This window comes from Suncus etruscus, chromosome 12 (assembly GCF_024139225.1).
Source record: "Suncus etruscus isolate mSunEtr1 chromosome 12, mSunEtr1.pri.cur, whole genome shotgun sequence".
NCBI lineage: Eukaryota > Metazoa > Chordata > Mammalia > Eulipotyphla > Soricidae > Suncus > Suncus etruscus.
Window position 1 is genome coordinate 4012869 of NC_064859.1, and position 144179 is coordinate 4157047.

Below are 144179 nucleotides of genomic sequence, written 5' to 3' on the forward strand. Positions count from 1 at the left end.
CTTCAGAATTCGGCTTGCTTCCTTATGATTACTTTCTGGAGTCTGAGACCCCTGCTCTGTCTTAGCATATGAGCTGAGGTGGCACAAGAGTGTTTTATCCATAGGCCCCGGATTAGTCTTTTTTATTTGAGCATGAAATGCCAAGGCATTACTTCGAGCATGTTCAGCAGAGGACACCCCATCTTTCTTCTCAGGCTTTGAGGTGGCATTGGGACGTCTTTTCCTATTCTTAGTCGACACATAACTACACTGTTTAAAGGATGTATTCCTATTTTCCAGGTTATGCTTTTTGTTTGTTTGTTTGTTTTGTTTTTGGTCACGCCCAGCAGCGCTCAGGGCTTACTCCTGGCTCTAGGCTCAGAAATCGCTCCTGGCAGGCTCGGGGGGGGGGGGGGGGACCATATGGGATGCCGGGATTTGAACCACTGTCCTTCTACATGCAAGGCAAATGCCCTACTTCCATGCTATTTCTCCCCCCCCCCCCCAGGATATGCTTAATGCAAAACTTCTGCCCCTTCAGACAAGGTTGAGAAAATAGGCCATGAGTAAAGGAACACCACTGGGGATTCTGTGTTCTGGGGTTTGGGTGATTATCTCTGATTGGTCGGCAAGACGTGGGTCTGAATCCTGTTCCTAACAAAACGTCCGCCACAAAGTCGCTTTGCTTGCTCTCTTTCTTTTTCAAAAGTTCTCTCAATCTTTTATTTAAAATAGTCTGGCAACATAGGAACAGTCAAGTGTTGGGGAGAGGGAGAACAATCAATGGATTGATTTTGGTTTGGGGACTTTAAGAAACCTATTTGAACTGAAATTTTCTTGATTTTTTGAAATTTCATATCACAGTGAAAATGTTGGACTTTATAATGCTAAACTGACATTTAATAAACTTACATACTAGAAGCCAAATGTATTTTAGTAGTTAATATAGAATTGTGTCTACATATGTCAAAGAGTAGCAAAAATAAGAAGGGTTTTTAGTATATTGACTTTCAGAAATTAGGTTTAAAGCATTTTCTTTATAAAAAAAATAGATTGTTCCCAGGAATTTTTCTGGTGAGTTGTTGCTAAAGTAGAAATGCTTATGTGTAAAAGTTAATTGTACCATAATTATTATGAGGTGTGAATTGCAAACACATTAGTATTTTTGTTCTTAAATTGCTTTCTATATTATCTTACTACTGTAAAATGGGAAGTGAAGTCAGGCAGTTAGTTGTGTTTCCTGTCTTCTTGCAGCAAGAAAACAATTTAAATATGTGTTAAGTTGGTCGACTGTGCTCCATTATTCTATTACAATCCCCTTTTAGCATTAATAAACTGTTGTAATGTCATTTTCTTATTCTCAACCTGGGTGTATAAATCAGAATTGTTTGTAAATTTTGTTTGTTCTTGGGCCACACTGGTGAGGCTCAGGGGTTACTACTGGCTTTGTGCTCAGAAATCGCTCCAGGCTTGGGGACCATATGGGATGCCCCGGGAGAACAGAGGTCCTTCCTAGGCTAGTGTGGGCAAGGCAGATGCCTTACTGCTTGCGCCACCACTCTGGTTCCAGAATCGTTTGTAAAATTTAAAACAAATTTTATATCTAGACCGCATCCTCATTTTCCTCCTGCAGTTGTCTATTATGATTTCTGAGTAATCCCCTAAAAACACTTCTGTGGCATGTGAGTGGCTTGGCCACTGTTATTTAAAAGGCATCCTAAATTGTCTAAGAAGAAGACAGGGTCTGAACCTGACAGTTTGTATGCAAAGACATGCTATTGTTTCTCTCCAATTCAGGTTCCCAGCTGTGGTCAGCTCAAAGGGTTTTCCATGCCCTCTGACCAGCAGGTAGGGCCTTTGCCTTGCAAGTGACCAATCCGGGATGTATCTCTGCCATCCCATATTGTTCCCTGAGCACCACCAGCAATACCTTCTGAGTTAGAGCCAGGAGTAACCCCTGAGCACTGCTGGGTGTGCCCCCCCAAACAAACAAATAAACAAAACCATGCCCTCTGACCTTTTACTTTCACTCTTCTGTTTCTTTCTAGACATTTCAAGAGTGTCCTCCATGAGTAATTTTTCTGAATCAGCTTCCAGGATCTCCTATAAACTTCCTGACCACCTTTGACTATAGGGTTGGTCCCTCTTCTGAATTCACAGAATTACTGCCATCAGATCGATGAACTAGTCATGCATAAACTGCTTTGTTCCAACTCTTTTAAAAATTCTTTATTTTGGGGTCCGGAGAGAGAGCATGGAGGTAAGGCGTTTTGCCTTGCATGCAGAAGGACGGTGATTCGAATCCCGGCATCCCACATGGTCTCCTGAGCCTGCCAGGAGCGAGTTCTGAGCGTAGAGCAAGGAGTAATCCCTGAGTGCTGCCGGGTGTGACCCAAAAAGCAAGAAAAAAATGTTTTATTCTGTTGGGAGTCATATCTGGTGAGTGCGGGGATTACCCCAGAGTCTATGCCCAGGGGTCACGCCTCTCAGTGTTTGGGGAGCCGGAGAGATGCTGGGATCGAGCCCCTGTCGATCCCATGACAGGTAAGTGCCCTCCCCGCAGTGGGATCATCTTTCCAGGTAGGTTCCGTCTCTTGTGTTGTTGAAGGGTTCTATTTTGCTTAACTTTTCCCTTATTAGCTGGCCAACTGTCCTTCGACTTGTAGCCTTGTAAGGAAGTCGTCACTTCTGGCCTTTCCACTCTTTGTTGTGGTCTGTTTTGCGTCGGGATGCAGCGAGCACCTCGATCCCCGTCCAGACGCACGTCTCTGGCCTCGGCATTCACTTATTTTCGACCGGGCGATGGCGGCGTGAGAGGTCACTGTTATTGAAGCCCTGCTCGAATGGCCGGCCCCGCGTGTCCCGGAGGACCTTCCCGGGTGCCCTTCCAGCCCCGCCAGCAGGCTGTGCGGCGGCCTCCCGGGCTTCGGCCCGTTCCGGCGACGCTGGCCTCCGGCCGCCTGCAGCTCTCCTGTGTGCTGCCTCGCCGCCCTTCTGCTCCCGGGCTCGACGGGGAACTGAAGGGCTCGGATTTTGTCCGTGGTCTCGAGCATGCCGGTGTGTAGGACGTTCTCTCGCCGGGCGTATGTGTGTGTACGCACATGTGTGTGCTTGTGGATGCGCCTGTCTACACACCTTCTGCCTCCCCTGTGCCCGGAGCGGAGCCGGAGCGGGCCTTTGTCCCGGGCTCGGCCGGGACGCCCGCGTTCCGTGCTTCCGGGAGGGCGTGGGCGGCAAGGCGGGGGTCGGGGCTCGGACTCGAGGGACTCGAGGGACGCCGGCGGGGTCCGCTGTGCCAGCCTGCCGCTCGGCTCCCTCCGGTTTCTGGCGCCCGGGGCGCCGGACCCGCCTCCGCTGCTCGCGCGCCCCGCCCCGCCCCGCCCCGCCCGCGAGCCCCGCCCGGCCTGCGAGGGCGCCTCCGATGGGCGGGCAAGGTCGTCGCGCTCCCGCCCCGCGAGCGGGGATTGGCGGAGCCGGGTCCCCGGAAGTGCCCGTCACGGGGCCCTCGGCGGCGCGTCCGTCCGTCCGTCCGTCCGTCCGGCCGGCGGCGCTGCGCGGCGCGGCGCGACCGGACCGCTGCGCTCGGAAGCCGCTCGGGAGCCGGCGCCGGCGCGGGAGGCAGGAGCCGGAGGCCGGCGGCTGGCGCGGCGCGGGAGGCGCGCGGAGTCCGGGCCGCCGCGGTGAGTCCGGCGCGCGTGACCCGTTGCCCCGCCCGGAGCAGCCGAGCGCTCGGAGCGCAGCGCCGCGGACCGGGCTCGACTCGGACCCGGGCGGCTCGGGGCTTCGGGCTTCGGCTCGGCTCGGCTCGGCTCGGCTCGCTTCTCCTCTGGGCGCGCGTGACCCGGGGCCGCCCGCCCGCCGCGCCCGAGCGAGGCCTCCGGCTCCCCCGCTGGCCGCCCGCTCCTCGCTCGCCCGCTCCTCGTCCCCCCCCCCCCGCCTTCCGGGCCCCGCGCCGGCGGACGAGCGACGGCAGCTCCAGCCCGCCGGGAGGCCGCAGCCTCGGACGCCGCCCTGCCTGCTCGCCGCTGCCGGGTGCGTGCGCCCACGGCCCCGCCGCCCAACCGCCCGCCCGCCCGCCCGCCTGCCCTCCCCGGGCTCCGCGGCCCTTCGCGGCTTCGGGGCTCGGCGGGCCTCGGCGCTCAGGGTCCCTCGCGCGTCCGACGGTCGGGACAAGTGGACGCTCGCTCGCTGCTCGACGACGAACGCTCCTCCATCCCGCCCGTCCCCTCCCTTCCTCCCTCCCTCTCTTCCTCCCTCCCTCTCTTCCTCCCTCTCTTCCTTCCTTCTTCCATCCCTTCCTTCCTTCCTCCATCCTTTCCTCCCTTCCTCCCTCCCTTCCTTCCTTCCTTCCTTCCTTCCTTCCTTCCTTCCTTCCTTCCTCCCTCCCTCCCTTCCTTCCTTCCTTCCTTCCTTCCTTCCTTCCTTCCTTCCTTCCTTCCTTCCTTCCTTTCTTCCTCCTTCCCTCCCTTCCTTCCTCCCTTCCTTCCTTCCTCCCTCCCTCCCTCCCTCCCTCCCTCCCTCCCTCCCTTCCTTCCTTCCTTCCTCTTCCTCCCTCCCTCTCTTCTACCCTCCCTCCCTCTGTTCCTCCTTCCCTCCCTTCCTACAGTTAGTACCACAGAGGAGTTCTGAACCCTCACGTCTCAACATTGACCTGGATGTGTGTGTCTGTGGTCCTATTGTTAAATAGAAAAGACCGATAAATAAACTATTTATCTCTAGATAAGCCTAGGATAATAGCAGAATGGGATCTTACTAACGGAATTTTGAAGGACAATATAATTTTTGCCATATACCTAAGGTAAGTGACTTACTTTTTTCGAGGACGATGCAGTAAGTCAGAAAACAAGGAAGCAAGAAAACCCGGGTCAGTTTAGGGAAGTCACTGCCAATGACAAATCCAAAGTCAGTGACACTGCCGGTGATGAGCCAGGGCTTAGGGAAACAGTGTCAGAACACCGAGAGCAGTGAAGGGCCAGAGATGGGTATTGCCTACTTGGTTTGAAGCTAAAGTAAAAGACATTTATGGATTTTTCTTTTACAGTGATTCTAGGGAGTAGGGCAGAATCTGACAGGGCCGGTTCTGGTCAATTTTGGGGAGAAAAGGAACAATAAAGATGTTGAGGATTTGATTTGGTTCACTTGATTGGGAATGAGAAATATAGAATCTGAGGTAAGATGTTATTTCTATCTTGGATTTTAAAATTTTAATTAGAATTTTCTTGTAGGGGGGACTGGAACAATAGGACCTTTTTTCCCTTGTAAACTGTCGACCTGGGTTTGATATTTGTCATCCCTTACGATCCTCTGAGCACCTCCTGGAGTAATTCCTGAAAACAGAGCCAGAACTAATTACCACTGGGTGTTAGTCCCCTCCCCCCAATTATTTTTTGTTTCGCTTGTGGGCTACACCTTGTTTATTGTTGTTGTTTTGGTTTGGTTTTGGATCACATCTGAATTTTCTGAAATGATGACATTCTGGTGAAGATGTAGGTAGATATTGGATCTACAAATGTAGAATTAATAGAGGCAGTCAGCACTGAAGGGCAAACTGAAGCTGTATTCATTTGGTTATTTTTAAATAACCAATTTCTGAAGTCTTTAGCATGATAAAAGTTGTGTCCAGAGAACAGCCTATAATAAAAAGTAGAAAGGATGCAAGGACAGTAAGAGAAAAAGTTAAAAGGAATGAATGTCAGGAGACATATTAAGAGTGGAAAGATGATCAGATAGAGGGAAAATAGGTTAACAACTTTGAATGCTGTAATGAGGTGTCAAGTAAAAGGGCTCCAGAGACCAGTACATTTGTCAGGAGTCCATAGGTGGCATTAGCAAGTACAGTTTTAGCTAAATGTGGTTTGAAAATCTGTCTTTCAAAGATTGAGAAAGAAAGAAAGAGTGATGAGAGGCCAGAGATGGTATGGGTAGATAGTTTGCCTTGCATGCAGTTGACCCGAGTTCAGTCAATGGCATCCCATATGGTCCTTCAGCTCATGATTGATTCCTGAGTGCAGAGCCAAGAATCACCCGAGTGTTTGCTTCTGCAACACTTACACTAAAAATAGAAGTATCCCCTGAGCACTACTGGGTGTGGCCCCAAAATGAAACAAAACAAAACAAGAATGAGTGATGATAAAGTGACATGCTTGAATGAGTCACCTCAAAACTTTTGAAGAAGGAAGTGAATGATAGCTATAAAGCAGTGACTCTGTCTCAAATGTACATTTGCAATCAGTTGAGAAGTTTCTAAGAATTAGGATTTTCAGCGGAAACCCCTGTACCAGTTTTGAGGTGGTAGAATGGAATCTAGAGGTCAGTATTTATCTCAGTTTTATTGAAGTGTAATCAGTATACATATATGTATATATATATGCCAGAGTGGTAGGGCACTTTCCTCGAATGAAGCCAATCTAAGTTCAGTCCCCAGCACCTTATGGTCCCCAGCCACCACCTTCCAGGAGTAACCTCTGAGCATTGCCTCATATGGCCCAAAAAGAAGCAAAATTTACACATTTAAAATACAGGATTTATTAAAATACAGTTTAATGTTTGACATATATTTAAGCTCAGAACTGTCACCACAGTCAAAATTATTATCATATTTATCACTTTGAACATCTTTCTCATGTCCCCTTTTTTTTAATCCCTGGCAAACCACTGATCTACTTCCGGTTTCTGTTCCTTATGTTGCTAAGTATTTAAGTTCTTTGACAATTCTAAGGTATAGGCACAAGTTGAAATCTACTACAGAGAGACATAGGTTAAAGATAGGCCACTTTTCTTATTTTGGGGGTGGGGGTTTGTTTCTAAGGGGCTACATCCAGCAGTGTGTTCAGAGTTTTCCTGTTCTGTGCTTAGCGACCACTCCCGTCTGCTTAAGGCTTTAAGCCTCTGAACGTAGATACGTAGCTGGTAGAAATCGATGAATTGTAAATTATTTCTGTCTTGAAGGTGATAGTTTACATTGAACAGATTTGCTCTAATTTATTATCTTAAATTTTTTTTTTTTTGGGTCACACCCGGCATCGCTCGGGTTACTTCTGGCTCTATGCTCAGAAATCACTCCTGGCAGGCTCAGGGGACCATATGGAATGCCGGGATTTGAACCACTGTCCTTCTGTATGAAAGGCAAAGGCCTTACCTCCATGCTATCCCTCTGGCCCCTATTATCTAATTTAATTTAATTTCTAAAATTAGAATTATTTTATTAAAGCACCATGATTTACTAAGTTATTCATAGTTGAGTTTTAAAGATAAAATGTTTTGGCACTGATCCCACCACCAGTGTCAGCTTCCCTCGACCAGTGTTCCCAGGATCCCTCCCATGAGCAGCCCCTCTCTTCTTCCCTTGTCCCCCATCCTGCCAGGCACCTTTTTAGTTTGGTTGTTCAAGTTTGGGTCTCTTGATTTCAGTATTTGTGTCTGTGGTTTGGACAGTTCGCTCTCTCATTACTTAACACAACCCACGTACATGAATCTCTTTGACCTTACCCCATTACTTCTCATCTGTCTCTTCCCCCCCCCCTTTTTTTTCTTGGTTTTTGGGTCACACCCAGCAGTGCTCAGGGGTTACTCCTGTCTCTGTGCTCAGAAATCGTCCCTGGCAGACACAGGGGACCATATGGGATGCCGGGATTCAAACCACCGTCCTTCTACAGAAAGGCAAACGCCTTACCTCCATGCTATCTCTCCGGCCCCTCTCCCCCTTTTTAAACAAACAAAAAATTATATTACCTTTTTTTTTTTGGCTTTTGTGCCACACCCAGTGATGCTCAGGGGTTACTCCTAGCTATGTGCTCATAAATCGCTCCTGGTTTGGGGGACCATATGGGACGCGGGGTGGGGGGAAATCGAACCGAACTGTGGTCTGTCCTAGGTTAGCGCAAATGCCCTACTGCTTGTGCCACTGCTCCGGCCCCTATATTTCCTTTTTTGGGTACACACTGTTTTGTTATTTATTTTCATTTAATTAAGTGAATGTTTACTTGAGTCAAAAATATTCTTTCATGGTGGAGTATGGTAGTGAGTAGAAATAGGACATTGTACCATCTAATCATGACATTAAAGATTTAAAAGATGGAGGGCTGGAGCAATAGCACAGTGGTAAGGTGTTTGTTTGCCTTGCACGTGACCAACACAGGACAGACCGGTTCGAATCCTAGCATCCCATATGGTTCCATGAGCCTACCTGGAGCAACTTCTGAGCACAGAACCAACCCCCCCCCCCCCAAAAAAAAAAAAAAAGATTTCAAAGATGTGTCTATGAGAGCTCTTTGTATAACGAAGCATTAGATCTATGTCAAATTGCATTACAATTTCTCCAATTTTTCATTTGTATCCTTTTGTTATTCGTTGGGAGTTTTCTTTTTTAGATAGTTAGATCTATCATACTTTCTTTTATAGAAAATGTTTGTTTAGGAAGGTCTTCTATCATTCCCCAAGTTTCATTTCTTCCAGTCATCTATTACTACTCATTATTTTATCACTTTTTTTTTATGATTTTTAGCATATAGTTTTTATCCTCACTTTTAAATTTAAATTTTAATGTTTAAAAACTTGCTATAATGGGGGCTGGAGAGATAGCACAGCTGTAGGGCATTTGCCTTAGAGGCAGAAGGACAGTAGTTTCAATCAGGCATCCCATATGGTTCCCAGACTGCCAGGCGTGATTTCTGAGCATAGACCCAGGAATAACCATGAGCACTTCTGGGTGTGACCCAAAAACAAAAAACAACAAAACAAAACAAAAACTGTTGCTATTGTGAATGGAATTTTTTTGGTTTTTGGGCCATACCTGGTGACGCTTAAGGGTTACTCCTGGCTATATGCTCAGAAATCACTCCTGGCTTAGGGGACCACATGGGATGCCGAGGAATCAAACTGCAGTCTGTCCTAGGCTAGGGCAGGCAAGGCAGACGCCTTACTGCTTGAGCCACTGCTTCCGTCCGGTGAATGGAGTTTTTAATTTATACTTTTAAAAAAGAAATACATCTTTCTGATGGAGTGTTGAATAATTGATGATTTGTGTGTACTGTTTGTTTTCTAATTGGTCATCTTATGAAACTATTCTAGTACTTGATTTTATTATTGGGGCATATACCATATTTGTAAATGATAATTTGATGTTTTTGCAATGTGTCGTCTTTATTTCTTGTTAAAATTACCAGATTTAAACTGACCAGAAAATAGTAGCAATAACAAACTTCCTTGGTCTTCATTTGAATGAGATTGCTTTAAGGATTTCAAGTTGGAATGGATGTGAGAGATAAAACTGGGAGTAAGGGATATGGCTTGTCGAATCTTGCTTTGATCTTTTGCACCATAGACCGTCCTAAACATTACCAGATGTGGCCCAAACCTCTATTGCCACCTTCTTCCCTCAAAGAGATTTTATAGTTATATACTCTTTTTCACAACATTTTGTCTTTCTTTCTTTTTTTTTTTTTTTGGGTCACACCCGGCAGCGATCAGGGGTCGCTCCTGGCAGGCTCGGGGAACCGTATGGGATGCCAGGATTCGAATCACCGTCCTTCTGCATGGAAGGCAAATGCCTTACCTCCATGCTATCTCTCCGGCCCCCTTTTTCATAACACTTTATCATGTTGTCTCCTTTTTTCTTTTTTAATTAAGATTAAATTGAATGCAAGATTTAATTTGATTTACATACCTTCCTAATGTTCATTGATGACTTTTTTCTTCTTTCAGTGACTGGTTTATGATAGATGTCTTCAAAGATTTTACCAAACAATTTGAATTGTATATCTCTTTAATGCAATGTTATATTTTATTGTTATTTACAATTTTAACTATTACTCCTTTTCATTATCTTCACATTTTGATTTCTGAACATGCAAACTTTGTAAAAAGAAAATACAGAAAAACTTTCTATCTCTTTCTTTTTTTTTTTTTTTGATTTATTTGTTTTTTGGGTCACACTGGCAGTGCTAAGGGGTTACTCCTGGCTCTATGCTCAGAAATCGCTCCTGTCAGGCTCGGGCGACCATATGGGATGCTGGGATTTGAACCACCGTCCTCTGCATGCAAAGCAAACGCCCTACCTCCGTGCTCTCTCTTCGGCCCCCAATTTTCCATCTTTTTTTTTTTTTTTTTTTTTTTTTTTTTTTTGGGCCACACCCGTTTGATGCTCAGGGGTTACTCCTGGCTATGTGCTCAGAAATCGCCCCTGGCTTGGGGGGACCATATGGGACGCCGGGGGATCGAACCGCGGTCCTTCCTTGGCTAGCGCTTGCAAGGCAGACACCCTACCTCCAGCGCCACCTACCCGGCCCCCAATTTTCCATCTTTTTAATGTACTCTAATAATCTATTCCTTGAAAGTCTGAAGTAGTTTAGCTATAAAATGCTTAGACCTTTCTGAATCCAAAAATAAAATTTATTGAGATTTAATTATATGCTACTTCCTAAATACTTTATATAATTAATTTCATTCTACACACAACTTTATGAGTTAAGTATTATCCTTTAATCAAGGTCAACAGCTAATTAGTAGAGAAAAGAGGTTAAATTCAATTCCGATCTAATGTCATAACTCTTCTTTTCTTTTTCTTTTTTTGGTGTTTGGGGCTACACCCGTTTGATGCTCAGGGGTTACTTCTGGCTAAGCGCTCAGAAATTGCCCCTGGCTTGGGGGGACCATACAGGACGCCGGGGATTGAACCACGGTCCTTCCTTGGCTAGTGCCACCTCACCGGCCCCTTACTTTATTTTCAAGACAACCAAAACATTGTATATTATGTGCTTCTCTACATACTAATAAAGATAAAATATGATTTCTGATGCAATACATTGATATATTAGGACATAAGTTTTGGAAAATTAATTTATTTCTATATTTCATATTGCAGTTTTCCCCTCTGCCTTTTAATATTGTTCTTTTTTTTTTAATTTAGATTATAGTTGGGTTACAGTTACAAACAGAACACCCCACTTCACCAGTGCAACATTCCCACCCTGAATACCCCCCACTTCCTCCTTCCCATCCCATGCCTGTATTCGAGACAGGCATTCTACTACAGTCATTTTTTTTTAAAGTTCAGTAAGCTGTTTTTTGTTGTTGTTGTTTATTTTTTACGCCACACCCAGCGACACTCAGGAGTTACTCCTGGCTGGCTATCTGCTCAGAAATTGCTCCTGGCAGGCACAGGGACCACATGGGACACCGGGATTCGAACCAACTACCTTAGGTCCTGGGTCAGTTGCTTGCAAGGCAAACGCTGCTGTGCTATCTCTCCAGCCCCATCTGCTGTTTTTTTTTTTTCTTTCTTTCTTAAAGGATAAGTGTTAATAAAAATACAGTAGTAACGGTGTGATAGTGGCAATCACCGCTGTTTGCATAGGCCCAGCAAAATATGGGGAAAACGGAAAAAAAAAATCCTTGGCCTGATTGCAGGAAGGCTTCACTGCAGGAGTTTATTGGCATAAGACCGACTCGGGGCTCCAGGCATACCAGTTAATCCAATCCGAGTCATTCTTCATGGTCCCGGTGAACCAAAAAACAAAAGAAACGAAACGAAAAAAAACACTTTAGCTGTTGTTGGTGTCAGGTGCCTGTATTTAAAGATTCTGGATTCTGTGCATTTCCTTCATCGAAGTCAGGATCAGCATCCTGATGTTTCACCTCACCATTAGATGCTGAGAGAACTGCCCTGCAAGCAGGTTGTTGCTAAGTTGTCTGGGTGTTGAGAGCACTCTTTGGAGTAAGTCAATGCCAGAGCAGTGGTAGGGTCTTCTCTGGTAGAGGTTTGCATCCTGGTAATGTTCTAGACAATTGTGGTTGTTTCCATAGATGGTATCCATGGTTCAGGGGTGTATGGGCAATGCCCATTTTTCTGAGGCCTAAGCCAAATCATTATGCCAATGTTCAGGGTATAAGGCCTAACTGTATTACAAAATTTGTGGGTGCTGGAGAAATAGCATGTAGGTAAGGCGTTTGCCTTCTCTGCAGAAAGACGGAGGTTCAAATACCGGCATCCCATATGGTCCCCTGAGCCTGCCAGGAGCGATTTCTGAGCGTAGAGCCAGGAGTAACCCCTGAGCACAGCCAGGTGTGACCCAAAAACAAAAACAAAAAAACAAAAACAAATTTGTGCTTCCATCTCTATTAGATAAGAACTTGTTTGCATATGTATTATTTTCCCATTTTAATGGGCCTATGCAAAAGAGAAACAATACCACAAGGTATTTTTGGTGCATCTGAAGGCCGAGGGATCAAATCCAACATTCCCCGTAACTTGGTTCTAACATGAATTCTATACCAGAGATTCTTCTACCAGCATTGCTTATTGAACAGATCTCAAAGGGGAAAAATCAAACAAACAAACAAGAAAACCAAGAGATACATGTGTCCTGTTTCCGGGACACCACTTTGGTCTGTGATTTGGCTATCTGGAATCTGTAAACAACTCCCAGCACCCTGTATCAGGAAATGTCTTTGATTGGGGGCGTCTCGGAAACTGATTATGGTAGCAAGCAAAGGTACCCAGTGAAGGGAGTTGGAGGATAGGAGTATGTTGATAGTAGATTGATAGGAACAGAGTTTTGGTGTCTTTTCAGGTGGAAAGTCTATTTTTTTACTTTGGAAGCTGGCTGCCAGTAACTCTTATTATTGAATCTTTATCCTTTATTTCTTCTGTCTCTATTTCTGTCTTTATCCTTTTTTTTCTTCTTCTGTCTCTGTCTCTCTGTCTCTCTCTCTGTCTCTCTCTCTGTCTCTCTCTCTGTCTCTCTCTCTGTCTCTCTCTCTGTCTCTCTCTCTGTCTCTCTCTCTCTCTCTCTCTCTCTCTCTCTCTCTCTCTCTCTCTCTCTCTCTCTCTCGATAGAATCCAGATGCAAGGCAAATACCACTGAGCTATAATAACCCCAGTTCCTAATCTGTAACCTGATTTTTTTTCTTTTTTCTTTTTTTTGGTTTTTGGGCCACACCCAGCGGTGCTCAGGGGTTACTCCTGGCTGTCTGCTCAGAAATAGCTCCTGGCAGGCACGGGGGACCATATGGGACACCGGGATTCGAACCAATCACCTTGGTCCTGGATCAGCTGCTTGCAAGGCAAACGCTGCTGTGCTATCTCTCCGACCCCTGATTTTTTTCTTAATTGGGACTCTTTATTTTGTGACTAAGAAGTTAATATAATAGTTTTATTTGTGTGTTTTAATAAGTTTGCCCAAGTAGTTTTAATTTTTAGTAGCTCTATCATAATTATTTCTGGTTCTGTGTTTATAGCCTTTCTGTTATCATAATAAATACAGCCAAGTTGCATTATGATAGATAATTCTGGAATAGGATGGGGTAGTTGCTTAATGCATTTAATATAATTCACATTTTAATTTATTGGATGTTCAAAAACAAATTGCCATCTTGAACCATATTTGTTTGTGACTTATATAGAATGTTACGTTAAGTGCAGCTCATGAGCAATAAAGGAATTTTGGTAACAGTACTTTTCCACTCCAGTTTGAATATTTGTCATTATTAAGGTTTGCACCAGTAAAAGTTAAGTAGTAAAACTTAAGTGAGATTTGTTTGATGTGCGTTTTCTTGAATGAAGAGTCTTGTAAGCTGATCAATAGTAATTGAATTCTGATAAAATGCTAAAGGAGCAATTGAGTTTTTTATATTTGGCTTATCAAAAATATGTATTTGTTTGCTTTATGGGCCACACCTGGTGGCGCTCAGAGCTTACTCCTGGCTCTATACTCAGAAATCATTCCTGGCGATATTCCTGACCATATAGCATGCTGGAGATCGAACCCAGGTCAGCTACATTCGAGGCAAATGCCCTACCTGCTGTGCTATTGCTCAGTCCTGTATTTGTCCTGAAGTTGTGATGTCAAGTTGAGATTTCAGTTATTGGAAGATTTATGTTTACTCTTATTTGTGCGTTTCTTTTGGGGGGGGGTGGCCACATTCAGTGATGCTCAGGGGTTACTCTTGGCTATGTGCTCAGAAATTGCTTCTGGCGTGGGGGACCATATGGGAAAACTGGGGATCGAATCGAGGTGGATGAGCTGCGTGAAAGACAAACGCCCTACCACTGCACTATCGCTCTGACCCTGTGTGTTTCTTTTTTAACGTTTGGGGAGCATCCCAAGCTGCTCAATGCTGTTCCCTCTGGATGTTCATGCCAGGAAATGAAATTTGGGTCTCCTACTTGTAAAGTATGTACTCCAGCCCATTGACATCCAACCCATCTCTTGGTCCATTTATTTTTGGGGGGAAGGGGTGTCACACCCAGAATGGCACTCACTAGCACTACAGCAGAGTGCAAGGTCTTTGATATATTGAAATATATGTGAGCACATAAATAAATAGATAAATAAATAAAGTGTGACCCCCCCCCCCCATGGGCAGCTACTACTGAGAATGTTTGAGCACTGTGACCAGGAGTGTGAGTGCTGTAAAGCACATATACAAGCACCACAGCTAAAAAAAATGTGAGCCCAGTGAGAACTTTGTGGGGTTGTGTGAGTACTGCAGTCAGATGTGTAATCCCTAGTGAATACCACAACCAAGCCTTTGTGCAATTTCAGTTATTACAGTAGCAATAAAGGGAAGGGAAAGGAAGGGAAGGGAAGGGAAGGGAGGAGTTGGAAATGAATGAGTCTTAAGAAAAAAACAAGAGATTTGTCATTGAGAAGGTGGTGAAACATCTGTGATGAGGACCAAATACATACTGTAAGGAGACTTCAGGAATAAATTGACAGTGAAGCAGTTGGAGACTGGCAGTAGATTAGGTTACTAAATCAGAAAGTCAATCAGTCAAGAATGAATAAGGATGGAGGTTGCTGGAGGGTATTCGAATTTAATAGAGTCTTCCTCCCATCTTCTTTCCCATTCTCCACCTCCACCCACCTTTCATGAATAGTAGTAAGATCATGAAATAGATTCTCAGTTTTCCTATTGATAAATATTTTGTGATAATTAGAGCTAATGTAATTAAACCTCTGTGGGTAAGCCATTGCTTTTAACATTCCTGTTGTGTAGACGTCCATACGCATTTCACAGATGTCCATAAGTATTTCACAGTTGAGAAAATGAAATTTGGGGATTTTTAGTAACTTGCTGGAAAGTGGGCTTGAGGATAACTTTAAAAAATAAAAACAGGGGCCAGAGAGATAGCATGGAGGTAGGGTGTTTGCCTTTCATGCAGAAGGACGGTGGTTCGAATCCCAGCATCTTATATGGTCCCCCGAGCCAGAGCGATTTCTGAGCGCATAGCCAGGAGTAACCCCTGGGATCAAGTTAGCAGAGAGGAAGAAATTTAATAAGGAGAGGAGAGACTTTTGGAACAATTTCTTTAGATAGGCAAGAGAGGATTGTTGTGGTGCATAATTCAAAGGATTGACCACAGTTAGGATGGTTACTGTTACACTAGAAGTGAAGAGGAAGGTAGATATTCGGATGGCTTTAGGTAGGTAGGCATTGTGAAGTTTGTAAAAAAAATTCCCATTTGATTTTTCATTAAAGAAGGAATTCAAGGGTCAGAGCAATAGCACAGCTGTAGGCCGTTTGCCTTTCATGGAGGCTGATCCAGGATGGACCAGGGTTTGATCTCTGGCGTCCCTATGGTTCCCCAAAGCCAGGAGCAATATCTGAGTGGATAACCAGGAGTAACCCTTGAGTGTAACCGCGTGTGCCCAGCGCCCAGAAAAAGGAATTTAAATCAAATGAAAGTCAGAATCAAAAGGCAGTTTCAGAGTTCTAAGGATCAGAATGTTTGGGACAATGAAGTAGGAGAGTGGGAACACAAACCAGTCATAGAAGAATGTGTGATTATGAGACAGACAAAGTGCTTGATTGAACTTTAGGTCATAAGCTTTAAGTGATATCAGTCACTTGTTTTTTCTACTTTCCTCAGCTGCACAGGTACTGACTTGGAATATAGGTGAGGAGTTGGCTTTTCCATAGTGTTCTCTTTATTTATTTCACCACAATTTTCTTTTTTTCTGTTTATCCCTGACCTTTTTGTTTTTGTTTTTGTTTTTGGGCCACACCCGGCGTTGCTCAGGGGTTACTCCTGGCTGTTTGCTCAGAAATAGCTCCGGCAGGCACGGGGGACCATATGGGACACCGGGATTCGAACCAACCACCTTTGGTTCTGGATCGGCTGCTTACAAGGCAAACGCCGCTGTGTTATCTCTCCGGGCCCTATCCCTGACATTCTTAATTTGTCTCTTAAATCAGGTTATTTCTATTATCAATGCTTGCCTTTTATTTGTCCATCACTTTTGGGGGTGCAAGGAGAATTTGGGCCATACTGAGTTGTACTCAGGGCTAACTCCTGGCTCTGTGCTCAGTGACTACTCCTGGCTCTGTATTCAGGAAATACTTCTGGCAGGGGGCGCCTGGATCAAACCCAGGTTAGCTATGTGCAAGACCAAAGTCTAAATACCCTGCTGTATATTGCTCCTGTTCATCAATTTTTATCCTTAATATTGCTCGTATGAGAAGTGGGATCATTTACTTTTTTCTTCTAACTTATTTTGCTTTAAATCCATCAAGCTCCTTCTGTTTTGTTGTTAGTGGCAACATTTCATCTCTTTTAAATAGCTGAAGAACATTCTGTTGTATAAGTGTTCCATATCGTTTTTATTCAGTTGTCAAGTGGCACTTTGGTAGCTTCCACCTTTTAGTTATGTAAGTGGCACTGCAGTACTAGCCACTGGATGGATATGACTATGTGTCCATGTTTTTGTATTCTTCAGATACCCCAAATGGGATTGCTGGGTCCTATAATATTACTATTTTATTTCTTTTAAGAAAGCGTCATAGTGTTTTCCAAATTGGTTGCACCTTTTTTACATTCCCAACACCATATAGAGTTCCTTTTTCTCCACACACTCTCCATTACTTCCGTTATAGCTGCTTTTGCCACAAGCTCTTCTCACAGGCACATGATGGCATCTTATTGTTGTCTTAACTTGTTTTTATCCTGGTGATTGATTAGGTGAGCATGAGCATTATTTTCTCTGAAGAGGTGTTTATTAATATTTTCTGTTCATTAAAAAAGTATATTTGAGTGGTGGCGCAGCGGTAGTGTGTTTGCCTAGCACGTGGCAGACTTAGGATGGACCAAGGTTCTATCCCCGGCATCCCATAAGGTCCAAGACAGGAGCGATTTCTGAGCGCAGAGCCAGTTGTAACCTCTGAGTGTCACCAGGTGTGGCCCCCCCAATAAAAAAACCTCAAATGTCTATTTGATATTATAGCAGCATAATTCACATAGTTATTTGTAGTTGAGTTTCAGATAAATGATGTTCCAACAATCAATCCCACCACCAGTGTTAACATTCCTCCACCAGTGTCCCCAGGTTCCCTCCACCCCTGCCTCCTTAACAGGAACACTTGAAAATTAGATTGTTGTAGTTTGACTCATGCTTGCGGAATTGTTGACTGTAGTTTAGATATATACATATGACACACTTGTACACTACCCATGTGTTTGAGGCCTCTGAACCCTATCTCTGTTACCTTCCTTCCTTCCTTTTTTAAAATTTAAATACCATGGTTGCAAGATTGTTCATTTGTTGGTTTTTTTTACAGATAAAATTGTTCATGATTGAGTTAATGATTGAAGTTACAACCTTTACTAGTGAACATTTCCCGCCACCAATGTCCTGGTTTCTTTCACTCTCCCTGATGCCCTCTCCCTTTCCTGTCTCTGAGACATACATTTTTCTTCTCTCTCTCTCTCTCTCTCTCTCTCTCTCTCTCTCTCTCTCTCTCTCTCTCTCTCTCTCTCTCTCTCTCTCTCTCTCTCTCTCTCTCTCTCCTTCTCTCTCTCTCTCTCTCTCTCTCTCTCTCACACACACACACACACACCCCTTTTCCCCCTTTTTGGATACTGTTGTTTGCATTATTGCTAATAAGGGTAACTTTCTATATATAGTTTATACCCTTTTAGCACCCTTTTAGATCATTTTATACCCTTTTAGCACTCAGTTCTTGTTCAGAGTTGGAAGTTATTATTTTGATGCCATGCCCCTCTGTCCATTTTTTGAATCAAGTATTTTGTCTTTGTATTAAGTTGGATATAAGTAACAAGTTCTATATAACTTGGTTATCAACCCCTATCAGAAGTAGTATGCACAAACATCTTCTGCCATTTAGCAAGGTACATTTTACTCTATATTTTCTTTTTTAAGCAATTGTTTATTAACTGACCAGATTACAAAAATATGGTAAGTAGGTACCTTAGTTCATCCATCTAATCAGCTTTCCCTGTTTCCATCATCTCTACCTTCTACAAAATGGGTGGTCTTTTTCTTCATCCCACCTGAGGAGAAGATAACTTAAAGGGCCAGAGGAAGTTGTTTGCCTCTTTGAAGCGTTTTCCAGCAGTATAGATCTCATGAATCAAGAGTTCTGGAAATCAGTGTATTATCTGTTTGGGCAATTTGCTTCTTGTGATTTGGCCATAACCACGCTTATTGATCAAGTCATTTACTGATTTCAGGTTTGGATACCCCCCATGCAATATAGGGTTCTTGAAGCCTTGTTGAGCTTAACAAAGGTGCCATTGAAGATCTGTCAAAGGGCCAGGAGAGATAGCACAGCGGTGTTTGCCTTGCAAGCAGCCAATCCCGGACTAAAGGTGGTTGGTTCGAATCCCAGTGTCCCATATGGTCCCCCGTGCCTGCCAGACAGCCAGGAGTAACCCCTGAGCACCGCTGGGTGTGACCCAAAAACCAAAAAAAAAAAAAAAAAAAAAAAAAGAAAAGAAAAGAAGATCTGTCAAAGGCGAAGAAGTTGCAGCACTTTCAGACCTTAGGGCTCACACCATTGATACCTCTGATCCTGATGACAAAAGCCAATTTGGGCTCAGCAGGAATGTAAAAGTTGCCAGCTTTTTTCACCATCCTAGCCATCTGAATCTCTGTCCTGTACATCTTATGATAATGTACATCCTTATGATAATGCTTAGCTTTTTACAGATCAGCTTTCTCCTTGCCTATAGAAGCATCTTTTGGGCAAACTTTTTCTCAAGCTTTTCAGCTCTGCGAAATTCTTTCGCTTTTTCTTCAAGGTTCACTTCAGGAAGCTTCTTTTTCTTCTCTAGGGTTTTTGCCGCTGGCTTAGCAGGAGCCTTCTTTTTCTTTTCTTCTGTGCCCTCTATGGTTCCAGTCAGAAAATTACTATATATATTCTTTAGTACAAAAGCGTTTCAATTTAATGTAGTCCTTTACTTTCACTTTCTTTGCTTTTAGAGTATAGTTTCTCCAAATATCTATAGCACTTATGTTCTGGAATGTTTCGCTTGTGTCATCTAGTTACTTCATGGTTTCAGACCTTCCTGGAACTCTTGGAATAATTTTTGGATATTTATTTGTTTGTTTTCAGGACATACTTTTCAGGTGGTACTCAGGGCCCACTCCTGCTCTGCACTCAGGGATCACTCCTGGCAGGCTCTGGGGAATAAACCCTGGTCGGGTATTGGAGCCATAGCACAGCAAATAAAAGCATTTGCCTTGCACATGGTTAACCCAGGTTTGAACATCAAATAAACAAATAAAAACCCAGGTTGGTAGCATGCAAGGCAAATGCCCTACCCACTGCTTTCTCTCCAGAGGCTGAATTTATTTTTGTATGTGGGTTTTGATAATAGAGCATTTTTATTCTTTTAGTTATGGCTATCCAGCTTCCCTAACACCATTTGTTAAAAAGATTTATCTTTCTCCTTTGCACCAGAGTTAAATTTGTCTTTTTTCCCCCTCCCCTCATCCTTCACTTCTTTCCCTTCCTCTACCTTCCTCCCCTCTTGTCGTTGTTGTGATGACTGGGGACTGGGAGTCACACACATACATGGCTGTAGTGCTTGCTGTGGACTGCACATCTATCTGGTTGTGGTGCTACTGGAGATTTGACTCCCTTAGTTGAGTATTTGCACACATACTCGTTATGAGTAGGACTCTGTAGTTAAGGTTCATCAGTTGTGGTTTTAGAGCTTACCAGGGGAAACTGTGGTGCTCACACATGTGTTCCATGAGAATATCACTTTTTTTTTTTTTGGTTTTTGGGCCACACCCATTTGACGCTCAGGGTTTACTCCTGGCTATGCACTCAGAAATCGCTCTGCAGTCCGTCCTCCGAGGTCCGTCCTACGCTAGCACTTGCAAGGCCCCAGAATATCATTTAATTATAGTACTTGCATACCTTTTTGGTTGTGGTGCTTGCTGAGGGTCACACCCTTTATTGTGTTTATACACACCTGCGCACCTGAAGTTGCTGATGGAGCGGAAGATGACAGAAAATAGAGTTGCCAGGCTCAAACTACTGAGCTACCACGATGGCATGTGAAGTGCATGAGTTGATACTGGGGATTTGAATTGGTGACTGTATGTTTTGAGAGGCAGGTATTCCATGCCACGTGCTCTTCCTCCAGACCCTACGGGGAGAGAACTCTGGGCTGCACACATGGAGGCATGTGCTCTGCTCTCTAAGCTCTCTCTCCAACTTGTACTTCAATTTAGATTTTTCATTTAATCCTCAGAAGAACCCTTTGATAGACGATAACTTTTTTACAGATGGAAATAAACTTGCTCTCAAGGTTATACTATAATAAGTAATATCATTTGGATTCAGTTTCCTGGCATTCTGTCTCAATGTCTACTGCATGATAATGCTGGTAAAAATTAAGGAGCTTAATGCAGGATTGGTACCTGAATTAAAAGGCTAGACATTTCAAATATAGCTAAGGTTTTTCCTCAAGAAACAATTGCTAAGTATAGTTTCATATAAACAGTTTTGTTTTTGTTTGTTTGTTTGTTTGTCTGTTTTTTGGTTTTTGGGCCACACCCGGTGGTGCTCAGGGGTTACTCCTGGTTGTCTGCTCAGAAATAGCTCCTGGTAGGCACGGGGGACCCTATGGGACACCGGGATTCGAACCAACCACCTTTGGTCTGAATCGGCTGCTTGCAAGGCAAATGCCGCTGTGCTATCTCTCTGGGCCCATAAACAGTTTTTTTAAAGAAAAATTTGGATGTTAAAATTTTGCTTGATAACAAAATATCTTTATAAATTTTATATATACTTAAGTGAAATCCTTATCTTCTAAATAACTACTACTGAATTTGCTCATTATCTTGGACATTGTACTTTTACTTTTGTTTTTGTTTTTGGGGCCACAACCAGTGGTGTTCAGGGGACACACCTGACTCTATTCAGGAATCACTCCAGGCCAGCTCAAGACCCTGTTGGATGCCAGGGATTGAACCTGGGTCTGCTGTATCCAAAGCAAATGCCCTATCCACTGTGCTGTCACTCCAGCTCTTTTACTTTTGTTTGAAGAATAGTGAGCTATCAAAGAACCAAGTAATTATTCTAAAATATATATAACATATATTTTTGTAATATATATAATTTATATATTATATATTATATATAACTTATATTATAAATATATAGTATAATCAAATTAAGTCACTTTAATGTTTTCTATAAGCCAATTTTGGATGCTTATCTTTTTTACGTTTTCATAGTTTTAAAGTATTTTATTCAGTTTTCTTTTTTTTTTTTTTTTTTTTTTTTTGGTTTTTGGACCACACCCGGCGGTGCTCAGGGGTTACTCCTGGCAGTCTGCTCAGAAATAGCTCCTGGCAGGCATGGGGACCCTATGGGACACCAGGATTCAAATCAACCACCTTTGGTCCTGGATCGGCTGCTTGCAAGACAACCGCCGCTGTGCTATTTTTCTGGGCCCTTATTCAGTTTTCTTAAGATACACAATCTGTTTGGAATTATTTAATTGAAACTAGAGGAAATGTCCAGTATTATTGCATCTAGCCTTTTTGAAAGCTGAATGAATATTACTGAGTTAATTTAATTTCATCATGTTATATTTATACATTTGTCAAAATACTTGGAATTTAGTAGTATGTTCCTATATTTTGGTTTTGCAGTGAATTCAATCATTCATGTTTGAAATAGTTTTTATTTTACAAATAGGATTTACCTAAATTTTATAGAATTTCCTCCCTTTGTAGTAACCTGCTGCAAGGAAAATGCTTGTAGCACTTTAACTTTTTTTCTATTTTTATTTTCAGGTTTGAAGGCTTAGAACTGATGTAGAAAGATGTTCACTTCAGAGAAAGGGGCTGTGGAGGAATGGTTGTCAGAATTTAAGGTAATAAGTTTTCATTATAATAATTAAATTCCAAATAAATTTGACTGGGCTTTAAATTTTAGTGACTTTAAATATCTGATTAAAAATATAACCTTTGGGACTGGAGTGGTAATTTAGCAGATAGATGCAGTCTTGCATTTAGCCAATCCAGGTTCAATCCTGGCAACCCATATGGTCCCCTGAGTAGCATCAGGAGTGATCTATCTCCTTGCATGGAGCCAGAAATAGCCCCTGAGTATCTCCAGGTGTGCTCCCAAGCCCCAAATAATAAACAATGATGCAAAATATTTTAAAAATTCACTGCATGTGGGGCCGGCGAGGTGGCGTAGAGGTAAGGTGTCTGCCTTGCAAGCGCTAGCCATGGAAGGACCACCGTGCGATCCCCTGGCGTCCCACATGGTCCCCCAAGCCAGGGATGATTTCTGAGCGCTTAGCCAGGAGTAACCATTTATAATCAAACGGGTGTGGCCCAAAAAAAAATTCACTGCATGTAAATGCCTTCTACATAATTTAATATGTAGAAGATTTAATAGTTTTATTAAATTTTTGTGTTTGCCCCCTGCCTATGTTACCTTACTCATTAAGTATTCAAAGTGTGTTTAAAGATATTTTTCTGTTTTAAGGATGTTTAATATAGTTGATTATAGCATAATTGGGGCAGCTTGATGGAAATTGTTGGGTTTTTTTTTGTTTTTGTTTTGGGATTTTTCATATTTATTAATGTAGGCCTAATTGCTATATTATTACTTTTTATATTATCACCTTATCCATATTATTTATTCTATATTATCACCTTACCTCTAGTGCTGTTTTTGTTTTTTTTGGTCACACCCGGCAGTACTCAGGGGTTCCTCCTGGCTCTATGCTCAGAAATGGCTCCTGGCAGGGATGCCGGGATTCCAACCACCATTCTTCTGCATTTAAGGCAAATGCCTTACTGCTGTTCTATCTCTCCGGCCCTGGAAATTGTTGTTTTTGAGCTGAGAATCACTTTTCTTCTTATGGTGAAGTCAAATCTATAAAAGGAATTATAGCTAGTTATTTAGTCTTTGTGGACCTTGTAAAAAGAAGGTTTTTGTTTGTTTGGTTTTGGATCACATCCTCTGGTGCTCAGTGCTCCTGGTGCATTGCTGCAGGGATCATTGAGTGGCAATCAGGAGGTCCTGTGGTACCAGGACAGAACCAGGTCTTGTCCTGCATCTGAACGCCAAGCATGTGCACTAGCTCTTAGAACTAGCTCCCTGGGGCCGGAGTGGTGGCCCAAGTGGTAGCCGAGGACGGACCACGGTTCAATCCCTCAGCATCCCATATGGTCCCCCAGGACAGAAGCAATTTCTGAGCGCATAGCCAGGAGTAACCCCTGAGCATCACTGTGTAGCCCAAAAACTAAAAAAAAGAAAAAAGAAAAAAAAAACAACTAGCTCCCTGCTGCCAAAGAGGGCATGTAATGGTACAGCTTAGGGAAGGGGTCAGCTAATCTGCAAATAATAGAAGTTGTGGCTAATTCCCTTCTCTTCTATCTGTTTCTTTATTTCCTTCCCCTTCTGACTTGCAGATAGCTGAGGAGTGAGGGCAGTGAGGGAGGATAGGCATAGAGTGCCCTGATGTCTGAAGTGTGGCTGTTAGAAGAAAGGCCTGCCAAGGTGGCAGGTAGAAGAGTTCACCAAAGTGATTTCATTAAGATATTTATGTTGAATAAATAAGTAAATATATGGAGTTTGTATATAGATTTAGGTTTCTCTTTGAGAAGGAATAGGAATTGGAACATGGAATAGGAAAGAGGGCCTGAATGATAGATAGAACAGCAGTAGGGCATTGCCTTGCAAACCTGGGACTGACCCCGGTTCCATTCCCAGCATCTCATATGGTCCTCTGAGCCTGCCATGAGGAATTTCTGAGCACAGAGCCAGGAGTAACCCTGAGTGCCACCAGGTGTGACCCAAAAACAAAACAAAGATAGGAAAGAATCTTTTTTTTTTTTTTTGGCTTTTGGGCCACACCCTTTGCCTTCACTAATTTAGAGTATTTCTAAAAATTTTCTTAAATATTATTCTGAATTGTGTTAGTATGTGTTGAATTAGGCTATTTGTGATTGGTAAGGAAACAAATTGTCAGGCAAAATTATTAGCGTCACACCAGCATAATATAAGATAGAAAAGGACTGAGAACAAATTTGTTTAAATGTTCTTTTAAATGTGTACCTTGACTTTTGAAATGGTTTATAATGCTAAATTACATTAAAATATTTAGGAAATGAGGGGCCGGAGAGATAGCATGGAGGTAAGGCGTTTGCCTTTCATGCAGAAGGTCGGTGGTTCAAATCCCAGCATCCCATATGGTCCCCGAGCCTGCCAGGGGTGATTTCTGAGCATAGAGCCAGGAGGAACCCCTGAGCACTGCGGGGTGTGACCCCCCCCCAAAAAATTAGGAAAGGTGATGTTTATATATCTGTTTTGTTGATTTTTTTAGAAAACCCTATTTCATTGCTTTGGTTGTTTCCTTTGTTATCCAGTGTGCTTATAAAGCAAGACACCAAAACTGATGAAGTACTGACAAAGTACTTTAGGCTGAAAAGTTAAAAATTCTTTAATTCTAATCATAAAAATCAGTGTTCTGATTTTAGACAAACTGCATGATTCCTTTAGGTCTTAGTAATTTCATCAGAAAACAGAAGTAGATGGTCTTTGATGAGCTTTTTCTTCTTTGCTCTATCTGAACTCCCAATGGTGTTTGTTTTGCAGTGCTGGGAATCAAACTCAGGACCTTACATATTCAAGGCATGGACTTTGTCACTCAGCCACATCCTGAAATGCCAGTTTTATAACTATTCATTATCATGCCAAATACACAGATGCTATTTGTTCTGTTAAAAATTATATTTTTTTCTTTGAAAACCTTAAGTTTATATTCCAATTCTGGTTCCTTATTAATATTCTCCTTATTTACCAACAGACATAATTATCTAAAAGAGACATAATTATTTAAAATTTTGTAGTAGAGTTCCATTTTTATCCTTCCAAAGATTTATTTGGAAAATATTATCTTTCAGATTATCTAGTATTTTTTAACATTATATATAGATATATCTAGCAGATTTTCAGACTCCTACTTTTTCCATTTTCAGTAGACACTGAATCTCTGTGTGACTCAAAATTCATTCTTCTGTGTAATGAAGACAGTTATTTATTTTCTTTCTTTCTTTTCTTTCTTTTTTTTTTTTTTTTTTGGTTTTTGGGCCACACCCGGCAGTGCTCAGGGGTTACTCCTGGCTGTCTGCTCAGAGATAGCTCCTGGCAGGCACGGGGGACCCTATGGGACACCGGGATTCGAACCAACCACCTTTGGTCCTGGATCGGCTGCTTGCAAGGCAAACGCCGCTGTGCTATCTCTCCGGGCCCGACAGTTATTTATTTATTGGTTCTCTACCCATCTGCCCCTCTTCATTAATTTTCTGCTACCTAGTCAATATCACCACCTTACATTTTAAAAAAGCCATCTGTTGAATGAAACTTTAGTATGAAGCATCTGTCTTTTTCCATATTTGATAAGCTTAATTTTCCTATATAATTTCCCATTATTACTTTGTGTGTGTGTGTGTGTGTGTGTGTCTGTCCGTCCGGTCAGTTCTGCCTTCTCAAAAGTGAGAAGGCTTTCAGGGGTCTCAAACTCAATTTACCTGGGGGCCACAGGAGGCCAAGTTGGGGTGATCCTTGAGTGCAAAGTCAGTAGTAAGCCTTGAACATTGGGGGGTGTGACCCAAGCAACTAAAACAAAACAAAACAAAACAAAAGAAGATTCCTCTAGGGCAGGGCCACAAAATGTTGTACGGAGGGCCCGTTTGCGGCCTGCAAGTTTGAGACCCCTGGATGGTATTTAAGAAGGCCAGTAGCTTCAAATTAGTACACTGCAAGAGAGTTTATCTGTTTGCTATTAGGCTTTCTTGGATCTTAAAGTTTTCAAAAATATTCATAAGTACATAAATTACATGTTTTCCCTTTTTGTAGACTTCTATAAAACTAACTTCCCACATTCACAGAATGAAACAATGGCAGAATTATGATACAAATCTGATAGTTTGGACCAAAGAGACAGTACAATGTTTAAGACACTTGCCTAGCATGGTTCAATTCATGGTGCCACATATAGTCTCCCAAGCCCCACAATTTCTGAGCACAGAGCCAGGAATTAGCCTTGAATACTTTAATGGGGCCCACCTCATTTTCCAATTATGTATAATAGTTCACTACTCTCATTTTGTGAGTGTTCTTCCTCTTATCTAGTAGTAAGTAGTAACTTTGATCCAGGGTTTTTTCTAGAGCTTTTTTTCCCCCCAGAATAAAGCTGTCCTTTGACACTGATTGACAGAAAATATTTTACCTTATAAAGATTAATTAGCACATAAACCAAAAATTGTTCTAGTTTTAGCAGAGACAGAATCTGTAATATAATTCTTTTTATTCAGTGATCGTATTTTTAGATTCATGATTTCAATTTCCTTTGTTTAAAATTTTATAGTTTGATACACATAATGTGTTTTACACATTTCAGTTTTATTCAGGGGACTAGAAATCTTTTCTTGACTTGACTGTTATTCTCTCTTATATAATTCTACTTTAGTATTAGGTTACTCTTGATCAAATAATGGAAATGGAATGTTGCCTAGAGATCTTTTGTTACATGCTTTTGAAATATTGAAGAATGCCTTAATCCTTCCTTTATGTAAGCATTTGCAGTGAAACTACATCTCACCTCTTGCCTTAGAGCTTGGTGAGAGGTTCCCAGGTAGTTCACATTTACTTAAGTTCTGGTAAACAAATTTTGAAACAAACTAAACAATGACTCTCTACTCAGATATCCCTAAGGTAAAATGTGACTTTTTTGTTTTTGTTTTTGAGCCACATTTGGCAGCTCTCAGGGGTTACTCCTGGCTCTGTGCTCAGAAATTGCTCCTGGCAGGCTCAGGGGACCTTATGGGATGCCAGGAACCCAACCTGGATCTATCCCAGGTACATCCTGGGTTGGCTGCTTGCAAGGCAAACGCCCTACCACTGTGCTATCTCTCTAATGATATGTGACTTATTTTTAAAAAATCTATTGAATTATAAAGTAACAATGTTTATTTATTTTTTCTCTAATTTCTCCCTCCCTCCCTCCCAATGTTTATTTTTTATTCTGTCTTAAAATAAGTTTCATCAGAAAAATTTGAGTATGAGACCTTGAGATAGAAACAAGATAAGTTTCTTTTTTTTTTTTTTTTTTGGTTTTTGGGCCACACCCTGTGAGGCTCAGGGGTTACTCCTGGCTATGCGCTCAGAAGTTGCTCCTGGCTTCTTGGGGGACCATATGGGACGCCGGGGGATCGAACCGCGGTCCGTCCTAGGCTAGCGCAGGCAAGGCAGGCACCTTACCTCCAGCGCCACCACCCGGCCCCAGAAACAAGATAAGTTTCTTAATTCTCTTAAGTCATACTAAATTTTACATTTGAAGGATTTACCTATTTCATGTAAACTTTCCAGCATGTATTAGCACAGAACTAATATTCTTCAACTTTATATACTTCTAAATTACATGAACATATCAACTCTTTGATGGAAGGGTAATTAATTTTATTTTATAGAAATGAAATTGAAATAGACTGTAAGTACTTTGCTGATGGCCACATAGCTAATTAATAGCAGGACTAAGGAAATAAGCCTAAATTTGATCCCTTTAATCATTTTATTGTACTACAATCATAATAATGTCATTAATTTTTGGTGATATCTCATAACATTTTATTATGAAAATTATCATAATTTTGCATCTGTTTAACATCAGTAGTTTGGAACCATACTTATCACGAAACAGAGCCTATAGATAAAATACGTAAACAAGGTCAGGAGTGATCTCACAGCAGGTACAGTATTGCCTTGCACCTGGCTAATGCAGGTGTGATCTCTGGCATCCATATGGTCCCCCTTGAGCCTCCTAGCACTAATTTCTGAGCTCAGAGTCAGGAGTAACCCCTGAAAGCTGCCAGGTGAGGCCCAAAAACAAACAAACAAACCAAAAAGATAAAGCAGGGCCCGGAGAGATAGCATGTAGATAGGGTGTTTGCCTTGCATGCAGAAGGACGGTAGTTCGAATCCCGGCATCCCATATGGTCCCCTGAGCCTGCCGTAGTGATTTTTGAGTGTAGAGCCAGAAGTCTTCATGTATACTAATGATTCCCTAGGTGTCAGATTTTCTTTGTTTTGTTTTGTTTTGTTTTTGTTTTTGAGTCACACCCGGCAGCCTCAGGGGTTACTCCTGGCTCTAGCTCAGAAATCGCTCCTGGCAAGCTCTGGGGACCATATGGGATGCTGGGATTCGAACTACCGTCCTCCTCTACATCTCCTCCTATCTCTCCAGCCCCAGATGTCCATAGTTTAGTTGGCATTGGGGGAATGAATTTGATGGTAGTGTGACTATCCTTTTTCTGTTCTGAGAAGTCTAAAATTTACCCTCAGTTTTTGTATTAAATGCAGAACAGCCTTACCTAACTTTGAACACATAGTATATAATTCAGGAGTTATGTTCATCAGATTTCTGTGGAGGTTTGAGACAATTGCAGATCCTTATGTATTACTAATATATAATATGATCCTTAATATTATTAATAAGTTTCATAATTTATATAATGCTACAAAATATGTATCTATGGCTTTTGACATTATTTATATTCTCATTTCTAACTCTACACTGATCTGAGATGAAATGATGTTCATTTAGTTCCTCTTGATAATAAGTATATTTCTGGTTTATTTTTGCAAATTGTAGTTGAGATATGAAATTATTACAGGTTGTAAAAATTGCTAATGTGAAAATAGAGTGTTTTTTGTTTTCTTTTGTATGTTTATGTTGTGCCACCAACAACCACAACCAATCCTAAGACCTGTCTGTTCCCTGAGAAAGAATCTTCATATACTGGTCATTCAGTACAAGTTCCCCTTACCCTCTAGCAGCAACTAATCTGCTTTCTGACTGAATTTGCCAATTTGAGTAGTTCATAAAAATGAACTGTATCTTTTGTTTAGACTCTACCAGAAACATGTTTACCAAATTATGCCAAGAACCTGAAAGACAAGAGTTCTTTAGTTGCTTCTCTCTATAAAGTTATCCAGGAGCCACAAAGTGAAGTAAGTACCCTGCTGATTGTGCTAACATTATAGAGTGATTTTTAATTTCTTATTGTAAATTATGACATGCATGTGAATAAAAAGTACATGATTAAGAAACCTTGATAATGAATACAATAAAATGAATCCCACGGTACTGACCTCAGGCTAAGAAATAGAATTATTGTCATGACCCAAAACTCACCCCACCCCACTTTATTTTATTTTATTTGGATTTTTTAAAACAATTTTTATTGTGACCAAAGTGAATTATGAATTTTTCACAATAATATTTAAGATACATAGTGACAGTGAATTAGGGCCATTCCCACCAGCAGTGTTGTCCTCCCTCCACCCCTTAAACCACCTTGGCAATGCTCAGGCCTTCTGGCTCTGCATTCAGGCATCATTTCTGGAGGGCTCAGGACCATATGAAATGTTGGGGATCAAACCTGGTTGGCTCTGTGCAAAGCAATGCTATGCTATCTCATCCGTTTCCCACAAGCCGCTCTTTTTTTTTTTTTTGGTTTTTGGGCCACACCCAGTGGTGCTCAGGGGTTACTCCTGGCTGTCTGCTCAGAAATAGCTCCTGGCAGGCACGGGGGACCGTATGGGACACCGGGATTTGAACCAACCACCTTAGGTCCTGGATTGGCTGCTTGCAAGGCAAACACCGCTGTGCTATCTCTCCGGGCCCCACAAGCCGTTCTTGTATGTTCTTCCTCCTTTTGTTGTCTGATCTACCAATCTAGCACTCATTTTTCTTTCTGGAAGCAACTAGAAAAGTTGGGGTCACTATTTTCATTTGTTCATTATGTAAATACTTCTGTGGCTATTAAGAGCTAAGCAGATAGAAAATCAAGATGAGTAATGACTGGTTCTATTGTGGAGGAGGAAAGGAGTATTAAAATATTGATGCTTTGGGCCCGGAGAGATAGCACACAGTGGCGTTTGCCTTGCAAGCAGCCGATCCAGGACCAAAGGTGGTTGGTTCGAATCCCAGTGTCCCATATGGTCCCCCGTGCCTGCCAGGAGCTATTTCTGAGCAGACAGCCAGGAGTAACCCCTGAGCATTGATGGGTGTGGCCCAAAAACCAAAAAAGAAAAAATATATATTGATGCTTTAAAGGAGGACTTATTGGTTCCAGGGCAATAGCACAGTGGTAATGCCTTGCACGTGGCCAACTAAGATGGACCCCAATTCAAATCCCGCCATTCTATATGGTCCCCTGAGCCTGCCAGAAGCAACTTCTGAGTGCAGAGCCAGGAGTGACCCCTGAGCACTGCTGGGTGTGATCCAATAATAAAACAACAACAAAAAAATACTTATCTAAGTCTAGAAGAATTTGCATATGTTTTGCATGTATGTAAGATAACAAACATTCCAAGCCCTGGGTGTAGAATAGGAATACCTGAGTGAAGTGCATGGCATTTAAGGAATGTAATTTGGCCTTGCTGGTTGTTTTCCCCTATCAGTCCTTCTTTATTCATGGCCTCCCACCCTCTACCCTATATGCTTTTCTTTTTCTGATAACAAATTTAGTCTAAAGGTGATCAAATAATCTATATTGAAGATTTTTGTGCATATAAATCTCATTGTTGGATTGGAGAGACAGCATAGCAGGTAGGGTGCTTAATCTAGGTTAAGCCTTACTAGGTTCAATCCCTGGTATCCTCTATGGACCCTTACGCACTGCAAGGAGTGATTCCTGAGTGCAGAGCTAGGAGTAACATAGCATTGCTGGATCTGTCCACAAATGTAAATAAATAAATAAATAAATATAATAATAATATAATATATATAATGTAATAAATATAATAGAAAAATCAAAGGATGGGGCCGGGCGGTAGCACTAGAGGTAAGGTGCCTGCCTTGCCTGCGCTAGCCTTGGTTCTATCTCCCGGCGTCCCATATGGTCCCCCAAGCCAAGAGCGACTTCTGAACGGATAGCCAGGAGTAACCCCTGAGCATCACCAGGTGTGGCCCAAAAACCAAAAAAAAAAAAAAAAAAAAGAAAAGAAAAGAAAAAGAAGAGGATTAGAAATTGCCTGGGAATTTAAAAAAAAAGGGCAAATCAAGGGTGCATGACTTAACAAGTAAAGGGTAAATCTGAAACTGGAGGGTTGGAGAGATAGATTCTATAGAGGGTATGACATTTGCCTTGTGTATGGCTTATGAAACTTTTTTGAATATGGACTCCCAAGCACCACCAGGCATGTCTCCTGAGTAGAACCTTGAGTGGCCTCTGAGCACCTCCCAGTGTACAGTACCAAAAACAAAGACTGAAGCTAGAAAGTCATAACTAAGGAAGGTCTAGAATTCATATATTCTGAAAAATGGCTTGATCAGATGATTGTTCTTGGAAGGATAGATTATGAAGGCCAGATATATGAAGGATAGATTGGAAAAAAGAAAATAAAAAGCGGAGCCTGTGAGGTGGCGCTAGAGGTAAAGTGTCTGCCTTGCAAGTGCTAGCCAAGGAAGGAACGCGGTTTGATCCCCCAGCATCCCATATGGTCCCCCCAAACTAGGGGCAATTTCTGAGCTCTTAGCCAGGAGTAACCCATGAGCATCAAATGGGTGTGGCCCAAAAAACCAAAAAAAAAAAAAAAAAAGGCAAGATTTGTAAGATATAATTGTAGGTTAGAAAGGCGGTGTTTGAAGATATGAACTAGTGTGTTCCCCCTAGGAATCAAAGGAGGTGGGTCCCATGGGGTAGGAATAGGAGATAAGTAATTCTTGGTAGCTGAGCTTTGTTGAAGGCATGATAAGAATAGTGTCTGGAATTTGGTCCTATAAGGTTCTTTGGGGTGAACCAAAAATCAAAAATGAGAACCTTCTGTTATTTGAGTAGGTAGCCTTTTATGGAATAATCCAGCATAGATTTCTGGGGTTGTTTACAATAAAGTTTCAAGTTTACAATGTTCCAACCTCAGTCCTACCAAACCAAAAATCCCATCCCTCCTCTTCCCATCCCCCAACCTGATTCTTTGGCAGTTACTAATAATTACTAATCAAATAAAACATCTTTTTTATGTGTCAGTGTTACTTAAATGCAAGCTAAAGTTTTTTTTAACTAATCTGTGTATTTCTTCCAGTTGCTAGAACCTGTTTGCCACCAGCTTTTTGAGTTCTATCGTAGTGGAGAGGAGCAGTTGCTTCGATTTACACTGCAGTTTCTTCCAGAACTGATTTGGTGCTACCTTGCAGTCTCAGCCAGCAGAAATGTTCATAGCAGTGGATGTATTGAAGCTCTTCTTCTAGGAGTTTACAATTTGGTCTGTATTTAATGCAGTTAGCAAAAACAAATAAACGCAAACAACTTTTTATGCATTTTTGAAAAACTTATGTATGCTTGTCATACCTCAGATGACTTATAGCTCATTCTTCCCAAAATAACTTTATGAAGGTTGAGCCTATCTAGGCAAATATGTAAGTAGGTAAATACACTATTTTTTAATTGATTGAAGACTGAAAATCAGACCATTTCAATTATTTCACAGATATAGCAGAAAATGTCAATGTTGAATTTTAAAGTTTGAAAAATTTAAAAGTCTATTATCTATAAACCATCTGTTTGTGGCCTTAACAAAAAATCTGGGACAAAATAAAAAATCTAAAATTTATCAATAATAATTATATTACAATTGGAATATCGCCAGGGGCTACCCCATTGTTTTTATATATAGTTCGTATTATTATTCTTGTTTGCATGAAGCTATATAGTGTTTGAGATACTTATGGTTTGTACTTTCTAAAATAGAAAAAAATTAATGACCATTTTATGACATTATTTTGTAGCTTTGTTAACTGACTTTGAAATATAACTTATGAGAAAAAAGTCAATGGTATTATACCTTAATTTCAGTTAGCCCTAAACCCATATCACTTATATTATTTATGTATTTTGGCTTTTGGGCTCTGTACTCAGTAATTATTCCTGAGTAAGTTCTCGGAGGACCATAGAAGATGCCGGGGATTGAACTCGGGTCAGCTGCTTGTAAGGCAAGCACTCTACCCACTCACTGTATTATCATTCTGGCCCAATAATTTATATTTTAAAAGTAGAAAATTAACTCCTTGTATACATAAATGATAACGGGATTTTAATTGATTTTCACCTTTTCTTTTTTTTGAAATAACAATTTAACTTCATCCTTTTGATTTTTGTGTGAAAATTAAATATTTTAAGATTTTCTGTTTTACTTTTATAGGAAATAGTTGACAAAGAGGGGCATAGCAAAGTTTTGAGTTTTACTATTCCATCTTTATCCAAGCCATCTTTATACCATGAAGTAAGTTATTACAGTAAGTTTATTAGTACTAAGTTCTGAAGTTGCTTTCAATTAGGTTTGGTTATTAAGGCCAAATAAGTGATCAATTTATTAATACCTTAAAAAGGATGCCACAAAGTGTTCATAATTCCAAACACCAGAGAAATGAAGATCATTAAACTTTAAAATCTGAGAGTAAGAAATCTATTAAAAGTATCTATTTTGGGGGCCGGAGAGATAGCATGGAGGTAAGGCGTTTGCCTTTCATGCAGGAGGTCATTGGTTCGAATCCCGGCGCCCCATATGGTCCCCTGTGCCTGCCAGGAGCAATTTCTGAGCCTGGAGCCAGGAATAACCCCTGAGCACTGCCAGGTGTGACCCAAAAAAAAAAAAAAAAGTATCTATTTTGTAGTCCAGAGCAGTGGCACTCTAGGTAAGGTGTCTGCCTTACTAGTGCTAGCCTAGGACAGAAGACCATGCATGGTTCGATCCCCGGCATCCCATTGGTCCCCCCAAGCCAGGAGCAATTTCTGAGCGCATAGCCAGGAGTAACCCCTGAGCTTCAATGGGTGTGCCCCCCCCCAAAGTATTCAGTTTTGAAATATTTCTCACCTTTTGAAATATTAAAACTACTCTAAAAGTTATGTGATCTGGCAGTTATATAATTCTATGGCATAATTGGGAAGTCAGTATTTTTAAATTTTTATTTGTGGATATGTTTTTAGTTACTAGTTATATCTTTGAACAAAAAAATCAGCAAGAAATCTGGATATTTTAAAGATACATAGTATTTCGTTCCTGGAAAAATAACTTAAGAGCCCAAAAACACAATGTGGAAAAGACATCCTGTGTTCATTGCAACACTATACACAATAGCCAAAGTCTGGAAGCAACTCCAGTATCTGAAGCCAGAGGAGTGGATAAAGAAACTATGGTACATCTACACAATGGAGGGCCCGGAGAGACAGCACAGCGGCGTTTGCCTTGCAAGCAGCCAATCCAGGACCAAAGGTGGTTGGTTCGAATCCCGGTGTCCCATATGGTCCCCCGTGCCTGCCAGGAGCTATTTCTGAGCAGACAGCCAGGAGTAACCCCTGAGCACCGCCGGGTGTGACCCCCCCAAAAAAAACCTAAAAAAAAAAAAACAAAACACAATGGAATACTATGCAGCTATCAGGAGAAATTAAGTCATGAAATTTGCTTATATATGGATATTATTATGCTAAGTGAAATGAGTTGAGGATGGGACAGAGTATGACCACATATTTGTGGGATATTAAAAAAGAAAACTACAACATAGCATGAGAATATTACTTAAAGACAATAGAAAGGAAGGCCATGGTAGGAAGCTTGCCACAAAAGGGAAGGCTGACTGTAGTTAGGACAGAGAAGGGACCACGATGATAATGATTATTGGAAATGATTACAGGACAAGAACAGGGTGCTGAAAGGAGGAAAAGTGATATGCATGATACTCCTTCAGTAACAGTATTGCAAACTATGGTGCCTAAAAGGAAAAAGGAGAGAAGAGAAAAAAGAAAAGTATTTGCAATTGATGTAGGTGGGGGAAGATAGGAGGGAAAGTAGATACATGGTGGTGGCAAATATATACTAGTAAAGGGATAGATTTTAGAATATTGTGTGACTGAATACCATCAAACCTTTTTAACTACAGTGATTCAATTAAAATAAAGACATGGCATTCATGGTAACCATTTTTAATGGGGTATATATTCTTAATAGAGCACTTTCAATAGAATAGCTCTCTGTTCTTTACTCAAATGTCTTTTCTTTAGCCTTCTAGCATCGGGTCCATGGCTCTGACTGAGAGTGCACTATCCCAGCATGGTTTGTCTAAAGTTGTATACAGTGGACCTCACCCCCAAAGAGAGATGCTGACCGCACAGAATAGGTATAATGTGGAAACATAACCTGCTGATTAAAAAATGGCCTATAATGTTTGATGAGTTGTAGGTAACATTTTTACTACTAATTTCATATACAATAAAAATATATCATTCTAAATTGTTATTTTCTATTTCAGATATTTCGGAGATTATATTTTAAGATAATTTTCATCTGTTACTTGAGAAATCTTTTTTTTTTTTTTCAGTTTTGTATTGTTGATGTGATTATACTAGAGGTTTATTGTATAATGTGTCTCCCAATGTCAGACTTCTAGAATTGAAGATTTGTAAGTACTCTTTTTTTGTTTATCTCTAGGTTTGAAGTGTTGACATTCCTGTTGTTGTGTTACAATGCTGCCTTAACCTATATGCCCAGCGTTTCTCTTCAATCACTATGCCAAATTTGCTCAAGGTAAATTAAAATTTAGACACTTTTAATACTGAAATATATGAACCTGAGACTGCTAGTTTATTACAAATGTTATTTTTATTGTATTTAATTTTTTATTTAAAACATTGCTTGGGCCAGAGTGATAGCACAGCTATCACAGCTGTAGGGTGTTTGCCTTGCATTGGGCTCAGTGGCATCCCATATTGTCCCCTGTGCCTGCCAGGAGTAATCCCTGAGAACCGTGGGGTTCTCAAACAAACAAACAAAAAAAACAGGAAAGAAAATAAACATTGCTTATATCAGGCTAGATAATACATAGAAAGCTATCTCTAAGAGATTAAACTACTGAGAAAAAGCATTATTAAAATGTATCAATGTGTATCAATGGAATATTTAATCACAAAATGATTAAACAATATATTTAAAAGAACAGTCTTTTTTTTTTTGGTTTTTGGTTTTTGGCCACACCTGGTGACGCTCAGGGGTTACTCCTGGCTATGCGCTCAGAAGTCGCTCCTGGCTTGGGGGATCATATGGGACGCCTGGGGATCGAACCACGGTCCGTCCTAGGCTAGTCCTAGGCTAGCGCAGGCAAGGCAGGCACCTTACCTCTAGCGCCACCGTGCCGGCCCCAAAAGAACACAGTCTTTTAAAAAAAAACAAATTTTATATTTATCTTTAAATTTAGTGACTATTATTAGATAACTGGACCAGGCCATATAACAAAGATTATTTTACAAAGATTTTCTTAGAGATCTTGGGCTTTAACTCTATATTAACAAAATTAATTTTGGGCCCGGAGAGATAGCATGGAGGTAAGGCGTTTGCCTTTCATGCAGAAGGTCATCAGTTGGAATCCGGCTTCCCATATGGTTCCCTGTGCCTGCCAGGAGCAATTTCTGAGCATGGAGCCAGGAGTTTCCCCTGAACACTGCCGGGTATGACCCAAAAACCACAAAAAAAAAAAAAAAAAGGGCAAAACAAAATTAATTTTAACCATTTAAGTTAAATGGTTAGAAGGTGAAAGACAAATAATAAAGAGGTGCCCAGTATTTCTCTTATTCACCAACTTATATAATCACATTTGAGGAATTTTCTATTTGTTACCAAGAAATCTATATATTTTGGGCATTTGCCATGCATGCAGATGACTAGGGATGGATCCGGGTTCTATCCCCGGCATCCCATATGGTCCCTTGAGCCTGCCAAGAGCGATTTCTGAACTCAGAGCCTGGAGTTAACCCCTGAGCGCCGCCAGGTGTGGCCCATAAGCAAAAAAAAAAAAAGTATATATTTCTTATGCTTTCATCATGTTTTCATATCCTTAGAGATATGCTACTCACAAACATTCATTTTCTTGTTCTAAAGGTTTTGGGTAAGCTTCCATTTACTTGGACTCTTAAGTTTTCAATAAAAATACTATTTGGGTGATTTACAACTGAGTTGAAAACATTTTTTTCTTGGTTTGATTCCTTGGTTTCCTTTTCTTTTTTTAATAATAAGTTTTGGGGCCAGAAATAACGAAGTGGTAAGGCATTTGCATTCTGCAGACCCAGGATGAACCCAGGCTCGATTCCTGGCATCCAGTATGTCCCTCAAGCCTGCCAGTAGCTATTTCTGAGCACAGAGCCAAAAGTAACTCCTTAATGCCGCCGATGTGGCCCCAAAACCAAAAATTAAAAAATAAAAATTTATTTAAATACCGTGGTTACAAAAATGTTCGTAGTTTGGTTTCAGTCATTGAATATACACCACCCTTCACCAATGTAACTAAATTTCCCACCACCTTTGTTCCCCATTTTTATCTTCCTCACCCCCAGCCTGTCTTCAAGACAGGCCTTCTATTTCTCTTGCTCACAACCATTATTGCAGTAGTTGTTGGTTGATACATACACAGTAGATATATAATTGATTTCACTCTCTCTTTTTTGTTGTTGCTCATTTAAATGCTTTCATTCAGTACCAAGAAAAAAGTAAAACATAGTGGTTTTTGAATTTTAAAAAATGGAACCATAGTAGGGTTGGTTAAATAAAGTCTTTGGATATATTATGCAAAAAATTTAAAAGGGGTGTTTTTTTTTTTTATAGTGGGAGCAAGGTTGAGTTGGGGTGCTCGCAAGAAATGCTAAAGAATCCAGGGAACCTACAGGACTATACACAATGGTGTTCTGAGGGTCAAACTCTGCTAAGATTCAAACTTTTACCTTACACGTACCCCTGACTTGCTTATCTACCATCTTAGCCCCTAAAAGAGCATATGATTCTAGCATTGGCTAAATAGGACCCAAATATTAGCAAAAGTTAACTCTAATTAATGAAATTATTATTTTAATTTTCTTCTATGTGGTTTTTCCCCCTATCCTTCTCTGAATTTTTTATGAATATGTTACCTTAAAAAATAAGAAAGGGGATAAACAAAAACAAAAAAGTTAAAAAGTGAAAAGTAGCTGACATTATAAAAAAGAAGAAAGGGGGCCGGAGAGATAGCATGGAGGTAGGGTGTTTGCCTTGCATGCAGAAGAACGGTGGTTTGAATCCCAGCATTCCATATGGCCCCCTGAGCCTGCCAAGAGCTATTTCTGAGCAAAGAGCCAGGAGTAACCCCTGAGCAAAGCTGGGTGTGATCCAAAAACAAAAACAAACAAAAAAAAAGAAAGAAAGAAAAGAAAAGGAGGGGCCGGAGAGATAGCATGGAGGTAAGGCGTTTGCCTTTCATGCAGGAGGTCATCAGTTCGAATCCCGGCATCCCATATGGTCCCCTGTGCCTGCCAGGAGCAATTTCTGAGCCTGGAGCCAGGAATAACCCCTGAGCACTGCCGGGTGTGACCCAAAAACCACAAAAAAAAAAAAAAAAAGAAGAAGAAGAAGAAGAAGAAGAAGAAAAGGCTGGGGATATAGCTCATGTTTTAATAGGAACCTAAGTGTTGGTTACTAACACTGTGTAGTTCCCCAAATACTATTAGGAGCAAACCTGAAAGCTGAGCCAGGAATGATCCCAGTGTTCTGCCAGGTATGTGGATCCTGAAAACAAAAGAAAAGGGGAGGAGGGAGAAAATACCTTTTGTGTTCAGTAGGGAAAATATAAAATAAAAGAATGTGTAGAATTTGTTAGGAAATTTCCTTAGAAAATTCGAGTTTGTGATGCTAGACTAGAAACAGTAAAATGAATAAGGTTCTTGCCTTGCATGTGGCCAACGTAGGTTTGATCCCTAACTCCATCAGAAGTGATCTCTGAGCACAGAACTAGGAGTAAGCCCTGGGTGTGGCCCAACACACACACACACACACACACACAGTTAAAAATTAGAAGCAGAGTCCATAGAAAAGTACTTGGAAATCAAATGAAGGGCTAAAAGAAGATCGTATAGCAAGCAGGTAAAGTGCTTGCCTAGCTTTGATCCCCAGCTCTCCATGTGGTCCCCAAACCCTACCAGGAGTGAATCCTGAATCAGAGTCAGGAGTAAGCCCTGAGCATCAATGGGTGTGCCCCCCTCCCCACAAAAAAATTAAATAAATACAAAAATTGATGAAAAATTGTATAGAAATTATGTAGGACTACAGGAAGGAACAGCGCAGCAAGTTAGAGAAAATATAAAAGTGGAGGGTCAGGGCCAGCGAGGTGGTGCTAGAGGTAAGGTGTCTGCCTTGCAAGCACTAGCCAAGGAAGGACCGATGTTCGATCCCTGGTGTCCCATATGGTCCCCCCAAGCCAGGGGCAATTTCTGAGCGCTTAGCCAGGAGTAACCCTTGAGCATCAAACGGGTGTGGCCCGAAAAACCAAAAATTAAAAAGAAAAGTGGAGGGTCAGAGTACAGAGTTTAAATTGTTTGCCTTACATTCTGAGGCCTTAACGGTCTTGACCTCTGGCATCACATAAGGTTCCCTCAGCCTTATCAGAAGTGTGGTACCTGAGTACTAAACCAGGAGTAAGCCCTGAGCACTACTTAGTATGGACCCCACATCAAAAATATAATTAAAAAAAAAAAAAAGATGCAGACATGGAGAGCCTTTCAGCTATTTGTTGAATGAGCATAATTGCCTATCCTAAATCTTGTTTACATTCTTTAAAGGCAGGGGTGTACAGAGGGGTTTTGTTTGTTATGGTTTTTGGTTGTTTTTTTTTTTTTTTTTTTTTTTTTTTTTTTGGTTTTTGAGTCACACCCGGCAGCGCTCAGGGGTTATTCCTGGCCCTGTGCTCAGAAATATCTCCTGGCAGGTTCGGGGGATCATATGGGATGCCAGGATTCGAACCACCGACCTTCTGTATGCAAGGCAAACACCTTACCGCCATGCTATCTCTCCGGCCCCTGTTACGGTTTTTTACTATGTGTTGTGGTAGTGGGATTCATGGGTTATAACAGTGTTTTTCAACCTCTTTTGTGCAAAGGCACACTTTTCATCAAAAAACAACAACAACAAAAAAAAAACCGTGAGAGGGGGCCGGAGAGATAGCACAGTGGGAGAGATGATTTTTACACAAAATATGTGGAGATGGATGGAAGAAAGGATAACAATTTATACATAAAAATAAAATAAAATAAAATGTGGGGCCAGAGAGATAGCATGGCGGTAAGGCGTTTGTCTTGCATGCAGAAGACAGTGGTTCGAAACCAGCATTCCATAGGGTCCCCCGAGCCTGCCAGAGATAGCGTTTGCCTTGTAAACAGCTGATCCAGGACCTAAGGTGGTTGGTTTAAATCCTGGCGTCCCATATGGTCCCCCGTGCCTGCCAGGAGCTATTTCTGAGCAGATAGCCGCCCAAAAACAAAAACAAAACAAACAAAAAAAATCATGAGACACACCACCATTAGAAAATATTAAAAAAATTTAAGCCTGTGCCTATTGACTATATATAAAATAATTCTCTTGAATAGGAATCAAATAAACACAAATTATTTTATAATTACTTTATTAGTTTTATAATGATTGGTCTATTTGTGAGCCCAAGCTGCATGTTATGGATCAGATTGGAATTTTCCCCATGGTACACCAGACTATCTCATGGCACACTAGTGTGCCTGAGCACAGTGGTTGAAAACGCTGGGTTAGAAGGTGCGTGGAGGGCCTGGAGAGATAGCATAGAAGTAGGGCATTTGCCTTTCATGCAGAAGGACAGTAGTTCGAATCCTGGCATCCCATATGGTCCCTGGAGCCTGCCAGGAGTAACCCCTGAGCGCCAACAGTTGTGACCCCCCCAAAAAAAATAAAATAAAGTTGCGTGGGGTCCCCAAGTGGAGCATGGAGCATTCTGTGGGCGGAGACAGCCTACCTTTGTGATGGACCATGGAAAGATCATGTTTGCTGGGGGTCTTCTTTGGCTGCCACATGCAGGTGAACAGGAAACCAGATAGGGAGCAAAGAAGCAGCTTTTTTTTTTAAAGTTTTTATTTTATTTTTTAATGTTTATTGCTATTAGGAAGAGCTTCTTAAAGAGTCCCCTTTGTGCCCAAACACAGGTAGAAATCCCTTTTTTGTTGTTATGGGGAGGAGGATTTGGGCCTGCAAACGGCTGTGCTAAGAGGTTAACTCCTGGGACCAGAGAGATAGCACAACTGTACGGTGTTCGCCTTGCATGCAGAAGGTCGCTGGTTCAAATCCCGGCATCCCATATGGTCCCCTGAGCCTGCCAGGGGTGATTTCTGAACGTAGAGCCAGGAATAACCCCTGAGCATTGCCAGGTGTGACCCAAAAATCAAAAAAAAAAAAAAAAAGAGGTTAACTCCTGACTCTATACTCAAGAATTACTCCTGGTGGGCTTGGGGGACCATACAGGATGCCAGGGCTTGAATTCAGGTGAGCCATGTGGAAGGCAAACACCTCACCTGGTGTTCTGTCACTCTAGCCCCTGTACAGAGTTAAATTTCACATATCTATAATTGTCATCTAGAGTATGAGATATCTACATCATTTTTGTGAGCTTTTTATTTTGCCAAGCCCTTATAAATATCTCCCAGCGTCATCCTTTCACAAAAGGGAGATGATTTTTACACAAAATATGTGGAGATGGATGGAAGGAAGGATAACAATTTATACGTAAAAATAAAATAAAATAAAATGTGGGGCCAGAGAGATAGCATGGCGGTAAGGCGTTCGTCTTCCATGCAGAAGGACAGTGGTTCGAAACCGGCATCCCATAGGGTCCCCCGAGCCTGCCAGGAGCTATTTCTGAGCATAAAACCAGGAGTACCCCCTGAGCATTGCTGGGTGTGACCCAAAAACCAAAATAAATAAATAAAATAAAATAAAAATAAAATGTTTTGTTTTTATTTCTCATTTTGCTGTGGTCCTATGAAATGTTGTTATGAAAATATGTGTAAAGACCATTGTATCAGAAATTTGATTTAAGGAGTAATTCAATACAACACTTCACCAGTAGAACTTAAAACACTAGGTCTGACTCTAAAGTGGTGTCTTAGTGGTGAGCAAACCCCAGGGAAGATTTTAATAGAAAATTATTAGGTAAATTCTATGCCATATAAAAAAAATGAATATTCACCAAGTCAGAAAAAAAGAAGGGAGGGGAGGAGAAAAAAAAGAAGTCGGGAAATAGATATAAGCAATTTTAAGTAAAACCCAACTTTTAAACCACAGAAAATGATATGAGGAATCTGTCACATGTCTTTTTTGGGGGGAGTTAGGTCACATCCGGCAGCTCTCGGGTTAGTCCTGGCTCTACACTCAGAAATCACTCCTGGCAGGCGTGGGGTCTCATGGGATGCCGGGATTTGAACTACCGTCCTTCTGCATGCAAGGCAAAAGCCCTACCTCCATGCTATCTCTCCGGCCCCCACATGTCTTATATTTTTATGTTTTCAGTTTTCCCAACTCCTATTCTCTGTTTCTACTTAATCATTAATTGTTTAGCAGTTTTTTCTAATTAAGAAGTCTTGTTAAAATTGTTAAAATGAGCATTGTTGGGCCCAGAGAGATAGCACAGCGGCGTTTGCCTTGCAAGCAGCCAATCCAGGACCAAAGGTGGTTGGTTCGAATCCCGGTGTCCCATATGGTCCCCCGTGCTTGCCAGGAGCTATTTCTGAGCAGACAGCCAGGAGTAACCCCTGAGCACCACCGGGTGTGACCCAAAAAACAAAAACAAACAAAAAAAAAGTGCATTGTTAAAATGACTAGAAAAAATAGGTCTTCCTAAAGAATAAAATGAAAACCCATGTTTTAACTATCCAGTCCTTTTGGCTGTGTGATAACTGTTTTAGATTATTGCCCAATTTGGTTGTTGGTGATTATTTCAGAATTATTTTCTGAGTTATCCTGGAGAAAAATACATAAATATAGATAAAGTGGGGGCCGGAGCAGTGGCACAGGCGGTAGGGTGTTTTTGCCTTACACGCACTAATCTGGGACAGACTGCCGTTCTATCCCACAGAGTCCCATATCATCCCCCAAGCCAGGGGCGATTTCTGAGCACGTAGCCAGGAGTAATCCCTGAACATCACCGGATGTGACCCAAAAAAATCAATAAAAGGGGGTGTGTGTTCTTTTAATAGTCATTAACCCAATTACAATTGTGTTTGTAATCATGGTGCTTAAATAGTTTATATTAAAATAAATACAGATAACATTGTCACATTCGGTGAGAAGTGTGTCCCATTCTTTTACATTCTGATTGTAATAAATTGTGAAAGAAATTCAGACACTTGGACATTTCCCACCCTCCAGATATGCAGATCCAGTCTACTGAGCACAACTGTTGTTACTATTAGCTTTGCTTTCCTGATTCAGGCGGATGGCCAGCTTGATAGCTGTGTGTTCCTGTGGAAGGTGGCATAAATTTGACAAATTAGGTTTTAGTCAACAAATTTCATTTTTCTGTCATATTAAACATTGTAAATGGCCCTCTTAAAGGAATTTATTCACTAATATTACAAATTACAAATAACTTTTATTAGTATGAGTCCTTTAAACTTGGGAAAAATTGTGTTCACTGATGGACATCATTTTTAACATGACTATTTTCTGTGGGTTCTCTTTTTTTTAATGCCACACCTGGCAGTGCTCAGAGCTTACTCCTGGCTCAGCACTCAGAGGTCACACCTGGTAGTGGTCAGGGATCACTATGGGGCGCCTAGGAAAGAACCCCAATTAGCTGCATTTAGGGCCAGCATCTTGCCTACTGCACTGTTTCTCCAGCCCCATAGTTGATTATCTTGCCTTGATGTGGAATAATAATATTCAAAGATGAGCCTATATTGGTCTGCAGTAGAATTCTGTACAGTGGGGAGGATGTTTGCCTTGCACTCAGCCGACCTGGGTTCAATCCCAGACATCTCATATGGTCCCCAGTGCTGCCAGGAGTAATTCCTGAATGCAGAACCAGGAGTAAACCTTGAGCACCACCAGGTTTGACCCAAAACCAAAACAAATCAAAACAAAAAGATGAAGTTATAGGATGCTAGTAGTAAGTTAAATTATCCTCAAGTGAGCCAGCTGCCTGCTAGGGATGACTAATGAAGGCTTAATTTTGAACTCTTTGTCTATAATAAAACCATATTACCTTCATCTCACCTTCCATCAGCCTTCCAAACCATCTGAACAGATTTGTTCTTGCTTTTTGCCCATTAAGTACACTTTTATAAAAGCAAGTGAACATTCTATGGATTTTTTCCTCCGAATCAAATTGAGATATAGATGTGTGTATTTACATATGTTGATTGATTGCCATTTTGTGATTTGGCAATTAATTAATTGGCAGCTCCTTTTATAAAAATGCTTAGGGCCAAAGCAATAGCACAGCTGGTAGGGCGTTTGCCTTGTACATGGCCAGCCTAGAACAGACCCAGGCTTGATCCCCAGCATCCCATACGGTTCCCAAGCCTTCCAGGAGTAGTTTCTGAGCACAGAGCCAGGAGCATAGAGCCCCACCAGTGTGGCCTAAACCCTCCCCCCCTTTTTTGGGGGGGTCACTCCCGGTGGCACTCGGGTTACTCGTGGCTCTACGCTCAGAAATAGCTCCTGGCAGGCTTGGTGGACCATATGGGATGCCGGGATTTGAACCACCCTCCTGCATGCAAGGCAAACACCTTACCTCCATGCTATCTCTCCAGCCCCCCAAAAAGTTTTTAAAGCACCGTGATTAAAAAGTAGTATTGTTAATAATGAGGTTTTATGCATACAAAATGGCAAATTTTTTCTTACCTATAATACATTTCTAGGGTATATCTTATATGAGGTCATTTCTCTTTTTTGGGGCGGTGACCACACCTAGCAGTGCTTAGGGGTTACTCGTGGCTCTGCACTCAGGTATCACTCTCAGGGAACATATGAGATGCCTGGATAGAACTCAGGTCATTCATGTGCAAGACAAAGTGTCCTACCAGTTGTTCTATAGCTCCGGCCCCATTAGGTTATTTAGGTTAGTATTGAAAGATTCTACTATTGATTTTTTATGGTTTATTATTTTGTTTGTAAACTGCTTTTTACTTATCTAAATCTTGTCCATTCTTTACAGCTTAGATAAAATATATTTTTCAGGGTCCAAGAGATAGCATAGAGGTTAAGATACTTGTTTTGCATGTTGACCGCTTCGTGTAGTTCCCTTGAACCCTGCCAGGAGTGATCTTTGAACAAAAAGCTAGAAGTAAGCCCTGAGCACAGCTGACTGGCCCTAAAACAAATCATCTTTTCTACAGCTGCTTAAGCACGGTTTGTGTCTGATACTTTTTTGAATTGATAAAAAAAAAAAGGAACGCAAACTAAGATCAATAAAGTATTCATTACTAGATAGGCAATCTTGACATTTTTGTCCTCTATTTTATTTTTCCTTTCTGATGACCATCTGTCTTTTCCTCACTATTTATTTTTTTATTTTATTTATTTTGGTGGGGGGGGGGCAACCCGGCAGCACACAGGGGTTACTCCTGACTTTGTACTCAGAAATGGCTCCTCTCATGCTCCAGGGACCAAATGGGATGTCAGGGATTGAACCAAGTCTGTCCTGGGTCAGCAGTGTGCAAGGCAAATGCTCTACCACTGTGTTACCACTCCGGCTCCCTTCCTTACTATTTAAAATGCAGAGGGACTTTAGAATTATTTTATTTTATATTTACATTTATTCAGTTGGATAGGAAATAGAACTATGCCAAAGTCTAACTATTTCTGAAATTAAAAATTATAAAACAGTAATTTTCCCTTTCCAACTAGTTTCCACTCATTTTTCACTTTTTTTCAAAGAAAGTATCAGACACAAAAATAGTGCTTAAGGGGCCGGAGATATAGCATGGAGGTAAGGCGTTTGCTTTTCATGCAGGAGGCCATCGGTTCGAATCCCGACATCCCATATGGTCCCCCGTGCCTGCCAGGACCAATTTCTGAGCCTGGAGCTAGGAATAATCCCTGAGCACTGCCGGTGTGACCCAAAAACCGCACACACGCACACACACACACACACACACACACACACACACAAAATAGTGCTTAAATATTTACTGAATGGATAGATTGAAAATTCAATCATAACTTTTATTCATTGATCTTGATTATTTAAAAATAACTTATTTAATAACTTATTAAAAAAGGTATAGAGGGACCGGAGAGATAGCATGGAGATAAAGCATCCCATATGGTCTCCGGTGCCTGCCAAGGGCTATTTCTGAGCATAGAGCCAGGAGTAACCCCTGAGCTCTGCCAGGTGTGACCCAAAAAAAACAAAACAAAACAGAAAAAAGTATAGAGTATAAGAATTTTTTTCCTGAGCCTGAGCAATAGCACAGCAAGCAGGGTGTTTGCCTGTACACGGCCCAAGTTTCATCCCCAGCATCCCATATGTTCCCCAAGCCTGCCAGGAGTAATTTCTGAGTGCAGCACCAGGAGTAACCCCTGAACATAGATCCAGATGTGACTCCCCCACAAAAAGACAGATTTTTTTCCCCCTAGGAATTATAAAGATATAGAGAGCAGGTAGGACACTTGCCTTGCATGTGACCAACCTGGATTATTCAATCTCTGGTATCTTCCATGCCACCCCCAAAAACTGTTAGGAATATTCCTTAGTTCAGAGCCAGGAGTTTAAGTCCTGAGCACAGCTGGTATGGTCCCTTCTCCCCTCCCCTGCAAAAAAAAAATAAAATAAAATAAATATTTTTTTCTATGTTGCTTCCTTATATAAAGAGAGTAGTAAACTCAAGTTTAGAAATAAGTTTATAAAATTAATATTTACTGCACAACTAATTTTTCTTTATTTTAGTCTTAGTCATATCAAGCTGCTATAACATAACTACCATAACACAAATTGAGTGGCAGAAACAGTGGCCAATAATTTATCACAATTGTGGAAATTGAGAAATCTAAGCATATTTGGTTCCTGGTTAAAACTCTGTTCCAGGCTTGTAGGCAACTGCCTTCTGGTTATGTCTTCACATAGCAACAAGCAGTTGGTGAACCAATTCTGAGACTCTGGTTCACTTACTCCAGAACAGCATTATCTCTGTGTGAATATATTTTTCTCAGTCCAACTTTCTCAGCAATATATTACCAGTAAGTGTTTGGAAAAATTCTTTTTTTATTTTTTTTTTATTTTTGGGCCACACCGGCGATGCTCAGGGGTTACTCCTGGCTCTCTGCTCAGAAATCACTCCTGGCAGGCATGGGGGACCATATGGGATGTTGGGATTCGAACCACCATTGGTCCTGGGTCAGCACTTGCAAGGCAAATGCGCTACCGCTGTGCTATCTCTCTGGCCCCTGGAAAAAATTCTTTATTTCATAACTTTTAGATTTGTTGGTAGAACATAACAGACCTCTTTTCAGCTATCGAAAAAAGTTAAATCTTGCAAAAGCTTGAATGAAACTTGAACTGATTCTGAGTTACCTTAATTGAAATAACTCAGAAACTGAAAGACAATTACTGGATGATTTATTTCTTCTGTGAATTATAAATAATCAAAAGCAAGCAAACTAACAACCAAAACAATTAGGACACTGAAAATACAGTAGAAGAGGAGAAGGAGAAAAGGGTGGAATGGGTAGTGGTGTATCAATTTGATAGTACGAATAGCGTTAAAACTTTTTTTGTGAGTACTGTGACGTAGTTATACACATATGCAAACGGAAATGTACTCTTGAAATTTACCCTGTACTATAAACCAATGGCATACTTAATGATATTAAGTATAACTAATTTATGTTAGTTATATTTTATAGAAAATCATATTTATTATATTGTTGCCTTATGTGTTAAAAATAAAATACCTACTTTGATACCTAAAAGTAAATACCAATTTTACAAATATTTATTTTAATCTTTCTAGAATCTGTGTTTCTGGATATCCTCGACAGCATGTAAGAAAATACAAAGGTATCAATAGCAGGATACCAGTTTCTTCAGGATTCATGGTGCAGATGTTAACAGGGATTTATTTTGCCTTGTAAGTTTACTTATACAAAAGAAAAGTAAATGAAAACTTGATCTCTTTGGAAAATTATACTGTTACTTTATTGCTCCTATATAAAAGCTGATTTTTTGTTTGTTTGTTTGTTTGTGTCAGGGGTTACTCCTGGCTCTATGCTCAGAAATCGCTCCTGGCAGGCTCGGGGGACCATATGGGATGCCTGGATTTGAACCAATGCCCTACCTCCATGCTATCTCTCCAGCCCCTTTAAGCTATTTTTTGTGGAAGAACATTAATCTTGATAATTGCATATTTAAAACATGTCTGTTCATATATATATACAATTATATAACATAATATTACATATTACACACACACACACACACACATATGTTGTTTTTGGTTTTTAGGCACACCCAGCATTGCTCAGGGGTTACTCCTGGCTCTATGCTCAGAAATCTCTCCTGGCAGGCACGGGGCGCCATATGGGATGCCGGGATTCGAACCACTGTTGACCCTGGGTTTGCTTGCAAGGCAAACGCCCTACCACTGTGTTATCTCTCCAGTCCATTATCTGTTAATATTTTGAAGAATGTGTTACAAACTATGACACTATATATTTCTAATTCAAAGATACAATAAACTTAGTAGGACTGGAAACGTAGTTGATAAGGCACTTGCCTTACACCTGGCCTGCCAGGGTTTGGTTTCCAGTGCCACACATTGTTTTTCTGAGCACAGCTATATATGACACCCCCCAAAAAAGAAAATTACCTAATTATACTCATAATCTCTTCACTTTTTTGCCTTCTTTCTGTAATTCCCAAATAGCTCTTTTTCCCATAGTGATTTTTTCTAATATTTTAATTAAAAAAACCTTAGAGCCTCTTTGTTTAGAAATGAGTTGTGGGGGTGGAGAGATAGTACAGTGGATAGGGCTTTTGCCTTGCATGTAAGTTTATTGAGCCACCTGTATTAGATTACTAATCTTTCATAGCTCTGGGATGCTTTAATGCATTTTGCTTTGTTTCAGAGTGATAATTTTTATTTATTTTCACTCACACTGATTATATTTTCATTCTCTTTGCCTTTCCTTTTTGTTGTTATTATTTGTGATAATCACATTTAGTTTTCACATTGGGCTGTGGTGCTTGCCAAGCAGGGATCACATTGTTTAATTGTGCTTGCTGAGAGTCAAATACTTTTTTTTTGTTGCAGTGCTAAGAGATCCCTGGCTTTGTTGTAGTTCCAGGATGGATTCCATCTTGAAACAATAGCCCCTGGGCTATTGTTTGCCACCTGTTGGAAGGTGCACAGCCTTACACTTACAAGGGAGACACTGCCTGTGCCTCCCAATTTACTGATTCTTTTCTTGAATCTATCCTAGACTATGTTAAGTCTTCTGATGAGCCCATGAATAAATTCTTCATATCTTTTTACGGTCTTTTTTTTTTCTCACCTTTTCTTTTGATTTATCCAGTCTGCTGAAATCTCAACTTGTTTTCCATCTTGTTCATTTACCATATTAATAATCATTATTTAAAGTTTTTAGGTAACTGCAACAGCTGAATCTTCCCTGAATTTGATTCTGTTGGGTTTTGTTTCTTGACGGTGGTATTTTCTTCTTGAATGTTATGTGCCTTGAAATATTGCCTTGGGGCCAGAATGATAGCTCAGCTATAGGGCATTTGCCTTGTATGCAGCGGACCTGGGCTTGATTTCCAGTATCCCATATGGGCCCCCAGCCTGCCAGGAAAGATTTCTGAGAGCAGAGCCAGGAGTAATCCTTGATCACCCCCGGTGACAGACAGACAGACAGACAGACAGACACACACACACACACACACACACACACACACACACACACACACACACACACACACCAGGAAAGATTTACACACACACACCAGGAAAGATTTACACACACACACACACACACACACAGCCATTCTGTTTCTGGGTCAGACACTAGACTGGGGTCACTATCCATATATACTTGGAAATGGACATACTGCGTTATATCCAATTCATCCTCTCCTAATACTTGTGCTTTAGAGTGGGAGGTAGATTTCTAGTTTTTCTCATTATTCTTGCCTCATCCTCAACTTCCCTGTGAATGTTCACTTAGCCCTCAGAGAAGGTCTCTCTGGTCTCTCTGTGATTTTGACTTATCTCCAGGGTAGAGTTCTGAGCTTGTTTCAAAACTTACACTCAGCCTGGGGGTTGAGGGGAAGGGGAGAGAAGTAGGGTTCTGGGCTATGCTTGTTCAACCTTAATTAATTCTAAGCAGGCCCTGTATCCTTGCAGCAAAGGGAGTAAAAGGTTCTGCCCCTTTCTCTGGTAGATTCAGCGCTGGATGATTCTTCCCACAAAGAGAGTTTGCTTTCCTTTGTCTTTCCCTCTTCACTACTTCGTTCAGGATGAAAACATTTGTTGCTCTTTCCCCGAACATTTGTTGCTCTTTCCCTGAAGGCTTTAAAATGTCTGTTTATGAAAGGACTCTGGCAGAATTTTCTTGCCTTTTCTGCATGCTTCTTCTTAGGGACAGTGTCACCAAGGGCACTTTCTGTGTTTCTCTTTACTTTGCTCCCACTTTTGTTTGTTTTTGTGTTCCCTGAAGCAGGTTAGTGGAAAAGAGTTTAGGAGTTGATCTGTGTTCCCCTTAATCTGCTCCCTGAAATTCTGTACTCTTATGCTAGCCTACATATAGCTTTTAGCAATTGTTAAAAACTTTAATGTTACCCTTCTTAAACTTAGCATTATGGCCAGTTTCTTCAAAGGCATCTATCTACCTTAGGTTACTAGCTACGTGCGTATTCTATGACCTAAGTTGTTTGCGGGATTCATGAAACTATAGTTGGTTTTGTAGATTACCTGGCTTTTATCTTGCTTTCAGGTGGGATCAGTGGTCTTTGCATTTGTATTTCAGACCTCATTTGGACTCATAATGTAATTCATATTTCTTAATTTTGTTGGCAGATGACTAAACTATTATTTCTGTAACGTTTTCTTGTTTTTGTTTTGTTTCGTTTTGGAGTCACAACCAGCGGCACTAGGGTTACTCCTGGCTCTGTGCTCTGAAATTGCTCCTGGCAGCCTCAGTGGGCCATATAGGATGTTGGAGATCGAACCCAGATCTGTCCTGGGTCAGCTGCATAATAAGCAAACACCCTACCTCTGTGCTATCACTCTGGCCCCTGGTTTTCTTTGTTTAGATAATTTTTAAGATACTTGACCTTGTCTTTGGAAATTAATATGTATACATGTACCTCCCCCCCATTGTCCTCTATTTCTAACATATTTCATATATATTTTGAAATGACTGTTAGAAAGCAAAGAAGTAGCTACTTTGGATACTGAAAGCCACAGTAATTTTATGTTCTTAATAAAAAAAAATGTGGGAGTTACATAGTAATTTGACCAAAATGTATTCTGAACAGAGTTCTAAGGTATATCATTTATTGTGCTCTTAACTTGCCTTTTTTGTTTGTTCATTTTTGGGCCACATCTGGTGACGCTCAGGGATTACTCCTGGCTATGCACTCAGAAATCACCCCTGGTTTGGGGGGACCATATGGGATGCGGGGGGATCAAACCACGGTCTGCTCTGTGCCACCACTCTGGCCCATTAACTTGCTTTTAACACGTAAAATGCTTTGAGATCCATCTTAGCTTTTTTGAATTTTGTTCTTTAAATAGACTTGTTCTATAGAGAAGAAATGTACTTGTAGAAACTTTTCCTTGCTATTTATAGGAATTTAAATATAATTGAAAAGAATTAAAATATTTAAAAGCTATTTTAAAGGAAGGAGGAATGCTAAGTAATGTGTTAATCTCACCTGTTATTTTCCTTAGTAAAATGATTTCTAATTTTATTTAGTCAAATAATATAGAGCTAATTTTAAAGTAATTCTATTTTCTTTACGTAATTTATTTAATTTTATAGTTATAATGGAGAATGGGATCTTGCTCAGAAAGCATTGGATGATATAGTATACAGAGCCCAGCTGGAATTATATCCAGAACCACTACTGGTAGGTACCTCATACATTTTCCAAAATTTTGTGACTTAAAAGTCTCTTGATTTTAGAACTATAAATTGAGAAGTATCTTTTTTGGTTTGGGTTTGTTTTGTTTTTTTGGGTACACCCGGAGATGCTCAGGGCTTACTCCTGGCTATGCACTGAGGAGTCACTCTTGGTGGTATTTGGAGGATCGTATGGGGTGGTAGAAAACGAACTCATGTCAGGCTCATACAAGGCAAGCGCCAGACTGCTATCCTATTACTCTAGCACTGAGAAGTGTCCTTTTTTGGGGAATTAACAATGTCATTAATAATTGATATTCCTGTCATGAAAAAAATTTATATTTAAAAGGTGAAAATTGAGCCAGAGAAATAGGACAGAAATAGGACTTTGCCTTGCATATAGCTGACTTCCGTTTGATTTCTGGAACCACGCAGTCCTTCAAGCAACCCCATTTTATTTTCTTTTTTGGTTCTTGGGCCACACTTGGCAGTGTTCAGGGGTTACTCCTGGCTCTGTGCTCAGAAATTATCGCTGGTAGGCTTAGGGGACCATATGAGATGCTGGGGATTGAACCCAAGTCAGGCGCATGCAAGGCAAACTCCCTACCCTTCTACTATCACTCTGCCCCAAATACCTCCATTTTCTACTTCCCAAACGAAAGGTAAAAATAATGTCACGGAAATAGGTCAAGGTCTGTAGCATATTCATTATATGCTGGGTTCTTGGGCGTGATTCCTGGCATTGTATACTCCCTGAGCACAGCCATTAGCAATCCTGAGGTGTAAGCTGGGAGTGGATCCCAGCTTTGCTATATGTAGCCCAGTCTTACCTCGCCCCCCAAAAATTTAAGAAACAACAAAGTTTGGAAATGTTATTGATTTAATTTTCAGATAGCCAATACATTCTCCTTAACACAACACACTAAGGCTGAAATATAATTTACTCCCTTGGAATTTTAACTTTATCTTGTACTTTCTTTTTTGTTTTATTTTGTTTTTTGGGGGTTTTTTTTTTTGGGGGGGTCACACTTGGCAGCCCTTAGGGGTTACTCCTTCTCTATGTCCAGAAATCGCTCCTGGCAGGCTCAGGGGACCATATGGATATTGAGATTCAAACCACCATCCTTCTGCATGCAAGGCAAATGCCCTGCTTCCATGCTCTCTCTGGCCCCATCTTGTATTTTCTTAACATAGCTTTATTCTGAGCTCTTAACTAGAGCTGAAATTTTTTTCTAGGTGAAATACTTTGGAGACAGTATTTTGGGGGGAAAAAAACTGTTAAAAATGACATTTTGTTTTAGCTAAGAGTAATATATCTGTTAATATCAGTTTTAAATTATATGTTTCCTTCTTAGGTTGCTAATGCAATAAAAGCATCATTGCCTCATGGCGCCATGAAATCTAGTAAGGAAGGTACAAAGTGTATTCAAGTTGAAATTACACCAACTTCCTCTAGAATATCAAGAAATGCAGTAACCAGTATGTCAATAAGAGGTCATAGGTGGAAAAGACATGGTAAGAAATAGACAATCTTCAAATTAGAGGATTGCTGATTGCATCATGTTTTTTTGAGTTTTAACATTGCTGTAACTTCCAACAGTAGTCAATAATTTCCTGTGGCATGGAAGAGCTATTGCATCATCTTTAAGTCCTATTTATTATCCATAACCAGCAATAAAGAAAATGGACTATTTAAATATGAATGAGAATTTATTCTAAAATTGTATTAGCTTTTAAATTGTATTTTAGTGGGATAGGGGCCGGAGTGGTGGCGCAAGCGGTAGGGCATTTGCCTTGCGCGCTAACCTAGGATGGACCGTGGTTCGATCCCCCGGCTTCTCATATGGTTTCCCAAGCCAGGAGCAATTTCTATGTGCATAGCCAGGAATAACCCCTGAGTATCACCTGGTGTGGTCCAAAAAGAAAAATAAAAAAGAAATTGTATTTTAATGGGATAGTAGAACTTGCTTTTTTAAACCATTCAGATATTTTGGGTTCTATTCATAACTATTTGCAAACATTTCATAATGTTCCTGGTTTCATCAAACTCTCTAGCAGGTATACGTGTATCCTGAGTAGAACAACTGATAAGAAAATTAAATTTTAACTTACTCTTCTTATATCCTGGTTAAGTAAACCATATTATTAATGCCGTGCAAAACATTTTTATTTCCTAGAAGATTTTTTCCCAAGATTATTTTATTTATTCTTGAATGCTTCTTTTTTTTTTTTTTTTTTTTTTTTTGGTTTTTGGGCCACACCCGGCCAGTGCTCAGGGGTTACTCTTGGCTGTCTGCTCAGAAATACCTTCTGGCAGGCACAGGGGACCATATGGGACACCAGGATTCGAACTAACCGCCTTTGGTCCTGGATCGGCTGCTTGCAAGGCAAACGCCGCTGTGCTATCTCTCCGGGCCCTGAATGCTTCTTATTTAAAAGTTTTATCATTCTCTTGGAAGTTCATTTCAATGACCTGTTTTATTTATTTTTTTATTTTTATTTTTTATTTTTTGGTTTTTGGGCCACACCCGGCGGTGCTCAGGGGTTACTCCTGGCTGTCTGCTCAGAAATAGCTCCTGGCAGGCACAGGGGACCTTATGGGACACTGGGATTCGAACCAACCACCTTAGGTCCTGGATCAGCTGCTTGCAAAGCAAACGCCGCTGTGCTATCTCTCTGGGCCCTCAATCACCTGTTTTAACATTCCTTTCTTATTTCCCTTTCTTCTTTTATAATTACTTTATTATCTTAACATTTAATTGTTTATTTCTTTTTATAACCTCTCTCCTACCAAAAATTATTGTGGTGGCAAAGATTGGTTTAAGAAGGGGATTATATTGGGGCCGGGAAGGTGGCACTAGAGGTAAGGTGTCTGCCTCGCAAGCGCTAGCATAGGACAGACCGTGGTTCGATCCCCCGGCATCCCATATGGTCCCCCAAGCTAGGAGCGATTTCTGAGCTCATAGCCAGGAGTAAATCATGAGCATCAAAGCCCAAAAACAAACAAGGAGGGGATTATTATTACTTTGCCAAAAAGGTAATCACTAGAAATTGGAGCAAAACCACTTATTTTGTCACAGCAAATATGAAAATTAGGTTACAACAAAATCTGTTCTCTCTTTACTTATCCCTAAGAGATCAGTGGTTCTCAAATAGTGGGGCGCGCCCCCCAGTGGGGGCTCGAGGCTTGTAAAGGGGGTGCATTTGACCTTGACAAACACTGGCATAACAAGCTAAGTCCCGTGTTTATGTCTCTGTATGTCTCTGGAGCTGAGAGTTGCTGTGTCCTGCTTCAAACCCCGCTTCAAAAAGCTCTGCATTTGCAAAACATGCTCATTGTAGCTATTCATCCAGACATCACCTCTGATGAAAAAATCAGCTCAAATTATTTTATATATTTTTGTTTTGCAGGTTAAAGTATTTTTTTAATAAAGATACTCTTTACAGTCGAGGGGTGTGTGTGGAAAATGTTTTCTTCTCCCTAAGTGCGGGCATGACAGAAAATAATTGAGAAGCACTATTATAGACTGAGGTGGAGATGGCAACTCAGTCTATTGGTCTATTTCTCTCTATATTCTCTACAAAGAGCTTGCAAGAATTAGAATGCAGTTTTTCATAGTGAAATAGAAAGGAAATGATAGAAGCAGGTACCATTGCTTAGGAAATGTAGGAGATAGATTTCTAAAAAATCTTTTGCCGAAAAAGAATGATGAAGAGCATTTTCTGCTTAATCAAAGACTTTTATTTTTTATTTTTTATGGGTCACACCCAGCAATACCTAGGGGTTACTCCTGCTGCTGCTCTCAGAAATTCCTCCTGACAGCCTCAGAGACTACATGGGATGCTGGCAAACAAACTGGGGTTGGCCTTGTGCAAAGCAAATGCTGTATCCACTGTGCTGTCGTTCTGACCCTTCAAGGACTGTTTTCAACCTTTTTTTTTTTTTCCCTGTTATTTTTTTTTGGTCTCATTTGCCAGTGCTCAGGGGTTACTCCTGGTTCTACACTCAGAAATCACTCCTGGTAGGCTCGGAGAACCATATGGGATGCCTGGATTTGAACCACTGTCTTTTTGCATGCAGGGCAAACGCCTTACCTCCATGCTATCTCTCTGGCCCATTCTTTTTCTTTTTTAAATAGTACGACAGAAACCAGTAGTAGAATGTATATTTCACATCTATGAGGCCCTAGATTTGATCTCCAGCACCATTAAAAGTAAAGAAGTAAAGAAATAAAGCAGTGTGGGGGCCAAAGAGATACTACAGTAGGTAAGGAGCTTGCCTTGCATATGGCCAATCCAGGTTTGATTCTCAGCATCCCAATGGTCTGCCAAACCACCAGGAGTGATTCCTGAGTGCAGAATCAGGAGTAACTCCTGAGCGCTGCCGGTATAGCCCCCAAACAAATGAAAACCAAAGAAATTAAGTAGTGTGACAGTTATGGAAAGTCCCGAAGGAAGGTAGGAAAGAAATAGTAATACTTGTCTTTTAAAGCTAATTATGCTATTTATATTGAAAACATAATCATAATTTAAAATACTGGGCCAGAGCAATACTATAGCAAATAGGGCATTTGCTTTGCACGTGGCTAAACCCGCGTTTGATGGCTAGCAGAGTCAGGAATAACCCCTAAGCACTGCCAAGTATAGCCCAAAATTCAAAACAATAAAATTAAATTAAAATTAAATACTTCCGATTTATTTAATGAAATTGTATTACTGAAAAGGGCTCAATTACAGGTGGTAATTAAATATAATGGTACATCCTAATGACTGTTTTTTATTTGGGAATTGATGTGTGAAAATAGGCAGAGGCAATGAGCCTTACCATATTGCTTGTTGTAACCATCATTGCTCCTAACATGCACTACAGAAAGCAGAATAGTAAACTTGAATTTCTTTTCCCTTTTCCTTCTTGATATTAATTTAAATGGAAATATAGAGAATTGGGTTAGAAAGATAAAGCTACAATTAAAATTTGGAAATTCTAAAGTTTAATTGTATTTGCACATTGTGGGGAAATGTGTGTATATGTATCCACTCAAGAAATATTTTCCAGAAATGTTTTATAGGAATTAATCACCAAAATAAGAGTAAAATGATTTAACTATATGGTTTCTATTAGAGTCTTAAAAATCTTACAGATTTTCTTTTGGCTGTCATTTGAAAGGATAAGCACTGTTTCTTAGAGCCATAAAAGCAGACTTGTAAAAAGTAGCCTAGGCCAGAGCAATAGTACAGCATGTAGGGCACTTCCTTTACTCATGGATGATCATGTTGATCATCAACACCCATATGGCCCCCTCATTCTTACTAGGGATGTTCCCTGAGAGTAAATCCTGAAGACCACTGGATGTGGCCTCTAAAAAACCCCCACAAAGTAGCCTGTGTTATCTCTCACCTGGCCTCCTATGCTTTTACATTCTAATACCTGGGCAGCTTCTGGTATTATCAAAGGAAAGATAACAAAATATATCAAAAGGAAGATTTAGAAAAGAAGTGACTGTAAAATGAAAGTTAGGAACATGGAACATATTAAGAATATGGGTTTGTCTTCTTCCCCATTCTTTTTCATTGTGATTTCCTTTGTTCAATGAAGTTAAATATTTTTCATCTGGGCCCCAATGAAGCGTGGTGCACAGCACAGCTATGAGTGGCCCCAACAATAAGTAAATGAATAGACTATTCCTGGTCTAAGGTACTTACTAATAATGTCTACAGCTATGTTGCATTTCCCTCTTTAGAGTAATCATGACTTTACTTATTAATGAGCAGCATTTTCCATTCTACTGCTCTGCTGAGTTGAATACTTTTTTTTTTTTTTTTTTGTGGTTTTTGGGTCACACCCGGCAGTGCTCAGGAGTTGGGTTATTCCTGGCTCCAGGCTCAGAAATTGCTCCTGGCAGGCACGGGGGACCATATGGGGCGCCGGGATTCGAACCGATGACCTCCTGCATGAAAGGCAAACGCCTTACCTCCATGCTATCTCTCCGGCCCCCTAGTTGAATACTTTTATTTTCCATCTGTGGTCTGATTCCTTGAACCCTTACCATTGTTCTGGGTGGTCTAGCCAACACTGGCTTTTTGTGGAAAAATGTATTTATTCTTGTTTGTGTGTTTGTTTTATAGGGGGCCCCACATGTGGCTTACTCAGGTTTACTCCTGACTTTGTTCAGAATTTTTACTCCTGGCAAAGCTCAGGGGACAATCATGGGGGGTCAAACTGGGGTCAGACATGTGCAGACAAGTGCCCTACCTGCTATACTACGTCTCCAGCTTCAAGAAAGTTATTTCTTAAATACATAAACAATTTTAAAATTGTAATTTTACGTAAACATATATACGTAGTGTTATATAAATAACTATAAATATATAGTCATTTTATATAAAAATCATAACAAAATTTAGTTGACCTAAAACATTCATTTTGACAGAAATAATGTTAAAGGCCTTGAAGATTCCAGGACACACAAATAAATCTTTTTCTGCACAGTTCTTCTATAGCTTAGTAGTACTGTAGAATGGGTCTTCTTAAACTTTTTCCACTTGCAGTTCCTTTTATAATCCCAAGTATATCAGTATATATAGAATAGACATACAAGTCAGTTACTGATAAATGTGTGTGTTTTTTTGGGGGGGGGGTTTCGGGCCACACCCGTTTGATGCTCAGGGGTTACTCCTGGCTAAGCGCTCAGAAATTGCCCCTGGCATGGGGGGACCATATGGGACTCCGAGGTCACGGTCCTTCCTTGGCTAGCGCTTGCAAGGCAGACATCTTACCTCTAGTGCCACCTCGCTGGCCCCTGATAAATGTGTTTTAAAACACATTTTAAAATTTATTTTTCAGAGGATTGAAATAATATCTCTTAAAATATAATTAAATTAGAGATTGGTATAAAATGGTAATAGACAAACTTTCAAACAAGTTAAGCAATATGTTTTTACAGTTGCTTTATTAGCTGTGAGCATACATAAGTATATCACATATTTTTATACATACAGATAAGCATGAATTTATACAAGTTGTGAGAATATTAGAGCATGAACACAAGATCATCTGTGATCATATCTAAGCATTGACACCTATAAGTTATCTGCTCTATAAATCGAACCACATCCCTAGCCACTGCCACCTCCTTCCCTTCCTCCACCTCTCCCCTCCTTTCCCCTCCAACCTTCTATGCTATCACTCTAGCCCTTTTTTGAGCAGTTTTGACCTATACATTTATTTTCTGCTGAGCTCTTCTAGAGTGTTTCAGAATTCTCTGAAGCTTCACGATAACTACTGTAACAAATATTCATTCTTTTCTCAGTTCTGTTTTAATGGGAAATATTCATTTGGAAGGTAAAGCATTACTTTAGCATTAACATTTCCATATCTTTAAGATCACATCTTGTCTTACTTTTTTTTTTTTTTTGGTTTTTGGTTTTTGGGCCACACCCGGCGGTGCTCAGGGGTTACTCCTGGCTGTCTGCTCAGAAATAACTCCTGGCAGGCACGGGGGACCATATGGGACACCGGGATTCGAACCAACCACCTTTGGTCCTGGATCGGCTGCTTGCAAGGCAAACGCCGCTGTGCTATCTCTCCGGGCCCACATCTTGTCTTACTGTTGAATAACAGTCCCATGTTTCTAGAATTTTATATATATATATTTTTTGTTTGTTTGTTTGTTTTGTTTTGTTTTGTTTTGTTTTTTGGGGGCTACACCCGGCAGTGCTCAGGGGTCACTCCAGGCTGTCTGCTCAGAAATAGCTCCTGGCAGGCACGGGGGACCATATGGGACACCGGGATTCGAACCTACCACCTTTGGTCCTGGATCGGCAAACACCGCTGTGCTATCTCTCCGGGCCCATATTTTGGTTTTTGGTCACACCCGGCAGAGCTCAGGGACCATCCTGGCTCTACGCTCAGAAATCGCTCCTGGCAGGCTCTGGGGACCGTATGGGCTGTCGGGTTTCGAACCACATCCTTCTGCTTGCAAGACAAACACCCTACCTCCACACTATCTTTCTGGCCCTTAGAATTGTATTTTGACTTTTTAAGAAATTAGACTTTTGGGCCTGGAGAGATAGCACAGCGGCGTTTGCCTTGCAAGCAGCCGATCCAGGACCAAAGGTGGTTGGTTTGAATCCCGATGTCCCATATGGTCCCCCGTGCCTGCCAGGAGCTATTTCTGAGCAGACAGCCAGGAGTAACCCCTGAGCACCACCGGGTGTGGCCCAAAAACCAAAAACCAAAAAAAAAAAGAAATTAGACTTTTTAGAACAGTTTAGTCAGTTTAGTTTAGTGGAAAGTGTATAGTGTCCATGATGCCTCTAACCACTTACTTCCCATATTCTCTCTAATATTCAGTCCTGTACCTTGTAATCTCAATTTTGACCAGAGAGACTTCGTATCAACCAAATAGGATGATTTTTTCGAAAACAAAGGTTGCTTTCAACTGAGGTATTGTTTTTGAGAGACATGTACAACCTAATGTTTGTTTTGCTTTGTTTTTTTGTTTTTTTTTGTTTTTTGTGGGTTTTTTGTTTTGTTTTGCTTTGGTTTTTGGTTTTAGGTTCACACCTGGCGGTGCTCAGGGGTTACTTCTAGCTCTGTGCTCAGAAATTACTCCTGACAGGCTCGGGACCATATGGGATGCCGAGGATTGAACATCTGGTCTGTTCCAGATGTCAGTAGCATACAAGGCAAATGCTGTGTGCTATCTCTCCAGCCCCATACAACCTAATGTTTGCCTGTTCTTTCCCACATTCCATTGCTTTTATTTTATTTCATTTTTGGTTTGGAGGCCACATCTGGCAGCGCTCAGAGGTTACTCCTGGCTCTGCACTCAGAAATCACTCCTGGCAGGCTTGGGACTATATGGGGTACCAGGGATCAAACCAGGTTGTCCCGGGTGGGCTGCATGTAAGGCAAACACTCTACCCATTGTACTATTTCTCCTGCCCTTATATTTTATTTTTATGTATTAACTTGGTATTGCATTTTCAGACTTTTCAAATGTGTATGAACCTGCAAGTTTTTAAAGTGATTTTATCATTACATATATTTGGAAAATAAAATAACAATGTAGAATTACCTTTTGAATTTTAGGGAGTCATGTTTTTAGAATTAATAGCTCTTTTTAATACACTTTAATTCTTTTACTGTATTTTCTGGTGTATAAGACAACCCTTCAACCCATGAAAAACTTAAAGTTGGGAGTCATTTTATATGCCGGTATACAGCATGCTGAAACTTGTTCCAGCTTCAGGGACGAGTGATCCACCCCCTCTTACTTTTAAAAAGTAACTTTTAAGACTTTTAAGAAGTTGTTCATGGGTTGAAGGGTCATCTTATATGCTGGAAAATACTTAGGTATATTGTCTTCCATTTAGTGTGCAATTTTAAACCTAGTTTTTCAAGTATAGAGATTGAGAACCGAAAAAAATTTAGTAAAAGTGAAAAAGGGTGGGGTCAAAGCAATAGCACAGCAGTAAGGCATTTGCCTTGCATGCAGCCGACCCAGGATGGACCTCAGTTCGATTCCCGGCATCCATCATGGTTCCCTCAAGCCAGAAGCGATTTCTGAGTGCATAGCCAGGAGAAACCCCAGAGCACCGAGTGTGGCTCACTCAAAAACAAACAAAAGTGAAAAAGAGTAAAATGCAATTAAAGAATATAGTTGTAGGATAATTATTAAAAAACATTAAATAAGAAAGTATGTTATAAAAAGAAAGTCAAAAGGAAAATTCCAATGAGAAAAGTAAGATAAAATGTAGTGGAAAAATATTTTAACTTTTTTTGGGTTTTTTTGTTTGTTTTTGGCTCACACCCAGCAACAGTCAGAGTTTATTCCTGGTAGGCTCGGGGGACCATATAGGACAGGGGTCTCAAACTCTCGGCCCTCGGGCAATTTGCGGCCCTCGGTACAACATTTTGTGGCCCTGTCGTAGAGGAATCTTTTTTTGTTTTGTTTTGTTTTAGTTGTTTGGGTCACCCCCCCCCCCAGTGTTCAAGGCTTACTCTACTGACTTTGCTCTCAAGGATCACCCCGACTTGGCCTCCTGAGACCCCCAGGTAAATTGAGTTTGAGAGCTCTGATATAGGATGTCAGGGATTAAACCCTGATTGGCCTTGTGCAAGGCAAATGCCCTAGCCAATGTGCTATTGCCCCAGCCCCAGTCCACCTTTCTTTAGTGTACTTGTGAAATAATGAAATAAGTGGACTTCATTTGATAACACAGTCAACAGCATGAAGGCTAATTATTAATTTAGAACTACCTATTTCTTTTTTATTTTTTATTTTTAACTATGAGAACAAAGATGCAAAGAGGACAAGGTGAAGTTACAGTGAGAACTACCTAGTTCTAAAGTACCTAGTTCACGAGGGGCTTAGTGCGCATGCTGGACGCAACAGGTTTCATCCTGACACTGCATGGTCTCCTGAGCACCCTCAGAGACAGATCCTTGCTCAATGAATCTGACCACTACTGGGGGTGACCTTCAAACCATTTCTTTTAAAAAAGAAGAATGTACTTTATTAGTTATATAGTGATCATGTTTTTTAATTAGGTGGCTTACTATTCAAATGCTCCTGTTTTATTAGGTTAGCTTTTTGAAACTTAGACTTTTGTCAGTTTGAGATGACATGTTAGTTTGAGGCCCATGTTAATATCAAGGCCCACTCAGGTGTGATCCCCAGCACCTAATGGCCTCCCGACCATACTGGTTTAGTCCTCCACATTTCTGAGTCCCACTGGGGTGGTCCCAGTATCCTCAGCACCACAGGGCCGGACTGAACTACCTGATCAGACTCTTGCATTGAACCTCCATACCCACCATCCCTGGGAGTATCCGCCAGTAATACTGAGCACCACTTTTTTTTTTTTTTTTTTTTTTTTTTTTTTTTGGTTTTTGGGTCACACCCGGCGGTGCTCAGGGGTTACTCCTGGCTGTCTGCTCAGAAATAGTTCCTGGCAGGCACGGGGGACCATATGGGACACCGGGATTCGAACCTACCACCTTTGGTCCTGGATCGGCTGCTTGCAAGGCAAACGCTGCTGTGCTATCTCTCCGGGCCCTGAGCACCACTTTTGATGCCCCTCAAAAATAATAAAAGTAGGGGCCGGAGAGGTAACATGGAGGTAAGGCATTTGCCTTGCACACAGAAGGATGGCGGTTTGAATCCCGGCATTCCCCAAGCCTGCCAGGAGCGATTTCTGAGCGCTGAGCCAGGAGGAACCCCTGAGTGCTACCAGGTGTGACCCAAAAATCAAATAATAATAATAAAAAGTGTAAGTATTTTATATAATATTATATTTATAATAGTAACACTTTGATTTTTTTGCCCTTACATTCAGTACAGATTCTTTCCAGTACAGTTAGGTATTTTGAACCAATATCTGCTACATGCAAGACTAGAATCTTCTTTTCTAGTCTTTTTTCTGTCTCTAAGAGAAGGAATTTTTGTTTAAACTATACTATAGAATCAGTATTTAAAACTCTGTAGTAATAATAATAAGCTGGATAAGGGAGGTACTGTTCAACAGTTACAGAATTACCATTTTCTTTTTTTTTTTTTTTTTTTTGGGTTTTTGGGCCACACCCTGTGACGCTCAGGGGTTACTCCTGGCTATGCACTCAGAAGTTGCTCCTGGCTTCTTGGGGGACCATATGGGATGCCGGGGGATCGAACCGCGGTCCGTCCTAGGCTAGCGCAGGCAAGGCAGGCACCTTACCTCCAGCGCCACCGCCCGGCCCCAGAATTACCATTTTCAAGATTTTCTCATATGTATGTATTTTCCATAATTCACCTTATTTACAATTTTTAGGTGTTTATCTACATTTTATTAACTTTAGAAACCATTTCCCAATAAATCTAGTTATTTAAATAGTGTTTCAATGAATGGTTTAATCAATTTTCATTTTCTTTCATTGAATAAATTACAAAAAATTAATAAAGTGTATGAAGCTATTCAAGTTTTTGACATTTAATATATTTATATTTTGTGAGTTTTAAAAGAATGTACATGATATTTTATGTAATGTCAGAAGTTATACATATATTTAGGGGGCCTGAGAGATAGCATAGAGGTAGGGCGTTTGCCTTGCATGCAGAAGGATCCGGCATCCCATATGGTCCCCCGAGTCTGCCAAGAGTGATTTCTGAGCATAGAGCCAGGAGTAACCTTTGAGCGCTGCCAGGTGTGACCCAAAAACAAACAAAAGTTATACAGATATTTAGGTATAGTAAAATTATATTTCAAGCTTCATCTTATTTTATTTCACAGATAAAGTTCTAAATGTTTAATGTCATGACCAAGTATCTTTAGACTCATGAAGTAGTGTGATAAAGAATTATGAAAGAATAAATATAATTAATAGATTATTTATTAAAACACCACTTTTTTGTTTTTTTGTTTTGGGCCACACCCATTGACGCTCAGGGGTTACTCCTGGCTATGCATGCACTCAGAAATCGCTCCTGGCTTCGGGGGACTATATGGGAGGCCGGGGAATCGAACCATGGTCTGTTCGAGGCTAGCATTTGCAAGGCAAGACCCTTACCTCTAGAGCCAATACTCCAGTCCCAAAACACCACTTTTAATAAATAGATCAGCTGTAAGAAAATAAAAACTAATCCTCAAATAAAGTTTTTGCTTGTTTGTTTGTTTTGTTTTGTTTTGCTCTTTGGGCCACACCCTGTGATGCTCAGGGGTTACTCCTGGCTGTGCACTCAGAAATTGCTCCTGGCTTGGGGGACCATATGGGATGAGGTCTGTCCTAGGTTAGCACATGCAAATCAAACACCCTATTGCTTGCACCACTGCTCTGGCTCCTCAAAGTATTTTAAGAACTGGGTCTATGGTTCATTGATAGAGCACATGCCTCCTGTGTATGTATGTGCGAGGTCTTAAGTTTGATCCCAAAACTGCAAAAAATAAAATAAAATTATGAGTGATATAATAGATATTTTTTAAACTTTATTGATTGATTCATTGATTGATTGGTTTCTGGGCCACATCCAGTGGAGCTCAGGGGTCCTCCTAGCTCTGCACTTAGAAATCACCACTGGCAGGCTTAGAAATCACCACTGGCAGGCTGGGGGACCATATGGGTTGCCAGAAATCGAACTAGGTCCCTCTCGGGTTAGCCGCATGCAAGGCAAACACCTTACCACTGTGCTATCTCTCCGTCCCCATTATAATAGGTATTTGTGACTATAAAATTATACTTGAGAGAAATATCAATTCCCTGAGCACTGCCATGAGTAATTCCTGAGTGCATAATCCCTGAGAACCACTGGATTTGGCCCAAAAACAAACAAACGGAAAAAGGTTCCTGTAACCTGTTTCACCCACCGCCTCCCTCCAAGGAGTAATTGTGTGCATTTCAGAACTAATTTGAAATTAACTTTTCTTAATTTGAAATCCTGTGTCAGCAGCATCTTTTGTGGATACAAAAGTTATTCTGCCTTTTGTATAGATTCAGGTTTTAGAAAGCACGCTGCCGGGTGAGACCCACACAAACAAAAAAACACCGGAGTGGTAGCACAATGGTAGGGCATTTGCCTTGCACGCGGCTAACCCAGGATGGACTCAGGTTCGATCCCCAGCATCCTATATGGTCCCCCAAGCCAGGGACAATTTCTGAGCATAGAGCCAGGAGTAACCCCTGAGCACCACCGGGTATGGCCAAAGAGAAAAAAAAGGGCAAACAGAAGTAACTTCCTCCTTAACTATGATTATTGCCATATGGATAACATAATAAAAGAACTATTGTTTATAAACAAAAATTTTTTGACATTACTAAATCATTTTCTAATCTGCATTTAAAAGGCTGCTCCTTGCCTTTCCCAAATCAAATAAGGTTTATTACTTTACTTTTCTCTGCTAACAGGTCATTTTAAAAATCAAGTCATAAAATAATGCATATTTTCACTTCTATTTATTCTAATAATTTCACCTCATACCAGGTAATTTATTTAACTTAACAAATATTTATTATTGGCAGTAAATACTTGCATTAGCTACTTTCCAAGGTATTATGTATATAATAACCTTGACCTTGAGATATACAGATATCTACAAGATAAATGTAGATTGAAGAGATAATGTAGGTATGAGGATATGTGAATTATAGAGAATATTAAAACTCTGAGATGACCAATGAAGATTTCACAGAAGGAATTGTTTTAGAAAAGAGCTGTAAGAAGGAAATTGGACCTGGGAGATGGAGGGAGATGCTAAGCATATGCTTTGTATGTGAGAGCCCAGTATCAGTGCCTGCATCAGTGAGAAAAATTCTTAAGCCAATGAATCATAACAACCCCCTCCCCAGCACAGCCAGATATAATCCTCAAACCAAAAACATTAAAAATAAAAGATGAGTGGGCCCGGAGAGATAGCACAGCGATGTTTGCCTTGCCAATCCAGGACCAAAGGTGGTTGGTTCGAATCCCGGTGTCCCATATGGTCCCCCGTGCCTGCCAGGAGCTATTTCTGAGCAGACAGCCAGGAGTAACCCCTGAGCATCGCCGAGTGTGGCCCAAACCCTCCCCCCCCCCCAAATAAAAAATAAATAAAAGATGAGCAACATAGCTGTTTGGGGAAGAGAATTTCAGGTCCCAAGAACGTGTCAAAGAGCCATTTAGGGGAAGAAGTTGGGAAGATAATATTGACTGCAAGATCATGTAACAAATAGTTATTTGGGTTACTACTCATTTCCTCATTCCTCTGTTAAGTTTCCAGATGATTATGTTATTCCTAGCTCTGCACAGAATTATATGCTTTGGTGAATTGGATCATCTTTAAGTTCTGCTTTTTTGTTCATTTTTGATTGCTAACATACAATAATTAGTAAAAATATTGTACTCTAGAAAGCATGAACTTATTTTTCTACTTTCCGTTTAATGTCATAATTTTTAAAATGTCAGTCTATCGATCTTTACCATCTAATAAGTATGATGATGTGCAATCTTCATGTAATAGTTTTCTTGTAATATTAGAGGTACATTTCCCCCCTGACATTTCAAATCTTTATTACCAAGTAATAATTCTAAGATATCAGAGGACATTTAATTCTGACTTTAATGACTGAGTAATTAGAATATATAGTTTTAGAATGGACATTCAAGGGGCCTGAGCAGTAGCAGAGTAGGTAGGGCAGTTGCCTTGCACGTGGCCAACCTGTTTCGATCCCTGCCATCCCATATGGTCGCCCAAACACCACCAGGAGTAATTCCTGAGTGCACAGCCAGGCATAACCCCTGAACAACACCAGGTGTGCCCCAAAAACCAAAATAAAGGGAAAAAAAACATAAAAAACAAAGACCATTTAAAATCAAAAGATTTTGCCATTCCCTACTGAATTGCTGTGTAACTAATTCTGAGCTTCAGTTTTCTTTTATGTAAATGGAAATCAATTTGCCTATTTCAGAGACTCACCAAACCAATTCATTTTTTTGAGTAGATAATAGAGTAATGGATATGAAAGCACTCCCCAAAAAATCTATTTTGTGTCTTTCAATCTAAGTGGTATATATATATATATAGATATAGATATGTATATGCTACCTAAGCTTATCTTTTCAGTTTTAATATTTGTTGACTATTTTTTGTTTTTTTTTTTTCGGGCCACACCTGATGGTGCTCAGAGGTTACTTCTGCCTATGTGCTCAAAAATCACTCCTGGCAGTCTCAGAGAACCATATGGACAGATGGACAGCTCTGTGCAAGGCAGATGCCCTACTGCTGTGCTATGGCTCTGGCCCCTTGTTTGTTTGTTTGTCTTTTAATGTCTGAATTATTTTCACAATTTTCTGCTACCCATTCTGCTTCCAGAGTGTTTTTTTTTTTAACTTGATTGATTGATTGGTTTTTGGGCCACACCCAGCAGTGGGGTCACTACTGGCTTTCCACTCCAGAAATCACCACTAGCAGACTGGGGGACCATATAGGATGCTGGGAATAGAACCAGGTCCTTCCCGGGTTGGTCGAATGCAAGGCAAACTCCCTACCTACCTCTCCAGCCCAATGCTTCCAGAATGTTAAATGGTTACATCTTGCTTCTCACCCAAGTACCATGGTGATTTTACTCTCAGTTGCAGTGGCCTATTGGCATCTGCTTCAGATTTTACTTGTCTTCTCTTGAAAGACAGCTCTTAGCAATGTATAGTATTTAGGTTGGACATTTTAATCTCATTAAACCTTTATATTATTAAGCATGGAACTTTATAACATGCTTTGCTCTCTCTAGGAAAGAAATTGATCATTTAGGGAACCTTTAGTCAAAATCTTCAAAGCAATAAATACCAACACACTGGCTCCCCAACTCGGCTAACTTGAAGCTTTGAGATCTCCAGAAGTGAATTTTGCTGCTGTATTTGGAGTACCTGAGGCAGCTTTAACTTTTTGTTTTGTTTTGGGGCATCTTCACTCACAAATCGCTCCTGGCAGGCTTGGGGGAATCATATGTGATGCCACAGATTTAGGCCAGATCCTTCACAAAGGCAAATATTCTACTGCTCAGGTCCCAGCTTTAATTTTTAAATTTTCAGAATTGCAAAGAATTAGTGGTTCCCAAACTTGCAAATTGGTTGCCTGAAAACTTAAAAAAAAAAAAACTCAATTTCTGGGTCATACTATATATATATATATATATATATATATATATATATATATATATATATATATATATATATATATATATATATATATATACTAATGAAGTGATATGTTTTGGGTGAGCCAGACAACAAGAATGTCCAACTCATACAATGCTCTGCAGTCTGAAACTTCCAGGTGTGTGTGGCGCCTCCAATCTTTTAGGATGTTACTGTTTCATTGGTATCCGATCATCTTGGCATGAAAAACTTTGGAAATTACATGCCCTATATTTCAAAGAGCATATATGTTGTTTACATAGTCTTGTGTTGTTTTAAACTTTTAAGTTTTGTTAGTGACTCATATAGTTCTGTTATATTTTCCTGTTTTCCTCATATAGTTCTTTGACAGCTTTAACTAAAACTATGCCTTTGTGATTTAAGACACAAATAAAATGACTACAAGTATTAACTAGTTAGGTAGTTCATTTTTGTTGCTTTTACAGTGGCCTTTTTCAAAAGCAAGACCAACATACAATTTGTTTTACCTAAATCATTTTTACTTTTCTCCAGTACCTACAGGGTAGAATGCTGTTACAAAGTGATATGAATTTCTGAAATTATGAGTTGGAAAAAAATAGGTTGTTTAATTATATCACATTGCATTAATATTTACTAATACAATATATGAAATAAAACTACCTGTATCATTACTAGCCATGATATTATAAGGTTATAGACATTTTCCTAATGTCATGGCTTATAAAGACAGCTCAAATAATATAATTAAAAAATAGAATGTTACGTGCACAAAGGTGGCATGGCTTGTTCTCTCAAGTTGAGAAGAGTTTGGTCTCTGAGTTGCCTAAGGCTTCTCATAAGTTCAGTTGTCACAATAGTATCTTCAAAACAGTGGGAATTCTGTTTTGCTGTATATGAAATACTGCTTCAAGGTTCATGTCAAGTATGTGTTTAGGCTGGGGAAAGTGCAGAACATGAACTGATGCTCTGTGAGTTTTTTTCATTGTCATTTAAAATTTGAGCTCCAGTACTGTCAGTATTTAACATATGAAAATCACAATTCAGGAAATGTTTGGCTTAATTCATGACATTCAGTTGTCCAATGTTCGTTTTGGTTCTTTTCTTTCTGTTTCGCATTTTTGTTTTGTTTTGTTTTCAGCCATCATTTTGTCTTATCATCTTCAATTCTAGAGCAACCTGACAACAATATTGATACTACTGAATTGGGCATCCTTGTCATTCCTGAGATTAGTGTCACAAATGTGGCCGGAGAGAGAACCGGGAATGGGGAAAAAGGCAGAACGCTAGGAGAGATTGATGCTCAGCATATGCAGGGTGTGCAGGAAACAACCACAGATCCTAGAACTGAGAGCAAAGGCTTGCCAGAGATCAGGAGGCAAAAATCTGTAAGAAAAATGATGGAGGATGGAATAAACTCACCGGGCAGAGTGCAATTTTAGCAGTGCACTTTATAGCTGCACCCTAAGGTATCTCATGGCAGAGGGCCACAGCTGCATGTTTTAAGCAACAGTTGTACAGTCACACAAATTTTGCATGTCATCTAATCATCAAAATGCATGAATTATGCACCACAATTCTCAATGACTTCTAATGCTCTTTGAATGATCATACCTATATTGATTATGAATATTGTTAAGAAGATTGAAGCAGAAAATTGCTGTCCATATAATTTTTGCTTGTATTTTGAGACCTGAGAATATTTTCACCCTTTATTTTGATATATATGCATTTAACAAGTTTTACCTTGTAAAAATTGTAACCCAATTTTTATCTTAGTAAAATAATCTAGAATGCAAAATGCAATCTTTTTTTTTTTAAAAAAAAAAAAAGAAATCTTTAATCAGCTTAATGCCTTTTTTTTTTTGTTTTTGGGTCACACCAGGCGATGCCCTGGCTCTGCGCTCAGAAATTGCCCCTGGCAGGCTCAGGAGACCATACGGGATGCCGCGATCGCGATCCCAACTACCATTGGGTCCTGGGTTGGTGGCTTGTAAGGCAAACGCCTTACCGCTGTGCTATCTCTCTGGCCCCCTTAATGCCATTTTTTAAAAGATCCTTAGTAATAACTTATTTGATCCTTCTGTGCTACTAAAGAGAGTTTGCCTTTAATTTTATTATGTGGTCTTTTCCTATTATTTCTGATCTTCTGCATGAGTAGTAAGAGAACTCTTTCTAAAATCACAGTGGGATGTGATGGCATGCTTTGTGTTTAGTGCATTCTTACATTTTATTCCAATTTTATCTGCATTATATAGAATGTTTTGATTTGGAGTTGTTCTATAACTATTGCTTTAATTATGCCAAACGATAATTGACTTAAGTGTAAGTGATTTTGTATTAATCATTGACTAGAATTGCTTAAAAATTTTAATGTTAACTAATCTTTGTCATTTCTTTGTTTAGGAGATACAGAATTAACAGGTCAAGAAGAACTGATGGAGATATCTGAAGTTGACGAGGGATTTTATTCGAGGGCTGCATCTAGTACCAGCCAGTCAGGTTTATCAAACAGTAGTCACAATTCTAGTAACAAGACAAGTGTAGGAAAAACTCAGAGACGGTCAGGAGGAGCCAAACCTGGAGGAAAAGAAAAAGAGTCAACAGGCGAGTTCTGCAAAGATCATTTTGCTCGAAAACAAACCCAGAGAGCCCAAAGTGAGAATCTTGAGCTTCTCTCTTTGAAGAGACTTACACTGACAACCAGCCAGTCCCTGCCTAAACCTAGTAGTCACAGTTTGGCTAAGACTGCTGCGACTGTGTTTAGCAAATCCTTTGAACAAGTCAGTGGTGTGACTGTCCCACATAACCCATCATCTACTGTTGGCTGTTGCGCCGGGACAGATGCTAATAGGTTTTCTGCTTGTAGTCTCCAAGAAGAAAAACTTATGTACGTTTCGGAAAGGACTGAACTTCCAATGAAACATCCATCTGGTCATCAAAGACCTCCTAGTATTAGCATTACTCTGTCCACAGATTAATTTGTAATTATTTTTTCACCTAACCAGAGCCTCTGGGGACTATAACTTTGCTTCTTTATGACAATGCTCAGGGTCTTTCATCCCTGTTCCTAACAGGAGCCCTGATATCTTAAGTGTGAAAGGCTACTTGGACTTTATGAAGGAAATAATGTCTAGGTTGCAGTTGAAATATGGTTTTATCATTTCTTAAGTGTGTTTCTACCATCCCTTCCCCACATTTTGATTCATTCTTATTTTTTTCTTGTTGCTGCATTGCCCTAAAGATTATCAGTGTAATAATACATTTTTGATTGGTTGTCTGATCGGACGATTTAAATTGTAATTTAAATCTTTTTTTTAAGTTAAAAAAAAAGTTTTTAAAGTTTTTTTTAAAAAGAGTTAAAAAAAGTTTCTTAAAATATAAAAATTCAAGGGCCAGAGAGATAGCATGGAGGCAAGGTGTTTGCCTTGCATGCAGAGGGACAGTGGTTCAAATCCCAGCATCCCATATGGTCCCTGGAGCGGTTTCTGAGTGTAGAGCCAGGAGTAACCCCTGAGTGGCACCGGGTGTGACCCAAAAACCAAAAAAAATTAAAATAGTCCAAAACACTCCCTATTTTGGTAGCTGTATATTTGGTCTTCAGAGTAAAAGGGAATCTCCATGTTTGGGTACTACTGTCTAAGGGGTGAAATAGAGGTACAATCTCAAGAATGTTGCAGTTGGCTGTTCCTTAGTTCAGGCTGAAAAACAAAAAGGATGTTTATAGAAAGTGCCTGATAAAAATATTTGTCACCAGGTCATCTTTAAGGCCAAAAGAGTTTCTGTAGGCACTGGAAAGCACCTCCTCACTCAGTTTCTAGAATATGACTTCAGTAACTAGGTAGAGGCCTCTCTGGTTATCTTTAGAACATTTTATGTTGGGGGCCGGAGAGATAGCATGGAGGTAGGGCGTTTGCCTTTCATGCAGAAGGTCGGTGGTTCGATTCCTGGCACCCCATATGGACCCCTGAGTCTGCCAGGAGTGATTTCTGAGCATGGAGTCAGGAGTAACCCCTAAGCGCTGCCGAGTGTGACCCAAAAACCAAAAAAAAGAGAACATTTTATTTCAAAAATCACAGACTATGTGCAGGGATGTTGCTTTGGACTGTTTGATTAGGTTTTAGCAAATAAAAATCCCTTTTCATCCTTAAGATGCAATAGACCCTAAAACGGCCTCATTCTGATGCTGGTCTTTGGAAACCCGAGTTAGTCTGGCTTCTGTAATTCAGAGTACATATCCTTGAAAAGTTCTGAGGATCATTGTAAAACTTCAGCAGCCCTCAGGACCCCAGTGTCAACTATATAACATTGAATTGTTTGTCTGCAGATGAAGAAAGTTGGGTTAAACATTAAACTAGAGAAAAGTTGTGCAGTAAAGAAATGAAATATGGGCAATATCAATGCTGGTTGTTCATGTTCTTAAATTTAAAATAGTAAAATATGAAAAGAAAAAAAGCAAGTGGGTTTCTCTTTTGGTCAGTAGGATTATTTTAAATGTTTGGATTATGATAGAAATAATTAAGTAGTTGCTCCTAACTGAAAATTAATGATATGAAGGGCAATCTGGCTAGCCAAATTTGAATGTAGCTATATAAACTTTGATCTCTGATACGTAACTGACTGCTGTTTGCTAGTGGAGAATATTTCATCTAGTCTGAGAATCAAGTCTTTTTAAGTCCTTCAGAGTATGAATGAGAAAGCACGGCTGAGGACTGGGAAGAAGGCCAGCAGAGCTCTCTACCTGTTAGAACATATGTTGTTGTTGTTTTTAATTCACCATCTCCAACTGTGATCACACTGAAAGTACATCTTGTTCTTTTATATCTGCTTAGGCAGAGCTCAAGCATGTGAAAAATTTGTATGTCTTGAGTAGTGCAAAAGTATTTACATGTGGAATGTGGTTTTGCTCATGACTGCTTTGTTTCCCATTTGTTTTATTGGATGGGGTAGGGGTTTCTAGGGGTTGAACTACCCAGGGCTTTATATAAGCAAATAATGTACTCTACAACTAACCCCAAAACCTACTACCACTCAAAATCTAATTTTTCAAAAAGCACTGTAATTTGTATTATTACCCCTGATTGTAATATGTTTTTAACATAAATTTAATTAGCTGACTTCCAGTAATAGAAAAAGGTTTATTGAATAAATTATAATAATAAAAAGCCACCTAAGGCAGCCAGTAAAAGTTGATGTTCTATTAATTTAATAGAAATTCTGTGCTTAGCTGAAGCCATTTGTAAAATGTCACTGTGAATTTCTTAACTGTCTTTGTAATTCTTTAATAAAGAATTTTTCCAAAAAAAAAATTTTTCCCTGGGCATACTTACTAACAATAGTAAAAGATTTAAGAACTAATTTAAAGGATTAACAAGAAATCATATATATATATATATATATATATTTTTTTTTTTTTTTTTTTTTTTTTTTGGTTTTTTTGGGCCACACCCGGTGGTGCTCAGGGGTTACTCCTGGCTGTCTGCTCAGAAATAGCTCCTGGCAGGCACGGGGGACCATATGGGACACTGGGATTCGAACCAACCACCTTGGGTCCTGGATCAGCTGCTTGCAAGGCAAACGCCGCTGTGCTATCTCTTCGGGCCCAAGAAATCATATTTTAATGGTAAACATTAAAATGTGTTGACAGTTCATCTTGACTTGATTATTGCCACTTTTGTGGTCTGAAGTTGTAACGTTTTCATCAACTTGCGTGCAGTTTCAACCAGATCTACTGAATCAGAATTTGCATTAGAACAAGATTCTCAAGTGATTTTTATGCTTGTTAACATTTGAGAATAGAAAATCAAAATGCAAACCAATCATTGATATTAATATTAAATTTCTCACTACCCAAGATCAAATATTATTACACAGTTATCATCTTGGTCTTTAGAAGCTCATTTAAATAACACTGATGCTTGGCTAAAATTTCTAGGGTTTTTTTTTGTTTGTTTGTTTGATATTTTGCTTTTTGGGTCACACCCAGCAGCGCTCAGGGGTTCCTCTTGGCTCTGCTCAGAAATCGCTTCTGGCGGGCTCGGGGACCATATGGGATGCTAGGATTTGAATCGCCGTCCTACATACAAGGCAAATGCCCTACCACCATGCTATCCGGCCCATTTCTAGTTGTTGTTTTTTTTTTATTAATGATTCTCATTTTATCACAGTGAAAATCTAGCATGTTTTCCTTTTGACTAAATCAGCTATAAATACCTACAATTTTAAGTCTGAAAGGGCTTCGTGCATTGCACAATAAATATGCAGAAGTATTTCCTTTTTAAAATCTCAAGGGTTTTCTTAGTGGTACAATTCTGAAGGTAAATGTAATGTTTGTTTTTTGGGTTTTGAAGTTATGTTCACAGTAAGGTTCTTTCATGCCACCTTTGACACTATTTCAAGGATTAGTCAAGAAAATTTTGATAAGGTATTATAGATTATCTCAGGTTATACAATTTCATTTGTTTCTAATACTCTTACCACCAAGCAACATTATATCCAGAATCATATCTTAGCACTAAAGCACTAAACCCAGCGGTAAAGCTGGGTTCCAAGGTTTACCCTTTGAAATTTAAAAGGGGAGTGAAAGTGGACTTCAGAGGGTATTTTATTATTTTTTTTTTATTTATTTATTTTTTTTTTTTTTGGTTTTTGGGCCACACCCGGCAGTGCTCAGGGGTTACTCCTGGCTGTCTGCTCAGAAATAGCTCCTGGCAGGCACGGGGGACCATATGGGACACCGGGATTCGAACCAACCACCTTTTGGTCCTGGATCGGCTGCTTGCAAGGCAAACGCCGCTGTGCTATCTCTCCGGGCCCTCAGAGGGTATTTTAAAGGACACAAGGGAGTGAATACCCTGGAAGTCTTGGCATATCACCATGAATTATTTTAAGGCTGTGTTTTATATAAATGTGAAGGTAGAAATTCTCAATTCATTGGTGATGCAGAATTTGTTTTGACATTTTTATTGTGCTTTTTTCCTCATGAAGTAAGTGCTCAGCACACTTGCTCATTTAAGAACAAAATAGTGGGGCCGGAGAGATAGCATGGAGGTAAGACGTTTGTCTTTCATGCAGAAGGTCATCGGTTTGAATCCCGGCGTCCCATATGGTCCCCCATGCTTGCCAGGAGCAATTTCTGAGCATGGAGCCAGGAGTAACCCCTGAGCACTGCCGGGTGTGACCCCCCCCCCAAAAAAAAAAACAACCACCAAAAAAGAACAAAATAGTAAATGGATAATATATATATATATATATATATATATATATTTATTTATTTATTTTTGGTTTTCGGGCCACACCCGGTAACGCTCAGGGGTTACTCCTGGCTATGCGCTCAGAAGTCGCTCCTGGCTTGGGGGACCATATGGGACACCGGGGAATTGAACCATGGTCCGTCTAAGGCTAGCACAGGCAAGTCAGGCACCTTACCTCTAGTGCCACTGCCCGGCCCCTAAAATATATTTTTAAGTCAAGATTTAAAATGATCCCTTTTTTTTTTTTTTTGATTTTGAGTCACACCTGGTTTGAGTAATCCACTCAGGGATTACTCCTGGCTCTGTACTCAGAAATCACTCCTGGAAGGCATGGGGGATCATATGGAATGCCGGGATTTGAAACACCATTGGTCCTGAGTCGGCCGCTTGCAAGGCAAACGCCCTACTGCTGTGCTATCTCTGGGGCCCAAAATAATCCCAGTTTTAAGAGATTTTGCCTTTTTTGGAAGGAAGAAATTAAAGAATTTAAAGTGTTAAATTCAAATTATTGAACAAAAATGTACTTTGATACAATTTTAAGTAAATATTATAAATGAAGCTGCTTAGCACTTAAGCCTGTAAGCAGAGTAAATCCTTTACTAAAGGGAAGCACACCAAGGAAATACATATGTTAAATACTGTTACTAAAAATATTTTTTAAAGACCATTTAATGGGGCCAGCGAGGTGGCGCTAGAGGTAAGGTGTTTGCCTTGCAAGCGCTAGCCAAGAAAGGACCGAGACCGCGGTTCGATCCCCCGGCATCCCATGTGGTCCCCCCAAGCCAGGAGTAACCCCTGAGCATCAAATGGGTGTGGCCTGAAAAACCAAAAAGAAAAGACCATTTAAAAAAAGAGATGGGTACTTAAATAAGCAGTATAAATAGAAATTAATGTATAATAGTATCTTCCCAATGTTGGGAAAACTATTTTTAGTCCTTTAGTATGAATTTATAATTTTATATTTGTTTATTAGTAAATTATTAATAACTCAGTACTTGAATTATTCACATTAAAGTTAAATTTGTCATTAGTAAACAAAAATACAGTTGTCTCCTGTACTTATAACTTGTACATATATCTAGACTAGCACTGAACATTTCAGATCTTTGTGTGGTTTTTTATTCTACAGTTCTGTAGTACCTGTGTCCTGATAAAGATTCACTGATAAATATAAGATGCTATTTCACTATTGTTACTTTCTTTTATAAAGTCGAGTTTGTTATGTATCTATTAATCATGTAGTAGTCATCTTTTTATAGTAAATATAGTTATTTCTTATTGTAACCCTAGAGTTTACATTCCTAAAGAATAAACTATGACTTTGGATATTTTTACATGTCCTCTACGTTTCCTTAGGTATGGAAATAAACTAGTTGACGTTTTTTGAAGTTTTGTACATTTGCGTAAGTTCTCCATGTGCAATACAGTGTTACCTTTTGTTTTATTGAAATAAAAACTGAAAAACATTTTTTTCAGATTACTCATTTTAAAAAAATCACAAAACACTTGCAAAAATAATGATTGGAGCAAGAGGAATACTGAGGTGAGTTGAACATCGAGAGCTTTGTCAAACAAGCCATTGGTCAATGACATCTCATTCCTGACTTCCTGTTTTACGCAGGTGTGAGGGCTGTCAGGTCCTTTAGTGCACCTCTAAAAGATCAGTTGCAGGGGCCAGTTACCATATGAGAAAGCTCTGCTACTAGTGTTTTATTCCTTCAACTTGGATGTGAGGCAATCAGTATCTCTTAAGAGCAGAGATGATGTGTCCCTAGTGCTTAGAAGGATTTTGTGCAGTCAAGTATCAACATGCTTGATAAATTGGTTTAGCTTGCTTTGATTTTTAAAAAGGTCAGGATAATACCCGGTGTTATTTTAGTACACATAAAATTTGTATACTTAGGGCTTAGCTGTTCGGTCTCCTGAACCACATGGCCCCTAAGCATTGCTTGGGAGGCTTTCCCAAATTATGTATTCGTTCAAATTTATAATTTCATTTATTCTAGGAAATCTTGAGGAAATCTGAATTGCATTATTGTGTAGCTGAGAAACAAAATCCTTTTAGAAAATCCTTGTGTGAGGGACTTTGCATGTAGGAGTCTCAGTTTCAATTCCTGCTCCAGTGGGTCCCCTAATAGCATCAGTAGTAGCCTCCTCACCCTACCCAAGTAGAGAGCCTCCGAAGTAGCCTTCACTCTCACTCCCAAATCCTGGTGTGTACAATTGCTTGATAATTTACTTTCTACAGAAGGAACTAAGTCACTGAGGAAATATTTTCTAAACTACTAATACTGGAACTCTGGTGCAGAACCAGAGCAGCAGTTTTGTAAGCACTAATTTGATTGTATGAAATAACATACTCTAACGGGAAGTGAAAGCTAGTGAACTGACAAAACACAACAAAAATAACTCTTAAACTCCTGAAAGAAACATGAGTACCAGAGGGAAAGAGGAAGAGTGTTGGGAAGAAAAGGTAGAATGGTCCTTCTGGTAGATAGTGCAGGGACTGACAACACGCTTGTTAAGGTTTGAGAAACGGACCTAGTAAAAACATTTTGTTGTTGTTGTTAGGGTTCAAAACAAATCAGTTCATTGTAAACTAATGAAACTCAAGTTTTTTGTTTTTAGGTTCTTTTGAGGGGGGAGCTCACACCCAGTAGCGCTCAGGGGTTCCTCCTGGCTCTATGCTCAGAAATCGCTCCTGTCAGGCTCGGGAGACCATATGGGATGCCAGGGTTTGAACCACCATCCTTCTGCATCTAAGGCAAATGCCTTACCGCTGTGTTATCTCTCTGGCCCCCAGTGAAGAATCGTTTAAAGGAAAAACTAAAAAGAATGTTACTGGGCCCGGAGAGATAGCACAGCGGTGTTTGCCTTGCAAGCAGCCGATCCAGGACCAAAGGTGGTTGGTTCGAATCCCGGTGTCCCATATGGTCCCCCGTGCCTGCCAGGAGCTATTTCTGAGCAGACAGCCAGGAGTAACCCCTGAGCACCGCCGGGTGTAACCCAATAAACTAAAAAAAAAAAGAATGTTACTTAGTACAATAATCCAAGTAAATGCCAACTCATCTAAATGCCAACTCATCTAATAGAATCTGACTTTGACAACAACACTAGTGTTATTACTAGGAAAAGTTTCAAATAATTCTAGTTTATTTTAAATATATTTTAGCTTTATTTTGTTTTTATTTTATTTTTTTCTTTATTTTTATTTTAAAAAAATATTCACCAGTGCAACATTCCCATCACCAATGTCCCCAGTGTCCCTCATCCCCATCCCACACTGGCCTGTGCTCTAGAAAGGCTTTTTACTTCCCTCAGTCACATTTTCTTATGATGGTTCTCAGTGTAATTATTTCTCTAACTGCACCCTTCACACTCTGGTGGGCTTCAAGTCATGAGCTGGACCTTCCTGTCCTCCTCTCTTTTGTCTCTGAGAATCATTGCACAAATGTCTTTTAGTTTTCTCAAAACCCATAGATGAGTGAGACCATTCTGTGTCTATCTCTCCCTCTGACTTATTTCACTCAGCATAATAGATTCCATGTACATCATGTGTAGGAAAATTTCATGACTTCATCTCTCTGGCAGCTGCATAATATTCCATTGTGTGTGTGTGTGTGTGTGTGTGTGTGTGTGTGTGTGTGTGTATATATATATATATATATATATACCACAGTTTTTTTTAGCCATTTATCTATTGAGGGAATATAGGTGTGAGGAAAGGATTTATGTATTGTATTTTTGTGTTCCTAGGGTATATTCCTAAGAGTGGTATAGCTGGATCATATGGGAGCTCAAATTCCAGCTTTTGGAGGAATCTCCATATAGCTTCCCACAAAGGTTGGACTAGACGGCATTCCCACCAGCAGTGGATAAGAGTTCCTTTCCACATCCCCGCAGCACAGTTTATTCTCATTCTTTGTGATGTGTGCCAATCTCTGGCGTGAGATGGTACCACATAGTTGTTTTGATTTGCACATCTCTGATGATTAATGATGTGGAGCATTTTTTCATGTGCCTTTTGGCCATTTGTATTTCTGCTTTTAAAAGTGTTAATTTCTATTTCTTGATGGGATTAGATGTTTTTTTTTGTTTTTTTTTTTTGTTTGTTTGTTTGTTTAAGTAAAGTCTGTCAGTGCCATGTATATTTTGGATATTAGCCTCTTATCTGATGGGTATTGGATGAATAGTTTCTCCCACTCAGTGGGTGGCTCTTGTATCCTGGGCACTATTTCCTTTGCGGTACAGAAGCTTCTCAGCTTAATATATTCCCATCAGTTTATTTCTGCTTCCACTGGTTTGAAGAGTGCTGTTCCCTCCTTAAAGATGCCTTTAGACTCAATGTCATGGAGTGTTTTACCTACGTGTTGTTCTGTATACTTTATGGTTTCAGGTCTGATATCAAGGTCTTTAGTCCATTTGGATTTTACCTTTGTACATGGTGTTAGCTGAAGGTCTTAAGTTCGCTTTTTTGCAAGTAGCTAACCAGTTGTGCCAACACCACTTACTGAAGAGGCTTTCCTTGCTCTGTTTAGAATTTCTTGTTCCTTTATCAAAAATTAGGTTACTATGTCTGGGGAATATTATCTGGGTACTCAAGCCTATTCCACTGATCTGTGTGTGGGTCTGTCCTTATTTCAATACCCTGCTGTTTTGATAACTATTGCTTTTAAATACAGTTTAAAGTTTGGGAAAGTAATTCCTCCCATATTCATTTTCCCAATGATTGCTTTAGCTATGCTAGGGTGTTTATTGTTCCAAATGAATTTCAAAAGTGCCTGATCCACTTCTGCTTTCATTGATTTTTTTGGATTTTTTTTTTTGAGTTTCCACTTCGTTGATTTCTGCTCTCAGCTTTGTTATTTCTTTCTGACTCCCTATTTTGGGGTCCTTTTGTTGAGCACTTTCTAATTCTATGAGCCTCGTCATTAAGTTATTCAGGTATGCCCCTTCTTTCCTGATGTGTGCTTGCAAAGCTATAAATTTTACTCTCAGTACTGCTTTTGCTGTTAAGTTGTTAAGTTCTGATAGTTTGTGTCTTTATTATCATTTGTTTCCAGGAGAGTTTTGATTTTCTCTTTGATTTCATCTCAGACCCACTGGTTATTCAGTATGAGGCTGTTTAACTTCCAGGTGTTAAAGTTTTTTTTCCGTGTTCCTTTGGAATTCACATATAATTTCAGAGCCTTGTGGTCAACGAAGGTAGCCTGCAAAAATTCTATCTTTTTTATATTATGGAAGTATGTTTTATGTGCCAGCATGTAGTCTATCCTGGAGAATGTCCCATGTACATAGGAGAAAAATGTGTATCCAGGTTTCTGGGGATGGAGTGTCCTATGTATATCTACTAGGCCTCTTTCTTCCATTTCTCTTCTCAGGTCTAGTATATTCTTTTTGGGTTTCAGTCTTGTTGACCTATCCAATGTTATTAAAGCCGTGTTGAGGTCCCCCACAATTATTGTGTTGTTATTGATAATATTTTTCAGATTTGCCAACAACTGTATTAAATATTTTGCTGGCCCCTCATTCGGTGCATATATGTTTAGGAGAGTGATTTCTTCCTGTTGTACATATTCTTTGATTAATACAAAATGTCCATCTTTGTCCCTTACAACTTTCCTGAGTATAAAATTTGCATCATCTGATATTAGTATGGCCACTCCAGCCTTTTTATGGGTATTGTTTGCTTGGATAGTTTTCCTCCAGTGTTTGATTTTGAGTCTGTGTTTGTTCTGACTATTCAGGTGTGTTTCTTTTAGGCAGCAGAAGGTTGGATTGAGTTTTTTGATCCATTTAGCCACTCTGTGTCTCTTAACTGGTGCATTTAGTCCATTGACATTGAGAGAAAGAATTGTCCTGGGATTTAATGCCATCTTTATTTTGAAATTTCGTGTGTCTGTTGGTCAGTCTTGTCTTAAATTAGGTCTTTCAGTTTTTCTCTTAAGACTGGTTTTGAGACTGTAAAGTTTCTGAGCTGTTATTTGTCTGTGAAACCATATATTTTTTTGTCAAACCTGAAAGTGAATTTTGCTGAGTACAGTATTTTAGGTGAAGCATTTATTTCATTGAGTTTTGTCACTATGTCCCACCACTGCTTTCTGTCCTTGAGTGTTTTTGGTGGCAGGTCTGCTGTATATCTCAAGGATATTCCCTTGAGTGTAATTTCCCTTTTTGATCTTGCTACTTTCAAAATTCTGTCTCTATTTGTGGGATTCGTCATTGTGACTAGGGTGTGTCTTGGGGTATTTTTTCTGGGGTCTCTTTTGGTTAGTACTCTTTGGGCATGCAGGATTTGATTACATGTATTCTTTAGCTCTGGATGTTTCTCTTTAATTATGTTCTTGATCATTGATTCTTCCTGGAAATTTTCTTCCTGGGTCTTTGGGACTCCAATGATTCTTAAGTTGTTTCTGTTGAGCTTATTATAGACTTCTGTTTTCATCTGTTCCCATTCTTTGACTAATTTTTCCATTGTCTGTTCATTTGCTTTAAGTTTTTTTTCCAATCTCTCCCGCTGTATGGAATTTTTATTTATCTCATCTTCCACAGCACCAATTTTATTCTCAGCTTCTGTTAGCCTGTTGGAGAGCTCATCCATTTTGTCATTCAATTAGTTTACTGAGGTTTTCAGGCCTATTATTTGACCTGTAGTTCAGTTTGGAGTTTTGTGAGTTCTGTCTTCATATTTTTTTGGTTCTTATTAGTGTTCTGTTCAACTCGATACATGTTTTGTTTTGTTTTGTTTTGTTTTTTGTGGTTTTTGGGTCACACCCGGCAGTGCTCGGGTTATTCCTGGCTCCAGGCTCAGAAATTGCTCCTGGCAGGCACGGGGGACCATATGGGGCGCCGGGATTCGAACCGATGACCTCCTGCATGAAAGGCAAATGCCATACCTCCATGCTATCTCTCCGGCCCCCCAATTCGATACATGTTTCTTTGAGTTCTTTGAGCATCTTCCATATTTCTTGTCAAAACTCCTTCTCTGAGAGATTGATTAGTTGGTTGGCTGTTTTCTGGTCATCAGAGTTGTCATCTTCATTCTCTATGTCTGATGCTGGCCTGCATTGTTTCCCCATTGTCACACTTGTATTGTGGGTTTTTCTACATGTTGTCGTGGTATTCATTGGCTAAAGGATGTGCACGGCCACGCTCCTCTGGCTCCGCCCTTTCTGGGTGGGTCGGCTTGCCTTCAAGGAAGGGGAGCCCTCTGTGGATGAAGCCTCATGCAGGCTCAAATGTTAGGCCCGAGCACGCAGCAGAGAAGACAGTCCGGGGAGAAATGCTGGGCTTCAGTGATCCAGCTCAGTTCTTAGTGTGATTTTTTTCTTCTTGTTGCAGTGGCATTCTTTCCTTAGAAAGAGCGCATGGCCACGTAGCGAAGCAGAGTGGCTGTGCTCTTCTGGAGCCTCTGGGAGAGCGAATTTTCTGGATCCTTTTCGGCCTACTTCCAAGAGGTTTAGGAGACAGGACAGGAGACAAACACACACAGGCAGCACTCACAGGTTCTCACAGTCGGACCCCACTGGGCCTGCATAGATTTTCCAGCCTGACGTCACAAACAGGGGACTTGCCTTCTGTGAAGTACTGCTTATAGCTGGTTTTTACTTTAGGAAGCAGTTCCTTGGCGCTCCGGCCCCTTGAATGAGCCTCAGGGAGAGCGAATTTTTTGGGTCCTTTTTGGCCCACTCCCAAGAGGTTTAGGAGACAGGACAGGAGACAAACACATACAGGCAGCACTCACAGGTTCTCACAGTCGGGCCCCACTGGGCCGGCGTCAATACCATTTTTTTAAAATACACATTGTATTTACTTTTGGGGTCATACTCAGCCATGCTCAGGACTTACTACTCTATCAGAGGACTATATGTGGTGCCAGAGATCAAATCTATGTTGACCATTGCAAGACAGATGTCTTACCTGCTACACTATCTCTCTAGCCCCATATTTGTAATGTTCTCATAAAGTATTATAGAACAACTATTTTACATATAGTAGTAATGAGTCCTAAGAAAGTTATGAAAGATGTCAATTTTATATTATAAAATATATAATATTTATGTTTAGCACATTTTTTTGTGCTAAACCCGTTTTTTGGCCACACCTGTTTGATGCTCAGGGGTTACTCCTGGCTAAGCACTCAGAAATTTCCCCTGTCTTGGGGGGACCATATGGGATGCCGGGGGATCAAACCGAGGTCCTTCCTTGGCTAGCGCTTGCAAGGCAGACACCTTACCTCTAGCGCCACCTCGCCGGTCCCAAAATTTATAATATTTATATCGTTCTATTTTATATATATTAGTATGACCCCATTTCATTAGGTGTTATATATTTAATATGGTTATAATATATTACATATACATATTTGCTGGTAAGACATTTTTCTATTACTTAAAGGTGGCCTGCATTAAGTAAAATGTAATTTTAATGGAATGTACTATGTCTTATGCTAACTCCCAAATTAGAATCAGTGAGTGCCAAATATCTGAACTTAGAAGAAGTTGATTCTGGGCCCGGAGAGAGAGCACAGCGGTGTTTGCCTTGCAAGCAGCCGATCCAGGACCAAAGGTGGTTGGTTCGAATCCTGGTATCCCATATGGTCCCCCGTGCCTGCCAGGAACTATTTCTGAGCAGACAGCCAGGAATAACCCCTGAGCACTGCCGGGTGTGGCCCAAAAACCAAAAAACAAACAAACAAACAAACAAAAAAAAAACCACTGGACATCATGTGTGTTGAAGACATTCTGACCAAATATAGAACAAACTTCTTTAGGGCACTTGTGACCCTCACTTGCCCAAATTTGACCTCACAGAACTCTAATTCCACCACAATATATAGCTCAGCTATAGTTCCTTACAACCAAACTCTACCAGAAAAATGTGTGTTTCTGAAACTTCTCAAAAACTTTTAATTCTTGTGTTAAATAAAACTCACATACTGTTGGACAAATGTGTGTTAATGAAGGAGTTCAAGAATGGCATAGGTCAGACATTGGTTTAAGAATTCACCTCAGGGGCCGAAGCAATAGCACCGTGGTAGGGTGTTTGCCTTGCACGGGGCCAACTAGGATGGACCCAGATTTGGTTCCTGGCATCCCACATGGTCCCCCAAGTCTGCCAGGAGTGATTTCTGAGCACAGAGCTAGGAATGACCTCTGAGCTCAGCCAGGTGTGGCCCCAAAAACCAAAAAATGAATAAATAAATATTAAAAAAAAATTCACCTCACTGTGGAAAGCAGGTATTTATGACAGGAAGAACCTAGTTAGAAATGGTAAATTTTTACTCAAATACACCTTCCTAATAGCTAGAAGAGACTTTTTTGGTCTTGATACCCAAAAGATAAATTGTAGCTGTAAGGGAATGTGAAACCAAGTCAATTGTCTTAGAGTAGCCTGTCTCTTAATAGACAGAGGAACTAAATTTCAAAGTTGCAGAATGATCTTTATTTCAAGGTGTCATTTATAGTTTCTATAATTAGGTGTGCTAGGATCAAAGAATGAACAAATCAAGCTAGTAACACTCCCTCCAATCAACTGCTTCTGGAGCAGACAGCAGGAGCAAAAAAGTGTATGTTCTGGGGCCGGAGAGATAACATGGAGGTAAGGCATTTGCCTTATATGCAGAAGGACGGTGATTCGAATCCTGGCATCCCATAAGGTCCCCCGAGCCTGCCAGGAGTGATTTCTGAGTGCAGAGCCAAGAGTAACACCTAAGCGCTGCCGGGTGTGACCCAAAAACAAAAACAAAACAAAAAAAGTGTGTGTTCATATAAGAAATGTTAAATAAAGCCATCATGATCTTGAGCAAGAGACTTATTTGAAAAATGAATAAATATATATAAATAAGTATATATGCTAACATAGAAACAGCTCTGAACATTTTTTTTAATTTCTAATTTTTAATTATGAGAACAATGATGCAAAGAGGACAAGGTAAAGTTACAGTGAAAGAACAATCGCCCATAAACAGAGTTCTCAGAAGAAATCCCCTTGCTGACGCCTAAATATTGAACTTACAGTAAAAAAAATTAAGAAAAATAAGGCAGAACCCCTGTACAATTACTTTGTCCACAAGTCCCCAGATTATAGTACATTATAACATTTCTTAGCAGTACACAAAGCAACCTAAAGCCATGAGATTTATGTGACTCCTTAACTTTGAAGGCATAGTATTTTTATATATTCATGCACATACATATTAGTTTCAAAAGGGCACAGTAAAAACGGTGTTAGAGTGGCAAATATTTCTTGCATAGGCCCACCAAAATATGGGGGTCATAGAAAGGAATAGCCTTGGTCTAAATACAAAGAGACCACTACCCCTGAAGTTACCTGGCATAAGACCAACTCCAGGCTCCAGGCAAACTAGTTTATTCAATCCAAATCATTGTCTGTAGTGCCAATACAGTTTTATTTTTCACGCAGTCCTATTGTTGGCATCAGGTTTCTGTATTAAAGATGATCCTGGGGCCCGGAGAGATAGCACAGCCGTGTTTGCCTTGCAAGCAGACGATCCAGAACCAAAGGTGGTTGGTTCGAATCCCAGTGTCCCATATGGTCCCCCGTGTCTGCCAGGAGCTATTTCTGAGCAGACAGCCAGGAGTAACCCCTGAGCAAAAGCTGGGTGTGGCCCAAAAACAAAACAAAACAAAAAAAAAAAAAACAAAAACAAAACAAAAAAGATGATCCTGGAATCTGCACATCCTACATTGAAGTCAGGCTGGTGTGGAGTATCCTCTAGTTTCACCTCACAATTAAGGGGCAATACAGCAAGCCCTGTCCAGTAAGCAGGTCATTGTTGTTGTTAAGTCTTCTCAGTGTTAAGGGAAGTCTCTTTTGAGTAGGTCGATGTCAGAGCAGCTGTAGGATCTTCCCTAGTAGAGGATTGCCTCCAGGTGATGTTATAGACAACCTTAGATGTTTTGAAGATGTCTTCTCTAGATCAGGGGTGAATGGAGAATGCCCATTCTTCTGAGGCCTGTGCCAGGTCTTTATGTCAATGTTCAGGGTGTAAGGTCCCATTGCACTACAAGATTTGTGTGCTCCCATCTCTATTAGATAAGAACTTATTGGTATGTATAGTATTTTTCCATTTTAGTGTGCCTAAGCAAGCAAGAAATAAAGCCACGTGGCATTATCAGAGTATAGGGGGGCGAAAGAACAGTCCAACAATACCCATGACTTGGTTCAAACATAAGCATTAAATTGAGGGATTCTTTCACACCAAATTCCATATTGAGCAGTTCACAAAGAGAAGATAAAAAAAGGGGAGGGGATTGTCACTGTATAAGAAAATATTCAGCAAAAGTTATAGCCGGGGCCCGGAGAGATAACACAGCGGCGTTTGCCTTGCAAGCAGCCGATCCAGGACCAAAGGTGGTTGGTTCGAATCCTGGTGTCCCATATGGTCCCCCGTGCCTGCCAGGAGCTATTTCTGAGCAGACAGCCAGGAGAAACCCCTGAGCAACGCCGGGTGTGGCCCAAAAACCAAAAACCAAAAAAAAAAAAAAAAAGTTATAGTCGTCAAAGAAAACACCGATAAAATGTTGAAAAGACATACGTGTCCTTTTTATGCCTTTTGGAATAGTTGGGTGGGTGTTAACTCCAGGGCACCACTTTGGTCTGTGACTTAGGACTCTACAGTACTTAAGTTAGAAAGGGTAAATGAGGAGTAATGATGATAGGGGTTAAGGAAGTTAAAGAGAAAAATGATCTTTTGTAGGGGTGTGCAAAAGGGCAGAGTACAAAATGGACATTGTGCGTACATAAAAACATAATTCAATGATAGTGAGTGATACTGCAATATCTTTAGTGAGTACTATTAATGTATCTTGTGCTAGTGCCCCCGCGCGACTTTGAAAATATAGACCGGAAAGAGATTACCAGTGACTGCATCAAGAAGCTGGGAGGCCAGAAGTTAGGAGCCCCACCCAGACCCTCCCTAAGGAGCCAAATGGATAATGGGGGAAAGCCTAGGGTACCTTCAAGCTCCACCAAGGGGCCCAACTCACCAGCTTGCCCAGGCATGTGGCCCGGGGAAGCCCTGGAGATCTGGAGCAAGGCGGTAGAGGGGTGCTGGGGTTACCCAAGTCCCGCACCCCCCCAGGCCTGGTTAAGAAGGCTTCCGGCCTGGCAGAGGCCTGCCGAACCCCATGCTGCTAGACTCCCGGCTCCCAGGAAGGAGAGAGCAGCTCTGAACATTATTGACTAAAAAATTAGTTGCCGGGCCGGGCGGTGGTGCTAGAGGTAAGGTGCCTGCCTCGCCTGCGCTAGCCTTGGACGGACCACGGTTCGATCCCCCGGCGTCCCATATGGTCCCCCAAGCCAGGAGCGACTTCTGAGCGCATAGCCAGGAGTAACCCCTGAGCATCACCGGGTGTGGCCCAAAAACCAAAAAAAAAAAAAAAATTAGTTGCCAAAACTTACAGAGAGTTCAAGTCCATTTATGTGCATGAAAGTAAAGTGTTTTATTTCCTATGGGCAAACTCTGAAATTCCTATAACAGTGCTTACCTCTATAGAAAAGTTTAGCAGAGTGTCTAGAAGATAAGTTTGCCTTACATGTATTGTTTCACATTTTTATTAAGGATATCTGTGTGTAAATTATTATAGAATTTAAAGAATAAGACTAATTTTTGGTTGGGTTCTATGTCACTCTGGTGGCTTTTTATTATTATGGATTATGCTTGGACAAATTCAACTCTTTGCCTTAATTTTTGTGAAATACGTAGATAAGTCCCAAAGCTTTAGAGATGATATTGGGTCTTATGTAGAAAGAGAGTATTTATGGGTTTAGACAATTATGGTTGTTTCCATAGATCAGTGGTCCTCAATCTATGGCCCACCTTTGCCTTTATTTTCATTTTGAAAAGAACAACTCCACCTGCTCCTTTTCTCTTCCATGTTCAGTCACATTTGTCCCTCAAAAATGAAGCTAAGGGGCCGGGCGGTGGCGCTAAAGGTAAGGTGCCTGCCTTGCCTGCGCTAGCCTTGGACGGACCGCAGTTCGATCCCCCGGTGTCCCATATGATCCCCCAAGCCAGGAGCAACTTCTGAGCACATAGCCAGGAGTAACCCCTGAGCGTTACTGGGTGTGGCCCAAAAACCAAAAAAAAAAAAAAAAAAAAAATGAAGCTAAGACAGAATCTCATTCTTTGCCGTCCAAGGTCAGGATCTCGGGGTTGCTACTTTTCCTCCTGTAAAACCCACAAATGCACTCATTTCTTCACTATTCTGAAGTGATCTGTATATTTCCCTAAAGTCAGTTGCTGGGACAGCATCCAGGCATCCTTTTGGAACACACGTCACTTGGCTTGCCTGCAGCACACTCCACATCCTAGTCACTAGAGTACCACACTTTCAGATAGGTGAGGTATTCTGACAATGGATGATACCATACTTCAACCTGTGGACAGTCTGATTTTAGGTGGAAGCACCCAAAGTGTAATTTAAATGATTTATTTGGAACATGTGAAACCAAATGCATTCTTTGGTAGTCTATAAAGTCTTGCTATCTTAGATTTATCCACTAACTTTCTTTTTTTTTTTTTTTTTTTTTTTTGTGGTTTTTGGGTCACACCCGGCAGTGCTCAGGGGTTATTCCTGGCTCCAGGCTCAGAAATTGCTCCTGGCAGGCACGGGAGGACCATATATGGGACGCCGGGATTCGAACCGATGACCTCCTGCATGAGAGGCAAACGCCTTACCTCCATGCTATCTCTCCGGCCCGTGATTTATCCACTAACTTTCAACTGCAAATAAGATGTGTGTGTGTGTGTGTGTGTGTGTGTGTGTGTGTGTGTGTGTGTGTGTGTGTGTGTAGCATAGAGTCACCTTAAGAATCTGCATTAGGGGCCCGGAGAGATAGCACAGCGGCGTTTGCCTTGCAAGCAGCCGATCCAGGACCAAAGGTGGTTGGTTCGAATCCCGGTGTCCCATATGGTTCCCCATGCCTGCCAGGAGCTATTTCTGAGCAGACAGCCAAGAGTAACCCCTGAGCACCGCCGGGTGTGACCCAAAAACCAAAAAAAAAAAAAAATTCTGCTTTAGGGGAGCCAGAGTGATATCACAGTGGTAAGGCATTTACCTTGCACATGGCCAACACAGGACAACCCCCTGTTCAAATCTTGGCATCCCATATGGTCCCCCAAGCCTGTCAGGAGTAACTTCTAAGTGCAAAGCCAGGAGTAACTCCTGAGTGCCCCCAGATGTGACCCAAAACCAAAAAAAAAAAAAAAAAAAAAGAAAGAAAGAAAGAAAGAAAAGAAAAGAAGAGGCCGGGAAGGTGGCGCTAGAGGTAAGGTGTCTGCCTTGCAAGCGCTAGCGTAGGCCTGACCGTGGTTCGATCCCCCGGCGTCCCATATGGTCCCCCTAAGCCAGGAGCGATTTCTGAGCGCATAGCCAGGAGTAACCCCTGAGCGTCAAATGGGTGTGGTCCAAAAACCAAAAAAAAAAAAAAAAAAGAAAAGAAAAGAAAATAATTTGCGTCAGGAACTGGGCAGCAAGTACAGCTTGTAGAACATTTGCCTTTCACGAAGCTGACCTGGTTCAATCTGTGGCCCCCATATGGTCCTTCAAATCCTGCTAGGTGTATTCCCTGAGCACAGTGTAAGGAGTAATCTCTGAGTACAGTTGGATGTGTCCTCTTCCAAGAAAACCCAAAACAAATACTATTGTACTATTGTAACCATGGTATTGCAAGAATAATGCACCCCCCAAATATCTTTATTATGTTTCCATTATATTAATTCCTGTCTTTCAAAAATGGAAATGAAGGGCCCGGAGAGATAGCACAGCGGTGTTTGCCTTGCAAGCAGCCGATCCAGGACCTAAGGTGGTTGGTTCAAATCCCGGTGTCCCATATGGTCCCCTAGCCTGCCAGGAGCTATTTCTGAGCAGACAGCCAGGAGTAACCCCTGAGCACCACTGGGTGTGGCCCCCCCAAAATGGAAATGAACATTTTCTTTCTTCTTTTTTCTTTCTTTTTTAAAAAAGGAATCCTTTTGGTTAGGTTTTCTTTGCTCTTGGAAAAACAAAACTGAACAATTCAGGGGGACCTGTTTTGATCTTTGTTCTGGACATTTGCAGTTCATAGAATCCAACTGTTGTGGACCTGGCCATCAGCACTGTTTGCCAAGGAAGTGAGAAGGAAGCTGAAAACCCAGAGGCCCAGCAGCCAAGTTTTACAAATGGGAAATACGAAAAGGGCAGGACCCAGGGCAGAAGGTGCCTGGGCATGTGTAGCCTGAGTGGCTCCTCTCAACTAAGTTCTGCTGTCCTGGTTCTTGTTGCCTTGGAAGCCTGTAGCAAGCCCTTTTGACTTTTCCCGGACTGATTTTTTACACATGCCCAATGCAGAATGAACTGAATTTTCCATCCCGTGTCATAGACATCTGTCAAATTGTCTTTGTCCAGCAAGAGAGGGCCTCTGACCACATTTCCTCAGAAGCCACCAGCACTGGGACAATCTGTTGAACTCTCGCTGTAAGTTCCATAGGAATCATTGGGCTTCCAGCTGTTTCCATATATGAGTGGAAATTCATCATAGAAAGTTTGAGGTAGAGTACAGCAAACTTTGTTTAAATATACTTATAAACATAACGTATATAATAATTATTATTTTATTATAGTTATTGTATTACAAAGAAACGCTAACCCCAAACACAGAGCTGAACCTCAAATAAATTTTCACTCCTGGCTGGTAGAGCACATACTGCCCATGTATGTTCTCTCCACAGAATCACACACTCAAACCAAATAACTGTCCAAATGGGAACTATTATTATTATTATCATTTGGTGTGTAAGTCACACCCAGTGGTGCTCAGGGCTTACTCCTGACTCTGCACTCAGAGATTAGTCCTGGCAGGGCTCAGGAAATTGTGTGAACTGCTTGGAGTCAAACCTGGTCAGCTGTGGAAGACAAGGGTACTATCCTTTGTACTATTGCAGGGGTCTCAAACTCAATTTAATACTTGCAGCCTGAAACATGCATTTTTTAACAAACTCTCCTGTGAATGGTTTCCCTGCCTTAGCAATCATCTCACTAACCATGTAACTAGCTTCGACTGATGCAACATTCTTTTTTGGTTGCTTTCTTGAAGAAATCTTGTTGCCTCATTAGACATGCTTTAAGACTGGCAACCCACTTGGCTCTCTCGTTTCCTTGATATTTTGCACATTCCTCAGCAAGTTTAGTTGAATAATGGTGTTTCAAGTTGTATTTCTTGTGCACTGCAACTTTCTCTGAGCAAATAAGACATGTGGGGATGCCCCTGTGCTCAACAAAGAAATACTGTGTCTCCCACTTTTCCTGAAATTGTCTGTACATCAATCTTTCTCTTCACTGTAGGCTTTGATGAAGTCATGATGAAGGTATTTTTTGTTTTGTTTTGTTTTTGGGCCACACCCGGCAGTGCTCAGGGGTTACTCCTGGCTGTCTGCTCAGAAATAGCTCCTGGCAGGCACGGGGGACCATATGGGACACTGGGATTCGAACCAACCACCTTTGGTCCTGGATCGGCTGCTTGCAAGGCAAACGCCGCTGTGCTATCTCTCCAGGCCCCATGATGAAGGTATGATAAAATCTAATTCTGTAATAAACTTCTCTCCTTTAGGCCTCCGATAATGCAAGGGAAACAGCGGGCAGGAGCAGTGGAAATGACGCCTGCACTAGGCACAAAGTATTTGCGATTATTCGCTTACCAAAAATTCACAATAAAAAATCGCATTAGTAAGAAAAATATCGCAAAAAATTGCATTAAACATTTGCAGACCCCGAATGGAATAATCACAAATACTGCGATATTTGAAGGCCATCCACAAAATGTTGTATGGAGGGCCTCAAATGGCCCGTGGGCCGCGAGTTTGAGACCTCTGTACTATTGCTTTAGCCCTAAAGATAACTTAAAAAAAAAAAAAAAAAGCAATGAAGTGACAGAGAAACAGTAAACACAGAAGGTCCAGAGCAATACTACAGTGGGAAGATTGCTTGCCTTGCATTAGCCAATTCAGGTTCTATCCCCAGCATCCCGTATGGTCCCCTTAGCTCACCAGGAGTAATTCCTGAGACAGAACTAGAGAGAACTGTGAGCACCAATGGGTGTAGCCAAAATCAAACCAACAGTCCCCCCAAAAAAACAGAAAATAAAATTAAGAGTAAACAGAGATTTAGAGGTGGGAAGGAAACCCAGACACTGACACAAATTATTGGTAGGAAAATTAGCCAGAGATCAAGAAGGAGGAGCAGGACAGATTTATAGCCACTGTATGGACTTCAAAGTTTTATCTTGAGTGAGTTTAACCTTTGGAGGTCTTGAGCAGAGGAGTCATGTGAATGGACTTAAGTTTTTATTTTGGGAGACAGCAGTGCCCAGAGCTTACTCCTGACTGTGGTTGGAAGGCCCTTTGTGTTTCCAAAGATCAAATCAGGGTCTGCTGTATCTAAGGCAAATGTTTTAATGAAATGTTTTAATGTCATACTACCTTTTGTGTCTGATTTGAGCTTTTATTTATTTTATTTATTTGTTTATTTTGGTTTTTGGGTCATACCTGGCAATGCTCAGGGGTTACTCCTGGCTCTACACTAAGAAATCACTCCTGCAAGGCACAGGAGACCATATGGGATGCTGGGATTTGAACCACCATCTGTCCTGGATGGCTGTGTGCAAGGCAAACACCCTAGTGCTGTGTTATCTCTCAGACCCCTGATTTGAGGTATTTTTAGGCTTTATTTGTTTGGGTTTTGGTTTTTGGGTCACACACGCAGCAGCACTCAGGGGTTACTCCTGGCTCTATGCTCAGAAATCGCTCCTGGCAGGCTTGGGGGACCATATGGGATGCTGGGATTTGAACCGCCGTCCTTTTGCATGCAAGGCAAACGCCCTGCCTCCATTCTATCTCTCCAGTCCCCTGACTTGAGTTTTTGTTTTGCTTTTTTTTGTGTGTGGGTTTTGGGTCATACCCAGCAGTGCTCAGGGAATACTCCTGGCTCCATGCTCAGAAAATGCTCCTGGCAGTCTCGGGGGACCATATGGGATGCCGGGATTCGAACTGATGACCTTCTGCATGAAAGGCAAACGACTTACCTCCATGCTATCTGTCCAGCCCCAACTGACTTGAGTTTTTAATAAGACCTTTGACAGCTAGGATGAGGGTGCCTTGTCAGTGGGTAAAAGAAAAGTGAGTGATCAGTGAAAAGATGAGGCAATGACAGCATAAAGGTGAGAGATGATGAAGTAGTGAGGATGGTTGTAGAGAGAGGCCTTTGAATCGTCCTCATATGTATCTCAGTTGGTTTCCTTTGGTTTTGTTTCCCCATTGCCTTTTCATCTGGCTTTTTCCCCTCCCCTTGCAGATGGGGCTTTGGTTTTAATAAATGCTAATCAGGATGCCTGAGTTGGGAGCTGCCATTTTATCTTGTGGTTCTATGTGGTGAAGCTATTGGCGTGAGGCTGAACAGCTTGCAGTGAGTTTCCTGCCTGCTAAAACCTTCATATCTGTGTGAATTATTTATTGTGGGAATTGCTACCAGACCAGCTTTTGTCCTACTCAGGAACTGTGGAACACACAACCTACCATTCAACAGATGGTAGCATGGGTGGAATAAAAAGTGATGGGCTGCCATATTGTTTTGAAGTTTCAGGCAACACAATGACTGGTGTGTTGAGATCCAAGGTTCTCTGATCTGAAACAGGATAGAACCTTTGCTGGATGGCCTGGACCGTGTGTGAGACAAGTTTATTGAGAGATCCTTGATGGGCTGTGCAACTGGTTAGATATAGGAGTGTTCATGCAGTTCAGAGAAAACTGGCAGGAATTTTAAATTGAGGATGCTTCAGTCTTTTTTGTTTGTTTGTTTTTGTTTTTCGGGCCATACCCATTTGATGCTCAGTGGTTACTCCTGGGTAAGCGCTCAGAAATTGCCCCTGGCTTGGGGGATCGAACCGAGGTCCTTCCTTGGCTAGTGCTTGTAAGGCAGACACCTTGCCTCTAGCGACACCTCGCCAGCCCTGCTTCAGTCTTGTAATTGTTATTTTAAGGCCTATAGTTGCTCTATGCTTCTCAGAAGCCTAAAGTCTTGGGATCTGGAAAGTTCTGGAATGAACAAAGAATCCCTGAGTTTGTTCTGTAGTCTACTATAGACTGCTATAATATTGACTTGGTATACTTGGCAAAGAAAACTTCGTCAATATACTGTAGGGCTGAGTAAAGAGTTAAAAGTTGGAAAATTGTGAGTGCTGCCTGTGTGTGTCTGTCTCCTGTCCTGTCGCTTGAACCTCTTGGGAGTGGGCCGAACAGAGGCTCCAGAAAACTCTCTCTCTCCCAGAGGCTCATTCAAGGGCAGGCACACCAAGAAACTGCTTCACAATGTGAAAATTAGGTATAACAGTACTATGCAGAAGTCAGGTCCCCTGTTTGTGACATCAGGCTGGGAAAATTTACGAAACTACGCCTGCCCAGTGAGGCCCGACTGTGAGAAACTGTGAGTGCTGCCTGTGTGTCTGTCTCCTGTCCTGTCGCTTGAACCTCTTGGGAGTGAGCCAAAACGAGGCTCCAGCAGAGCACGGCTGCTCCGATTCGCTACACGGCCATGTGCACTTTCTAAGGAAAGAACGCTATTGAAACAAGAAGAAAAAAATCACACTAAGAACTGTGCTGGAGGCTGAACTCTGCTGGAACTCAGATGCCAGCACCCCTATCTGCCTGTCTTCTGTGCTGTGCTCCATTTTCGGCCTAATTTCATCCTGTGTGTGGCTCATCGGCTTGCCTTCCCTGGAGCTGAGCTTACACACCCAGAAAGGGGAAGCTGCTGAACTCTGCTGGAACTCAGATGCCAGCACCCCTATCTGCCTGTCTTCTGTGCTGTGCTCCATTATTGGCCTGATTTTATCCTGTGTGTGGCTCATCTGAGGACAGCTCGCCTTCCCCTGGAGCCTTCCCTGGAGGTGAGTTTTCAAGCCCAGAAAGGGTGGAGCCAGAGGATCACGGCCGCTTTGCTTTGCTTCCCAGCTGTGCACATCATTTAGCCAATGAATACAACCACAAAACGTAGAAAAACCCACAATACAAGTGTGACAATGGGAAAACAACACAGGCCAGTGCCAGACATAGAGAATGACAATGGCAACTCTGATGACTTGAACATGACCAACCAACTAGTCAGTCTCTCAGATAAGGAGTTTAGAGTCGCAATATGGAAGATGTTCAAATAACTCAAAGAAAGTATATAAGAGAACACTAATAAGAATCAAGAGGAAAAAAAATCAAGAGAATATGAAGATAGAAATCAAAAACTCGGTGCCGGGCGGTGGCGCTGGAGGTAAGGTGCCTGCCTTGCCTGCGCTAGCCTAGGACGGACCGCGGTTCGATCCCCCGGCGTCCCATATGGTCCCCCAAGAAGCCAGGAGCAACTTCTGAGTGCATAGCCAGGAGTAATCCCTGAGCGTCACAGGGTGTGGCCCCCCCCCAAAAAAAAAAAAAACCAAAAAAAAAAAAAAAAAAAAGAAATCAAAAACTCCAAACTGAAATTTCAGGTCAAATAACAGGTCTGAAAAATTCAGTAGATGAATTGAAGAAAAACATGGTTGAGCTTTCCCACGGGTTAACAGCAGCTGAGCATAGAATTAGTACACTAGAAGATGAGATGAATAAGAATTCCATACAGCAGAAGAAATTGAAAAAAAGCCTTAAAGCAAATGATCAAACAATGGAAAAATTACTCAAAGAATAGGAACAGATGAAAATAGAAGTCTATGATAAGCTCAAAAGAAACAATTTAAGAATCATTGGAGTCCCAGAGACCCAGGAAGAAAATCTCCAGGAAGAATCAACGGTCAAGAATATCATTAAGGGCCCGGAGAGATAGCACAGCAGTATTTGCCTTGCAAACAGCCGATCCAGAACCTAAGGTGGTTGGTTTGAATCCCGGTGTCCCATATGGTCCCCCGTGCCTGCCAGGAGCTATTTCTGAGCAGACAGCCAGGAGTAACCCCTGAGCACCGCTGGGTGTGGCCCAAAAACCAAAAAAAAAAATCATTAAAGAGAAACTACTAGAGCTAATGAATACATGCGATCAAATCCTGCATGCCCAAAAAGTATCAACTAAAAGAGACCCCAGAAAAAACACCCTAAGACACATCCTAGTCACAATGACGAATCCCACAGATAGAGACAGAATTCTGAAAGCAGCAAGATCGAAAAGAAAAATTACATTCAAGGGAACATCCTTGAGATTTACTGCAAACCTGTCACTGGAAACACTCAAGGCCAGAAGGCAGTGGTGGGACATAGTGACAAAACTCAATGAAATAAATGCTTCGCCTAGAATACTGCACCCAGCAAAACTCACTTTCAGGTTTGAAGAAACAATACATGGTTTCATAGACAAACAACAGCTCAGAAACTTTACAGACTCAAAACCATTCTTAAAAGAAAAACTGAACGGCCTACTTTAAGACAAGACTGACCAACAGACACACCAAACTCCGATATAAAGATGGCACCAACTCCCAGGACAATTCTTTCTCTCAATGTCAATGGACTAAATGCACCAGTTAAGAGACATAGAGTGGCTAAATGGATCAAAAAACTCAATCCAGGGGCTGGGCGGTGGCGCTGGAGGTAAGGTGCCTGCCTTGCCTGCGCTAGCCTAGGACGGACCGCGGTTCGATCCCCCGTCATCCCATATGGTCCCCCAAGAAGCCAGGAGCAACTTCTGAGCGCATAGCCAGGAGTAACCCTGAGCGTCACAGGGTGTGGCCCAAAAACCAAAAAAAAAAAAAAAAAAAAAAAAACCTCAATCCAACCTTCTGCTGCCTACAAGAAACGCACCTGAATAGTCAGAACAAACATAGACTCAAAATAAAAGGCTGGAGGAAAATCATCCAAGCAAACAATACCCATAAAAAAAGCTGGAGTGGCCATACTAATATCAGATGATGCAAACTTTATACTTAGGAAAGTTGTAAGGGACAAAGATGGACATTTTGTATTAATCAAGGAATATGTACAACAGGAAGAAATCACTCTCCTAAACATATATGCACCGAATGAGGGGCCAGCAAAATATTTAATAAAATTATTGACAAATCTGAAAAATAATACCAATAACAACACAATAATTGTGGGAGACCTCAACACGGCATTGTCGACACTTGACAGGTCAACCAGACTGAAACCCAACAAGAATATACTAGACCTGGAAAGAGAAATGGAAGAAAGAGGCCTATAGATATATACAGGACACTCCACCCCCAGAAGCCTGAATACACATTCTTCTCTAATGTACATGGGACATTCTCCAGGATAGACTACATACTAGCACATAAAACATACCTCCATAATATCAAGAGGATAGAAATTTTGCAGGCTACCTTTGCTGACCACAAGGCCCTGAAATTATATGTGAACTACAAAGGGACACAAAAGAAAACCTTTAATATCTGAAAGTTAAACAGCCTAATACTGAATAACCAGTGGGTCCGAGAGGAAATCAAAGAGGAAATCAAAACCTCCCTAGAAACAAATGACAATGGAGACCCAAATTATCAGAACCTATGGGACACAGCAAAAGCGGTACTGAGAGGAAAATTTATAGCTTTGCAAGCACACATCAGGAAAGAAGAAGGGGCATACCTGAATAGCTTAATGACACAGCTCATAGAACTAGAAAGTACTCAACAAAAGGACCCCAAAATAGGGAGACAGAAGGAAATAACAAAGCTGAGAAATCAATGAAGTGGAAACCCGAAAAACAATCCAAAAGATCAACGAAAGCAGAAGTTGGTTCTTTGAAAAAATAAACAAGATTGATAGACCACTGGCAAAACTAACAAAGAAAGAGAGAGAGAAACTTGACAACTCGTATTAGGAATGAAAAAGGAGAGATCACTACTGATATGGCAGAGATTCAAAAGGTAATCAGAAACTACTTTGAGAAACTCTATGCCACTAAAAATGAAAACCTGGAAGAAATTGATAAATTCTTGGACTGTTATAATCTTCCATGGTTGAATGAAGAGGATGTAGCATATCTAAACACACCCATAACTATTGATGAAATTAAGACAGTAATCAAATGTCTGCCCAAAAACAAAAGTCCAGGCCCAGATGGATTTACTAATGAATTCTTTCAAGCCTTTCAAGAGGAACTTCTACCAATCCTGGCAAGACTCTTTCATGAAATTGAAAAAACAGGAACATTTCCAAATAGCTTTTATGAAGCCAACATCACCTTGATACCTAAACCAGACAGAGATGCTACCAAAAAAGAAAATTACAGACCAATATCGCTGATGAATACAGATGCAAAGATCCTCAACAAAATTCTGGCAAATAGGATTCAATGCCTCATTAAGAAGATCATCTACTATGATCAAGTAGGTTTCATCCCAGGAATGCAAGGATGGTTTAACATCCGTAAATCTATCAACATAATACACAACATCAACAACAAGAAAAATAGAAATCACATGATCGGGGCCGGAGAGATAGCATGGAGGTAAGGCGTTTGCCTCTCATGCAGGAGGTCATCGGTTCGAATCCCGGCGTCCCATATATGGTCCTCCCATGCCTGCCAGGAGCAATTTCTGAGCCTGGAGCCAGGAATAACCCCTGAGCACTGCCGGGTGTGACCCAAAAACCACAAAAAAAAAAAAAAAAAAAAAAAAAAAAGAAATCACATGATCATATCAATAGACGCAGAGAAAGCCTTTGATAAGGTCCAACACCCATTCTTGATCAAAACTCTCAGCAAGATGGGAATGGAAGAAACCTTTCTCAATATAGTTAAGGCCATCTACCACAAGCCAGAGGCAAATATTGTCCTCAATGGAGAAAAACTGAAAGGCTTTCCTCTAAATTCTGGCACAAGACAAGGCTGTCCTCTCTCACCACTCCTATTCAACATAGCACTGGAAGTACTTGCTATAGCGATTAGGCAAGAAAAAGATATCAAGGGAATCCAGATAGGAAGAAAGAAGTCAAGCTCTCACTGTTTGCAGATGACATAATACTCTACCTAGAAAACCCTAAAGTCTCTACGAAAAAGCTTCTAGAAACAATAGACTCATATAGCAAGGTGGCAGGCTACAAAATTAACACACAAAAATCAATGGCTTTTCTATACACCAATAGTAATAAGGAAGAAATGGACATTAAGAAAACAATCTCATTCACAATAGTGCCACACAAACTTAAATATCTTGGAATCAACTTGACTAAAAATGTGAAGGACCTATACAAAGAAAACTATAAAACTCTGCTCCAAGAAATAAGAGAGAACACACGGAAATGAAAGCACATACCTTGCTCATGGATTGGCAGGATTAACATCATTAAAATGGCAATACTCCCCAAAGCATTGTACAGATTTAATGCAATCCCTCTAACGATACCCATGACATTCTGTGGGGAGCCGAGCTGATGGCACCTAGGACAAAAGGGTGTCTCAGAAATCCCTGACCTTGTTACCAATGTGACCAGAGGCACCCATGCCCTGAGGACAAAGGAAATAGATAAACTCTAAAGTAAATTCAAAGCCAGAGGAGAGTTACCCATATAGAGCAACTTGCCTTTGTGTTAGCAAAAGATTAACGTGTTTACAGCTTATGTTTTATTTATGCTTGCTGAGTAAGATTTATAAGATCCTGTTTGGTAACGTTTTACATGACTCATGCTTTCAGTACAAACATGTGCTCAAGTCTACCTCTTTACCCCTCCCTATTTCCTGCCCCCAGCTTATGCTAATGAGTGCTTGCAATTGTAATTGGTGGAAACTTGTAACACCCCCTATGATGTATTTTGCCTTTAAAAGCTGGTCTCCCCGGGCAATAAATCCCTTTTGAACAGCGAGAATTGTCTTAAGTGTCCTCCTTACTAACCTCTCGTTTATTTCACAGATTGGATCTGCTCAAGTGAACCCACAAATTACTAGCAACCTTCATTCCCACACCCCCACGGGTCGGGGTCCCTCATCGGGGGTCGCAACATTCTTCAAAGAAGTGGATCAGGCACTTTTGAAATTCATTTGGAACAATAAACACCCTAGAATAGCTAAAGCAATCATTGAGAAAATGAATATGGGAGGAATTACTTTCCCAAACTTTAAACTGTATTTAAAAGCAATAGTTATCAAAACAGCATGGTATTGGAATAAAGACAGACCCTCAGATCAGTGGAATAGGCTTGAATACTCAGAGAATGTTCCCCAGACATACAATCACCAAATTTTTGATGAAGGAGCAAGAAATCCTAAATGGAGGAAAGAAAGCCTCTTTAACAAGTGGTGTTGACACAACTGGCTAGCCACTTGCAAAAAATTGAACTTAGACCCCCCAGCTAACATCATGTACGAAGGTAAAATCCAAATGGATGAAAGACCTCGATATCAGACCCGAAACCATAAGATACGTAGAATAACACGTAGGTAAAACACTTCAGGACATTGGATCTAAAGCATCTTCAAAGAGGAAACTGCACTCTCCAAGAAAGTGAAAGCAGAGATTAACAGATGGGAATATATTAAACTGAGAAGCTTCTGCACCTCAAAAGAAATAGCGCCCAGGATACAAGAGCCACCCACTGAGTGGGAGAAACTATTCACCCAATACCCATCAGACAAGGGGCTAGTCTCCAAAATATACAAGGCACTGACAGAAATTTACAAGAAAAAACATCTAATCCCATCAAAAATTGGGGAGAAGAAATGGACAGACACTTTGACAAAGAAGAAATATAATGGCCAAAAAAACACATGAAAAAATGCTCCACATCACTAATCACCAGGGAGATGCAAATCAAAACAACTATGAGGTACCCCCTCACACCCCAGAGATTGGCACACATCACAAAGAATGAGAACAAGCAGTGTTGGCGGGGATGTGGAGAGAAAGGAACTTTTATCCACTGCTGGTGGGAATGCCATCTAGTTCAACCTTTATGGAAAGCAATATGGAGATTCCTCCAAAAAATGGAAATCGAGCTCCCATATGACCCAGCTATACCACTCCTAGGAATATACCCAAGGAACACAAAAATACAATACAAAAATCCCTTCCTTACACCTATATTCATTGCAGCACTATTTACCATAGCAAGACTCTGGAAACAGCCAAGATACCCTTCAACAGATGAATGGCTAAAGAAACTGTGGTACATATACACAATGGAATATTATGCAGCTGTCAGGAGAGATGAAGTCATGAAATTTTTCTATACATGGATGTACATGGAATTTATTATGCTGAGTTAAATAAGTCAGAGAGATAGATAAAGACGCAGAATGGTCTCACTCATCTATGGGTTTTAAGAAAAATGAAAGACATTCTTGCAATAATAATTTTCAGACACAAAAGAGAAAAGAGCTGGAAGTTACAGCTCACTTCATGAAGCTCACCGCAAACAGGGATGAGTTTAGTTAGAGAAATAACTACGTTTTGAACTATCCTAATAATGAGAACGTACGAGGGAAATAGAAAGCCTGTCTAGAGTACAGGCGGGAGTCGGGTGGGGAGGAGGGAGATTTGGGACATTGGTGATGGGAATGTTGCACTGGTGATGGGTGGTGTTCTTTACATGACTGAAACCCAAACACAATCATGTAGATAATAAAGTTGTCTAAATAAAAAATAAAATAAAATAAATTATACTTAGAAAAAAAAGTTGGTCGTTGGGGCCGGAGAGATAGCATGGAGGTAGGGCATTTGACTTGCATGCAGAATCCTGGTCTCCCATATGGTCCCCAGAGCCTGCCATGAGCAATTTCTGAGCATAGAGTCAGGAGTAACCCCTGAGCACGGCCGGGTGTGACCCAAAAACCAAAAAAAAAAAAAAAAAAGTTTGTTTCTGAGATTTAAAAGACCTATCTGTGCTGACGTGGTAACTGAGCAAATTCTGTATCTTTCTAATAGACCCTGGACTTTGTGGGAGGGTACCTGTGCTGACTTCCTGACAAGTGAACCCTGACCCTGAGCCGTGTGAAAGAAATCTTCATCTCCCTCTCCATCTTATGACTGTAACTTTATCACGCTCCCTCCCATCTTGTTAGATTGTGGGAGAGCTTTGTCTTAACAGTTTGCAGATTACGATCAACAGATTGCAGTTAGTCTCGATGCTCTCCCCCCCTTTTTGGTTTGTTTGTTTGGGGGCCATACCCGGCACTGCTGGGGTTCCTCCTGGCTCTGCGCTCAGAAATCACTCCTGGCAGGCTTGGGGGACCATCGAATTGATCCCCAGTTGGCCGCGAGCACTACACATGCCCTACCCGCTGGGCTGCAGCTCTGGTCCGTGTGCTCTTAGTCGGCATGGGTAGTTTTAGGGCCTCCGTGTGACCGTCGTATTTGAGTCGCTCGCTGGGGTCGAAGGTTCCTACCCACTCGGTGAATCTGACAAAGGGAATTTCCTGTTCGCCTGGCCTGTGTGGGTCTTTGTGGCTCTGATCGAGTTCAGGCGAACTGGCACAAGAAGATCATAGAAGCGGGGATGTTTGCTGACCTGACCCCGGTTGGAGCGCCGCATTCCATTCCGTCCCCAGAGCACTAGCAGGAGTAGATTTCTGGGCACAGAGCGTGGTGCCCCAGGACCAAGTCCGCTTTCAGGCTGTTCTCGCAGAAGCCCAACCCAGGGAATCCATGAAAGCGACCCGCAGGTTCTGACCCAGGGCTCAGCCAGGTTGTGCCCGGGAAGGAACCCCAGGGGTAGCAAGGAGATGAGCGGCCACCCATGACTTGCCAACCGAAGGGCGGCAGAGCCCCGACCCTGGCTTCATCCCGAAAGGCGTGTGCCAGAGCCCACTCATGCAAACTGCCCTCCCAGGAGCCTGAACACGCCGGCCATCATCCTTAGGTCAGTGACCCCGCTGTGCTATCGCTCCAGGCCCTGCTAAAATGTTTTTAAGGAAAGTTTTGAAAAAATGTCTAAATAGCAGTTTATGGGCCAGAGCGATAGCACAGCGGTAGGGTGTTTGCCTTGCACGCACCCAACCCGGCCTGACAGGGTTTGATTCCTAGCATCCCGTACTGTCCCGGAGCATGCCAGGAGCAACTTCTGAGTGCAAGAGCCAGGAGCAACTCTTGAGTGCCACGGGGTGTGGCCCAAAACAAAAAACAAAAACAAAACAAATCAAAAAACATTTTAGCTTCATTTTCTATGTCATTTCTTTTGCCTTTGTTATTCGTTTCCTTTGTGTTGAATTTTTCATTCCTTTTTCTAATTGTTAATAAATGACTCCATTTTTACATTATTAAATTTAGTCTTTGAATAGTTTTAAATTGGTTTTGGGGTCACATCAGAAGTGCTCAGAGCTTACTCCTGACACTGTGCTTTCAAAAATAATATGGTGCTGGGGAATCCAACTTTGGTCTGCTGTGGGCAAGGCAAGCACCTTACCTGCTCAATTGTCTCTAGCACCAGAGTCAGCCTTTTCGAGGATATGCATTTAGGATTATAATATTTTTCTTTAAGCGATACTTTAACTGAATCCATATCAATGTTGTATTAATGTTTTGTTACAAACATTTCATAGGGTCCAAGTGATAGGCAGACAGGATTTGCTCTGCATGTGACAAACCTAGTTTTGACCCCTGGCACTCCATATGGTCTCCTGAACATGCTGGAAGTGATCCCTGAGCATTGCTGGATATGGCCCAAAACAAAAACCAAAAACAAACAAAACCAATGTTATAGTATGTCATGTGGCTACATATATGATTTATGAATTAGTTATGAATCACTTGTTCTTCCTTCCTTCTGTAGCCCCATCCCCCCATTCTTCCTGTGTAACCTTACCTATAGGAAAGATCTGCCCATTTCTGGGCAGGGTCTTTGGTAGGTAACAAAAAGGTTTGGCCTGAGGGGCAAAAGGGATTTGCATGGATGGAGGCTGGAGAAGAGATGGCTGAAAGACAAGTTAGAATGCAGGGCTGAATAGGGTTCCAGCGTAAATGATTATGATATAGGCCACACATGTTGGCCAGGGCAAATAAAGATGTTATCTTTATCTGAAGAAGCCTGCCTGTGAGTGGATTTTCTCCTCACCTTAACCGATAGACCCGCCAGCTGGTGGGGGTTGGAGAAACGTGGTGCTGAGACGGCAGAGAAAGGCCCCTCCATTCTTCCCATCATCATCCAGCTCCATCCGAAGGGCCTCTATTATCTTATTCTATACCTTCCTTCCTTCCCATACCATTATGCTCAGGTTTACTCCTAGCTTTGTGCTCAGGGATTACTTCTGGTGGGGCTCAGAGGACCATATAGAATATTTTTGATTGATTGTGGATCAGTTGCGGGTAAGGCAAGACCCCTTTCTATTGTATTATCTGTCTGGCCCTCAGGAATGTATTTCTTAATTTTACAAGCATATAGGGGTTTCTTAGGGAATTTTTTTGGTCACACCCAGCAGCCTTCAGGAGTTACTCCTGGCTCTACGCTCAGAAATCACCCCTGGCAGGCACGGGGGATCATACGGGATGCTGGGGTTCGAACCACCATCCTTCTGCATGAAAGGCAAATGCCTTACCTCCATGCTATCTCTTTGGCCCCTCTTAGGAAATTTTTATATGCAAATTTTATTTTATTTTTAATTTTGGGGGGGGGGTCACATCACATATGGTGGCAGGGTCAGATGTGTTCAAGGTAAGCACTCTTCCCTCTGTGCAGATTCAAAAAATAGAACTATTGCATTACAGAGCATTGTTTCTATAATTTCATTTCAGACAGGCTAACTTCGAGCAGGTTAAAACATCAGAGAACAGGGGCTGCTCAGGGGCAGCTAAGAGAAACACGTAAGCATGGAGTACATTCGGGTGCCCTTGAGATGGTCATAGTTTTGCTCTGTAACATTACCCTGCATTGAAAAATAACATGCTTTGGATTTCCACTTCTGTGCTAAGGTCAGCTGCTTGCAGATGCCCCAACCTGCATCAGATCATCTAAAACAGGGGCCAGAGCTGTGGCATCCCAGTGTCCCATATGGTCCCCCAAGCCAGGAGCAATTTCTGAGCTCATAGCCAGGAGTGACCCCTGAGCATCACCAGGTGTGGCCCCAAAAACAAAATAAATAAATAAATAAATAAATAAATAAAACCTTTATTCCTGATTCTAAACTGGAGCATGAGCTCACTAGTATAAAATATTAGTGTTTTTCACTCCTCAAGGCATTTTGCTTGAATTTTCACTGGTTTCTAGTGGAAATTTCCGCACCAGTATACTGCATAAGGTATAATTTTGACATTTTGGTCCAAAGCCACAGAATCTGTGAACTGGTCTATAAAATTGAGTTTACCACGGAGTGAGGTCTTGAGGGAGAATTTTGACAGTGATGGAGGGAAATGGATGCTGGTAGGGGGTGTGGTATTGAAATGTTGTATGCATGAAATTCTATCAGTGACAGTATTGTGAATAGTGATGACTAAAATAAAAACCTTTTGGTTTTTGTTTGTTTGGGGCCATTGTTGGCGGCACTCAGCAAATATTTCTGTTTCTGTGCTCAGAAATCACTCCTGATAGGCTTGGGGGACCACACAGTATTCAAGGATCAAACTCAGTTTGGCCTTGTGCAAGGCAAACATTTTTCCTGCTGTGCTATTACTATAGCTTTAAACTATTTTTTTTAAATAATTAAAATCTGGACAGGTTTGGAGAGAGAGCATGGAGGTAAGGCATTTGCCTTGCATGCAGAAGGACGGTGGTTCAAATTCTGGCATCCCATATGGTCCCCCAAGCCTGCCAGGAGCAATTTCTAAGTGTAGAGCCAGGAGTAACCCCTGAGCGCTTCCAGGTGTGACCCAAAAATCAAAATAAATAAATAAATAAAATAATTAAAATCTGGGGGCCCGGAGAGATAGCACAATGGTAAGTCGCTTTGCATGCGGCCAACAAGGGACAAAACCGGGTTCGATCCCAAGCATCCTGTATGGTCCCCCTGAGCCTGCCAGAAGCAATTTCTGAGTGCAGAGTCAGGAATTACTCCTGAGAGCTGCTGTGTGTGGGCCAAGAACCAAAACATAAAATAAATAAAATAAAATCCTCTTCTTTGATGAAGGCAATTTTCTGGATTTTTCACTTTCATCTGGATTAAATGATAAAAATGATTGATGCTTTCCTTCTGGTTGCAGTTAGAGCAAAGGTGGCACTTTGACAGAACAACTGGAAAATGACAGAACAATTTGGAAACTTCTAACAGCTGTATTGGAGTTAGTTATGACTGGATCTACATTGATATTTGGGAATTAATTGCTGATTGGCTTTACAGGAAACCAAGAAGTGTACAATTCCTATTTATGGAATGCATAAATATATGGTGAGCTACTATTTTAATAATACATTTAGATAATTTACTGAAATAAAATACAAATATAAATTTAATTTTATCTTTTTTTTTTTTTTTTTTTTTTTGTGGTTTTTGGGTCACACCCGGCAGTGCTCAGGGGTTTTTCCTGGCTCCGTGCTCAGAAATTGCTCCTGGCAGGCACAGGGGACCATATGGGACGCCGGGATTCGAACCGATGACCTTCTGCATGAAAGGCAAACGCCTTACCTCCATGCTATCTCTCCGGCCCTAATTTTATCTTTTATCATTGTTGTTTGAGCTGGGGACTTAACAAATGCAAGGCTAGTGCTTGATCTCTACCACCACGCTATATTCTTGGCTCCATAAATGTAATTAACTTTTAAAATGAGAAAAAAAATGCATATCTTGGTGTCATTCCTGAGACTACTGCTAAAATATTTTACAGGCTTCCAGATGCTCCCCATTACAGATTTGAATATTAAGTATCTGAAAACATTCCTTCTTTTAATATTCTTATATTACCTAGTTAATTATGCCATGAATTTTTTTAAATTAAAGACAGTTTCTGTATGTAACAGTATCTTTTGTAGCAAGTTATCTGTCTATACTAGGAGTGAACTTCAGTTGATTTATTCAAGTGGATGCTTTCAGCCTGTAGTTACAACTTTTTATTTATTTTTTTTAGGGGGGCCGCACCCGGTGACGCTCAGGGGTCACTCCTGAGCTCAAAAATCGCTTCTGGCTTGGGAGCCATATGGGTGCCCGGAGATCGATCGGCGGTCTGTCCTAGGCTAGCACTGCTTCGGCCCCTGTAGTTACATCTTTTTAACCTCCTTTACATAGAAAGAATGTAGAATTCTGGGGTCAGGAGAAAGCACAGCAGTAGGATAATTGCTTTGCATGCAGCCGATCAATAAGGACCTGGTTTGATTCCTATTTGGTCTCCCAACCTGCCAGGGGCGATTTCTGAGTGTAGAGACAGGAATAACCCCTGAGCACTGCCGGGTGTGGCCCAAAAACCAATTAATAAATCAATCAATAAAGTCTTTTTAAAAAAACATGGGAGCCTGTTCTTGGCCTCCTGTTCAAGTCTGCAATTACTGCTAGAAAGAACCACCAGGTAAGGTTCCCAACAAATACAAGTACTTTGCATTAGACGACAGGGATCTTCAAATCCAAAATAAGCTCTGGAGAGGTGTTGCCCATCAGTAGAACTCCGATTTGTGGAAGCCTGAGGCTTCACAGCAGTAAAGCCAGACTCAGTGTCAGCTCTCTGGTGTTTTCGGTTCCGGTTGCTCATGCCTAGCTCTTCATTGAGAAAGAAACCTGTCACTGCCTATTGCGTTGTCCTGCTGCTTATGTTGTCCTCGGAAAAGGAGAGGGAACAAATCTGGCCCTGCTGGTTCCCTGTGCGTGTCCCCCTCTCCCTCCCTGCTGAAGGGTGAATGTCAGAGACGAGATCCAATTGTCCCTCTGTGACTCATCGATGCCTCAGCAGCCCTGCTCGATGGTTTGAATCTAGCTCCTCTCACACCAGTGTTCGCCTCATCCCTAATTGTGGATCAGAGCTTAATTCCCCAGAACAGCAGTCTCTGTATACAAGGTATAAATTAACATCTGGTTTGGGGGCTAATGGGTGGGAAGGAGAAAATGCTCAGAAGCAATAAGTACAATAGTGTTTGGCTCCAAACCTACATTTAAAGACCTTTGTGTGCATTTGGATGTTCCCTAGGCTGTCAGATAAATAACTGGATGTACCATGATGTTACAATCTATTCTTAGATTTTTGCCTCCCTGTATCTTCTTGGAGGTGATCTGCCCGGCAGCCATGATCACAAGGAAGCCTTGGTGACCCTGGCTAGCACAGCTCTGCCAGTTTAGAGGGCTGATTGTCGGCTCCTGGGTAACAACAGAGACAGCTGTTGGCGAGCTGTGTCAGTGGTGGTGTCACAGCAACCTCGGATCTGATGGAGGAGGCGTGACTTACATCAGACTCCAGGAACAGTGATATGGCCTGTAAAAAAAGGCACCTGGGGTGGAACCTTTAATTATTTCAATCTAGCGAAACCCAGCTGTGGCTCTTCTCAGCTGCAAGTGACTTAGTGTATCTTTAGACTGCCTCATCCTCATCTGTGAAAAGGGAAAAATCATCACACCACCTTCCAGGGAGCCCTATCGCCAGTTTAGTATTGGTGAGTATTCTGTGGAACAAAATTTGTAAGAGACAATATCAGCACATAGGAAGCATACAAGAAATGGATGATAGTGTTACTATCTCAAGAGAATGGACACTAGACATTCAGGAGAAAAGCCCCTCCTGAGACAGTCTAGAAGTTTCTTGAAACTTTCAAAGTGGAAAGTAAGAGAAACAAAAGATTTTAGAGTTCTGGCAAGTGATAAGCTTTTGCTTTCAAAAAAAAAATCCTCAAATGTTGGTCATTATATATTACTGACAGAACAAGGTAAGAGTTGTTTTTCCTCCAATATTAGAACTACATGGAAGACTATAGCATCTTTATTTTTGCTTCCTCCATTCATAAAACTTGGATCATTCAGATGATATATTCAAATTGCCAACTTAAAGTTAGAGATCATTTTCTACCCTGTATTTATTCAATTGGTACTCTGCTAGAAAATGTCCTTGAGTGCTGAAAGCCAAGATAAAGGAAGCTATGACAGATGAGTATATTAACACGCACTTGCTTACAAAGGGTAGAAGCCTTTATAATCACGTTTTCTTTTAAATGGCATGTAATGTGGCTTAAATAATACACCCAAAATAAAATAGGTATGTGAATAAAATCTGGGTGTTGTGGTGCCCTCTATTTTGTATATAAAAAAAATCTTCCTAGTTTCTCTTCTTTTATATTAAATCAAATTTAAAGTGCAGATTCTTGTTGAGATTCTTTGCATTTGTTTTTTAAATGGTATAATAAATAAATTTGTTCTCCCATGATGTTAGAATAGTTAAAAGGATACGTTTTGGAGTCACACTGCCTGAGTTTGAAATTCAGCTCCCCCATTTTATTTCTTGTGTGAAGTGTTATGTTAAGCAAATATCCTCATTTTGGGGGCTTTTATTTCTTAATTTGTCAAGGGAGAAGTTGAAATGCTGCTCAGAGTTTTAGGGACAACTAATGAAATGAGTAGCTGTAAGATGATGTACTTTTATTTTCCCTCTCCCTCTTGTCAACAGGTTTATTATAATAATGACTGTTAATGTGGTGGCAGTTAAGCTAGTGAGATCTGATATTAGAGAGTGCAGAGATAGGAGTCAGACTAATAGCTTCAAATAACCTTGTCTCTTTATTCCCTGATTTGCCCATCTCTTCATTGTGCAAGTTTAGGACAGTCTTGTCCAGGTCAACAATTCTATGACTGGTCTATGGTGAGACTTACAGAGATCTTTCCTGTTTCACCACTCAATGCCTCCTGCTAGCAAATGCATGGCATGAAATTCACCAGAAGGACTTACTCACTGAGTTGCAGTGTTTTCTTTCTCTTCCAGGGTGAAAAGGTGTAACAGCTGGATCAGAGTCCCAACATATTCGCTCCCCACTCTGTGGGAAGATCATGATATGGTCCCCTCAGGTGATGAGTTGTGGTATCATTCTCAGACAGATCTTGGCTTCAGATCTTGTAATGTCTATTCTGACCAGGGTTTATCAAGCAGCCCACCAGTTGTCTGGAAAACACCATCAACAAACAGGTTTTCGCTTTCTAAAAAGGCAGTGACAGACAACATTCAAGGCAACAGCAAGCTCTTGTTTTTGCTTCCTTTTTCTACTGTCAGTGTTTCATTTCTTCTTTCCAGACCTTGTGTCTGAGCATAATTTTAACATTCTGCCTTCAAGCATGTTTACAAACATTCCTTGTTCTACCTTGGAAGAGTAGAAAGTATCCATTATTTTATTATCTCCTAGATGCTTGTAGGAATAACCATTGCTTTCTGCCAAAGTTCATAGCCACATCTCCAGGTGGGAGCTTTTTGTCATCACCTTATCTTGTCAACACTCATCTCCCTGACTTCACTGAAAGGATGGGGCGGGGATGAATTGTCAATTTTTGGCTTTTTATAGAGCCATTTTTGAAACAAGGATCTCAGGTGATAATGCATGGCAGTCCCAGCCAGCAAGGTGAAGGGATGGAAAGACAAGAAAAGGAAGAAATGCCAGAGAAGGATCAATCATAGATATGTTACTGTAAGGGAAAATGGGGCTCTGTCCCAGTGAGGTATATTTCATCTCGACTGGTGTGCTTCTCTATCAAGTCTTGTCAGTAACTGCTGAAGAAGGTTACTTCCAGACCTTTAATTTCTGGACCTCACCACCTGACTTGTGTTCCTATGCTGGCTGAGACAGGAGTGGAACAGAAAGTCATTGGGGCACACAGGAATTGTCCATCCAAAAGATGGGAAGTGATGAGGATAGTCCAAGGGTATTTGGAGGCAACACCCAGCTTTGCTCAGGACAGCAGGTTACAACTTCAGAATTCCTTCTCTACATCAAAAGTGACTTCTGTTTATACATGAATGGACATGGAGAGTATCATGCTGAGTCAAATGAGTCAGAAAGGAATAGAATAATTTACAGGGCATAAAAAAGCATAGAATCAGAATCGTACTCAAGATGATATAAACAAGGTCCAGAAAGACCTGTTATAGTGGGAAGCTTGCCAAAAAAAGTGGGGATGGGTAAAGGAGGGGATGGAGCAATAGCATAGCCAGTAGGGCATTTGCCTTGCATGCGGCCAACCTATGTTTGATTCCTGGCATCCCATATTGTCCTCTAAGCCTGCCAGGAGTGATTTTTCTATTTTTTGGGGGGTGGGGGGGTGGGGGTCATACCCGGCAGCGCTCAGGGGTTTCTTCCTGGCTCTACACTCAGAAATCGTGTGGCCAACCCTGGATGGACCCCTGCATCCCATATTGTCACCGAATCTGCCAGGGGCTATTTCTGAGTGCAGAATCAGGAGTAAACCCTGAGCACTGCCGGGTGTGACCCAAAAACAAAAACAAAAAAGACTGCTGGCTGTGGCACCAAAACTTGAGGACAGAGGAACACACAGCTGCCCTGGACCCTGCCTTCCTCTTAGTTAGGCCCAGGCCCAATAGACCTGAGGCTCCCTGTTTAGCCTCTTTAGGGCCCTTCCAGCTTTGTCTGGCTGGTGGGCACTAGTTATGGTTCAGCCACCATGAAAAAGTTACCACTAGCTATGGTTCGGTCATCTCCACCTGGATTCCCATCTATTGTCTAATGTTCTGTGTGTCTTCTGTCTTTGGTCTTTGAAGTTCTTTCACTCAGATTGCTTTCTCACTCCCATTAAGCAAAAACTTTGCTTAAAACCATGTGGAGATCAAGAATACATTTATTTCAAAAATACATTTTTTGAAACAGAAACCAACGTTTCCTCCTTGGCCGCTATTCAGTCTTTGTACCCATTAAGTGCTGCAGGATCCAGCATCCTGGCTAAATCTGTCTCTACCTGCCGGCTCTTCCTCTTCTCAGGCAGGATCCTGGCAAGAATCAGTGATCACTGGGCCTGCATGGCCTGGGGTTTATAGCCTTTTTTTGTTTTTGTTTTTTTTTTTTTTGTTTTGTTTTTGGGTCACACCCGGCTATGCTCAGGGGTTACGCCTGGCTGTCTGCTCAGAAATAGCTCCTGGCAGGCACGGGGGACCCTATGGGACACCGGGATTCGAACCAACCACCTTTGGTCCTGGATCGGCTGCTTGCCAGGCAAACGCCATTGTGCTATCTCTCCGGGCCGGATTTATAGCCTTGATGCTGCCAATGTAATATTAGAAGCACATGATGCGCTCACCATCTTCCTCAGAGCTTGTTATATAACTTGAAGGGCCCTAGACACTGGGGAGCTGAGAAAGGTTAATTCAGAAGAGATCTTGGTCCTGTGGAGCTTATGGCGTGAACTGGAAGCCACGTAAGTAAGTTTATTGTCTTCTACACACATTGATAAGAGCTGGCAGTCAGTCTAGACTGGAAACCAAATCTGATTTTGAAGGTAAAGGAAAGTTCCCTGGAGGGAGACACAATTAAGAGATCCCCAAAGACAAGCTAGTGACATGCAGAGGAAAGAGTTTCCGGAGAGACATTTGTGTAAATGCTAAATGTTATGATTTGAGGAAGTGACAATCATTTCCTGAGTGTCAAGCTGGCCAGTGCTGCAAATGGTTTCGTCATGAAAGGATCCTTTCCCTGTGGAACTGGGACAGGGAGAGAGGAAGAGGACAGCTTGTTGGGGCCAAGGCTTCCTTGAGCTCATTCTTCTGTAGTGTCAGGGATCACATCAAGGCCCACATACATCCAAGGCGCTAGCACTGAACTACGGTCCAGTCCTGCTTCCCATTCCCTTTTTGCCACTCCCCTCTTCGCTTCCTCCTCTGCTCCAGTTCTCCCTTCTCCATCCTACTCATTTCTTCCTCTTTCCTTCTTTCCCATCTTATATCATATGTATTAAAAAAAAAAAATGTTTGGGGGCCAGAGATGTAATCTTAGAGGGCTGATCACGTTCTTCACTTGTGGGAAGTCCGGGTTCCACCCTAACACCAGGTTCCCTGGACACAAGGAGTGCCCCAGAAGTAGGCTTAAATACAATCTGCCTTGCAGGTTCAAACCTCAGCATTCTATATGGTCCCCCTAGCACTGTCAGGAGTAATTTCTGAGTAGAGAATGAAATAAATCTTGAGCATTGCTGAGTATGACCCAAAAACTTAAAATATTGCATTGGTTTAATTTCTTTTTTTTTTTAGGTATCAAAGATTTTAACTTTTGTTATAACCATACTTCCAAAACCATAAAAATTAAATTTCTTATGTGAATGTTAAGTAAATGAAATAAAGCAAAAACTTTCATACTATATGAAGAACAGCAATGCCTTTTCTCCCTGTTGTATTGTTAAACGACTCTGCCAAATTTCACATAATTTCACACTGTTTCTCAGTGTAAATACAGTGGGAAACATTTATACAATGTTAATAATATATTTATTACACGTAACCAAGCCAAACAACTGAATTATTCACTAAATTCTAATCATTGTAAATTGAGATCTTACATTATTTTCTAAAATGCCAGTTAGTCTTGGAGGTAGGTGTGATGTTGGAATGTTGTGTTTGAGACCCTATCACTGATGGGATTTTGAAAATACATACTGGAAAAGGTCAGCAGGGACTAACACCATTTGGTATGAACTAGAGTCAGTTGGCACCACTGTTATTGCCTGGTGCTGTTTGGAATGAATTGGCACTGCCCGGCAGAAGGGACCCATTTTCAGTGTTTCCTGGGAATCTCCCTTTGGAGCCGGACAAGTCATCAAGCTGCTGACCTTCAACTGCACACATCTCGAAGACTAAAAGTAGAACAGCTCAGGCTAGCACTGACAGTTAAGGATCACCCTCAGTCTCTCCCAGGCCATCAACCCTTGCACTGGGAGTAAACCACCAGTGGATAACGTCTGACTGCACAAACCTACCTAGAGGCACCACTAATAGGCAGATCAGGTCATACGTTGCTGGGGAGATTGGCTCCTTAAAGACTTGACATTCTTGGTTCTGCATTTGTGCCACACCCAGTGCTGCTCCGGGGATACTCTAGGGTTTGCACTCAGGACCATATGGGATTCTGGTGATTGAATCTAGGATCAATGGCACAGGCTGCCACTGCCCGATACATACTGGAAAAGGTCAGCACTACTCAGCAGGGACTAACTACGTTTGGTATGAACTAGATGACTGACTTGCATGCAAGTCAAGTGCCCTCCCTACCTGTTACAGCTCTGGTCTCAGCTTTGTATTTTTTTGATCTTAACAGAAAATAAGATGTCCCCATCAAATGACCTTGTATAGTCATAATTAGAGATTCTCTTCACGTCAGAGCTCCTCCCTTGGAATTAATAAACCCACTTTGAAGTTTTTTAACTCCAGATTTGTTTCACTTTTCTCCAGGGCACTTGAGTACAAAAGAATAGCCTGACAGTTTAATCACGTTGGCTTCATTCCAGTCCCGGTTTAGCTCTGCTGGAGCACGCACTGTACTAAGGAGGGTAACTGGGTAGACCAGCTGCAGATTTTTTCTTGGGGGATGATTGACTTCTTTTTCACTTAACCTAAGAATGGTGACAAGTTGACATGGGTGAGACCCAGTCACGAATCAAACCTAGAACCAAAATAAAAGGGCCTTGGGAAAGGAATGACTTGCTCCTACAAGCAAGATGCAGAACTAGTTTCTGGGTAACAGCCAGGATCCTGTAGGCAGAGCCCAACAGGCTATTTCCAGGGAAAGAATGAACCCAGCCCATCCCTGCTTCCATTAGGAAGCTAATAAAGACAATGTCACATCCTTAAAAATCTTTTAAAATTCTGTTTATTGTAACATGATTCACCCCCAGATCCAACCAGGATGAACAATCAGCATTATGGAGACGAATGGCACCCGTTACCTCCCTTCCTCTGCCACCACTCTAGTTCCTTAGGAAACCATCAGTATCAGAGTTAACTAGGATGTTCGTTACCTGCAACTCACAAGTGTACTGGCCCAGAACCCATCAAATTAGTGTTTTGGGTCAATTTAAATATATGTGCTCTAGATTAAGGAAACATTTGAGAGCCAGAGATATTAGTGAGTAAGATGTTTTCCTTACATGCAACCAACCTGAGTTCAACCCCATGGCATCCTGTATGATTCCCCAAGCCTGCCAAAACTGACCACTGAGCACTACTGGGTATACCCCCTTCCAAAGGAAAATTGGGAGTTTTGAAAGTTATTTTGAAAAAAGCTTAACATATCAAAACAATCTTATAACTAGCTTTTGCTCAGTGTAAAGAAATCTAAACTGAAATTGAACCTACCATCACCATATGCCTCAACAATAAGTAAGCATAAGTACATTACAAAGTTCATCTTTAGAACAATAAAATAAATTAGGAGCCAGAGGGGTGGCGCAGGCAGTAAGGCGTCTGACCTTGCATCTGTGTGCCTTGCCCACACTAGCCTAGGACAGACCATGGTTCGATCCCCAGTGTCCCATATGGTCCCCCAAGCCAGGAGCGATTTCTGAGTGCATAGCCAGGAGTAACCCCTGAGAGTTACCAGGTGTGCACTCCCAAAAATCAACTTTGTAAATTCACAGTACTATGTGGTCCCCCAGATCACTTGGTAAGGGGCATGCCCCTAAATGCTGCAGTCAAAGCTTGATTCAAAAACAGGATTTAGAATGTAGCCAGTTGATTTAAAAGACTGCTTTTAAAGAATTTAAAAATCCTCATGGGCCGGAGAGGTGGTACAGAGGTAAGGTGTCTGCCTTACAAAGGCTAGCCAAGGAAGGACTGCGGTTTGATCCCCCGGCGTCCCATATGGTCCCCCCAAGCCAGGAGTAACCTCTGAGCACCAAATGGGTGTGACCCATAAACCCCCCCCCCCAAAAAAAAAGAATGTAAAAGTTCTTGGGGCCACAGAGATAGCGTGGAGGTAAGGCGTTTGCCTTTCATGCAGAAGGACTGCGGGGTCCTAGAGTCCCCCGGAGGGGCCCGGCCAGCGGGGAAACGGCTTGGAGGCTCTTGGACTTCCACACTCTTATTTTGCTGAGTTAAAAGAACAACCACACCTGTAAAAAATCTGAGAGAGGTTAGTAAAGAAGACCCCAGGCGAAGTTCCGGTCAGAGGCAAAATTTATTGATCCAGCATCTCTTATATAGAGGAGGAGAAATGGGCAGGAAAAGAGGACATGTCAATCATACTTTTTGGCGGGAAGGTTTTTAGAACAAAGGGCAGTAAAATATTCAGAAGGGATGGAGACCTTATGTCTCCAAAGTGGGATCTGCAGCCGCTTATCTGGGCTAACATCAGTTTGTGAAGGGGGCAGGTTTTTGAAGGTAGTTATTAACTCCGGAAAGAAGCTAAAGGGAGTGGTCTAGATCTGGAGTTAGCATTGGGGGTGTTCACTTTCTCTTTGGCTTCAAAGAAAAAATCTCCTTCAGCTGTGAAATACCTTTCCTGTTAGTCCAACAGCTTACAGCAAAATCAGCAGATGGGCAGCCTTAGGTAAAGGCTGCATAAAAGACAGAAGACAGAAAAATTGATCCTCTGACAGGATACTGTCTCCAACAAAGGACGGCGGTTCAAATCCTGGCATCCCATATGGTCCCCCAAGCCCAACAGGAGGGATTTCTGAGCACAGAGCCAGGAGTAACCTCTGAGCGCTGCCGGGTGTGACCAAAAAACAAAAATAAAAATTTAAAAATTCTCGATGGGGTGGATTTTTTATTGTAGACACATGGCACCTGCTTAAAATTAACCCCTGCTACCTACCCACAAGACAAAAAAGGCAAAAAAAACCCTTTTTGGATATTAGTCATCAACTATATGTTCACCTCACACATTGCTTGAAAAGCTGCTTTTAAACGTACTTCATTTCAAACCCCAGACCTGCAAGAGAAATGACAGCAGACAATTAGGTTGGGAACTATTAAGTTAATTTAAAAAAACTAGGATGACAATAGTGGCTTCTAAACCCTACGGGTAAAGGGGAACTGCACATTAAAACCCAACAAGGTCCCATGGAACAACTTGATGCAGGTTATGTTGGGCTAGATGAGCCACACATCTGGCCTCCAAACATTTTGGTGTGTGAGGGGTTGGGTAACATTCAGCAGTGCTCATACCCCAGGCCTTGGAATGGCCTCCTCATAAAAGCATTGATTCAAAAATCCCATGCTTCTATCGCTCCACCTCAAACCCACCCAAAGGAATAGTAAATCCTTCCGCATCAGGTGGGAGCCCATCCGTACTACTGAGGTTGGGGGTGAGAATGAACAAGCCACTGTAGTGAATAATGTGCTGCCTGACAAGTTGGCCTCAGGTAAATCCTTTAACCCATCAGAGTGGAAGCACATCCAGTCAGACTGATTTCTCATCCTTGGCCAATAATCCCACTGGATTAGTTAATAATTCAAGCCAAATTTCCCCCATTAGTCCATACCTAAAGTCTACAGGAATCCTGATGACCTCGAGTCTGTTGGGAAAAAAGTGGTTAATATCGTGTGTTAAAATGAGGTGTTTTTTTTTTTTAAGTGCTTGCTATGGAAACCTATTAGCTGCCCTCGCTGAATTTTTAAAAAGCATTTGAAATAGAAATTCTCTTTTAAAACAGAGGCCGGAGTGTTAGCACAAGCGGGTAGGGTAGGGAGGACGTTTGCCTCCCTGGGTCCCTGGCAATCCACAGGGTCTCCCCCAAGCTTCTAGGAGTGATTCACATAATAAAATAAATCCACATTAAAAACAGTAGACCCGCATAAATAAGAACAAAAAACCCATACTTTGTTACAGTAACAGTTCGGATTTTCAAAAGAAAGAACTCACTGGCAGCAAAAGGTTGAAACAGGCATAACTGATCCAAAAACCAAAGGAAGCTGAAAATTGTTTACTCCCAAAGGGCTGGTGGCCGGCCGGAGGGAACAGCCCTTAGAGGCCCCCTAAATACACTGGGCTGAGCGCGGGCTGCCTGCCTGTTTGGGCAGGCTCGGATGGAGTCGTGCCAACACTTCAGCTCAGGCTGGGGGGGGGGGGGTAGGATGCACACATGTGCCCAGTGGTGCTCAGGATTTGTTACTGCCTACCGCGCACTCAGGAGTCATTCCCGCAGGGCTGGGGTACCACGAGGAGTACCAGGTGATCGAACCCTTGCCAGGTGTCGCAAGGCCTTGCATGTGCCTTACATGTCCTATGGCCTCTCCCACCCTGGCTCTGCAGTGGTGGCAACGATGCTGCCCGTTCCATTTCCCTGTTCTTCCGCCAGGAACGGAAGGCCAGGACAAGGGCCGTAAGACCCGGGGGCTGCATCTTTACTCTCCTCGCCATGCGAGGCCAGCGCAACGAAACTCATGTCCCGCTCGTTTTCACAGCCTCGGCTTCACCACTAGACCAAGTGGCCTTAGAACCTAGGGACCCTTTCATTTAAGATTTCGTTAAGGGTCCGGTTCGAATCCCGGCGTCCCATAGGGTCCCCCGTGCCTGCCAGGAGCTATTTCTGAGCAGACAGCCAGGAGAAACCCCTGAGCACCGCCGGGTGTGGCCCAGAAACCAGAAGAGAAAAAAAAGATTCTGGCTCAGGGGCCAGAGACGCCGGACACGCGGAAGGCGTGGTTCGAACGCAGCGGCGTCCCGGCGGGGCCCCACGCCCCCGCGGGCCGGGCCGCGCTCCACGGGCCAAGTGGGAAGCGGCTCCGGCGCCGCTGGTTTCGGGCTCCACCGGCCGCCGCGTGCCGGCGCCGGGCCTCGGCCGGCTCTCGCGGTCCCCACCTTGGCCTCGGGCTCGGGGCGCGGGCGCCTCGGGGACGCCGGCCACACGCGGGTCGGGCGCGAGGCTCCGTCTGGGCGCGGGGCGGCCGACTCACCGAGCGCGCGGACGGACGCGGAGGGAAGGAAGGGCCGGGCCGCGGCCGGACGCGGCTTAAGAGGGGCCGCCCGCCCGCCCGCCCGCCCGCGCGCCGCAGCCAACCGGGGACGCGGAGGCCCTGCGGCACCGCCCCGGCGCGCCCCAGCCGCCCGCCCGCCGCGCCCCGCCCGCCGAGCCCCGCCCGAGCCCCGCCGGCCTTCCCGCGGCCGGACCGGCTGCCGCGGCCGAAGCTCGCGCCCTCGCCCCGCCCGCCCGCCCGCCCGCGCGTCTCCGGCCCCGCCGCGCCGCCCTCGTCCGGCTCCGAACGCCACGGCCAGCCGCGCGGGGGCCGACTCCGACGCCTCCCAAGGAGCCGAGACAGCGCCCCACGGCGCGGGGAGGCCGGGGCCGGCCGCGGAGGCCCCTCGCCTGGCGCGTCCTGTGCGGCCGGCTTCGGACGGACCCGCCGCTCGCCGCTCCCCTGGAACGACGGGCGCTGTCCTGCTCCGGAAGCCTGGCACAGGCCCCGGGCCTGCTGGATCTTGGTCTCCAGTTCTGGCACATGTTGGCTATGATCGGGCTACTTGAAGATGATGTCGTTTTTTTGATTTTTTGTTTTATTTTACTTTGGTTTTTGGGTCACACTTGGCACTCAAGGGTTCCTCCTGGCGCTGCTCCCAGAAATCGCTCCTGGCAAGCCCGGGAGACCACGTGGGATGCCGGGATCCGAACCACCATCCTTCTGCGTGCAAAGCAAACGCCCTACCTCCATGCTATCTCTCCGGCCCCGATTATCTTTATTTTAACAATGTTTGCTTTTATATGGCTTTATGGACGCTTTTGAACTTGTGTATTAGATACACGAAGCATACCAAGAGCATACAATGTAAGTGTCCATCAGCTGGGCTTGTTATTGGTAAGGCTTCCAGTGAACCGAATGCTATTAGAATAGCACCGCACATAGGACACTTGCTTTGCATTTGGCAAACTCAGTTTGATCTCTGACACCCCACATGGTTCCCTGAGCACTAAAGGAGTGACCCCTCAGCAATCACAGAACCAGGAGTAAAGCCTGAGCACAGACACAGACAGCCAACCGTGTTTACTCCCCTTCTCCGACGGAAGGAGGAAGGAAGACAGAGAGAGAGAGAGAGAGAGAGAGAGAGAGAGAGAGAGACAGACAGACAGACAGACAGACAGACAGAGAGAGACAGACAGACAGACAGACAGACAGAAAGAGAGAGAAGATATTAATTATGGATAACCTAAATTTAAACACTAGCTTTGAGGGCACAGAGAGGGCAGAGACTGGATGTGGGTTCTCCTGAATCCCCACATTATTCAGAGGCCAATGGTACTTGTAAAATGGATGTCTCGAGTGTTAGGAGTTGCTGGGCATGGTCTCTGGCTTGTCTTGCTGCTGCTGGAGGGGAACCCACAGACATGCCCATACAACACACCTTCCCACTCCTTCCTCATACCTGTTCAGAGGATGAATCTCAGTAAAACTCTGTGCTGACATAAATTTTGAAAGCATGTACACTAGGGCAGCCTTGTTGGCACCCTTCCTCCCTGCCTAGTGGGAATACCTGTGATTATTACATCTCTTAGTGCCAGAATCCAGGAGGTGCGAAGAGGGCACCCCAGACGCTATCTGGGTTTTCTAGGTCAGTGGTCGGCAAGCCTCGGCTCGCGAGCCACACGTGGCTCTTTACCCATTTTAATGTGGCTCTTCTGTGTGCAGGACGGCCCTCCAGGAATCAGGACTCTGCTCTTAGCCTCTGTCAGTGCGCGCCCTGTGTGCAGCCCCGGCAGTTCTTGATCAGAACCAAGGCTTTGTCAGTCATTGTCAGGATGTAATTTTCTCTACATTGTAAGGCAAATTTTACGGAATTTAACGTTATCAATACATTATATCGTCCTAAAGTTTTTGTTTTATTAGTTGTGTTATTTGTATCCTCCTGACCTATGTGGATACTTGCATGCAGAATATTCAATAAAAACTTATTGAAACTAAAAACAGTGTACCATCCTATGTATTTTCGCTTTTAAAAATGTGGCTCTCAAAATAAATTTCAATCGTGGTTTTGGCAAGATTTGGCTCAGTTGAAAGAAAAAGGTTGCCCACCACTGTTCTAGGCCGAATGTACTGTTGGCTGTCTACTTTGAGTACATTATACAAATTTGCTTTATCTTTATACTTTGTTGGTCCAAGCCAAAAACAAGACACATTTCTTGTTAATATTGCAATAATATGTTCCTGTGATAAATTCACTTAAATTTTTGTGTGTTACAGCATGTGAGAGCCACTGATCAAAACTTCTCTTTTTTTTTTTTTTTTTTTTGTCCACACCCGGCGGTGCTCAGGGGTTACTCCTGGCTGTCTGCTCAGAAATAGCTCCTGGCAGGCACGGGGGACCATATGGGACACCGGGATTTGAACCAACCACCTTAGGTCCTGGATCGGCTGCTTGCAAGGCAAACGCCGCTGTGCCATCTCTCCGGGCCCTGATCAAAACTTCTCAAAGAGCAAACCACTGGTTGAGAAAAGTAACGGCAAGACCCTGAATTCCTTCCTTGCCCAAACATGGGCCCTACTTCGGAAAAACAAACAAACAAACAAACAAATAAAAACTGAGCAAATCCATTAGAAGTCTGTAAGCTGTGAGGATTTACTTTGCCTTTTGGCCCCTGGTTGTCCAGAATTAGTGTAACCAAGCAGGAAGGAGAGTGAACTCAGCTCTGCAGACACTGCAGCTCTGCGGGGTTCAAGCTGACTTACATTTCCATTCTGTGTTTGCTGAGTTGGATTGGAAATGGAAGGAGCAGGAGAGTACATTGTTGATCACTCTCCCCAGACCCTGCCCTTGCCTGATCCTTATTTCCAGAACTGTAAGACTTGCTTGTTCTCAAGAGAATGATGTCAGCCACAGATCTGGTAACATGTGCTTTCACAGATTAATTGGTCCATTCATTTACTCGATCTCTGTGGGGATTACAGCACACTTGACTTTGTTGCTGTAGTGAAGTGTCAGACACTATTTATGATTTCACTGATTGCTTTGGCTGGGTTACATTTCAAATGCCTCACTGGGCTCTTTGCTACCAGGTAGTTCTCATCCCAGATGCCGTCCTCACCCAAGCAGCTAGAGGCTTGTTCTCAAGCCAACAGAGAATGTTTGCCCTCATTGAGGCCAGTCGGTTTTATCTGCAGAAATTAATCCTATGGTGATTTAAAGCAACTAGTGAAGTACAAGCCAGTGTCCTGGAACCACTAGAATTTCAGGGGTCTCAAACTTGTGGCCCAGGGGCCGCAAATGGCCCTCTGTACAACATTTTGTGGCCCTGCCCTAAAGGAATCTTTTTTTGTTTTGTTTTAGTTGTTTGGGTCACACCGCCAATATTCAAGGCTTACTACTGACTTTGCATTCAAGGATCACCCCCGATTTTGCCTCCTGCGGCCCCAGGTAAATTGAGTTTGAGACCCCTGCGATGGTTACAAAAAAACTTAAAAAAAAACAAAAACAAAAACTGCAAGGATTATGCCTGGCACTTGAGGGCTGTCACAGCCATAGTTATTAATGTTAGGGAGCCAGGCAGTGTTGGAGAATTTAACCTAGGCCCCCTACATATAAGACATGTGCTCTATTGAACCATCTCTTTGGATGCCATAATGGACTGTATTTAAAAAACCAAGTCAGATCGGTTAGTTACAAGGCTGAGCATTACTATTCAAAGGACTTCTTAGGAAAACATAATACAAGCAGAGCAACAGAATCCTGTTGAGTTCTAGATTCAGTGTGTCAACTGGAGAGCCTCTATTGACAAGCATAATCCAGTTTTTTTTTTGTTTGTTTGTTTTTGGGCCACACCCGGCGGTGCTCAGGGGTTACTCCTGGCTGTCTGCTCAGAAATAGCTCCTGGCAGGCACGGGGGACCATATGGGACACTGGGATTCGAACCAACCACCTTTGGTCCTGGATCAGCTGCTTGCAAGGCAAACACCGCTGTGCTATCTCTCCGGGCCCATAATCCAGTTTGCTGTTAACCAAATATAAAGAAGTCACATTTAAACTTAACATCCTAATAAAAGAAGACACATGAACATGGAGACACATACCCTGCTCATGGATTGGTAGTCTTAACATTATTAAAATGGCAACATTCCCCAAAGCATTGTACAGATTTAGTGCAATTCATCTAAAGATACCCATGATGTTCTTCAAAGAAGTGGATCAAACACTCCTGAAATTCATTTGGAAAAATAAACACCCGCGAATAGGTTGGTGTTTTTTAAAGCTTGGGAAAAGGAATATGGGAGGCATCACTTTCCACAACTTTAAATTGTACTACAAAGCTATAGTCATTAAAAAAGTATAGTACTGGAATAAAGAGACACCCTCAGATCAGTGGAATAGACTTGACTATTCAGAGAATGTGCCCCAGATATACAATCAATTAATTTTTTTATAAAGGGGCAAGAAATTAAAAATGGAGCAAGGAAAGCCTCTTCAACAAGTGGTCAACTTGTTGGGACAACTGGTCAGTCACTTTCGAAAAAGCAAACTCAGACCACCATCTAACACTATGCACAAAGTTCAAATCAAAATGGATTAAAGACCTTGATATTAGGCCCCAAATCATAAGGTATATAGAACAACACATAGGTAAAATACTCCATGACATTGAGACTAAAGGCATCTTCAAGTAGGAAACAGCATTCTCCAAACAAGTGGAAGCAGAGTTAAACAGATGGGACTATCTTAAGCTGAGAAGCTTCTGCATCTCAAAGGAAATAGTGTCCAGGATACAAAAGCCACCCATATGGGGCTGGAGAGATAGCATGGAGGTAAGACGTTTGCCTGGCATGCAGAAGGTCGGTTTTTCAAATCCTGGCATCCCTGAGCCTGCCAGGAGCAATTTCTGAGCATAGAGCCTGGCATCCCTGAGCCTGCCAGGAGCAATTTCTGAGCATAGAGCCAGGAGTAACCCCTGAGAGCTGCTGGGTGTGACCCAAAGACCAACACACACACACACACACACACACACACACACACACACACACACACACACACACACACACACAAAGCCACCCATAAAATGGGAGAAAATATTCATCCAATGCCCATCAGATAAAGGGCTACTATCGAAAATATACAAGGTACAGACAGAACTTAACAAGAAAAAATCATATAACCCCATCAAAAAATGAGGAGAAGAAATGAACAGACACTTCCTCAAAGAAGAAATACAGTGGCCAAAAAATGCTCCACATCACTAATAATCAGGGAGATGCAAATCAAAACAACTATGAGGTACAATATCACACTGCTGAGATTGGCACACATCACAAAGAACAAGAACAGTAAGTGCTGATAGGCATGTGGAGAGAAAGGAACTCTCATTCACTGCTGGTGGGAATGCCATCTAGTTCAGCCTTTATGGAAAACAGTATGGAGATTCCTCAAAAAACTGGAAATTGTGTTCTCATCCAGCTATACTACTCCTAGGAATATACCCTAGGAGCACAAAAACTATACTAAAATGCCTTCCTCACACCTACATTCATTGTAGTGCTATTTACATTAACCAGACTCTGGAAACAACCAAGATGCCCTTCAACAGATGAATGGCTAAAGAAATTGTAGTACATATACACAATGGAATATTACGCAGTTATCAGGAGAGATAAAGACATGAAATTTTTCTATACATGGAATCTATTATGCTGAATGAAATAAGACAGAGGGAGAGAGGTAGACACAGAACAGTTTCACTCATCTCTGGGTTTTAAGAAAAACAAAAGACATTATTGTAATAATGCCCAGAGACAACAGAGATGAGGGCTGGAAGGACTGGCGTTGGATTTGAAGCTTACCACATAGAGTGGTTTGGTTAGAGAGGTGACTACACTAACTATCATGACCATGTTAATGAGTGAGAGAAGTAGAATGCCTGTCTCAAATACAGGCAGGGGGAGGGGAAGGGGTGATGGGGACATTGGTGGTGGAAAGGTTTTACTGGTGAAGAGGCGTGTTCTTTTCAGGACTGAAACCCAACTACAATCATGTATGTAATCATGGTGCTTAAATAAAGAAAACAAATTTTAAATAACATCTTTTTGGGGCCAGAGAGATAGCATGGAGGTAGGGCATTTGTCTTGCATGCAGAAGGACGGTGATTTGAATCCTGGCATCTCATATGGTCTCCTGAGCATTCCAGGAGCGATTTCTGAGCATAAAGCGAGGAGTAACCCCTGAGCACTGCCGGGTGTGATCCAAAAATAAAAAAAAATTCCTTTCTGCAACCTGCTTTTCCTGATTTTTTTTTTTTTTTTTTTTTTTTTTTTTTGGTTTTTGGGCCACACCCGGCGTTACTCAGGGGTTACTCCTGGCTGTCTGCTAAGAAATAGCTCCTGGCAGGCATGGGGGACCATATGGGACACCGGGATTTGAACCAACCACCTTTGGTCCTGGATCGGCTGCTTGCAAGGCAAACGCTGCTGTGCTATCTCTCCGGGCCCTTTTCCTGATTTTTTTAAATTATTATTTGTTTGTTTGTTTTTGGGCCACACCCTATAGCGCTCAGGGATTTCTCCTGGCTCTGTGCCCAGAAATCACTCCTGGCAGACTCGGGACCATATGGAATATCAGGAATTGAACCCAGATCCATCCCAGGTTTGCCACATGCAAGGCAAATGCCCTACTGCTGTGCTATCTCTCCAGCCCTGTATTTTTTCTTATAGTAAAACTTATCAAAAGCAAGCTCAATATTTATTTCCTTCATTCCCCTCCAAATCTAGTTGTGCCTTGAGATGGTTACCTAATGCCCCCATTTTCTGCTGTCTAAATCCTGTGTTACCCTCTCAAGTGTGTGCTGTCCTCTGTGGAGCTGGGTGGGGTGCAGCTGGGCTGCCAGCAGGGACTCAAAAACCACAACCCCAAGGGATTGTTCCCAGTTAGCTGAGGCTTTGAAGCTGCAGGCTCTGCTAGTAGCTCAGAGGCCTTGGGATTGTTGTTTTGTTTTGTTTTGGGGGGAGAGGGGTAGGAAAGGGGCCTACACCCAGAAACACTCAGGGGTTACTCCTGGCTATGCACTCAGAAATCACTACTGGTTGTGCTGGGGGTACCATATGTGATGTCAGGGATCAAAGCTGGATTGACTCCCTGCAGGCAGTACTGTACTTGTACTATGACTGCAGCTCGGCCTTGAGATAGTACTGTTTTGCTCTGAAGGATTATGGTGTTGTTGTTGTTGTTATTGTTTGGGAGGGGTTCCACATCCTGTGATGCTCAGGGGTTACTCCTGGCTATCTACTCAGAAATCGCTCCTGGCTCGGGGGACCATATGGGATGTCTGGGATCGAATTTAAGTCCATCCTGGGTTAGCTGTGTACAAGGTAAATGCTCTACCGCTGTGCTATAGCTCTGGCCCCTAGAATTATGTTTTCTGGCTGAGAGAGGTTGTTGATTTTCTTCTCTGCCTTAGTTATCTAAGAATTATAAACAATATCATAGTCACCGCTGTGGTTTAAAACTAAGTTTCTGGAGGGTGGGGAGGAGGGAGATCTGGGAAATTGGTGGTGGGAATGTTGCACTGGTGAAGGGGGGTGTTCTTTACATGACTGTAATCATACAACTATAATCATATTTGTAATCACGGTGTTTAAATAAAGATAATTATTTAAAAAATAAAACGAAGTTTCTGGGGCCAAAGAGATAGTACAGCAGAAAGGATGCTTGGCTTGCATGTGGTCAAATGTTATCCCAAAATGTTATCCCTGGCATCACATTTGGTCCCCTGAACCTTGCCCGAGGGATCCTTGTGTGCAGAGCCAAGAGTAAGCCCTGACGTGGCCCCCAAACCAAACCAAACCAACAAATAAACAAATTAATTTAATAAAATTGTTTCTCCCAACAATGGACTTCAGGCTAGCCTTGATTTGCTGTCATTTCTGTCCTGTCCCTTCTCTGTGCTTATTTTCTTCGGTTCCTCTGACCTCCACTAACTGCCACATCTAACACACCATAGTGCCTTCATTTGTGCTGGTCCTCCCATCCACATGGCCCACTCATTCCTGTGTAAATGTTTCCTAAATTCCTTATGGTAAAGTCCTACCCCCACCATCATCCTGAAGATTTTGTCCGGCTAATGAAGTTCTGGGTCACCCCTCCCCCCAAGAAGCAAGCTGCCCGAATTTCATATAAGCAGTACTAAATAAATGCTCGTCAGGACTAGAGAGAAAGCACAGTGGGAAGGGCATGCAGCCAGCCTAAATTTGATTCTTGGCACCCAATATGGTCCCTGAGCCCACCAGGAGTAAACCCTGAGTTCTGCTGCTTGTGGTTTACAAAAACAAAACAACAACAACAACAAAAAACAAAAGACCATTGTAGCAAGTCAGCCCCTGAAGAGGTTGACTGATGGAGGGATGGAGGATGAGGCCTTTCTCTTCCAGCTCGGAGCACGCGTCTGCCACCCTGTCTAGCCCACGGTTCTGAGGTGAAACGGCCGGTAAACAGCTCGCAGTCAGGCTCGTGGAAATATTCGCTTTATTCGGTGGACAAGACTGAAGTCCAAAGACTCAGCTTCAGTTCCAGCCAAAAAGCCCCGGCCTGCCACAGACTCTTGTTTTCATCCCCCAGAATCAGGTCCCACCCAATGGTGGGATCAGATACCACCCAATGGTGGAAGCAGAATCAGGTCCTACCCTAGGGTGGGGGCAGAATGCCAGGTCACACCCTAGGGTAGGGCACAATCACCAATCAGTTTAGGGTGAGTAACATAGTAATCCCCCAAAATATTTACATACACAACAATTCCCCCGTTTGTTTTTAGTAAACAAACAATATTGTCTACAATTATTAAAGGAAAAATTAGTCAATAATAAAAGAGGGCTGTTTGCATAAGCGCATCACAGGAAAATGTAAAGAAAAACTTCTAACCTAAACACAGGGTTGCTACAGACCATAGCAGGTCTGAGCCCACTAGGAGCGATTTCTGAGGGAAGAGCCAGGAGTAACCCGAGTGCTGCTGGGTGTGACCCAAAAACAAACAAACAAAATCAAGAAAACACATAATGCTTGAATATTGATATTTTTCCCCCATGGAGGCTTTTTATTGATTCAGGAATTACATCCCTAGAAAAAGAATCCCAGGATTTTCCCTCCTGTGTGTTTTCATCTCGCTTCTTCATGGTCCATGATGCCAGCTCAGGTTGTCAGTACAATGGAACCAAACTGACTAGACGGGAGTAGATTGTTCTGCCACTTCTCTAGATCTTTGAGCTGCACGTCAAATCTGGGACTGATCACACCACACTTCTTCAGCTTACCTGTTAGGTTCACGACAATTTTCCCGGCTCTGTGATCGTCAATGATTTCAAATTCCCCAATGTAACCGTGCTTCATCATCACCGTCAGGAACCTCACGATGCCCTTGGAGCATGGCCTGAGGAGACCTGGCGCTTGCTTGCCTCGCTTCTTGGCATTGTTCCAGGATGTTCATGCGCACCATGGTGGCGGCACGGAAAGATAGTGAAAAGAGCGAATATTGATATATTTTTAAGCATAGCATTTTAGGAAAACAAGACATGATAAAAATTTCCATTTTTATATTGAATCATATATTTGGCTATATTGGGGCGAAATAGGTCCTGTTTTCTTGGTAACCATGGTACCAAGAAATTAGCATTTTGGATACATTTAGATTCTCATTTTGACTAAATGACAAAATTAGATTCAAATCTTGGTACATAATATCTCAGATATAATTGACTTTTATTCATGGCAATTCTTTTTGTTTATTTGTTTTGTTTGGTTTTGGTTTTGGGGTCACACCCAGCAGAGCTCAGGGGTTACTCCTGGCTCTACGCTCAGAAATTGCTCCTGGCAGGCTCGGGGGACCATATGGAATGCTGAAATTCGAACCACGGTCCTTCTGCATGCAAGGCAAATGCACTACCTCCATACTATCTCTTCAGCCCCGGCAATTCTTTTTTTTGGGGGGGAATCACACCCGTTTGATGCTCAGGGGTTACTCCTGGCTAAGAGCTCAGAAATTGCCCCTGGTTTGGGGGAACCATATGGGACTTTGAGGGATCGAACCGCTGTCCTTCCTTGGCTAGCGCTTGCAAGGCAGACACCTTACCTCTAGCGCCACCTCACCGGCCCCAGCCCTGGCAATTCTTTTTTTTTTTTTTTTTTTTTTTGGTTTTTGGGCCACACCCGTTTGACGCTCAGGGGTTACTCCTGGCTATGCGCTCAGAAATCACCCCTGGCTTGGGGGACCATATGGGACACCGGGGGATCGAACCGCAGTCCATCCACTTGCAAGGCAGACACCTAACCTGTAGCGCCACCTTCCCGGCCCGCCCTGGCAATTCTTAAATCAATATATTACCTAATGTCTTGTACATGTGGCCCTTATCAAGAGTGAGAGCATTGGGGCTGGCAAGGTATGCTTGTTAAGCTCTATTCATCCCATAATATTATTAAGATATTTTGTTTGTTTGGGAGCCATACTTGGCAGTGATCAGGGGCTATACATGGCTCTGCACACAGAGATCACTCCTGGCAGGGTTTGGGGGACAATATGTGGCACCAGGTATTGGACCCAGATCATCTGCCCCCTTCCTATTATATTCTCTATAGTTCTATATTAAGGATTTTGTACTAAAAAATGATTTTTGTATTAGAGTGAAGATGAAGCTTAAGACATTTGACTCTAGGTGCCTACAATATATCACATATCCTTCATTCTTCATATATCATTCATATATTCTTCTTTTTTGTTTGTTTGTTTTGTTTTTTTGGGTCACACCCAGCAGTGCTCAGGAATCACTCCTGGCAGGCTTGGGGAACATATGGGATGTCAGGATTAACCACCGTCCTTCTGCATTCAAGATAAAAGCCTACCTCCATGCTATCTCTCTGGCCCCATATATCCTTTTATCACATATTTGTAACCCATTGTCCATGTTATGGTTACATAGTTAGTAGATGTTGCAACAATTCCTGGCAAGCTCAGAGAGATAACCTTAAAATTAGATTGAAAAACTTTGGGAAAGGGAATAGAGCGAAGTACAGACATTTACCTTGCACGCAGCTGGTCTGGGTTTAATCCCTGCATCCTATATGGTCCTCCAAGCCTGCCAGGAATGATTCCTAAATGTACAGCCAGGAGTAATCCCTGAATGCTTCCGGATATGGCCCAAGAACAGAAAATAAAAAAAACTTTGGGAAAAATGTTGGTCCTTGAGGGCCAGAGAGAATGCTTACTAGGCTGGAACACATGCTTTGCATGCAAGAGACCCAGGTTTGACTCCTGGCACTGCATGACCTCCAAATACCACTAGGAGCAACATTGGAGCACAGAGAAGAGAGTAGCTCCTGATAGACTACCTTCGGTGTGACCCCCTAAGACCAAAAAATAAATATAAATGCCTGGTCTTTGAAATGGAAGCCAAAAAAAAAAAAAATGGAAGCCAGACAAAATGAAAAAGCAGATAGTAATAATAATAGCTAAACTTACTTTTGATTATTTCATAATTAGCTCATGTATCTCACGTATATCAGCTCTTTATCATTATATGCTGACTATATTGATTGAGGTGCACACTATTCTATCCTCTTTCAGATAAGAAAAGACTCAGAGAGGCTAAACAACTTGACTATAAAAACACAGCTAAGGGACAGAACCTGGTTTCAAACACCACGTTTACTTGTATTTTCCAAAGAGTAGTCACATGGAAAAATCGCTTTCTTCAAATGGCCAAATAATATAATATACCAATTTTTCTCACTAGATCATAAACTATTTTGGGGAGTTGATTTTTTGTTTTTGGGCCAACAAGTGACGCTCAGGGGTTACTCCTGGCTTTGTGCTGAGAAATCGCTCCTGGCTTGGGGGACCATATGGGACGCTAGGGGATCAAACTGCGGTCCATCCTAGGCTAGGCTAGTGCAGACAAGGCAGATGCCTTACCATTTGCACCACCCCGTCGGCCCCTGGTTTTCAAGATCTAAGGGCACACTTGACAGTGCTCTGAGTCCACTGCTGCCTCTGTGTTCAGAGGTCACTCTTGGCCATATTTGAGGGATCATAGATGGTGCCAGGTATTGAACTGAGATTAATCAAACCAAGTGCCTTAACCCATGTACCATCTCTCTGACTTGTCATTAAATCTTTAAGTATAGGATTTCAGTTCATTTTTAAAATAAACTTATTAATTTAATCATCATGAGATACAGCTACAAAGTTGTTTATGATATTTCAGTCATACAATGTCCAACACTTTACCAGTGTATATTTTCTGCCACCAACGTCCCATTTTCCTCCCATCCTTCCTCTTGCCCTCCCCACTGCCTGTCTCTATAACAGACATTCTCTTATCTCCCTCTCCATCCACCCCCCCCTTTTTTTCTTTTAGACATCATTAAAAAAAATGTTTCACGGGGCTGGAGAGATAGCATAGCAGTAGAGCATTTGCCTTGCAAGTGGCCAACCCAGGAAGGATGGTGGTTTGAATTCTGGCATCCGATATGGTCCCCTGAGCCTATCAGGGGTGATTTTTTTTAAAATATGGAACACTTCACAAATTTGCGTGTCATCCTTGCGCAGGGGCCATGCTAATCTTCTCTGTATCGTTCCAATTTTAGTATATGTGCTGCCGAAGCGAGCACTCAGGGGTGATTTCTGAGCCCAGAGCTAGGAGTAATCCCTGAGCATCCCGCCAGGTGTGACCCAAAAACAAAAATAAAAACAGGGGCCGAAAAGATAGCATGGAGGTAAGGCGTTTGTGTTTCATGCAGAAGGATAGTGGTTTGAATTCTGGCATCCCATATGGTACCCGGAGGCCACCAGGAGCGATTTCTGAGCATAGAGCCAGGAGTAACCCCTGAGAGCTGCCAGGTGTGACCCCCCAAAAAAAGTTTCACGAGACAAGAGCAGTGGTGTAAGTGGTAGGGCTTTTGCCTTGCACCCGTTAACCTAGGACGGACCGCGGTTTGATCCCTCGGCATCCTATATGGTCCCCCAAGCCAGGAGCAATTTCTGAGCACATAGCCGGGAGTAACCCCTGAGCAGCACCGGGTGATGTTTTGGTGTACTCCCAAAACAAAGCAAAGAAAAAAGTTTCACATACATGGCGAGGGGTGATAGCACAGCAGGAAGGGCATTTGCTTTGCAAGCAGCTGATTTGGGTCCAATCCCAGTATCCCATATGTTCCAGTAATTTCTGAGAACAAAGCCAGTAGTAAACTCCTGAGTGGCACAGGGTGGCCCAAGAAACAACAACAAAAATGTTTCAGATGTTTACAAATTTGTAGTATAAAACCATATATTGTCACTATTCAATACTCCAGAATTAAAACCATAGCTTGTATATATGGTGCTAATAAGACTATGCAGACTTAAAACTCAATAATTCAATTATGTTCTAGACAGTGTGAGGTGCACAAGACTATGAATTTTAGAGGACTAGAAGAAATACTATAAAGATCCTGGTATTGAGGACTCTTGTCATTATTTGAGTTTTATTTTTTTAAATTTAGGGTCATACCCAGTGGTGCTCAGAGTTTATTCCTGCCTGGCTCTGTGTTCAGGAATCACTTCTGGCAGGCTCTAATAAATGGAATGCCAGGGATTGAGCATTGGTTGGCCGCGTTTAAGGAAATACCCTACTCGGTTTTTTTGTTTTGTTTTGTTTTTGGTTTTTGGTTTTTCAGGCCACACCCTTTTGATGCTCAGGGGTTACTCCTGGCTAAGTGCTCAGAAATTGCCCCTGGCTTGGAAAGACCATATGGGACGCCGGGGGATCGAATCACGGTCCTTCCTTACCTCTAGCGCCACGTCGCCGGCCCCTACCCTACTCGTTTTGCTAGTGCTCTGGCCCCCACATTATCTGACTCCCCTGCCCCCATATTTCTGTCATTTCCAAAGCATGATAGTCTGGATGGCTTAAACAACAGAAGTTTGTTTTCTCACTGCTCAGAGTCCAGGCTCAAAGTGTTGGTGCGGGAAGCCGCTCTTCCTGATTTGCCGACAGCCTCCTTCTGTGTACAGAAGCTTTGGTTTCTTTCTCTTCTAGAAACATCGATCCTTTGTGTAGGTCTCTGTCACCCTTCCCAAAGCCAAATGCTAATCTTACCTGATGGTCAGACCAGCCCACTGCTGGGAGGAGTCTGTGGTTGGTTATTAAGGCCTGGGGAGAGGCGATAGAGATTCAGCAACAGAGGCTCAGCAAGGAACAGGTAGCATGAAGAGATGAGAGACAGGATAGATGCAGGAGCAGAAAAGAGGCTGTTTAGCTTAGAAGCCACACATGATGGCTAGGGCCTTTAATAAAGCTGCATATCTAAAAAAAAAAAAAAAGGGTAGGAGAGATAGCATAGCGGTAGGGCATTTGCCTTGCATGCTGAAGGATGGTGGTTCGAGTCTTGGCATCCCATATGGTCTCCCGAGCCTGCCGGGAGCGATTTCTGTGGATAGAACGAGGAGTAACCCCTGAGCACTGCCGGGTATGATCCAAAAACAATAAACAAACAACAAAAAATAGCTGCATATCTCGGAGAGATAGCACGGAAGTAGGGCGTTTGCCTTGCATGCAGAAGGACTGTGGTTTTAATCCCGGCGTCCCATAGGGTCCCCAGAGCCTGCCAGGAGCAATTTCTGAGCGTAGAGCCAGAAGTAACCCCTGAGCGCTGCCAGGTGTGACCCCAAAAACAAACAAACAATAAAAAAGCTGCATATCTCCTGACTTCTACTGACTGGCTGTGGATCATTTCCTCACTGTTATCCTGAACACGCAGACCCACTTGCTTAAAGGGGCATCAGGCGCCAGGCAGACTCCATGCACCATCAAGGCCTTTATAATTAATACTTAGTACAACAGGTCTCCTTTAACTTTATCTCCAAAAAGGCTGTCTCTCTGATCCATTAGGTTGGAGAATGCAGCTTCAGTGGGGATAGTGGCAGAGTACACACTCAGTTCCTAATATGCAGCTATTCTTCCCACTTTAGAGATTAATGTTAAAGAGAGATTATTTCAGGGGACTGGAATGATAGTACAGTGGTTAAGGTGCTTGCTTCAACATGGCTGACGTGAGTTCGATTCCCAATATCCCATATGATCCCCTGAGCCTTCCAGAAGTGATTTCTGAGTGCAGAGCCAGGAATAACCCCTGAGTGCACCAGGTATGACCCCAAAACAACAACAACAACAACAACAAAGGGTTATTTCTATTCTTTCATGAATCCTAGTTGTGCTGTCACTAGAGACTATGCCCTCTATCCCCATAGGGTTCTCATTGCCTTGCACCTAAAAGAGCTCAACCATCCAATCCTCACTAGATCTTTCTCTCTCTCTCTCTCTCTCTCTCTCTCTCTCTCTCTCTCTCTCTCTCTCTCTCTCTCTCTCTCTCTGTTTTTGGGCCACATCTGGTAGCACTCAGGGGTTACTATTGGCTCTGTACTCAAAAATCGCTCCTGGCAGGCTTGGGGGACCAGATGGGATGCTGGGTATTGAATCCAGGTCCTTCCTGGGTCGGCTGTGTGCAAGGCAAATGCCCTACTGCTGTGCTATCGCTCTAGCGCTAGAGATATTGTCTGCCCAGAATAGATGGGGCTGGTGGAATTCTGACAGTTGATTTTCCACCCCGGGTTTCTTACTTTTATGCCCTGCCCCCTCTTCTGTAATTTTATAATGAGCTAATGTCATAAGGTTATATATAACCGATTCCTCTCCTCTACATCACAAAATAGGAACTACAATATAGTCAGACTGTCTAGCTATGAGCTGTGCTCAAGGGATGGAAGACTTTTTAGTGTATAGAAAACTCTAGATGGAATTATTTTACTGTCTGTCCACCAAAAAGTACTTCATTCTCCATAGAATATCATTATTCCTACTCTATTATACAATTTCTACCTGCTCATGGCTTAATTGCTTTATGTTTTCATTCTTACCTGCTTCAATCAAGTTGTTATTTCTGTTTGTGCTCAGCTCTAGCCTCAGTAGAGAGGATTTGTTTGGTTCTGTCAGTCAGCAGTTCTTTAGGTTCCTGTATATACTGGAGTATAAGCCGAGTTTTTCCAGCACAAAATTTGTGCGAAAAATCCAGAACTCAGCTTATACTCGAATCATACAGGTTATTTGATTCAGTGCTTACTCACCAAATCAAATGCATGTAGTCTCCAATCATCTTCTGCTGTCTGCTGGAGGGGACGGTGCTTCAGCTCAGTCCACAAGTCATGGTTGAGCCTGAACTGTATGCCACTGAACCCACAATATTCAATGGCACCTTTAATTAAGTGAAAAACCCATTTAAGGCAGTAACGTCATGTAAATAAATGTTTATAAATCCTGAATCCTTATAATCAGGGGTTTTGGAGTACAAAGGTTCAGGATTTTTAACCATTTATTTACAGCAGGGGTCTCAAACTCAATTTACCTGGGGGCCGCAGGAGGCAAAGTCGGGGTGAGGCAGGGCCGCATAAAGGATTCCACACACACACACACACACACACAAAAGTCCTCAAACGTCATTATTAACAGTTTTAATTATTTCTTCTGAACATGAACAGAACATTGAGTGAAGATCATGAACAGTTCTTCTGAACATGGCATCTTTTGCCTATTCCTTGCTGCCAGAGACTTGACAGTGCTTCTTCTCACAAATCTGAACCACATTTGGCTTTAGAGAGGAAGCAGTTGAGACCCTCAGTATGCTTGAAGATGATCATCATTAAGTCTAGACCTGTACTTTGACTTATTGAAGTTCAATGTGGAGAATAACTTTTCTTTTTTTTTTTTTTTTGTTTTTTTTTGGGCCACACCCGTTTGATGCTCAGGGGTTATTCCTGGCTATGCACTCAGAAATCGCCCCTGGCTTGGGGGGACCATATGGGACGCCGGGGGATCGAACCGCGGTCCGTCCTACGCGCTTGCAAGGCAGACACCTTACCTCTAGCGCCACCTTCCCGGCCCCGGAGAATAACTTTTCACACAAATATGTGCTCCCAAAAAGGCACATGGTGCGCTTGAACATTCGGGAAAGCTCAGGGAAGCTGGGGGGCAATTCTCTCAAAAATTGCCCATGCATGTCTGCTTTTCCACTAATCTCCCTAAACTTGGCTTTGAGATCAGAGTTGCATTGCAGGTCAATGAGCTCCATTTGAAGCACAGGAGGGGCATCTTTCACATCAAAGGAAAAGGGGTCCACAAAAATTTGAAAAGTGGCTCTGTGCTTTTTGAAGTCTGCAAATCTGTGATCAAATTCCTTCTGTAGCTTAAAAATAGTATCAACATATTTCTCACCACTGAATGGTATGCCTGCATCCACAAGTTCCTTGCATGCTGGGAAATGGCAAAGATTTGTCTGAGAGAGCTGGGATTTCCATAACACAAGTTTTGTGGAGAATGCTCTCACGTTGTCATAGGCAGCACTGCTAAGCTGCCCCGGGCCTTGCAACATCTTGTTTAGTACATTCAGCTTATGTGTGATGTCAACAAGAAAAGCTAAGTCCATGAGCCATTTGTGATCACTCAACTCAGAAACAGCATTCCTACCCTTCTCCATGAAGGCTTTCACTTCTTCTCTCAACTCAGAAAATCTTTTCAGGACATTTTCCCTGCTGAGCCAACGTACCTTGGTGAAATAGAACACATCTCCATATTCTGACTCCATTTCCTCTAAAAAAGCATGGAACTTCCTGTGTTTTAAGCCCCTGGATCTGATTTGGGTGATGCATTTCACAACAACAGACATCACATTGTCACACGGCAGGCAGGCATTTACTGCAAAGGGCCTGCTGATGGGTAATGCAGTTAAAAGCAATGGCCTTCTTTACACCCTCTTCTTCAAGTTTTTTTTTTTTTTTTGAACGAGTGCCACCAGTCCATTTTTCCTGTCATCGATGGTGCTTCGTCGGTTATTATTCCAACAAACCTCTTCCATGGCAAATCTGCATTCTCAATGGCATCACACAGATGCCAAAATATCTCATTAGTGGTGGTCTGGCCATGCATTGGAATTATTGTGAGTGGCTCCTCTGTCAATTCAAAATTGCAATCAACACCACGGGCATAAATTGTGAGCTGCGCAGTGTTTGTTATATCTGTGCCCTCGTCAAGAGCAACTGAGTATGCATCAAAACATTTGGCTTTGTCCCACAGTTGATGATAAATGTCACTTGACATGTCAGAAATGCGCTCTGCCACAGTGTTGGCAGAAAGGCTGATTTTGCTAAACTGACCTTTCTTTTCCGGATAGATAACACTTGCAGCCTGTAACATGCATTTTTAACAAACTCTCCTTCTGTGAATGGTTTCCCTGCCTTAGCAATCATCTCACTAACCATGTAACTAGCTTCGACTGATGCAACATTCTCTTTGGTTGCTTTCTTGAAGAAATCTTGTTGCCTCATTAGACATGCTTTAAGACTGGCAACCCACTTGGTTCTCTCATTTCCTTGATATTTTGCACATTCCTCAGCATGTTTAGTTGAATAATGGTGTTTCAAGTTGTATTCCTTGTGCACTGCAACTTTCTCTGAGCAACTAAGACATGTGGGGATGCCCCTGTGCTCAACAAAGAAATACTGTGTCTCCCACTTTTCCTGAAATTGTCTGTGCTCGTCATCAATCTTTCTCTTCACTGTAGGCTTTGATGAAGTCATGATGAAGGTATGACAAAAATCTAATTCTGTAATAAACTTCTCTCCCTTCTCTCCCTTAGGCCTCCGATAATGCAAGGGACAGCGGGCAGGAGCAGCGGAAATGACGTCTGCACTAGGCACAAAGTATTTGCGATTATTCGCTTACCGAATATTTGCAATAAAAATCGCATTAGTGGGGCCGGGCGGTGGCGCTAAAGGTAAGGTGCCTGCCTTGACTGCGCTAGCCTCGGATGGACCGCGGTTCGATCCCCCGGCATCCCATATGGTCCCCCAAGCCAGGAGCGACTTCTGAGCGCATAGCCAGGAGTAACCCCTGAGCGTCACCGGGTGTGGCCCAAAAACCAAAAAAAAAAAAAAAATCGCATTAGTAAGAAAAATATCGAATGAAACTGCTTGGGGTATGCGAATGTTTAATGCGATTTTTTCTTACTAATGCGATTTTTATTGCGATTATTTGGTAAGTGAATAATCGCACATACTGCAATATTTGAAGCCTGGCTGCAGGCCACAAAATGTTGTACGGAGGGCCACAAATGGCCCCCGGGCCACGAGTTTGAGACCCCTGAATTATAGCGCTTTACTATCCTAAATGGTTTATTCACTTTATTAAAGTTGCCATTGTCGACTATGTGTTAATGTGGTATGTTAATGGTATATCAAACAATCATGTATTATAAATGTAATTATTTATTTATTGATTCCTCAATTTTTGTAATTTGGAGGGTATATATTTTTATTTTTGAAATTTACAGTGTCTGCTGCACTTTCTTTTTTCTTTTTCTTTTGTTTGCTTTTGGGCCACAGCCGGCGGTGCTCAGGGTTACTCCTGGCTGTCTGCTCAGAAATAGCTCCTGGCAGGCATGGGAAACCATATGGGACGAGGGGATCCGAACTAACCACCTTATGTCCTGGGTGGGCTGCTTGCAAGGCAAACGCTGCTGTGCTATCTCTCGGGCCCAGGCTGCTGCATTTTCTACCTTGGCTATACTCGAGTCACTAAGTTTTCCCAGTTTTTAGAGTAAAATTGGGGGGAGGTCAGCTTATACTTGGGTCATCTTATGCTCAAATATATATGGTAATCTTTGGCCCTCAGTGCAGTGAAAGTGTTCTCATATCTAATACAGCTTGCTAAAACTACTTTTTTGGTTTGTTTTTGGTCACACCTAGCAGCGCTCAGGGACTACTGCTGGCTCTAGGCTCAGAAATCGCTCCGGGCAGGCTCAGAGGACCATATGGGATGCCGGGATTTGAACCACTGATCTTCTGCATGCAAGGCAAATGCCTTAACTCCATGCTATTTCTCCGGCCCCCACTGAAACTATTTTTGAACTTTGCTTCTCATTCTGTTCATTTCTCTCCCAATAGTCAGACTAGTATTCTGGTTCTAGCCTTCAGTTTCTGCAGCAAGAGCATTTGAGTCCATTTAAACTATTTCTGCCACTTACTACCAATATGACTTTAGCAAATTTACTTCATTCATTTCTCTAAAATCCTGTTTCCTTATCCCTAGATTGCCTATGCAACTATCATCTCACAGTATGCAAAGGTTCAGTGAGTTAATGCATCTGATCCCTTCGCATGTATGTACGAAGTACCCAGTAAAAGCTGGTATCAATGCTGATTGGTTCTACCCTCTGAGTGTTCCTCAGGAACTGCTGAGTGTTTCTACCCTCCAGGAGGAATATCAATTATTTTGCTAAGGACTTAACTTTATATTCTAGTATTATCATTATTATTTGGTTTATTGGGTACCACACTCGGCTACATTCAAGACTGAGCCCTCGCTCTCCACTCAGAGATCACTTCTGGTCTGGTTACCAGGATTATCAGGCTACCGGGGATTGAACCTGGGTTTGCTGCATGCAAGGCCTTACCCATTGTACATTGCTCAGGCCACCAGTGGATTTAATTTTAAATTTACAATTAAGGGAAAAGCAAAAAGAGGGGTCCAGAAGTGACATAAGGGCAGTGATCGTTGTTGCCACACCCCAGATTTATATGCAACTACTTGCAAGATCATCCCATTCCTGGGAGGGATCTTGGGGAGCGGATTTACATGTAACTTTACCTGCAAGACTCTCCCATTCCTGGGAGGGGTCTTGGGAAGGTTAGATAAGGCTTTGATGAGAAGGGCAAAGGGATTTTTAGCCTGGATAGGATGGAGATTTGCATTTACCTGGATGAAGAGGTAGGTGGAGGCTAGAGATGGCTTATAAAGGCTAGACTCAGGGCAAGCTAAAAATAGCTATAAATGGTTATAATATAGAAGCCACACATGTTGGCTAGGGCATGAATAAAGCTGATATTTCTTGAAGCCTGCTGTGAGTGGATTGCCTTCTTGCCGCCACCTGAACTTGCAGACCCGCCGGTTAATGGGGGATGAAGCAACGTGGCTGGGGCTAAAGGCCAAAGGTCTCCATCTACCTCTATCTAGCCCATCCCAAGGACCTGTTTATTATTTTAATCAACAATAGTGTCTGGTGCACTTTGGTGGTGTCAGGAGAGAGATGTTGTAACATCAAAACCAAAAACATTAAGACAATTATAACCATGCTACTAAGCAATAACAAAAATTAAAAATACATTTGTGAAGAAGCATTTTGAAAACTGTCCTATGGGTGATCAAATAGCATTTCTATAAATGCTATTAATTCCCAATTGAATGAATTAGTTGTATGAATTCTATTTGCATTCGTTGGGGAGAACAAATTAATAAGCTAAAGCTATCATGGTTACTTGGAGAGCTGGACAAGGAAAGAACTTTTGAGTGAGGTGAGTGAGGGTCCTGTGAATGAAGTGTTCAACTTGCCATGAACAGGGACAAATGCAGAACAGGGAGCTTACATCCTATAATAGATGTTTGACCATTAAAAGGAAAGAGAGGTGGGGTGGCAATTCTCTCAGAGATTAATAAAGATGAGACAACATGTTGGGGCCGGAGCGATAGCACAGTGTAGGGTGTTTGCTTTGCATGCGGCTGACCTAAAACGGACTTGAGTTGGATCCCTAGAGTCCCATATGGTGCCCCCAAGCCAGGGGCAATTTCTGAGCACATAGCCAGGAGTGATCTGAGTGTCACTGGGAGTGGCACCCCAAAACACAAAAAACCCAAACAAGAGACATGTTGAGGTGTATCAAAAGTTATGTAAATGAAGTGGGCCAAATCTCAATGGCAAGGAACTCACTTGCCTGGATGTGGGAGGTCCAGGGTTTGGTGCTGAAAAAGAGCCATGCAATGAATCTTGAGGGTTTTTGTTTTGTGTTTTGGGCTACAGCAGGCAGCGCTCAGGGTTTACTCCTGGCTCTGTGTTCAGAAATAGCTCTGGGCAGGCTGGGGACCATAGGTGGGGATCCAACACGGGTAGGCTTCGTGGGAGGTAAACATCCTAAGCCCTGTGCTATCGCTACAGCCCTTGAATGTTCTGTGTGTGTGTGTGTGTGTGTGTGTGTGTGTGTGTGTGTGTGTCCTATACTCAGTGCTTTGGTGCGTTACTCCTGGCTTTGCGTTCAGGAATCACTCCTTGCAGGCTCGTGGGCCATATGAGATGCTGGAGATAGAACCTGGGTCGGTTGCATGCAAGGCAAACGCCCTGGCCGCGCTGTATCCATCTGGCCGGATCATGAGGTAATGGAGTCTTGGAGAAATTTTAGATCACATTTGAAAAAGTTAAATTTATAAACACAAGTGTGGAAGTATGAATAGTTCTAACTTACAGCATTGTTTTCCTCATTCCCTTAAAGAACTACTGGAATTTGAAGTTTATTTCTGTTTTTTTTTTTTTTTTTTTTTTTTTTGTGGTGGTTGTTTTGGGGCACAGCCGGCAGGCAGCGCTCAGGGGTTCCTCCTGGCTCTTCACTCAGGGGACCAGAAGGGATGCTGGGAATCGAACCCGGGTCCATCGCAGATTGGCTGCACGGACGGTGCGGGGCTATGGCTCCAGGCCCTGTTTCGTGTCGTTTGGGGGCCTCGGGGACACGCTGTTCGGCCCAAACGTGAGATGCAGGCGTCGAAGGTGGCCCAGGCGAAGAGCGCTGCAAGGAGGCCTGGGCTTTCCTCAGGAGCGTGCCGGGGTCGCCCTGCGCCTTCCGTGGCGGCTGCTTCCTCGGCGCTCGAGGCCCGCGCGGCCGCTGCGGCTCTGGGCCTCGGGGCCCGAGTGGCTGGCGTGGCTGCTGGTGGCCCGCGCCGCTGCTCCGGTCTTGGTTCCTGGAGGCTCGAGCCCGTCGCGGGGCGCGGCGCATGCCGGAGCAGTGCGCGGAGCGGCCTTCCTTCCCTTCGGGCTTTGGCGGGGCGGGCTCGTGCGAAGCGAGCGCCGTCCCGGGCGCGGCCCGCCCGCCCGCGGTGGCCGTGGCCCTGGGCCTGGCCGAGGCGGGTCTTCCGTCCCGGCTGGCCACGCCCGCTCTCTTCCGGGGCCGCAGCGGGCGGGAGGCGGAGGCGGCCCGAGGAGGAGCCAGACGGAGACGGAGACGGAGACGGGCGTGCGTGCGTGCGTGCGTGCGCCGACTCACGTACGGCCGGGCGCGGCGCGGCGCGGCGCGGCGCGCGACGGCCGGAAAGCGCGTCGGCGCCTGCGCAGTGCTGCCCCGGCCCGCCTCGGTCCTCCCGGAGCGCCGCTCGCCCCGCCTCGCCCGCGTCGCCTCGCGTCGCCTCGCGTCGCCTCGCGTCGCCTCGCGTCGCCTCGCGTCGCCCTGCCCTGCCCTCGCCGCCGCCGCGCCATGGCGAAGCTGAGCAAGGAGGCCAAGCAGCGGCTGCAGCAGCTCTTCCGCGGCGGCCAGTTCGCCATCCGCTGGGGCTTCATCCCGCTCGTCATCTACCTGGGTCCGTGGCGGGACCTGCGACTCCGGGCCGGGGGCCGTGGGGGCGGGCGGGAGGCTTCCGCTCCACCTGCACCCGGGGCCGCCGCGGCCGGGGAGGCGCGCTCCTCCCTCCCTGCCCTCTGCCTCCCTCCCTCCGTCCCTCCCTTTCTTCCCTCCCTCCGTCCGTCCCTCCCTCCCTCCCTCCCTCCCTCCCTCCCTCCGAGCGCCCCGGGGCACCGAAGCAGGCCTTCCCCCTGTCGCGGCACTCGGGGCAGACTCCCTGCGACGGGGATCGGGGATCGTGACCGTCATGGTGCTCTGTCTCTCCCCTCCCGCCCCCAGGCTTCAAGAGAGGCGCCGACCCCGGGATGCCCGAGCCGACCGTCCTGAGGTACGGCTCTTTCGGAGCGGCTTGCCCGGGCGGGGGCGGGCCCAGCCTAGCTCTTCTCCGCGAGGGCTCTCTTCCCAGAGGCACCTGTCGTCCCCTTGCGCCTACTGAAAAGAAAAAGGACTGGCTGACTGATCGTCGGTGGGGCAGGGTTCCACTCACTGTATGTTCAGTGTTTGATGTGGAGATGGAGTTCCTCTCCTCTTTTGGTTTTTGGGCCGCACTCGGCCGCGCCCAGGGCTTACTCCTGTCTCTACGCTCAGAAATCGGGCCACCCGATGGGATGCCGGATTCAAACTACCGTCCTTCTGCATGAAAGGCAAACGCCTGACCTCCGTGCTCTCTCTCTGGCCCCTCACCTATGAGTTTTAACAAAAATGAAAGACGTTGAAATAATTCCTTACCTCCATGCTCTCTCCCCAGCCCCACACGCAAACTTTGAATTAGAAAATTAAAGCTGAATTCTAACATGCACTTAGATTTTTTTTTCTATTGCTAACTTTTTTTTGTTTTTGATTTTTGGGGTCAACCTGGCTTTGCTCAGGGGTACTTCTGGCTCTGGGCCCAGAAGTCA

At 42.3% G+C, this 144179-nt stretch overlaps 2 protein-coding genes, 2 non-coding genes and 3 pseudogenes across 7 annotated transcripts in view; 2 read left to right on the forward strand and 5 right to left on the reverse strand.

The window, feature by feature from the left end:
* The window catches only part of LOC126024574 (KAT8 regulatory NSL complex subunit 2-like), a 30366-nt pseudogene extending 27334 nt beyond the window's left edge, over positions 1–3032 (reverse strand).
* Positions 3033–18203: 15171 nt separating this feature from the next.
* LOC126024576 (60S ribosomal protein L7-like) lies at positions 18204–19796 on the reverse strand (annotated as a pseudogene).
* A 2240-nt stretch (positions 19797–22036) lies between these two features.
* HYCC1 (hyccin PI4KA lipid kinase complex subunit 1) lies at positions 22037–72059 on the forward strand. Of its 4 annotated transcripts, XM_049785182.1 has the most exons (11): positions 22037–22114; positions 29170–29271; positions 32350–32529; positions 33466–33546; positions 35322–35437; positions 35749–35844; positions 48084–48200; positions 52111–52198; positions 53547–53706; positions 69990–70285; positions 71223–71363. In XM_049785182.1, the coding sequence occupies exons 1-10, from the start codon at positions 22064–22066 to the stop codon at positions 70256–70258; spliced, it is 1260 nt and encodes a 419-aa protein (XP_049641139.1). In that variant the 5' UTR covers positions 22037–22063; the 3' UTR covers positions 70259–70285; positions 71223–71363. The 4 variants fall into 4 exon arrangements, with proteins under 4 accessions (XP_049641139.1, XP_049641136.1, XP_049641137.1 ...); XM_049785179.1 differs by lacking the exon at positions 69990–70285 and having other exon boundaries at positions 71223–72059; XM_049785180.1 differs by lacking the exons at positions 33466–33546; positions 69990–70285 and having other exon boundaries at positions 71223–72059.
* A 46162-nt stretch (positions 72060–118221) lies between these two features.
* On the reverse strand, positions 118222–118294 carry LOC126024911 (small nucleolar RNA SNORD93). Its single transcript, XR_007500990.1, has one exon. It is a non-coding gene; the product is annotated as a small nucleolar RNA SNORD93 (small nucleolar RNA).
* Positions 118295–128876: 10582 nt separating this feature from the next.
* LOC126024779 (40S ribosomal protein S15a-like) lies at positions 128877–129264 on the reverse strand (annotated as a pseudogene).
* A 3057-nt stretch (positions 129265–132321) lies between these two features.
* LOC126025008 (U6 spliceosomal RNA) lies at positions 132322–132428 on the reverse strand. The gene has a single exon (XR_007501062.1). It is a non-coding gene; the product is annotated as a U6 spliceosomal RNA (small nuclear RNA).
* Positions 132429–143132: 10704 nt separating this feature from the next.
* The window catches only part of TOMM7 (translocase of outer mitochondrial membrane 7), a 7262-nt gene continuing 6215 nt past the window's right edge, over positions 143133–144179 (forward strand). Inside the window, exons 1-2 of the mRNA XM_049785246.1 lie at positions 143133–143239; positions 143560–143608. Coding sequence (XP_049641203.1) covers positions 143137–143239; positions 143560–143608 — 152 coding nt within the window. The 5' untranslated portion in view covers positions 143133–143136. The remainder of the gene's footprint in view (positions 143240–143559; positions 143609–144179) is intronic.

What these genes read in the sequence shown, in the direction of transcription:
- HYCC1 (XM_049785179.1), top strand. Translation starts at nt 22,064, where the DNA reads ATGTTCACTTCAGAGAAAGGGGCTGTGGAGGAATGGTTGTCAGAATTT. An exon ending in AATGGTTGTCAGAATTTAAG is followed by an intron (nt 22,115 to 29,169) that starts GTAATAAGTTTT and finishes TCTTTTGTTTAG; the next exon opens with ACTCTACCAGAAACATGTTT. An exon ending in AGCCATCTTTATACCATGAA is followed by an intron (nt 33,547 to 35,321) that starts GTAAGTTATTAC and finishes TCTTTTCTTTAG; the next exon opens with CCTTCTAGCATCGGGTCCAT.